Consider the following 120779-nt stretch of genomic DNA (forward strand, 5'->3'; position numbering starts at 1 on the left):
GGAACGTCTGCCTTGAGCACCAAGCTCCATCTCTAACGTGGAAATCATGAGCGCTATTCTTTTGATGAAGAACCAGAGGGAATGACTTAATCCCCAGTCTAGGATTTTTTTTTTTCCTAAAGCCAAGTCAGAATGACATTGCTTTTGCAGCTTCTGTTTGCGCCACCGCTGCTGTTGCTAACCAGTGTCATGAGTTCGTGTCTGGAAAGAGGAACACGTGAAAATCAAAACAAGGATATTGAACAACAGAGATTGTCCAGTTCCCCCTTGAATTCTTCCGTTACCTATCCGAATATGGCAGAGATGGAGAAAGGGAGGACGTTGATTGATTCAGGAGTCCCAGCTGCAGAATAAATCACCTTCAGTTCTGCTGATAAAACCACCTGGGACTGACACAGTTTCAGACTGCGTTCCAAACTGATGACACAGTCTTAGAAACTGTATTTTAAAATACGAATTCTGCTTATTTCTCCTGGAGTATTCATGTAACGAGGGGGCCCATTTTCAATCCAAGAAGCAGAAACTTTTTCTAAGAGAAGCAGATGCAAACCTTGCAGTGACATTATTAGACCTGGCAACAGCATCTTGTGTGGGACAGGCTGAGGAGAGCAGGGCTGTCCTGCCGAGATGTAGGGGGGCTGGCCGGTTGTTCTCCCTCAGAAAACAATTTTTGGATTCCTCTCAAAACACCTGGTTGCTTCTGACTGCCTAGCAAAGTCCTGCGTGCCAACTGACTCAGCTTGGAGGAATTATCTCACTGTATGTGGCTGCTGGTTTTCATGCATGTCAGAGATATGCCATGTGCTGTTCTTATGACAACCAGGCTAAATGGTGATTCTTTGAAAAACCGTAACTGGGACATGCACAGCAGAGCAGCAGTTAAATTTCCACAGGTTTCATCCCTCTTGGACGTTTTCCACCCTAAATGGGAACGGGATTTCTCCACCGTTACACTTCTGAGCTGCTGTGTGTAGGGAGCTTTTGCTGAGAGATGCTCGTTTGGTTTATTTTCCTGAGTGCAGGGAGTGGGGAGAAGGAAACCCCTTGATTTGAAAGCAGAAAGGATGAAAACTGCACCTATGGGAGACAAAGCTCAAACGGCATTCAGGGTAGGCAGAAACTTTGATTAAATCCTGAATAAATGTGTGAGGGTGTCACTGGGAGGTGGAGGGAGCTGAGGTCTGAAATAGGGGGAGCGCGTCTTGGGTGCGCAAAGAGATGGGATAGTGGTTGGGGAGTGAAGGAGAACGGGTGACAGGTTGGGGGTCTGCAAAGAAACGGCTGTGGCTGGAAAAAAGAAACTGGGACAAGAAATGAGGCAAAATGGCAAAGAGTGTGGGCAGAGAGGGGCTCTGCTACATCTGACCTGGGAGAGTGAAACAATTTTGATGAGATATTGGGGATGGGAGATTTTAACTGCCAACATACGCAGCTGGCAGGGCAAAGAAACAGGACAGGGATGTTCCTATGAGACTGCACGTAATCTCTCCCTGGGTACTGGAAACTCTCAGTTAAATGCCACCTTTCCTTCTGTGTTCTGTGCTGAAAGCTTTTAAACAAGCCTTCTGCCTTGTAGGGAGATAAAGAGCGACTAACGACTTCTTGTCTTTTAGTCTGCAGGGGCAAATTGCATTCTCTGTACGATACAGAGTATGAATGCAAAGGTCTGGGAACTTTCTTCAAAATTAAGTCACATGTCTGTTGATTTTTTAAATAGCAGCATTGACTGATTCCTTTCCCCTTCAAATGAATGCACACATAGTTGGTGTGGGGGAATTCTTCCAAACTGGGAACGCTGCTGAGTCGGGTGTCAATTTTTTGCCTGCTTATAGAGATACTGATCTATGTTGCTGCTTCCTGCTGTCAGCTAGAGATCCTCAGACTGTGGTTTGAGTGACATTACTGATGGGAGAACCATTTTAAGTGGTACTCGTAGGCCAGATGAAGAAAAACATGAATTATGAGAATTATAAGTGAATTGCAAAGAGTAATCACGGAGGAGGGGGAAATAGCAGCTCTGCCCAATGCGCTTGCTACGCATTAAATTGTGCACCCCACAGTATCTTGAAAATCATTGCTGAAATCACAGGAAATGTGGGTTCAGAATGAGGAAGAGCTGTGCCTCCCGATAAAGCCTTCTCCTCGGAGCTGCACGGCCAAAGTCCTTCAGTCTCCTGAACCTCCGTGCTTCTTTCTCAGACTTGATGAGAATCCAGGCTGAAAAGAAGAATTAGTCTAATAAGCTGAACGCCTATTTTAACAGCCTTAGCAATATCAGACCCAGGGGTTGAAAAATAACTGAACAATGCTGACCAGAGAGAGGATGTCTGCACGGCACTGGGGAGCTAAGCAGAGCTGGGGAGCCCACAGTAGCTCAAGGCTTTTGGAAGGGATTATGTTAGTTTGGGTGAAGAACAAGACAGAAGTGTCCTATAGGCATTGCCTGTGTCGCTAGATGTTAATCTGCAACTCTGGGAAGGAGTTAACAAGGCATGAAAATTTCATTCCATTTGAAAAAAAGGGAGAACAATAAGAAACCAAATATGAGCAAATGGAGTATTATCTTCAAGAGAGCAAACTAACGTGTAGTTGTCTACATAGATGCAGTTGTTGGTTTTATTCTGGCTATAACTTGTATTAAAAGATTCTTGAAGGCAAAGCCAGTTTGAAGCAATAGAAAACCAAGCTGTGAATTCCCAGTAATCCCTAAATCTGATTATGTGGCTGTACCCCCAACGAAACCTGCCTTTACCTCCCACAGAGTGTTTGGGACTTGCTCGTAGGTCATCGCCCTTAGTGGAGTGACAATGCTACAGAAATCCTACCTGGTAAGAGTCTTAGTAGGGTTATGCCCATAAGGCAAACACTAGATTAAAGTTCGTGTTCTGCCACTGATTTGATGTTTGACAAATGACCTTTCTGTGTTTTGTTTTTCACTTTGCTAAATGGGATAATTGTTCTTGCTCTCTTCCCTAAAGCAGTTTGACATCCATGACTGGAAAACACTCAACAGAGCTATGTAGAAATCTAGCTATATAGAATAACTATACAGAAGTCAAAACCCTGCACCAACACGATAGTCACTTCATCTCTAATTTCATCTAATATGTATGTTGGGTTTAATTTAATTTTCTTTATGGCAATCAAACTGCAATATTGGCATAACAGGATTCACCTTTAAGCATCATGTTTGCTTTGGGGCATGCTTACGTATTAGTATCCTGCTTAGGCACAGTGGAATTATTGTCCCTTCACCCTGAAAGACAAACTCTAAAAAAATACTATAAACAGAAATTACATCTATTATGAATAGAAGAAAGCTTTGTATGGCTCAGCAGAACAGTGTGAAGGTCCCAATCAGCCCAGGTGCAGTGAGAAATTGCCGCCATCCGAACACCAAATACAAACTTTGCATTGCACAGAATGAAAGACAGAAATAAAAGCTTCGTGGTCTGATGAAAACAAAAGCAGCTTCCTCTCTCCCTGTGAGCTGGGCACGCCAGCCCTACTGAAGCCGCGGTATCTCAAGTGAAGCAGCATTGCCTAGAACGTATATTTGCATACTAGATCTTGGCTCTTTAGAACTAGCGCTATAATTAAAACAGAGCTGGAAGCTCATAAGCTATACATTTCAAACAGCAGAAGAGAATATCTCATTTTTACACCTGGAGAAATAGAAGTAAAGTCATTACAGAGATGAGTCCTGCTGCTTACTCCCTTGCACCAAATCATGTAGCATTTCTTCACTCGTGAAAACACAGCTCACCAGAAATACCCCCTAATCCACAGAGGCTCGGGCTGTCAATGTAGCTTCGCAGTGGGTTTTTTCTAAGTTGTTTTTAATTGTCTGTTTGTTGGTTGCTTTTTTTGCCCAAAGCACTGTTAGCAAGCCTACTCCTCTGTCGAGCTATCCCAGCCATCTGCCAATGTGGGCTCAAAGGAACATTCTTCAGGGTCTTATCCAATTTGTTGTATCTGAATCATTAAAGTAATTACTCTTGCTATTAAGTCATTGCTTCAAGTTTGGCAGCTGCATAATAATCTGGGACTTAAATTTCTAAACGAAGCTAAAATTCTTGCTTGGTTTTATTTTATCAAATCTTCACATTGCCTGAAATGAGCAGGGGTCCTGGCTGTCCCGGTGCGAGCAGCTCCCGGCGCAGCGCCGAGCGGCATCGGCAGCTGTGACCAAGGGAAAGGACGTGTGGAAAAGCCTCTTTCCTGGTTTATCTGGTCTGCTGGAATTAGTGGTGCTGCACTGATACAAGAGGAGTGGCGTGATTTTAGCTGCGAGTGATACGATGGCACCAGAATTATTAGGCATCAGTTATCAACAGCATCCTCACATGTCCTGGGCCTTTTGAGTTGTGCTGTGACCTCATTCAGTGAAGCCAAAGCTCTGGGGAAATGCCACGAATGAAATTTCCTACGGCATTTCTGAACTGGAAGGTCCCTGTCACCCTAACGTCGCAGCGGGTCAGGAGGCAGGGCAGAGCTGAGGAAAGTTGCTCTCTCTCCGGATCGTGAAGGGGAACATGCTAATGGTCAGTGCTGATACACAGCCCCTCGTGAGCATGGGAACAGAGCCCCGCTCCCGAAATCCAGCCCCCTGCGGCACCAAAGCCCCAAACTGAAGAAAACAAGCGAGGCCAAACAGGATCATTTCACAAGTCCAGAATGGGACCCTCCACCCCCAGGGTCTTTGAACCCGCGGAGGGACCAACCCCGCAGGCACGGGACGTCTCTGCTCCCGACACCACCCGAATCCCGGTGCCCAGCCCTCCTCGCCGCCCCCCCCAGCCCTCCTGCTTCTGCTGTCTCTGGGACCTGGCGCCTGTTGCGGGTGCGGTGGAGTATGGCGGAGACTTAACTCTGTGTTGAAAGGTGTCTGCTCGTGTGGACGAGGCGCTGCGGGACATGGTTTAGTGGGCATGGTGGGGTTTGTTGGTTGATGGTTGGACTTGATCTTACAGGTCTTTTCCAACCTTAGTGATTCTGTGACTCCTAATCCTGCAGGAGCCAATCTGGAAGACGAGGCGGCATTAAAAAATTTCTGCTGCAAATAATTGAAACCCAGCTGGCTCTCCAACATTTAATTTTACTGCACCTTTCTTCGCAACGCTTATGAGCTTTTGCCTATTTGTAAAGGTGCATAAAGTTTGAAGGAAGCCTCTTAGAGCTATAAATTCTCGTGCTGAGAACTTACTCTGAAAAGCACACACAGTCCTGGGACGCGAATGCCCATCACTTTTGTACCCGGCAAAATAAATTACCACAAATGTCCCACCCGCTGTCACCTGTAGATCTTCTCCGTTGTTGCACTCAGACCCATCGCTCCCTCCTCTGCTTAACGTAACCCCCACCTCGAACTGAACTCCCAACACGCCAGTGCCCGAGGCTGGAGCGGCTCGGGAACGTTGTTGTGCTGCTGGGCACCCACCGTGCGTTTGACAAGACCCTTTGCCAGACGCTGTTTTCGGGGGTGTGACGAGAAGCCCTCGGCGTTTGTACCTCCCCTTGCTGCCGCTGCCGGCGCCGGCCCTGGGCTGGGGTGGGCCGGGGCTGGCTGAGATCCGCAGCTCTTCGCTGGGCGCCAGCAGCGGAGGGAGCAATCGCAGCCTCCGCGCCAGTGTAGCTGAGGGCAGGCGTGACGTCACGCGCGGCACCTCTGGCGACTGCCTGTCGTCAGAGCCGTGTGACGTCAGCCCTCAGGGGCGGGGCGGGGCGGGGGCCGAGGGAAGGGAGGGGGCGGCAGGTGGCGGGCACGGCTCGGCGCCCCCGCCCCCGCCTGGCAGCGGCGGCCGCGGCCCGGCCCTGCCCTTCCTTCCCCTTCCCCGCCCGGCCCGGCCCGGCCCGGCGCGGCGCGGCCCGGCGGGAGTTGTAGTGCGCAGCGGGCGGAGGCGGCCGGGCCGGCCCCGGGGCGGACTACAAGTCCCAGGCGGGGCGGGCGGCGGCGCTGTGTGTGTGCGGGAGCGGGCGGCGCGGCGCGGCTGGGCTCGGCCGGGCTCGGCGGTAACCTCCCGTCTCTCCCTCTCGCAGCGGCGACGATGCAGGCGGAGTCGGGGATCGTGCCGGACTTCGAGGTGGGCGAGGAGTTCCACGAGGAGCCCAAGACCTACTACGAGCTGAAGAGCCAGCCCCTCAAGAGCAGGTGGGACGGGCGGCGGCCGGAGGACGCGGTGCCCCCGCGCTGCGGGGCCGGGGCGGCGCGGCGGCTCCCCGCGCTGGGTCGGGCCGTTTGTAAACGCTCCAGTACCCCCCCCACAACCGCCCCGCGCTGAGGGGAGGCATGCTGCGCGGCGGGGCGGCCATTTAGTGCTTCCTGCCATAATAGCGGCGTTGTTGGGCGGGAGGGCGGGCCGGGCCGGCGTTATGTAAAGGGCATTGTTGGCCGTGCGGGGCCTCGCTGTCACGCCGGGGGAGCCCCCGCCGCCCGCGGGCTCCGCCGGGGGGGGGGAAGGCATCGGCGGCATCTGCCCCCCCCGGTGGGCTCCGCCGCTTCTCACACGCATTGTGCCCCCCCCGCCCCGGCAGGTGCGGCGGCAGCCGGGGGGGGTGAGCGCGAAGCTGCAAAGTTGTTGCAAGGTCTTGTGGCGTGTGAGGTAGTTTTGGGTTTGGGTTTTTTTTTGACTTTGGGAGCGGGTTTGTTACGTGCCATCGCTTGGGGACTGGAAACTTTTGCCTAGGTACGTCAAAGTATTTTTTCCCCCGAGATATACGCGTTGTTCTTATCTGGAGCGGCTGTGTCACGGAGATACGGTGTGTGAAGGGCAATAAGGCGGTGTGCGTTTCTCTCCCTTGCGGGGTGTTAGGTACCCGCTTTCCGTCCTGGTGCTGCAGAAAGAAAGCAAACGCTCTCCCGCGCCTTGAGCATCTCCCTTGTCAGCAATGGCACGTTTCTCCCTCCTGGTTTTTCATTCAAAGTAAGGAACCCTCCATTTCATCACAACGCCCTCCAAAGCAGTGCTCAGCTGAATGCAAGGTCGTTGCTGCGAGTGTATCGTGTTTGTAATCAAGTCTGTTGTTAGCCTGTCTTTATATTCACGGTTTTTTGTTCGTTGTACGTCTGTGTATGCAGTTGGAAAATGAATGGGTAGGTAAATATTTAAAAAAGAAACTGTGCTAGAATGAGCTTCAGTTGTACCGCCTGTCAGACACACTTCAAAGTAAATAAATGGATTTTTGATCGCACTCTGAACGTTTCAGAAACATTGAAGGTCTTGTAGTAAGAGATGTTAAAAGTGCTGTCCCTCTCGCAAGGGCTGGCAAATCTGGGGCCACCTCCTGCGGCTTGTCTTTGCGGCAGCCCCACCTCGCGCTGAACCTGTGGTATTGGTGAGAAGTGGTGTGTGTAGTGGTGGTGATGTGCAGCCTTTCACAGCCTGATGGGCCAGCCAACCTAACCAAAGCTGCCAGAACTCCTCTGCCCTCCCAGGTTGTGCGGGAAAGTTGCCATTATCCAGGTAATTAGCTGGGAGCAAGGCTAATGTGTGGAAGGAGGACAGCAAGCAGAAGATGGGTTCACCAGCAGTGGTGGGTTCCAGCTGTGATGGGAGACCCACAGGGCTTCGGTGTCCATGTTGCCAGTGGCATGCAGCGGTCGCAGGGTGGATGGTAGAGCACTGATGCCTCGCGCCGTCGTCAAATAGTTCTGCTTGCGCCAGCTGCGGGTTCTGACTGCTGCGCAGGAGTTGTCCCTTTGTGGTCGTCCGCTTTGAGGTCAGCAGTTTGTCTATGCCTTCAGGTGGTGTGGGCATGGAGCTTAGATAGCAGGTCTGCATTTGACCTTGCAGAGATGTTCCAGCTGGTTTTAATTCCTGTGACTTGATGCTTTGGGACCTGAATTCATCCCTGCGTTGCTCACTTCTCTCAGGGGAAGGAGATGATAAAGGTGCTCTGTAATGAAGCACTGGAGTGTTTGACCATCTTCTAAAGGTTGACACTTCAAACTTCCCTAGAGTGAATTGCCCCAGTACGTTCTCACCTGGTGCTCCTGCAGAGCCAGCGCTGCCCACCCTTGGGGTTTAAAGGGACCCCCATCTGAGCCACCTTGGTGGTGTCTCGGGCCAGCCGTCTGTTCTGATGTTCCCAGGAGGGCTTGTTGGGTAGGAGAAGTGACCAGCTTGCCCCAGTCTGCCTCCCTGTCCCTCCACACGTACCCATGCATACAAGAAGAGGGAGCCCCGGGGGTGGAATAACACCCCGTGGTTTTTCTGGCAGATAGCGAACCAGTGTGCTAACCTGAGCGTGGAGTCTGCCCAGCTCGCCTACAGCTCTCACTCCAAGGCAGAGTCTCGGTTGTCTTCCTGGCCTTGTGGGAGATGAAGAAGCAAAGGAGCCGCAAAGGAGCCGCGGGCCCCTGCCAGGTCCATATAAACCTGTCCCTGGAGCCAGGCTGATAAAACTTGATGATAACAGGAGGCAAAAATTGCTCACAAACCTGTTTGCTTCATGATGTGCAGATCCTAATCTAAGAGAACTTCTGTAGTCCTTCAGCTTTGCTCAGGCCTTAAACCAGTCTGACTGATGGTTATCAAGGGTATCCAACATCACCCTGCTGCTTTCTCTTGTGGATGTAAATCAGGAGTAATTGCACAGCAGTCGGTGGAATAGCACGAGGTCAGTGTGGTGTAGCGATGGGACTGTGGCCATGGGAATCGCTTTCTTGCTGTCTTCTCCGCAGCCTCGCTCTGGAAGGGTGCCTGGGGAGCCGGCAAACCAGAGACGATAGCTGATGTTAGGAGATGAGTCTAAATAGCAATCTGCTCTTTTCCCTGGTGAGAACTGCTGATTTCCTAGCAACATTCAGGGTTTTCTCTGATCTTTTTTACCCGTAAGAGGTGAGAAGCATCCTTGGCTTACTCATAGCAGCTGAAATTGTGAGTACATAGCAAAAGCCATCCAGCTCAGAAATACGTAAGAATGCCAGTGCTCTGAACCAAGAAGAAACTTTTCTGTTGCCCAGTTTAGCTCAGCCTTGCCGATACCGCTGTCCTTCACTTGGTAAAACTCTCCTGTTTGCTTCCTTCCAGATCGCTTGTTTTCCAATATATGACACCCAGTTAAAGATTTCTCCTCTTCAGCGTGCCCTCACAGTTACTCCATCCATATTTCATAATTCAAGTCTGCAGTCCAAAGCCGCAAGGGGTCCGATAATAAAAGCTTTTTGCAGTAAATACTGTACTAACGTAGGCCAAGCCACAATTGAACGCTAGAGGCCAAGGAAAAATGTAAGCCCAGCAAAAAGCTTTAATCACAAGGGATGGAGCGAATACCTGGGGCTGAGATACATCGGTTCCAACCATGTTTCCTAAACCCCTCCGACTCGTGAGAAGTTAGCTTCTTGGGCTAAGTGCTAGATACATCTAAGGGTTCTCTGGAATTTGCTGTGGTTGAATGTCTTTGAAAACTGAGATGATGTTTCAGTCGCTTTGGTTTCTCCAGAGTGACTTTTCACTGTGGGAGGAAACTAGACTGTGTGACTAGCCAGTAAGACAATGAGATTTATTATTTTTTTTCTTCACGTTCATACTTTATTCCTCTCCTGCCATATTCCTGAAGAATAATAGTTTTAATTTATAAATGCATACACTTCAGTATGTATGTGCTTGTGTAATGAACAAGTAAATAAGACTTCCTTTCTGGCACAAGCAGTGCACGATGAAGTCGATGGAGTTTTATTTTCAGGCAATCAGTTGAAGAAAACAATCAGTTATTACCAAAAGTAACCACAGATCCTGACGTGTCTGCATGCAGTCATCAGGACGCTGTAGGCTTAAGTTACATCTGTCATACTACTAATGTGGATTCTGTAAGTCATTTGACTTCTTAAAGCGATGTTTTGGATATCAAACTGGTATCTGGGAGTAAAGACTTTACAGTTTGCCTTTGCGCGGGGCGATCTGAACTAACCTAGATGTGCCAAATGCAGCCAAAAAAACCCCCCTGTATTCAGTTGCTTTTCTCTGTTTTTTGGTTCTTTGTAATGTGTGTCCATTTGGGTGGTATGTGTGACTTAGCAAGCGTCAGCAAATTACTGTCGGCTGTCGTAATTTACTGCCTTGCTCTTAATAAAACCATGTACCTGCAGGTAAATTACTGCTATTTGTGCTATTTTCTGTTGCCCTTTCCCAGCTTATTTATTTTCAGACTGGTTAAAAAGCATCTGAATGATGCAGTTACTGAAGTATTTTTAGTGGAAAAAATTATTAGGAAATGCTTTTAAGTTGCGTGATGATTTTTTTTTTAGGAAGCTTATTTTTGCTTTATGAGCAATAGCATTGAGATGTAGAGTTTGTCATTATTAAAGCAGTGATGTTTTTATAAAATTCTCATCATTCCTGGTGTCCAAATGCTTTTTTTTTTTTAACGTAAACCTTCAATATTTTACTTATCTCGAGTAGTACCTCATCTCTATCCAGTTAGGATCCTCTGTAAAACACTCCCTTTTTTTTTTTTTCTTCCTCCCTCTGGTTCTGTGCTAAACATTGAAGTCTGGGCTTAGTAAAAACTTCCCTTTTAATACACAGCATTTGTTGAGGGAAATATTAACTTCACCAGAGGCACACAGTTTTAAACTGTGTACTTACTCTGGAGCCAAAGAGGACTTTTGTAAAGTGCCTTAGTCTGCAGATGATCAAATTTAATTTTGTAAATGAACTTTGCAGTGATTAAATTTGAACTTGATTACATTAGGCTTCTCAACACTGAGTTTGTGCCTTATTGGAGGTAGTCTTTTCATATTACTGCTATTTATGGATCTTATTCAAGTGTTTTATATTCTGGTTGGGTTCTGCAATGCAGTTTGTTCAAGCTACTGCTTATATCTGTTCCAGTTGTGCAAGAAGTGGAAAATATCCTTTATTTAGAACAGGTCACATGTGCTCGCATCCAGGAACCGCGTCTCAGTGTGTTTAAAAAAAAAAAAAAAAAATAAAAATGTATCTTGGAGGAACAGATTTAAAAAGTTCCTGAAATATTTTTCCGTCTGTTACAGAGGAACATTACTTATTTTAACCGAAAAGGTAATAATAGCTGAGTTTAAAGTGATATGTAGGCTAGCACTGACTGAAGACAGTGGCAAAAGTCTTAACCGACGTCAGTGGGAGTAGAGCTAAGGCAAAAGTACGTCTCTCTGACATCTCTCCGGTAACGTTTTTGTGAGTGAGTCAATAATCCCATGTTTATTCTGCACCTCAAATTCGCTTCACTGGGAAGGAAACCCTCACCACATCTTTTTGTACTTTTTTATTTTTGAAAACAGGCTTAAAAGGAAAGGCTGCAACTGGCGTGTCTGTTGTATAAACATGTGGAGGCAATAAGCGCTATTTCTTTGTATTGCTTTATACTGGGAGCCGGTGCTGCTCTGTCTGTAGCAGAGCATTTTCCACGGCAAGAGATCCGGGTTGACCTTTCCTGCGAAACTCTCGCTCTGTTATTTGCAGTAGGCCTTTGCTATTTAGCGAGGAAACAGAAATAGCCCGTGAAATTCAGTTCAGCATTTGCTTTGATACGAACTATTGGACGTCACCTTTTTGCTTCCCTAGCCTGCTTTCCTCGGGAGGATTTTGTGTAGCTGCCAAGCCGATCAGAGAGCGCACAGATATTTTGAGGCTGAGCCGACTGCACCGACTGTGCGCCTTTTAGCACGCACATATATTTTCTTTTTATTTATCAGACCGCTGGCTGTATTAGTTGTGTGTAAGTACACATGCACTCTGCATGAAGGAAATCCATACCTTTCTGGTGAGCGGGAAGCTTCCCTAGCTGGCTACTATCGATTTACAGAATCCAGGTGATAATTTGAATCAATATATTATTCTGCCTTTTAAATGGCTGAAAATAAAGCAATGCAGCCCTGCTGACGGATAGCTGGGGTGCCCCTGGTGCCGCTGGGTTCCCTGCGAGTAGTGGAGGTAATTTCACAAGCCTCTGGATCAGAATTTTTGGGGCTGCTCCGAACCTGCCAGTTGTCATTAACAAGTCACTGTGGAATTTACTCTGTGCTGGGTGTGTTTTTATTTGGCACTTCGGGTGATGTATCGGGGGTCCGTTCCAGCACGGTGGTAGGCAGCGTGACCAATTCCTGCTGTACGGTTTGGTCAGGATCTAGAAGAAGACTGGGAAACGAGCAGAAGGGACTTGCAGATGCGTTATTTTATAAACAAATTCAGCCTCTAACCACATTCTATGATTAAAAGTTTAATGGGAAGGAATCTGTACAACTGCTTAAAAATGAGGGTACAGGAGAAACCTGTTCTGACACTTGCTATGCTGTCCTCCTGTTTCTAGGTTTGCTTTCCAAAGCAACGCACTTTAAGACTTTGAAAATGAAATGGAAGGAGTAATTTTCTGTTTACTTTTCTGCTAAAAAATGAAATTACATGTTGGCTGTTAACTGTCTTCCGAGAATGATCTGCTGTTTCAGTGATGAGAACAAAATGAGAGTCCAGCTTCCATTAAGCTGGTCAGGCTCTTGGCCATTATTGTCTGTCTCGTTCTGTTTTGGATTCAAAAAATTTTTTTAAATACATTGGTTGTAACATTTTTATTTGGTAAAATTCACTGCCTTTTAATATCATTTTTGCTGGAACAAAGACAACATGATTAACTGGTATGGCATGGCAGATCTTGCTGGACAGTTAACTATTGCATCACTATCATAATATACTAGAACTGTGATTTATTTTATTTTTTTCAATAATCCCAGCAGCTAAACAGTAATAGGACAATTATTGGCTTGCAGTGTGTGCAATTATTGGCACTTCATTTCGTACTGGGGAAGAACAGCACAGGAGAAGGAATATTGTTACATATTGATAATATAACAATCCTTTACCTTTGCTTTATCTGCAACAGCTGTAAAAGAGCTGATGCTGCTTTGAGTGTCAACTGAAATATGTCAGTTCACTGGAACCAAAGACTGTAATGCAGTCTGAAACAGATCACCCTGTCCTCCAGCCCATCTCCGAGGTGGAAGTTGCGTGTGGTTTCCTGTGTTAGACATGCCAGGGGTCTGCTTGCTGTGGATGGGCACTAGCAATTTTGGGGTGTCTTTTGAAGGGGCTCTGTCCCGGTATCTTTGGCCGGAATTTCAGCTTGTGACTTGCGTCAGCCCTTGTCATTGATGTCTGTGGGCTTCACCTGAAAATAAGCATTTCAAAGAAGGGCGTAGGAGTGTCCAAGTGAAAGAGGATGGTGTGGGTATCACTGGTATAGGTACAAAAATTGTGAAAATTGTTAAGGAAGGTTTGCAATACAACTGCTAGCTAATGCTTTAACCACTCGTAGTCCCTTTGGGTCGAGCTCATTTTTTCTGGTAACATCTCTGCTGCAAGGGCTGCTGTAATGTTTGTGTTAGCAGCTTTCTGCCAAGCGTGCAAGCCAGGGTCTGGTGGTTTACAGCTTTTTTCTTTGGTGGTAAGTGATTATGTAGAAACCCTCTGTAGGCTCCCCCCGCCCTGACCTGCTGCTCACAGCTGCTATGTGGACTGGACTGGCAGGTTGAAGGGCAAAAATGTGTTGCTGTGATATATAATTACTTCTTCCAGCATGAGCCAACAGAGCTGCTTGCTGTGATGATTGTTACGTATGCTGCTATGTAAAACAGAATGCAAGTCTAATGTAGGGTTCGGGCTAGTATTTTAATGTTGTAATTAACAGCCTCTAACAGTAAACAAGGTTTTTTTTTTTTTAAATCAGTTCCCATGAAGATTATTCCTGTACAATGTAGGCAGACATACATTTGCAGATGTGGAGTTTATGAATTCTGTATTACTTGGAGAAATGAGCATCAAGAACAAATACCTCTTTTTCAGACCCGTTTTCTCTTACTCTAGAATATCCTAGGTACGGTGTCAGGCGGCTGGAGATCAGTCCTGCAGTTGGTATTTCATAGGGAAATTTTGGCTGAGGGAAACAGCTGCATTTGAGACCATGCAGAAGTTCCCATCGCTTGGAACAAATGGATTCATTCTTCTTAAACGCTCCCCAAAAAACGGTGATCTAGTTTCACAGGTACGTTGTGCTTCCGTTTGTGCTGCTCTTTTGACACAAAATGGGAATAAACCCACCTGAACCTGCTGCTGGGGCTGGGTGGAGCGTGCTGAGGTGTCTGCTCTTCTCAGAGCATCTTGTGAGACTCCTTGGGAAGAGACCACTGAAGTTGCGCGGAGTAGGAAGGAGGTTTGTATCTGTCCAAACCTACAAAGGCGAGCTTCGTTTGTCTGTGTGCAAGGATTACGTGCCTGCTTTGGCCTACTGTTATTAATGATAAATTCTGAGAGAAAAGGACTTTACATGGTGAAAATTAGTGTTTTGGGCACTTGGAAAGATGTTGATCAGCTTTGAGATATTTAGGCGCTTGAAACTTGCCAAGTTTAATGTGTTTTAAAGCATCACGCCAGTAACAGATACCGTATTGTCGAAGCTTGCCCGTAACCCTAGGATGCTGAGACGCTGTTTCTTGGTTTCGCAGTGTGTGACAGAGCAAACTGCCCTATGAATGGTAGAAACCTAGTAGGGCAGGGGTGTTGGGATCTGGAGATGGGAGAAAAGTAACAAGAAGCGGGAACAACTGGTATGTCCCAAACGAAGGATGCTTCAGAGAACGGGGACAGGAACGATGAATGATTGTTACTAATCTTACTGCCAGCCATCCTGTTGTAACATGTAAACGCTTACAGAAAATAGGAATTACTGTGTTTTTTTTTTTTTTTTTTTCTGGAGGAGAAGCAGCCAGCTAGAAAACTTGGGATGGAGCTAAGTCAGCTGGGAACTGTTTCAGGGTGAGAAGATGGGAGCAGACTTTGGAAGCTGGCAGATGGCAAGAGATGGGGAATATGGGCAAGGGGGGGTGTGGTCCTGGAGCTTCAAACTGGGAAGTCGGAATAGTACTGTAGAAATGGAAAAGGATCACTGAAATACCTGAGTGGGAGAGCCTGGCTGAGCATGTTTTGTGCACGCTTACTATCTCCTTTCAGGGTTCTTTGCATTTTATCTAAATAAAGAAGGAGAGAGTTTGGATAAAATATGACTGACTTTAGAAATGCTTTTTCTGGATGTGTCCCCGCGTGGTAATACGCAGCTGTAAAGCCAAACTAGGAATAGAGGGGTAGAGGGAATAAACCAAACTCTTCTTATAATGTTTGTGGACTTCAGCCTGAATAAATAACAGTTGTAACCACAGAAAATGAAATCAGAATGATACTGAGATGTGTGCAGATGAAGGAGGGGATGATCTGACAGAAAAGAAAAGGGAAAAAACTCTCTTAAGCTGTTGATTAGAAGCTGGAAGGAGTTCAGGAGGGTGTGGGGCCCTTGCAGTGGGTCCCCTGGGATGCCATTAACTACTCTGTTTGGGTTTCTGCTCAGTCTAGCAAGCTTTATGTTATTTGTACCAAATATTTACAATTCTACCCAAGCTCAGCCATGCTAAAAGCACATCCCAGATGTCAGTCCGTCTAGTGGCACAGTTCAGAAGAGTTGCTGGGATCATTTATTTATTTATTGCTGTTGTAACGTGAAGGTTGCTATCTGATAAATAATTATTCCACCCTTGGAGAAGGCACATTGTAAATCTGTTAAGCTGCTCCTTTGTTTGTTAGGCTTGTGCATAATGAGTTTGGAATTTAAGATTAGTAGTATGCTGTGCAACTGCTCATTTCGTGACCTCATCCTCCTGCTCGGCTCGCCTGCCCCTCCACCTGTCACATCCTGTGGGGCACCTAGGGCTATATTCATAAGGGGGACTTTGGTTTAGCATTGCATCATCTCATACTTATGTGTTCTGCTGCCTAGTGGAATTAAAAAAAAAAACAAACCCCAAACCCATGAGGTAGGTGTCTAGGTCCCTTACAGAATGCATGGAAGAAAGGTGGTTTCAGAGAAGGCTTGTGAAAACCGGCATGCGGAGTGGGGGATTGCCTGGGTCAGCCAGCAAAGGGTGTAAGAGGCGGGTGTTGGTGTTGAATGCTGTCCCTTGAAGATTTGGTTGGCTGGTCTAGGTGAGCTGTTGCTAAACATTTCTCGGAGCGATGTGCCAAAGACAGGCCTGCTCTTACAGAGATGACGAAGAACAGGTAGTACGACATCCCTCTACCCCAGCTTTTTCCACTCGGGACACTGAAGTTTTGAGTTCCAGTCCTGTCTATGACTCAAAACATGGGCTTGAACATGTCCACCACCCTTTGGAGTGCCCAAACCAATAAACCATGGGCTTTTTGAGGTGTGTCTTCTGCAGAAGCTAGTCCGTTTTGCCTTGTATAGTATTCATTGAACTGATAGGGGCAGGAGTGGCTTGGTGTAACACAAGGGAGTGAGCGTTCGCCTGGGATGGTTCTCACCCTGCTCCAGAAAATAGTTATTTGTACAAAGTGGAACAGCTCTACCAGGAAGCAAGGAAGACGTGCTCAGAAATTAGATCGTTTTCAGCTCCATCTGTTTCTAAAAGGCAGTTGTCCAAATCTCTAATTGGGGTCACAGCATGAAATATGGGGACCTGCTTGAAATAAGCGTGGTGATATTTGGGGCACAGGTAGTTGGATGAAGGGAAAACGTCATGAGGGTTATGGGAACCAGAGGTTCCTGAATTATTGCAGGGAGGCAAGGAAGTGGAAGGGTGGTATAGACCCTCTGATGGTACTGGTGGCCGAAGGGCCTCTCCGAGTGGTATATATTAGTGAGGAAGCTGTCAGGCAAAGGTGGATATTAACAGTGAAGACAAGTACACATCAATTCTTGAGGGCTTAATTTTTTTAGGAATGTGAATACATTCGTGGTGCAGCAAGAGAAGCTTGAGTCTGTGTAGGAGTGGGTTATTTCAGAGGAGTAAAGTGAGCAAGGCAGGAGATGAAATAAGATTATGTCTCTATCACAAACTTGTTTTTTTGATTTAACTTGTTGCACAATTTACAGTTTCAATCTAATTGCAAAACTATTCTGCAAGTGGTAATTTGGTTCCCAGCTAACACAGCTTTTGCTATTTACTGTACAAAGCTGTGCGGTAGGAACTGCTAGTCCTGAAGATGCTGTGGGCCGGCAAGGACTTTCTGCTTTTCCAGTGTGTCGAGTAATGTAGAAAAGCATGAAACGGGTCTGCCTGTTACGAGGATCTTGGAGGTGCTGGAGCTGCCCCTGCAAAGAAAACAGGGCTGGCTGGAAGGGGCCTGGTGCTGCTGCTGCATGTTTGCAGAGCTGGGGAGGGTCTGTCGTGGAGCCTTTTTGGTATTTTCCAAAGGAATCGGCCACCCTGCCTTTACAGCAGCCTCCTGCTTTCTGGGAGAGATCCCTCTGAGTAGGCAGTAATTACTGTCTTTCCAAAGGAGTCCTCGTTTGTGGAGGAGACTGTTAATTATCTCTCACTTAGTCTTTGTAATGAAGGTGCTTATAAGAGTTGGGCTGGCGTGCCAAGATCTCCATAGGACAAAATTTCCCTCCTCTGGGTGTGCAGTGTCTGCAGAGACCTCTCGCGCCGGTCCAAGGTCGGTGCATCTGTTCTTGGCTCCCAGGTGGGATCTCCAGGGACTTGCTCTTTGAAACTGTTGACCATTTGGCCTTGCAGCACCACTTGGGACTATAAACAGACCTGCAGAGGAACAGGTCCAATGATCTGCTGTTCCTGAATACCGTTCTGCTGTGCCGACTGTCGTGCTGCGTACCAGCTCAGTGAAAGGAGGCTGGGGAGAGAAGGTGGCTCTTGTAGTCAGCTGCAACCTGGAGCACCTCTGATGGTGGCTGTAGTCTCAGCTGGTAATGCCACCATTTTCATACCCAGAGCTTCTCCTGGGCAGCCTGGGCATTGCAGGCATTTAAGGTAGGCACAGAGACGGAGGCACACGGAAGATGACAGGTCCCACTCTCCCAAAGGATTGCGAGAGCATCAATGCACTGTCGATATGGTGCAACGTTCAGCAGATCGCGGTGATGCTCTTGTCTGTGCCATCCTGGCTGGCTGATGTGGAAAACCAGTGGTCCTGCAGGAAAAAACATACTAGTGATCTAGAGAAGAAATGCTTCAGTGATTTCTTGTAGCTCCTCCTTGTTTAAGTGTTGGTTTGCTCGCTGGCCTGTTTTCTCATCTCGTTTTTGAGATGTGCTATGAGCTGGAGGATGGTACTGGTTTGTATGGTTACCAGTCTCATCCTCTGCTATCTGATAACTCCTGCCCCGTTGCTATGAAACGTTCTAGTGAGATGCTGTTGTAAAAGGGATGAATATCCATCTGTAGCTGCAGAGATATTTTTCCATGGCTCATCTCTTGTTGATCTTTCTGATCAGTTTTCTAATTCTGCTGTTGGTGGATTTGAATGATTTCTGGTGTTGTCATACATCTGTCTGATGCCTGTTTCCCATCTGTAATTTAATACCTTTGCATTGAAGTTCATTAAGTAACGCAGTGCAGAAAATTGCAGTATCTGTCCTTGTTGTTTCTTTTCAGTGGGTTTATTTTTTTGTGGCAAGGACTTTCACAGCTCTTGAAATTCCAATCCTGTAATAATCATTATTTAATCTAAGACAGTTTGCCCTGTATTTAAGAGCTACAGCATCAGGCTGTGCTTTGGAGAAATACTAAATTTGGCTGCTTGCAGAGTCATCCAAAGGACATAGGTTGTTCGGTAGGTGCTACTTGACTTCTTGTAGTGCTGTAGGGAATGCCTGGCTTTGGGGGCTATGTGATGGAAATGCAGTTCCTCCTTTCCGCATGTAGCATGGGAAGAAAATAAGTGGTTGAACGAGGAACTGTGTGCACTTCACTTGGTGGCACTTACAGTTGCAGTGGACCCTTGGCAGCAGAAAGTTGGGTGCTCTAGAACTGTAAGATTGTATTGATTGTGTTGCATTTCTGCTGGAACAAAAATATAACGGGCTCAGCATTTGCGCTTTCCACTTGTGTATTGTTTTCCTCTTTATTTTGTGTATTTAGAAAATGCTATGATCTGCAAACTGCTGGTTTAGTATTTTCTGTGGAATGAAAACCATCTGGATAATTTAACTGAATTTTATCAAAGTTTTCGGTAACAGCCTCTTTTCTGTTTCCTGGCATCTTGTTAGATGAAGATGAGAATTTGAGTTAAAATTCAGGGAGGTAACTATGTGCTGGTTTATGACCTGGAATTTCAGAAACAACTTGGGCTTGTTTGAAGTTGCAAAAGTAATCGAAATACTAAAATGATACACCATCTCTCCCAAAAGCATTCTCCCTGAGCAAATGCCTGCCATGGGCTTTTTTTCCCCCTAATGTATTTTGAATCCTTGGCGTAGTGGGAGCTGCAAGCTAAAGAAAGCATCCAGCGTTCATACCGAGGCTTCTTTTGAAGGAGACCAGACTTAAATGCCAGCTAAAGTTAAGCATATGTTTAAAGACTTCCCTTGATCAAACCTCTGTTCAGCAAAACACTTCCATGTGTTCTTTATTTCAAAATCCTAAATAATTCAATTGGTTTTGTACTCGTGGGTTTAAACTTGTTACAGCCCTGGGGCTGCACAAACACGGGAGTGCTCTACCCCCATCCAGCAAACCTTAAGCGCATGAACTGTGCTGCTCAAGACTATTTGTGCTTAAGTTTCAGCTCATGGCTTGAATATGTTGCTGGATTGGGAGAAGAGTGTTCAGCATATGGCAGGCTGTTAAATCTGATGTACTTCTGAGCTTGACATTGTGATTTTAATATATTCCACTTCTGTTGAAATACTACTTAGAAAAGTAAAAAAAATCCCACTAGAAACAGATAAATGCATGATCTTTTCAACATGAGATGCAGAACTAACTGAATTTGAGCATAGTCTGTTTAATAGAGGAAGGGCACTATCAGCCAGATTTTTCTTTCTCCCCCTTGCCCACCCCAAAAGACTTAACTGCCCATTTAGTTTCTGATGTCCTGATGATAGCGTTGGCTTATGGATTAGGGTTTTTTTGATGGTGTTGGTTGGTATTTTATACTTATTTATTTTTAAGTGAGGTGAAGGAAAGTGATAAAGTTCTCGGCATTGGAAAGTTTTAGGTGTTTGAGAGATGAGGATTTAGATTTGAACTTGCTTAACTCATGAAGAACAGTTCCATGAGCACTCATGAGTGTGGGGGGTGTGTGTGCGTGCTGTGATAGTGAGTGCTTGTGTGGCTCCTCTGAAAAAGTATATGACTGCAGCTTTACAAATCCAAGCTGGGTTGCTCTCAAAACCAACCACAGTGTTGTTAGTCTAATATCAGCTGTCATGTGGACAGGTTCTGAAAATCCGGAATAGGGTTATGATGTTTTTCCCAGCGGCTGTGTAGAGTCACAGTCATTGAGGTGACGCTTCTGGAGATACCTAGTCCAGCTCCGCTGCTCGTTGTGTTGAGTAGGTTGCTCAGAGCCATGTCTCGGTAGGTTTTGGGTATGTCTGAACCCAGAGACTCCACAACTTCTCTGCGTGACCTGTTCCAGTATTGATGACCCTCACAGTAAAATAAGCGTTGTGTTTTGTTTGGGTTTTTTTTTGAGTTACACATAACTCATACGTACTGTATTCTGACTTGTGTATCACAGTATGCACAAAGCGAAGCATGCAGGAGGCTGCACACCTCCTCCCCAAGTTGCACTTCTTCAGCTTTGCTTTTCTAAGTAAGACAAGGGGAGTTATTGCTTATCTAAACTGTTGCAATTTGTCCTAAAAGCAAGTGATGGTACAGGTATCATTAATGAGCTGGTGGGCAAAACTTCTGCGGTTTCAGTCTCGGCTCAAAGTTTGCCAGATTTTCTTCCTCATCTTGATTCAATCTTGCTTGACACAAAGTAGGTTTTTTTTTTGCTTTGTCATTCCCCGTTGCGGATGGATGCAAAGCACCCTACAACATAACGTTACATCTAATAAGCACTTCAGCTTCAGTGCAGAGGTTGTGTCCCGTGCTGCAGAACTGTACCTTGGCGTTGTTTGTGCAGAGCATTTGACAGATGCTCATTGCTTGCGATGTTATCTGGACTGTTCAACGTGTGTAATAATTCCAGTTCTCTGATGCACCAGCACTAACTTGTCTGCTATGAATTCATACACTAAAGTTGAAATTACTTCTAAAATAGTAAACATGAACTTTGGCCATTTCATGCTCTGGGGTGATTCTAGAATCGGTTCTTCGGGTGCTGTGCACAAAGTGCCTTTTTTCTAACCTCCGCCTGTGTCCGTGTTCGTCGGGACAGTGTACAATACGCTTCTGCCAAGCTATAGTAAACAAATAGCACATAGAATTGAGTATCTAAGGGTCGGTCAGGACTGATCTTGCCTTGGCTGTCCTGTGTTCTGTCCTGGATATTAGGAAAAATTTCTTTACTGAGAGAGTGGTGAGACACTGCAGTAAACTGCCCAGGGAGGTGGTGGAGTCACCATCACTGGAGGTGTTCAAGGAACGTGTGGACGAGGCATTGTGGGACATTGTTTAGTGGGCATGGTGGGGTTGGGTTGATGGTTGGACTTGATGATCTTGCAGGTCTTTTCCAACCTTAGTGATTCTGTGTCATGCGGTTAAATAGGACTACACTTGAGTTTTCTGCAGATTCCTTTTGGCAGCTTCAAGGACCAATAGACTGGAGATCTTACAGAATATGTTCTTTAGCATAGAAAAGGTTTACTGGAATTACTGGAGAAGTTTACTTTGGAGGTGCCTTCCAGGGTAAAATAAAGTGTAGCAGTTAAATACAAATCTTTAACAATATTGTCACTAGCAAGTAAGAGTCCTGTGCTATGCGATGCCATAGCGGTCTCACTTGATTCACTTGGTGTCGGACACAGAAATGAACGTGTGCTGACTATACAGTCTCCAGTTTGTATTTTCTGAGGCTGCATTCATTTCTCTGTACTGTCAAGCTCTGACATGTTTGGGTAACTGAAGTTGATTGGCAATAGCAAAACATCAAGTATAAAAGAGAAACCATGTTTACTGCTCCAGACTTTGTTCCTTTTGTATTTCCAGTAACTACTGAGAAATGAGTGGAAAGTTGAGGGTGCTTTCCCAGAGTACCACTTTTTGGGGAAGAGACTTGATTGCTTATTGCCATCTAGAAGCAACAAGCAAACCTGAGAACCAATAGCGTCAACGGTCAAACTTACTTTAAGTTTATAGATGAGGATGATGCCTGCATTTATGCAGTCCTTTTGGGCTTTCCTCATGCAAATGAGTGACTTTGGATGGTAAACAGCGTGCAGCAACATCTGTACTCCCAGGTGCTGTAAGGCTTAGCTCTTAGGTGCCTTGGTGACAAAATGAATACCATTTGAATGTTAGATGTTGGCAGATCTTGACTGTAGTTTTTGCCTCTAGCAGTACCTGTAGCAAGAGCTCTTTTTACCGCATCGCTCGTGTTTGTCTCCCCTTGTTTATTCCAAGGCTCAGTGGTGCATACAAGGGAGATGGGGAGAGGTCTGGACATCAGCTTACAAGGCCATCTCGAAGTGCCACTTGAGTATCTCGCTGCAAATGCAAGTTTGGGGAGCAAGAGGAGTCCTGTCCTCTGGGTAAAATGTGGGACCCTGGGAGGTCTCGCTGTGTGAGCTGCTGCTTGAATAAAGCTGTTGGGGCAGTTCAACTCTGCAATGCTTAACTTCAATTAAGTTGTCAAGTTTAGCATTGCTTTAGGCATTAATGGAGTTTTACTCTCACTTAAAAATCTGGTTTAGTAATTAACCTCCATTTTATTCTGGAGTTCAGAAGGTGCTCATTTAATGCAGCAAATCTAATGTCATGTGAATTAAAACATGAAAGATATTCAGTAATGAGAAACTGAAACAGGGTAGTGTAGAAATTAGATTATATGCAGTTTACAGGGAGCTGTGCTAGATGCTGAGTTCTTAATGAGAAGCATTTTGAAGGCACTGCCTTACCTCTGCATTTGCATGGTTAAGGAATGTTCCGAATTAATTTGGGAATTAGTAATGGGGTTGGGATTTCTTTTGTTGCACACTGACTTTTTATTGCGCTTAGGTTTATTGTACAGCTTTTCCTGAAATCTGGACATCGGACAGCTGTGACAATACAAGAAAAGTGTGGAGAAAAGTGTATAAAGATGGAGGGTCCCCTGGCTCAACTGGGTGATATGGACTAATAGTTGAGATCCCCCTTCTCTGTTGTAACTGAAGACTGACACCAAAATCCAGCATATTCTGCTGAGTTTATTGGAGAGAGGCATGGAAGGATGGTACATGGAAGGAGAATTACACCTGCAGGCAGCAGAGTTGCCTCACAAAAATTGGCCTGGCCTTTGTGATTTAGTTGGTAGTGTTCTTCATACTGCTGTGCCCCTATTTTACATCCTACCACAGCTGTTACTGTTACAAAAAAAAGCGGTCCCCAGCTTTTCTGGCAAGAGGACTGTTTAACTACTCCCAGCACAGGAGTATAGCTGCATACTGCTGCTCCCTCCACAAGAGCAGAGCTGCTGTGCGAGGGGAAACAGGTTTAATTTTCCCCAGAAAAGTGTCAGGCTCATTGCCTGTGTGTGGAGTATATGCCAGCTGGTAAGTCCCACGCTTTTCAGGACTGGACTGCTGGCATCACACCCATTCACATGGGCTGGCTTGCCTTTGGATGTAAGGAACAGGCCTTCAGACAGCCTGGAAAACTGCACCAGTTTCTGCTGCCCAGGGCTTTTGGGAGACTGCAGGGATAAGGGGCAGCTTTCCCCTTTCCTACTCAACATCGCTTGCACAAAATGTTGTTTACGCATCTTTTTTGGTCTGGGTATTGGGGACTATTTAAGAGTGCCAATTCAGAACATGAACACAAAGGCATTTGCAGAGCAATACTGTCCTGTCTATCGTGCTTTTGCCCTGTGACATGTGTTCTCATTTTAAAGTGCACTTCCACCAATTCATTGGTATTGTCTACTCCAGTAGATTTCAGTGGCGAAGATGCAGGAGACTCGGTGTTGGCCCAGCCATCTCTATAGCTTAGATATGTGGAATCAGAGGCTTTATCTTTTATCTCATTTGAGTGATTTAAGGGGAAAAATAGCCTCTTATCACTTACTTAACTACTTTATTTCCAAGGCGGTAACGTGGGGTAAAAGTTCACCTTACGAACACCAGCAGAAGGACTATGCACTACACGGGGTGTGGTTTTGTGCTACACCTGATCTTCTCTGGCTGCAAGCTGCTGCTGGAAGGTATGGCCGTGCCCATCTGTGCCTGGAGTTGCAGCCCTGCACCCCGTGAAGGAGCTGGCTGCTAAACGGCTGCAGGGAGAGTTGGTTTATCTTGCTGATTCAATGGGAAAGGACCACACATGGTCAAAAACGTCAAGTTTTCCATCTGCTTACAGAACTGACTTGTGCTATGGCCACACAGTTACGAGACCCAACCCAGGGGAGGGTTGGGAACCAGGGCGGTGGGAAGGCAGGACTCCTCCTGCCATAGCAGCTTGCTGTTATGTTGGATTAGGTGGAACATAAAATCTTACTGCTGACCTTATAAAAACATGGTAAAAGTGATGTCTGAGTTACATGGCTGGCATGTGGTTGGTTTTCTCTATGTGGCTGAATTTTGCTGTCTTAAAAACAGCATTCCAGTAGAAAGCGTGACAAGTACCATGCTTACATTCAGTGACATCTTTACCAATGAGTCCAGTTTGATGACTTTATATGACTGATTCTTAACATACTGCGTCTCTTAAATGAATGAGCAGTAATGCCAGCGGTCTGGTAACCTGCCAGGACTCTTTTCTCGAGCTTTATGCTTGCTCCATAGGAACCCTGTCCCAAATAATACCGGCTCACTGAGCTAATCATCTTATGGCTCAAGCATAGTTTAGTTAATTCTGTGTAATAATTTACTGATGTCAGCTATACTGCAGTAGTTATCTGTGTGCAAAGTCCTGGTTCATAGCAAATATGATGTAATGCAGGTTAGCGCTAACCTCTTTGACCGTCGACTAAGCTAAGCTATCTTAGTGCACGTTGGCTGTGGTCTAACAGCACATGTGGCTGCCCTCGTTGCTCAGCTGCTGAATGACAGCTTGTTAAGCCAACGTATTTTGAGCGACTGCTTGAGTCCTCCTGCCACCATCGAGACCTGGAATCACTTGTGTCAACTGCAGCTGTAACGTCCAAGTCATGCTGTGTTAATCCGTTTTCCATGGGGACAGAAAATGTAGATGATGGATGAAACGGGATTAAATTCTTCCAGTGTGTAGCCGCTGCTGGTGACTGTGGACTAGTTTGACAGGGTTCACATCTGTGTTAACTTTCAGAAGACAACATGAAGCTATTATGCAGTTACTACCCACTCCAGGATCTGCACATCAATTAGGAGAGGCTGCTTACTCATGCTCCTCAAAAGTTGTGCCAAAATAGCTATTACATTATGTCAGAGCCCATAATTGTTCAGGATGAAAATAATCAGAATATAAACCTTGTTTCTCTTCAGGGCCTTTGTATATAGACCTAGGACTTTGATACAGGGTACTTTGGAGCTGTTCTGGTTCAAGAGGGTTCCTCTGTAGTTGGCACATGTCGGGGAAACTATTATGAAACGTGACGTTATTTTTCCAGCAGTATATCTGGGGAGCTCCAACAACAAAGTCCTCTGTAAACAGCTTTTGTTCTGCATATTATGACTTATGCTACTATAACACTTAGGATCCCTGCTCAGGCCCCAGCATCCCGTGCTGCTGGTAGGTGCTGCGTGAGCATGAGGGAAGGTGGTGGGATGCTTCACAGCAGATCTGCAATCTGAGAATAAGACACAAGAAGCAGATGGCTACAGGGGGAAACAATGAGGCAGAGCTGTCAGCGTGATGGGAAGGAGTCCTAGTGCACCCACTGCCTCACTGTTGTCAAAACCCTGCTCGGCATCCCGCCCAAGCAAGAGCTCTTGAGACACTTGATGGAGGATGGCGGGGCAGGTACGCTTGGAGGTACCTCTGAGGACCTTCCTTTGTACATGGGAGAGAGCACCAAGTTAGTTGTTCTTGGAGAAATGTGGCATTGTTGGTGACCAACTTGCAGCATTTCTAATCAAGCTGCAGGAGTTTGTGGTTCTGGATCCCAGCCCTGTCTCCTTGGGTGGTCGGTAGCAGTTTACTATGGCGCAGAGATTTGTGGCCGCAGAGCCTTGGACAGGTGTAGGGTCTCGGTTTGTGACATGCCAAGGACGTGGCATCTGTGGAGAAGCGACAGAACCTGTTGTAACGAAAACAGAAAAATGCTGGCTTGACTGATGCTTCTAGTCTTAGACAGGAACCTGGAGGTCTGTCTCTTGACCTTCCAGGCTGTCCTCATACAAGAGCTGCCTGATGGCGCTATGCAGGAGCGGAGCTCCTTTTTCCAAAGAAGAGAATAGGCTCAAATGTAATCACGTGAATTATTTGTACGATGCAACACGCAGTGAGGATTCTGTAGAGGAAAAACGTACCATCGCATTGATGGGAAGGCTGAGGTCTGTTCTGTAATTCTTGATCCTAATTCACCATTTTCTGTCTGTTTTGCCAAATACCTTGTAACGCAGGGAAAACGATAACTCGGAAACAATGCTGCGTAATAAAAATAGAAGTGCTTGCTCCAACTCCTCCATATGTTAATGGCTGGATTTTCAGGCAAGAGGTTCCAGTAAGGTGTGCCAACAGTCTGAATACCTGCTTGTGCTGTGGTCCTCTTCCCATGAAAAAGCTGTTTGGGTTAGAGACAAGGGTAAGGTCATTGGGAGTGTTTGGTAGCTCTGTGAATTGGATCCAATTCTGTGTGTGTGATTTTGTTAGAAAAAAATGAAGTATCATAATTCCTGAGGTACTAGCAAGGTTCTTGCTTTAGGAATCCCGTCTCGCTCCCATTTATTTCTTCCCTGTTGGAAAATTAATGGCGGGCGAATAAATTTTTCCCATTGGAGGCCATCTGGAAATAGCTACAGCAGGCTAAATTATGCATTGTGTCTGATAAAAACTTTTCAAAGACCCTTTCTCTGGGGAAAGGGAGGATGGAGGCCTGGAAAAAGGTTTAATAGGAAAAACAGACAAAGAGGTTAGGCTTTAAAAAATATGAAATTCTGGTAATGTTTTCATTCAGAGAAGAACACACAGCAAAGTTCGATAATGTTTCAACATTTGCATTCAGTCATGAAAGTGGTACCTAGCCAATGGCCGCTGTCTTGGTTTATTCTGTCCCCTACCAGTTAATGGGTGTAACTTCAAGATGCAGGCCACCTTTCCATCATTTAGTAAGACAGCTACCTGTGTTAAAATAAAAGTAGGTACACACAACGCAGTACTATAGGTTTGCACCTGGAGTTTGGGTACCAATTGGCTGAGCTCTGGCAGGTTGGATGTCTAGTTCCTTTTTCTCTAGCTATTTCAAAACCAGGAACAACTCATCAAAGCCTGGACTAATGAATCATTGCAAATGCTTGATGTGTTGGCAGCTACATGCCACCCAGCTTCACACTCTGTTCTGCTGCTGTAATTTGGAGAAACTGTTGGAACAGTGCCCCCCCCCCCCCAAAAAAAAAAAACCCAACAAAAAAAAACAACCCACCAACAAAATACCAAACCCAAAAAACCAACAAACCAACCCCAAAAAAGTCTGTCCAAAGATCTGGGAACTAATGTATGCAACACTCCCCCAGTTTATTTGTACCAAGCTGTTTGGGTAGGCCTTGATATTAGTTCTAGCTGCAGAGCAGGTTTTAGTCAAGAAATGAAAAGCTTGGATATCATTTACACTGAATAGATAAATGAGCCAGTTAATCCAGAATTGATGAAAAAAGCTCATCTGAGTTGGGAGAACTCAGTCAAAGAAATCAAAATCTCTGAGTCCATAAGCAAGAGCTATATGGTGCTTTGCTTTAAATGGGGTGTTAGTCATTATCCTGTCAGTCATGTTTATTAGCTTGATTTAGAGGTGTCTCATGCCAAGCTGTGTTCAGCTTTGCATGCACAGGAGGTTTGTTTATTCTCCTGATGTATTAGTTGAGTTAGATTAACTGAAATCTGTACTTCCATCAACTATTTGTCGTATTTTATTTGGCTCACAAAGTCCACGTCATGTTTTAACGGTACGCTGAAGTACATCAGTCCAATACTTCCAAAAGGCTGCCTGTCTTTGGGGGTGCAGAGGTCTTCTGAGGGTGATCTGCTCCCCTCAGTTTGGCTGAGGGCTTAGTAGGTGGTGTTTGCACTTGCAGCAGAGGAGAAACGGGGAGTTATGAAGGTGAGTGGTCCTCTCCTGGCCGGGTACCTGATGGACCTTCAGTTCCTTAGGTGTTCACCTTAGGTGTTCAAGGAACATGTGGACGTGGCACTGCAGGACATGGTTTAGTGGGCATGGTGGGGTTGGTTGATGGTTGGACTTGATGATCTTACAGGTCTTTTCCAACCTTAATGATTCTGTGATTCCTCACTCCACATCCCTGCAACACCTTGACCCTTTGCTGCCCGAAGCAGACCGTAAGTCACGTCGCAGGTGAGCCTGTCCAGAGGAAGAGTTTCTGTTTCACGGAGGGGTGAAGTCAGGGACAATGTTTTAGCTGGAAGTTGTGAATCAGGCTTTTCCTTCAAACCCAGAGGAACAGTCCCCTTCTCCGAGAACTTAAATCCTTTTCCATGATTTGAAAAGTTGCCTGCTCGCCTGTCCTAGTGCTCCTGCCTTTTCTTTTTCTCCATTTCTGCAGTGTCAGGAAGAAAAAATAAATCTGTAATCCAAGTAATATTCTAAATATAGAAGTGCTAGTTTACAAATGAGAAATCTTTCGGATGGCTTCAAAATGGGTTTTGTAATAAAAGGAAATGTATTTGACACTGCCAGAATTTACAGTCCCACCAGAGGCTTGTGAAATAACTGCTATACCAAACATCCTGGGCTGTAATGGAGCTTGTTGACACGTACGGGTTACTGAAGGGTATTTCTGGCTGTTGCCATGAGGATGGGTTAGCAGGAAAAAATTCTTTGCGACTACTGTAGGGCCCTGTCTGTTCCATCAGCTTTTAAAAAGAGCTTTTTAATAAAAGGTGATTAAAGAAGGGGGCCGTCTTTCAAAACGAGCAGCAGAATATGGCCCCTGGGAGCCTGGAGGAAGGGGTCATGAGTAAGTCTGGTGTGAGTGGTAGAGACTAATACTGCTTTTGGCTGTTTAACCAACTAGGAAGCTGTTTTGCTGGAGTCCCTGCAACTTGCAGGCTTTCTTTTTTCTTTTTTCTTTTTTTTTTTCTTCTTTCTCCAAAATTCTGGGCTTTGACGTCTCTATGGCTGCTCTACAAATACAGGTTCCAGTTATTCCCAGGTGGGATAATGGCTTTTTTTTCATGTGACCACTTAGTTTATAAGTGTTGCAGGAAGGTGTCGTAGTAATCTCCAGGTGATGTCCAGTGCAGAGACTACTCTCAGCCATTTGATGAGATTTTGGCTACGGATTTAGAGGTGAATGGTCTTACTCCATTTGACAGCACTTTGTTTGTAGCAATTATTTGTAGGTACATCCAGGGGTCCAGTTCTGCTTGGTACATAGAGGCATAACCATAAAGAAGCTACATTACAAAGTGTGTGCTTTGCCATGATTTCTGCTTGGTCTAACTTGAGGCACTGAAGATTTATCAGGGAGAGAGTGAGCTTCTGCCCAGCTTCTCGTAGCGTCCAAAAATAAAATGCTATGGGAGGACTTAAAAATGGCTGATGCTAGAAAGAAAAAAAAAAAAAAGTTTGTAATGAACTTTTCCGCTACCAAAAGTTAATTTTCAGGTTGAAATAAGAGAGTTAAAAGAAGTATTGAAGTTTGATCAGTAAAATTGTCTATTAAAATGGGAAATGGGGGCTCTGGTGCTTCATTTCTGTCTTCAGACCAAGTTTCCCATCTCATTCACTGCCACACGCGAGGCTTGCACCGTATTATTTTCATCCACAGGTCTCCTAAGGGTTTCACTGCTTGTCTGTGAGCCTTGCGTTGCCTGCATGAGGGGATCAGAAAACGGAACTCCGTGGTACATGGAATGTTAAGGATTTGCTTAAATGTTTCGCTGAAGATGAGTTCCCCATGCTGAGTGACAGTGGTTTAGCCGGCAAAACCCCAGTTTTAAAGCCATGGTTTTAAGCCACATTTGGGCCTGTGACTTTGTAACCTGTTTCTGTGGGAGACTGCGCTTTGCTCTGCCTTTTGCTGGGCTTTTAACTTGCAGGCTTCTGATGCCCACACACCACTGGCTGTTGTTTGTGAGCCCTGCGCTGCGGACCACCGCTCCAGGCTCTGCTCCTTCTCGGTACACAATGAAAATACCTCCATGAGCTCTCAGAGATGTTTCAGGTTACATAAACCAGAATTTAAAATAGTATCTTTTTCACAACATTTGGAGCACGTGTTCATGAATATAAATTTTCAGCGCAGTGCCAGCAGAGTTAGTTTAACAGATGCAGAACTCTGTTACTAAGAATAGGTTCTGCAGTTATCTCCCCACGCGAATTTTCTGCTTGGGCATTTGCAATGTGCTTATCAACACTGCAGAAGATCATATGCATGTTCAGGTTTTTTGCAGAAAATAGTCTGCAGGCTTTCTGCTTTCAGAAGCTGTGGAAATCATGCTCTTCTGAAGCCACGCTGAGTTTCAACTGATGAATCAGAATTCTGCATGGAAGGATTTGGGTACAAACACAAGAAGGAAATTTAATGTTATCTTTTTTTATTCCCTTTTTTCTTTCTTGCTTTTCCCTTGGTAAACAGCAACACTTGCTGGCAAGAATGGGAATAACAGATCAATCTGCTAACTTTCAATTGTTGGATTCATGTTTGTTAGCTGTCCATCTCTTTTTCCAGCTGTTACCCAGTGGAGAATTTACCTGGTGGGGAGGAAGATGTAATGTCTTGGCACAAGATGCAGACTCTTTCCTTAATGACATTAAGTCCATAAGAACACCTGGAGTCAAGTCTAGAGTTTATTTGTTTGAATGAAAGCTGAATTCTCAGAGTTTTCCCACGAAAAGAAACAAAGTGCTCTCATGAGTTAGGCAAACAGAATTTGGTCACCAGTAAGCACAGGAAATTGTATTTAAACAAGAAGGAAAGAGTTAATTGAAGGTTGCCTGCTCCTCATTTGCTAAGCAGCAGAACTTCAGAACTTTTATAGGGTGTGAAACTGTGGTTAATCACCATAGTTCATGGGGATTGTCTCATTCATTACAATACACTGTTAGGAGTGACTGCTGCTGTTGCCAGTGATGTCAGGAGATTTGTTTCATTTAAAAAAACCCAAAGACCTGGGCTTGGTACATTAGTTGTCATTGTGTTTCTTTTATGTTCACCTTCAATAGGAACAACATACTGAAAAGAAACACAGTTTTTAAGGTAGTTGAGTGCTTAATTCCTTTCGTTATCAAAGAGAAGTTAAGTGCCCATATACAATAAAAGTATGGCCTGGAGAAAAGGAGGGGAAGACAGTCTGTGCTGGAGTATTCCCGAAACTTGGAGCTACTACTCCCAAGTCCGGCTCTAAGCATTACAGCCTCTTTCCTCACCTAATTGCTGCCAATGTGCGAATCCACCTCTCTCGCCTGGGTTTGTCTCCTAAAGTCATTTTCCAAACTGGTGTTGGGAGAAGAAAATTTGCTTGTCTGTACCTGGGAGCAAAACCGATCCCTGAAGTTCTGTAGGACTTCCCCCTTGAATTGGGGAGTAGGAATATGGGGAGGCAAAGGAAAGCTTGGGATTTTCCGTTTTCTTGCGCTTAAATTAAAACAGTGATTCAGACAGCCGAGGGAGACGGTTTATCTGTTCAGCTATGGTACAGGCGTTGCCTCTTCTTGTGCCAAATACCTTTGAGGATGGGAAGAGACAACATGGTCTTTCTGGAAACCTGAGAAGAATTTTGGTGGTTAAAAAGAAATAGATTTTGAGTCTGCTGAGCCTGTGCTCCCGTTTACACCTAGTAGAAGAGAGCAGGGATTATAATAGAGTTCAGGAAAAAAGCCTTGAATCAATGAGTGTGTTATTGTTTAAGGACGCCTTTTCTTTTATTTCTGAGTGATCTGGGTAATTTGGTATTCTCTGTCTCCTGGAGAAGGCTACTGTGCGTGGTTTTGTCCTTCCAGCAGCTGCGGTAGCCTGTAACGATGAGAGTGCTGTAGGTCTGAGATAAGTGTTGGAAATGTGCATGTTTATTTCTGAAACACGATACAAATGTAATAACTTCTGAAGATCATCTATAGATTAGCAGATACTTGGTGAGTCACACCTTCCCCTTCTGTTTTTTTTTTTCTTTAGCATGTCATAAACGTTTAGGAAAGCTCATTCATCCCAGATAGGCATGAAATCAATCTTTGATGCATAGGGTTGTGACTCAGGGAGTGGAAACAAAAAGGCCACTTGGTGTAATGTCTGCTGCTATGCTCTTGCCAAATGCCTTGAGCAGAGTGGGAAATCTCTTCTGCTGTAGTTTGTTTGGAAGATGCTTTGAAGATTATGGATCCCTTCCATATAGGGTGCACCAATTAACTGTGATTAGGAGTGTTGTAGGTAATAACTCTGCTATGAGGATGAAAAGAAGATGAGAAAGATGAATAGCACAGGATATGAAGGTATTGGCTGGATATGTGAGGGAAGGCAATGGGGTATTGGGAGTCTTGTTCCAAGGGGAGCAAGGCAGCAGGGAAGCGTGAGCCAGTCCGGCCCGGCGGGAGCTTTGTCCAGAGGTTTTCTAGGGCAGGCGTCAGGAACTGGCTGGGAGCTGATGTCAAGGTGAGTTTCTGCTTAATTTCCTTGTTCTGTCTTCAGTCCCTCTCTTTGTTGTGTATGTGCCTTTGGCCCTTCTTAGAGAGTAAGTGGGACTACATCTCTAAAAGACCCTTCCGTCTTTTATGCAGCATGAAGGGGAACTCGGAGCTTTCAGGCTCTGTTTCTTGCCATTCTTTCTTGCCTTAAAATGTCAAATATATCCTTAGCTGTGAGAACTTGCCTTATCCTTTCACATTTGTCTTCCATCCCCCAGAACCCAGCAGTTCCACTAGGCTCCCCATCTCTTGCTTCCCATACTTGTTCTTCCATCCTGGAGATGTTTCTGTCTGTTGGTATAGTTAACTGGCTGCATTAATTTCATACATGTCCTTCACCTTCTCCCCTTCCTACCTGGGAAGTCACTGGTGTAGATTTGTCTTGTGTTGCAGCACATCTATTTCTCCTTCCCAAAGCTTTTGCTGTGTGCTCATCTACCTTGTCCAACAGATTGCTGTTTCATGACCGTCATTCTCGTGAGCCTTTTAAAATGGTCTTATTAATGAACTGTGCTGTAGTTGGGAGACTGGCCATGAGCTGGTGTCATGTTTTTAGGGCTGTCTCGGTGGCACACCGGCACCTCTGCAGTGTTCCCAGTGCATGACGCTGACTCTGGTGCTTGCTATCACAGGGACAGATTATAACCAGTCTCTTGCTGTCGTGGCAGCGCAGGGCTGATGGAGCAGTTTTCAGGGCGCTCTTGCGTGCTGTGTGTGTTTGAGCAGCGTTGATGTTCCTGTAATTTGTACTGGGTGGACAAACAGGCTGCTTATTGCTCCTGTGATTGCCCAGGAAATGTTCTGTCAACTCCACCCTTTTTTCCTGATGTGTAGCACTTCCCTCTGATCCAGTGTGGAGCTAAGCTGGAGAGAGGAACAGAGAACTGGGTGAGTCACCTCACAAAGCTTTTGCAGCACGTGTCTCACTGAATCTGCTTACCTTGCTCTTTTTCTCCTGTGGGTCTTTTTCTGCCCCATGTCTGCAGTCGCTTTGCGTTGTTCTTTGAGATGCTCTTAAGAGAAACAGTCTTGTGTGCTTGTTTTTTCCATCTGTCTGTCTTCCATTCTTTCCGTCGATCTTCAGCTTGCCAGTGCAGGGGGTAAATTGGCAGGTAAAGATGATCCTGAGATGCTTTCTGCAACACTTCCTATGGCAGCATTACATAAAATCAACTTTGCTCATAGAAAATGGAGGGGTGGGTTCAGCAGAACAGCGCCTGGGGAGGAAGGAGAGGGAAGGCTACCAGCTGCAACGCTGTTTCAAGTAAAAGCTTCTGCCCGTTGGTCTTGTCGCATCAGAATGAGTTGACCGTTAACTTTAGTATGGAAAAAGTATTCTTCCTTCCTGAGTGTTTCCCCTTCCTTCAAAGGGAGGAAGAGATCCATGGTAGGAATTGGTTGTTTTTTTATTATCATCATTAAAAAAAGACAAAACTCTTTTGCTGGCATCTATTGTAGGGACTGCTGCAGTCTCCTGGCACACTTTTGTCTTCCCCCGTGTTACTTACATTGTCCGTCTTCTGTAATAAGTTCTTCAGGACATGAGTGGTCATGTTTGCTATTTGTGTAGTGCTGGTTGTACAAGATGCTGATGTTGACTGCTCCTGTGTGCTGTGGCAGTGCAAACAAATAATTAAGTAGCTTATATGTGGCAGGTAGAGACTTGGTGTATATATGAGTGAATGTGCACAAACCTGTGACACGCGAATATATGGGGGGGTGGTGGAGATGTATAAAAAGATTAAGTTTTGTGACTTGGATAAATAAGCTGGTTTCAGGTAGGGGAACAGAGCAATACCCACAGTGGGTAAAATACCCAATATACCACTCAAGGGAGTGTAGCAAAATAGAAGCCTCTGTGTATGGGTTACTGTCTGTCAGAATTGCAGCAGCAAGTCATTCAACAGCTGATTTGATTAATACTTTCGAATGTAAATGTAACTTTCAATGCAGATGGGCAAAACCTTTACCCATGTAAACAATTAATTTTGTTCAAATGTGTATAGTAGAGTAAATGAATGCTTTTGATCTTTGTCAGTTTTTGACCTGGTCTGAAGGAAGAAAGCTGTAATAAGAGAGGTCTTCAGTAAGTCCATTTTGACTTAGGCCACTCTTCAGATGCTCCATCACTAGGAGAAATGTTGTATGGTTTCTTTTTACAATGTAAATATTTAAGGGGAACATAACTTCTTGGTGGAAACTGTCTACTTAAAAGTATTAAGAGCTGTGTTTATTTATAACATATATGAATAATTATTACTCAAAGTCTGAGTATTATTTTCTTGGGAAGTCCCTCATTAGAAACTCTGCATCATCAAGGGTGAACTGTACTGTTACTTAACTAGTTTTGGTTTGCATCTGGGCAGAGACGTAAGGAAAAACTGCAGAGGCAAATACAAGACGTTGTGAATAAGAAAGCAAATCCCAGCATCCCAGATACTTGCCATAGTTATTGTTCCTTGTTGTCCGGAACTTAAGCACAGCCAATGCTTAGCTGCTTGTGCAGTGAAACGTTACATATAGGGAGTGTTTTTCCTATGGAGTGTTGTCCCGGGTGGTGCTGGGAGGGAGAGAAAAGCTGGGGGTGGGTGGGTGTGCTCCCCCCCCCCTTAATGCCAGTGCTGCTGGGCGTCTCTAAGCCTGCCATGTACCTTCTGCCAGACTGCATACCCTCAGCTTGGGTTACACATCCAAGTATTTGGCCTCTCTCCGCTTTCTGGGACTGTTTTTTGTGCCTGGACAACAGCGGCTGTGTTTCCTAATTCAAAAAGTGCCTTATAGAAGAGGCTTTTTTCATCACTCCTGCCTTGCAAATGGGGAAATAGAAAGAGAAAAGGGAGCAACTTGCCCTTAGGTGATGTAGATAAGCAGCAGTCAGGAACAGAGCCCTCCGCCTTGCCAAGTCCTATAGTTATTTCATCTGATGTTAGTGTCACCAAGCAAAGCTCTCCTGTGAGCTTCTGAAAATAAGAGTTCATTACAGAATATTGCAGAACATAAACAACCCTTCCCTGCGTGCAGACAGAGCTAGCTTAGTTGCAATTACTGATAATCGTGGCCGTAAACTCCTGGCAATGATATTTTTTGACAGGTAGGAATAGCTCAATAGTCAGTGCTGGAGCTGTAGGGTTGGAGAGATGTGGCAGACAATAACAACATGTACAACAGGCTACTGCTCACCCATGGAGTTGCTGGAAGAGGAAGTTTCCGTACTGTCTGCTCATGGCCAGGTCCGGGAAGGGCTGTCCTGCATGGTCCCATGCACGGGGAGTGAACTCTGACCAGCTCACTTCTTGAAGCTGACATTTAGTTTTTGTTACACAACACATGTAGCTTTGACCTTTCCTTAAACAGAACAAACTCAAAAGCCTTTGGGGTTTCTTGTTCTTACTTTCTCAATGCTTCAATAGTCTTTTTTTTTTCTTTTTTACTTCTCTTTTTTTAGGGGCTGATAATGTTGTTCTTGGACTTGTAAATATGCATCCCTTGCCCCATCTGTCTCTTTCCACATACACCCAGACAGGTACTCCTCCATCCCTACTATGATGTTACTCAGTCCACACTGTTTTCTGGCCCTGTGTTTCCTTGTCACTTACCTCACCTACCCTGATGTCTTGCTCCTACCTTCCTCACACTGTGGTTTCCACCTGTGCCGCATCCCTCAGGGCTGTTCCTTGCACACCGACTGTTGTCCTGGCTGCTGCTTCTCTGCATCTCTGGTTTTTTTCTTGCATTTTCCTCTGCTTCCTAAGGGAGAAGGCCTCTTGTACTGCATCCTTTCTTTTGATGTGAAGTCTTACACTTCATTCTCCCTTCTGTCCTCTCCCTGTACCATTGTAGACTAAATGGAATTTCTGTAGTTTCATGCCTAATAGCCAGAGCTTGATTCTTTGTATTTCCACAGTTCAGAAGAATCCCAGCTGTACCTCGGTACTTCGTAGTTTTTTGTACAGCACAAATCCAAGGATGATCCCCAGAACTCTAGTTTTGTGAACTTACTTAACTTGGGTAGGGTAGGAAAGGGTAAGAAAAGGTAGGAAAGTAAGTAATACAGAAACAAGGAATGGTAGTATTAGTTACAGATACAGGCACAGGTTGCAGGAAAAGGAGAGCCCACCTTCTGTATTGACACCTTCTGTATCGAGGACTTTTTTTGTCCTGTAAGGACTTTGCAAACTGGCCGTTTCTGAGACCAGTCTAGGATGGGAGAGCATGCACTTGTGGCAGGACATGAGTTTGCTTTGGATTCAGGAGAGGGTGAGGAGTGGTTTTGCCCTCTCTGCCTCTTTTTTGCTTTTTATCCTCTGTTTGACTATCCATTAATCCTTATGTCCCTGCTCCAAACCAGCCATAATGTGTGCTTCGTAGCTTACATCTCACTGTGATTTATTTCCGCCTGTTTACTCAGAATTGTTTGCTTCTGTGGCTAGTAGTGGGATAACTAGAATTCAGCATCAAGGCTGTATTATGTGACGTTGGCGATGTTAAAGCCTCGCTATGCCCCTGCCATGGAAGGGGAGGAATTCAGATGCAGTGATTTGATTTAGCATGTTCCAATCATACAGTCAAGGAAAACATGCTAACTGAATTGGAAGTGATGGCTTGATTGCTTTGGGATTTTTCTTTTCTGTTCATAAATGACTAATTATTTCCTGTCTCCCCACCGCCCTCTTCCCCCAAACTAATCGAATTTAAGCAGAGTTGGCTTTGCGTCTAAGAACTGGGCTTCCGCAAAATGTAGCGAAAAGGAATCGGTTAATGTTTTTACGGTTAAATTATTAGTTCATAAGAAATCTCAGTTGTTCCACAACAGCAGCGTTTTTCTTGGTTTATGCAACAAATGGCATGTGAAAAATCTCTGCATTGCTAATGCTGATCCATCTGTTGACATGCTATTGGAACAGCAGTGCACTTAATGGTATTTTAGATTTGGTCAACCATTAAGCAAGCGTTTCCTTACAGGTTGGTAGTTTTCTTTAATCTTGTGAGAATGTAGATGCCAGAACTGGTAGACCTGGAATATAACTGTGCTGACCTCACAGGAGATAAATGCTTTGTCCATTGTCCTTTCTTTCTTCTTGCCCTGCTTTTGTCTTGTGTGAGAAATACCAAAACAAAAAAGGTGTATTTCGGAGCTTGGTGGTGGTCTGAGCTGTGCTCGGTCCGAGCACCTGGAAGCCTAATGACAAATTTGTCTACTAAAAGCTTACGTTTTTCCCCCCTAACTGTTTTTGTTGATCTAATGAAGTAGTCTCCTTATAAACTCTTGAATTGCTCATATCCTGTGATCATCATGGCTGCAAGAGCATCACTTTTTGTTATTACAAGAATATAACTTTTGATGTTTCAGGCGAATGGATTTGTTCGTCATCCGCTCTTAGCAAGTACCTTGTCAATGCATCCCGCAGTCATCTGTCCTGGTTTCTTTTATATTTAGGGAAGGCGAAGGAGCTGTATTGAATACTGTGAAGATTGACCAAGGGTGGTCTGGGCCACCTGCTTTGAGTCTCTGTTGAGTTCCAGCCCAAGACCTTTTAAGCAATGGCTTTTCTATGCGGATGCCTGAGTCCAGCTCACGTTATCTGCAGCCTGTCAACCTAAGCTTGGGCTGAGGGGTAAGAAAGACCAAGCTGGAAGAAGAAAAGGGAAGGAGAGAGAAGGGCGGGCAACTTTCTGTCTTGAAACTTGTAGCCTGACGTAGGGAGGTGGTGAGAGAAGTGGGGGCTCCTGTTCAAGACCGGTCACACTGACCTTTCTGAAACGGAAGAAGTGGTAAGTAAGGTCGGTCTGCTAAACCTGTAGATGTAGCCAGCCTGCCGACTTTGTGTGTTGGTTGTGGCTTTTCCTGAAGGCCTCTAGAAGCACAGAGTGTTTGTGGCATCTAAGTTAAGCACCAGAGGGTGTACTGGACCTGGAAGAGCTGAACCATGGTCCCACCTCCTGCATGGGGTGTCCCAGGAGAAGCTGAAAGAAATGGTCTCCTACGGACCTTACATTTTGAGGACAGGGTGGACACAGAAACTAGAAAGGGACCATTTCTGCATCTCTGGTGTCTTTGAAAACAAGTGCAGTGGGACCTCTCCTGTAGCAATTTCTGGTGGGTCCTGCCAGGAGCAGCCCCCTTCTCTCAGATCTCCCAGACATAACGTTATTTCACCAAATGTGAAGCTGTTCTTTTTTTTTTTTTTTTTAAGTGTGAAATGTCCCAAACTGTTAGCTAGGCTTCTTTTCAGAATACTTTGGATTTGGGCTTTTTTTTTTTTTTCTGGAAAGACTAAGAAATAAAACAAATTACTTGCACAGGATTTATTTCTTTACCAGTTTTTGGTCTGTTTGAAATTACTTTTAAATGAGCTTCAGTAACATGGTGCTTTTATTTGTTAGAAAATAATGAGCAGATTTACTCCAGGTCTGACCTTGCCTGCCTGAGGTTGTGTTACCCTAAAATGGATGAGCCCCTCTCTGAGTGCAAGAACCATACTTTAATTGTCCCTAAAGGTAGACTGCTGCTACTGGAAGGTGTTATTTGTCATGGCAATAGCCATCTTTGCGGAGCAATCTTTCCTGTCTTCAGCAAGAAGTTCAACTTTTATTTCTACCTGAAATTTGAACATGGTGGACATACTTTTTTTTTTTGTAGTGTGTGTTGGTTGCAAGAAGGATGCTCGAAGTTAAGTATTTTTGCAGTGCACCCTTAGTAGAGATCAAGCAGCTAAAATGAAGTCATCCATTCTTTATTTGCCAACATTTAGGCACTATTTATTATCTCTATCCTAAGCCTTGCTGTCTTGTCTCTGGTTTTTACATAGTAATTAATACTTGCATTCTAGTCAGCAGCAACACAACTGAAATCAGAGGCAAGTGCTGGGACACTGGTGTCTCCCCTCTCCCCACCGTCGCTCTGTGCAGAGAGATCAGGAATGTTTTCTTGGGAAGTTCTGGGAAGACTCGCTGTCGAGATGTATGTGCTGCGGTGCCCGATGGCTTGAATGACACTGCCAGATGGACTGTACGCTCAAGTGGCTCTGACCACTGGCTGGGTCATCGCATGTCTAGAGGCTTAGTCACCTTTTAGGTGAAGTTTTTGAAATAATTTTTTTCTTTTAGTTTACCAAACAAGGCTCACTAAATTATTCTAAAATCTATGGAATATTGTTTGTTCTTAGTCCAACAGAAACAGTTATTTAAAAACGTTTGGAAAAGTATTTCTCAATATATCCTCTGGTGTTTCTGCTGACCTGAAACTGCTTATTAACTTGGTGATGCACCAAGGCTGCTCTCTGAAATAAATAATCTAATATACCCTCTACTACTCTGCTCCGTCAGTGTGTGTGTTTCCTTTAAAATGCTACAAGAAGCACAAATATAGCTGGAGCACCTAGTCTGGAGTCGGGGACAAAAATAAGCATGACATTATTATATTAGACTTGGACACAGTTCTGACTGGTGATGTGCTCTGATAACTTTGACATCTAATATTTTAAGCAGACTTTAAAGTTCGTAGGCTTTGCTAGTTTGGTGGCTAAGCCTTTCTGAGTCCAGCTTTTTTCTCTGAGGTTCTTGATTTGGTGTTTGTATCCTTCTCTAAAGTCTGCTATTAGAGAAAGCCACGGTTGTGCTTTTCCCTGGTCATACAGAAGTGGCTATTAGACACGATGCCCCAGCTGCCAACTGTCTCTTTTTTTTTTTGTACAGCAAGGTCAAAATTACACAGATTTGCAATCAGGTCACTCTCTGTTACCTTACTGAAGCACTTCTGTAGCTCTCTTACCTCCCTTCCTGCACTGAAACTCCTGAATTTAGTAACATTGAAGCCCAAGGGCTAGAATGGTGCTGTGAATTTGCCACAACTCATTTCATTTGCGTTATGCCCATTCAGACTGTTAAACGGCCGTTCCCTTTCTTCTGCTTGGGCTTTAGGGAGCCGTCGGCAACGTGCCAGCGGAGTTTGACCACGGGGCTGCTCTGGGTCCGTGTCACTGCCATTACTCCCAACCGCTATACCAATAGCTGTATTTATATTTGCAGTATCGCCAGCTACAGGCCTTCCTATTTTAAGTATCCCTGGCATGTGGTAGCCTTTCCAGAACACGATTTGCACTCTTAGGGAAAATGAAAGATGCATCCAACAGAAAGCAGCAAGCTTGCAAAAGTTTGGATGTACATCAAGTTTCCTTGAGGCGTACCTTAAGAGAAATGACGGCTGGTTATGAATTATGACTGCTAGAAGATTTCTGTCACTTACAGAAGACTAACGGGGAGAGGTTCTGACTGATTCTGCTTATTTTTTTCCAATGCATGTGCATTGGTAAAGTACTTCAGTTTTCAGTGCTGAATAGTTACTAACTCAAAGCCTTAAATGCAGCGTGTCAGTAATGTGGAGTTGTCGCTGACAGTTGTGTTTGGTAAAGAAGATGCTCTGCCATGCTCCTCCAACCTATAGTCTTCTCCTAAACTTGCTTAAAGGTAATAAAAAGTGATCTTGGGCACTGGCACTGTTGCAGAATAGCAGTATGCTAAACAACCTCTGTGTGTGTGCATGTGTTGGATTTGAGCAGGAAAAATGCTGAGGGCTGACTCACCAGAGTGTTGTTTCTGGGGAAGGAGGGGGGTTCGGCTGCGTGCTGTTCCCTTACGGTCGGATTGGATCCATCAGTATTAAGAAGGCAGTTAGAGAAATTTGCCATCTCCACATGGCGTTCTGTGCTGGGCGTGCTCGACGGGGAGAGGAGAACATTGTAAGGGTTCAGTGGTTTCTTGTTGGCTCAGCTAACTGAATTTTAGTAGTTGTCAACATTATTACAAGCTTACATGATATCTCTGTTTAATACCCTTAAAAGAGTTTGGCTGGTAGGAACATTCAACCTCTGAATCTCTTAAAATTACAGTAGGTCAACAGATAAACTTACTTATAAGGATTAATAAAGAATATAACAACAGGGGCCCTGTGAGTAAATGACTTGCGTGGAGCCTGTGTAGCAATACGTGCACAGAGGAGTTATTGAAGAGTTGCAAGAGTCTTGTTGCAACTATAAATGTTCTTGTATATCTTTCCAAGGGGTGATGCAGCGCCTGGGCCACATAATTCTTCATACCATCTGCCATGGCTGAAACCTTTTTAACTTGGATAAATAAAATATTTTTAAGTATATGATAACTAATTTAAGAGACAAAGACACTTCAGTGTTTCTGGACCAAAAATAATTTGAGTCAGAAGGGACCCCTGAAGGTCATCTGGTCCAACCCCTTGGCTCAATGTCCAAGTTCGAAGTTGGGCAAGGCTCTAAGCAGCCTCGTCTAGTCAAGCTTTGCCTGTCTCTCAAGGATCACTAATGAAAATGCCGAACAGTCTTGATACCAGTGTTGACTGCCCTAAGGATGGCTGCTCTTAACCAACCTATCCAGTGTGTGTTGACCTGATGACCACTGCCCGTAGAGCCGGGCAGCCAGTCCAGATTTCCTTGCACCTTGTAGACACGTAAACAGCAACCGCTGCTTTCCGGTTCTGTCCACTGAGCCAGCCATCTCACCCTAGAAGGCAGTCAGTTTGGTGAGGCACCGTTTGCTTAGCACGGGAGCCATCCCATTGCCTCTCCCTGATCCCGGTGTAGATTACACAGGTGTCTGACCCGTTTGCTTTGCCCTCTTACTGACAGCCCCAGACCTAAATGGTCTTTGCAGTGAGCAGCCAGTCAAGAGCCAAGGCAGAGCGGAGGACCATTGATTTCTAATGTATTTTCTTTTTGTCAGAGGGCTTAGCAATGCTTATTTCTGCAGAATGACCTTAAAGACCAGGGCTGCGGGGCTGCTGGCTTTCCTTCCAGCTGCCAGTGCCGGGCACTTCCCAATGCGTTTCGCTGCCTGGATGTTCCAGGTTTCAGAACAGTCTCAGCTGTACTGATCGGTACAGTGAGGGTGGGAAGAGTTTGTTTCCTATTAAAAAAATTAATTGCTGGTAACTTTCCACATTCTTCTTTCTCAGTTTTGTCACTGAGTATTTTCCAGGACCCACTTATTCCAGTAACAGTTCTGGGTGGAAAAACTATAGGCGGGTTTTCGGTGCAGTTCAGTGAGGAGCAGCTAATACTAAGAGGAAAAACTCATTTGCATTTTCAGAACTTGTGGATGATTAAGTTTTCAGTAACAGAGATTTTTTTTTTTCTTTAAGTGCTGACAAAATATGTGTATGTACAAAAGCTGTGTTTGAGTGCACAGAGATTAAGCTAGCTATAAATAGCATCTTCCGTGACCCTGCTGGAATTTTTTTTAAGCTTGGAAACACTGAAGTGTGTGTTTTGTCAGATTTGAATCATGAACCCTGAAGAAGAGCAAGTGAGTTCTTATTTCTCACCCCTAATCTCCAACTCGAGTGTTCTTTATACGAACGGCAGATCAGTCTGAAACTGTAGCTCAGGCTTCAGTTGCCTTATTTAACTTCTTTTAATCGCTTTGTTCATTGTGACTTTTTTTCCTGCTCCAGTTGGTGTGTTTATGAAAATGATTAATTTCAACCCATATTATCAAACCCATGCAAGCTGTGCAGTTGTTGCTGGGGCTGACAATTTACAAAATCTATTTTATTTGCTGTTGTACTCAAAACCAAGCCTCTCCTCTTGTACTCTGAGCCTCATGAAATGCATGGCTTTCTCTGTTACTCTGTCTAGTTTTCCTGGCAGCTTAATGGAGAGGTGTAGCTGGGGCTAAACGATGAACTCTTGGGACAAAAGCTGTGTTCTCTGCTACCTGTCCTGGTGGATCTGGTTGTAGGCAATTGATGGCAAAGCACTTGTTTTCTTTTGGGGGTGAGATTTGGTTCTGGGCTTTAAAAGTGTTCCCTGGCTGTGCTGCACCTGAACTGGCTGTGGTGCAATTAATGTAACCGTTAATTAAGTTTCGCCAGCAAAACTATTAAAAAAAAAAAAAAAAAAAGAAAACCCAAAAACCCAGTTTGGTTGAAATTGAAATGTTTGGTAGGAATACATCAACTTTGATATTTTTGGTAGGAAGCGATCAAAATGCTTTGCGTGTCCTTTTTGGATGCAGAATTTATTCCAGCATATATTAGTAATTAAGCTATAATAGATGTTTTGGTAATCGGTTGAATCCTTGCTTCGAAAATATTTTCTTTAAATTTGTCTTCTGTTTCTGTGTCGAACGGGATTGTAAAAAATAAATTCCAGTGCTTGACTAGCTCTTGTTTGGCATGAAGTCGTAGAGCACTTAAAATTCCTCATACAACAGCTTTAACTGCTTGCTAATCTCGCCTAAAGATTGGCTGAGAATGTCAGCTCGGTTATCCTGTTGCTTACGTTCAGTAGCACAGACTGCAAATGCTTGGAGAAAATGTACTAGGAGTATTTACTGTAGAATATGTGTAAGGGGGTATGGAAACCCTTACCTAGAGGTCAAACCGTTGACATTTAGGTTGTTGGCTATTGATCTGTATCGCTAGTCTGACAGATGTATAGCTTCGGTGGAATGAGTTAATAATTTCTTGGTGTAATGCAAAATCAACAACCAGTTGACCCGAGCCCCTGAACATGACCCCTGTGGAAGGAGATGGTGTGTGATGCTGTTCCCAGCACTGCTGCTCTGCTCCATGGAGCCTTCCTCAATGAACAGCTCTTTTGGACAAAGACTGACCCATAGCCGTGCCTTCCTCTTTCCTTTCTACGTTGCGTTCAGCTTTGATGAATGTGTTAGTGCTCATGTTGTTGGCTGTTCCCTTTTTTTAGAAACAAATCTTATCCGCAGTAACTCTATATCCACGGTGAGTAATGGAGAAATCATTGCTCGTTAATGATTCACTTACAGGTTCCTGTATTGCTGTTGTTCAGTCACTTGTGTTGCTGTTATCTACAGAAGTATTGCTCAGATGAGCACTTAGACCTGATTTTCATAGTTTCAGTAGGGTTATTGTAATGATAGGATGGTACGTGTCTGCCTTTGGTTACAGGTAATCTGGTCCAAGGTGTATCACCCCAGAGCTGGTCCTAGTGATGCTCTCAGCAGGCTTGTAGAAATTCTGTGCTTTTGAGTCTTGCAAGTAAAATAACGTTGGCGCTACTTAAAGACCACTTTTAACAGTTATGTTTTGTTGGTTTGCGAAAGCTATGCTTGGCTATTTGCTTAAAGACTAACTCACAATTTACCCATCCTGCTGTGTGTACCTCTTGTCTGCTAAAAAAATTGAATACTAAACTCTTGCTTTTCCATTTGGAAACTATTTTCAGGTTAAGTTCTCATCACAGCCTCTCCAAAGTGTTTGCTTTCTGCGTGCGCGGTTGGTGATCCGCTTTCTTGGGAAGCGCGTGTGCTTTGCTGCCGCAGTTATGGGAATGGCGCATCCCATAAATGAACAAAAGCAGACTTCAACTCTTAAGTAACTCAGTTGCAGAAACCGAGTCCTGAAAGAGATGCCCAGGGTCACCGAGTCCAGGCCTTTGTCTTCGTCGTGCCTGTCATATCCTCCCTAGGCTGATTGAGTTACGCAGATGAAGCTTGCCTAATAATTCAGCTTCCTATTTTGTAACAGTCACTATTGTAAGCTGTTTCATGGTGCCATTGTTCAAATAAACTAGGAAAAAAAAAAAAAGAAAAGGCTCGCACCAGAACAAGAGGATGCTTTCGCTGCTTCTGGCTCGGTTACTTCCTGTCAATAAAACCACTCACTATGCGGTGCTCGGGATTATTCGGCAACAGTCAACCCAATCATAGAAATTAATAAATTAAAAAGCACTGGAAGCTTCAGGACATTAATGTATGAACACGCTGTGGCCTGACTCCTAAACATTCAGTATCTTTTTTTTTTTTTTTCCCCCTTGTTGTCTACTCGCCTTCCAGCATGGGTGGCCAAAGCCCCGCAGCTCAGAGTCATTTCCCAGGAACATCGTGCGGGCTAATGGAGGCCCTGGGCTTGGCGGTGCTGTGGTTCGATCCGAGATGGGTGTGAAAACCTGTGTGCCAGGCCAGGGAAGCTGAGAGGCACAGCCTCTGCTCGGCCGCCACGCGAGCCTGGGCGGTGGGAGGCTGTAGCAGGTGCTGTGCCGGCGGGGGGGTGTGCGGTAAGGCTCCTTTGGGTAGAAGCATGGCAGGATTTCTGATAAAAAGGGGTGATTCGCAAGCCAGTTATTTTTGTTGCTCTTACGGGTTCCTGTAATTGGCACGATTCTAGGGAGCAAAATCAGATTTTTTCTTTGGGTGTTTTTTTTCTTACCAGTGGTGAACCACTTCAGGGTTTGTGTAAGGGAAGGTTTTCTTGCCATCATTCTCCCACTGTCACTTCACGGTCATGGCTTCGTACCCTCTCCATTTTCTTCCTCTCGTGCTGCCCTTCTCCACTTTCTCTTGCCCACACGCTGCCCTTTCCTTCCCGTCCTGCCTGTTTGCTCCTGGAGCGGAGTCGGAGCTGGCAGCGGCGTGCCGGTGTGCCAGCGGGGAGCCGGGAGCTCAGCCTGCCAAAGCACCTTTGCCTTTCTGAATTCATAAGCTCTGGGATGTCGCATACCAGAGAGCTCAGATCTGCCTTTGGGTTTAAGTTTGTGCAGAAAGAGGGAATGTCTCTGTTCAGCCTTTTTTTTTAGTTGAACTCTTGATGTCTAAAGTGAAGGAGCACAAAACCTGATTATTTTTATTTTTTTGCGAGGGATAGCCCTTCAACAAGCCTGAGATTGCTCCACATCGTGTTGATCCACATAAATTGTTCGAGAGACCTGGGCCTGAGCGCATATGGGAAACGGCACTGGGTCAATGAAAGAAAACATTCAGCAATGTGCATTTTATACAAGCATTTAAACTTTTTTTTTGGTTTTGTTTAGTAATAAAAGGAACAAAGCTATTATTAGTGACCATGGGCTTGGGAGTTTGCTAAAGCAGCAATAGTTACTCATCTGTTTTCATTTGCAGAAGTATTCTAACAAAGGCAGCCACAAATGCAGCGGCGGGGTTAGGAGGTGGATGGTAGGAGTGGAAGTGCAGTTTCTGGAAGCCGGTGCTTACTAAGACCTTTCTGTCTAGTCTTGGTTTTGTGGCCATCAGGAGCACAGTTCCCAGTGAGCTCTTGCCTTGCTGGATCGAAAAAGAGAAAGAATGAATCCCCTAGGTAAGTCCTCGCTCCTTTTTCTTCTCTAAGCTGCAGCAGAGTTGTACAGAGCGATTGTCACGTCTGGTGCCAGCACGGGGTTGCATTTGCGCGTCGGCTCCTGCAGCTGGCTTGCAGGAGCTGGAGAACAAGCAGTACTGTAGGAATTTTTTTTTCCTGCCCCCTCCCCTCCTGGCCCAGGTAGGAATAAAATTACCTGACTTAAAGCAACAAAAAACCCAAACCCACACAGAGTGGTAAATATTTCTTTGCTCGTTTCTTTTTCTTCTACGAAACAGCCTAACAAGCATGCACAAGACCTTTGTATGCGCTTTAATGTTCAGCCAGCTGGTTCACGGTTTGCTCTGTTGCAAACACCGTGGACTGCAGAACTGACGCTGTACGCGGTGGGGTCGACGCTGCCTTGCGATTGCCGTTGCGGTGCGGTTTCCTCAGATGCAGTAAGGGCAGACGAGGTTTCAGCTGAAAATGCCGTAGTCAAATACCATCTGTGCCAAAAGAGCATTAGTCCATGGGAAGGGAAGAATGAAATACTCCTATTGATTTCCTTGGGTTTGGGACCATGCCCCAGCTAAATTTGATTACGATGTGCTGAATGTATGCTTGAATTTAACGTTGTAATTAAATGCTCAGTGAAAGTTTGCTGTCTAATAATCTCATTAAAATCAGCCTCTTTTTCTCCCCAATCCTGGAGCAGTTAAGAGTCTGACCTTGGCAATTTGAGTTTAAAACCAAAAGCTACTAGGACAAATACCACGAGGAATACCTTCAATAAGAAACATGAACTTTCTGAAGTAACGTTCAGAAATTGCTGTTTGCTTAGATATCTGCATGCTGAAGATAGGGACTTAAAACTACGGCAATGCAGAAGACCTACATGGAAAGCAAGGGTGGAGAAGGGGAACTTTTGTTTGTGCATAGAGATCTGTCGGGGCGGCTGAGCCACCGTGTAGAAAGTTCCAAGTATTTTTCTAGTGTCTGAAATTATATTGTCTGTGGTTTTTAGATAACAGATAAGCAAGGGAGGAATAATTGGGCTGCTTTATCGGGCTGCTTACAGAAACTTGAAATTTAGCATGATAGTTGAATAAAAGGTCTTATCTGTATTTACGGTTGTTAATGGTCAGAAACTGCCGTTTAAGAGTACAGATTAAGTAATTTGTGTTCTATTAAAATTGTAAATATATCTCTTTCCTGGATTTTTATACAAACATTTTTTCAAAAAACATACTTTCTGTCTTCACTACAATGAAATAATATTTTGCTTTCAAATGCGAAGCTTTTGGGAGTAGCCTGATAGAATAGGAGAAATGTTGCATTTGGTGGTATATTTACACAGGATGTTTAGCAGGGCTTTTCTGATTTTTAGGAGTGGGTTTTTTTGATTTGTAATCTTCCAGTTTTCTTTTTTTTTTTTGTAAGGTTTTGCAAACACAATAAAATACGTAGACATAAAAGTTTGAAATTACCTGGGAACAAAGAAACCTTCACACTCTTGAAATGGATTCTGTACATAGAACTTCAGTTTGCTTGGTTTTCCTCCATGGCAAACAAATTTTTGAAGTTTACTTTGGCAGTAATTCCTGCCATCATTATGCTAAACAGGAATGGAAGGATGTTTCCAAGCAGCATGTTGTTTTATTGCTATGCGGAAATGCAGTTTTAAATCTGTTTTCTGTAGGTACTTTGGTTTGGGGGTTTTCTTATTTCCTTGTTGTCTTCCCATGCATCTGTAGGTTCCCAACCACATTGGATGCAGTTATATTCACCTTTTTAATTGGAATGAGGAAAGTATATGCGATGAGGCAATTCTGGCTTGAAGTTCACTGTTTAAATTTTTATGCATGTGAAATGTTAAGCAATGCAAAAATGCATGCAGTGTGGGTCCCACCTTGTATTTGCATATTTGATTTATTAGTTCCAAAAAGTTATAGTATTTAATCTCCAATAAAAAATTATAGAGATGGATTTTGGTATAGAAAACATTAGTAATTTTCCGCCAATATCAATTTTTGGTTTGCTGTTCTAGTTACGGTGGAAAACACTATTACAGAAAAGCTCTTGCATATTGCTTCTTGGAGGGTAGTACTTGGACAGTTGCTAAAATGATGACACTGTTGAATAATGCAGGGAGAAAACGAGAAATCAGTTAGAACCCGGGTTTCCAAGCTGCTGCAGATAAATATAGAACATACCGGCCAATTTCAAACAAAACTGACTTCTTCAGGTTTTCTAGAGGATGGTCTCTGTACCTCTTACTCCAAGAGTGGGGGGGTGCCCCTTTTTGTTCAGGGGGGAGAGTCGCAGCACAGGAGAAGAATGTTGGAAAATGGGTCTTATGCATGAGGTATCCTTGTAGTAGTATGTCCTTGTAGTAATACATTAGGAATTGCCGTGGTTCAGTGAGTGGTTTGGGGATTTTTGTGGCTTGGTTTTGTTTTGAGGACACTGCTCTCAGCTTATTTTCCGTAGGCTGTGTTGGAAGTGCCATGGTCTTCTCCTAGAGGTGAATCAGACCATTCCTACCAACTTCAGTCTGCTATTTGCACGCGGGTGTGGAGAGGGCTTTTCACCCTCTCAAACTATGATCTTCTGCATTCACTGGAATCACAGTAGCCTTCTATCAACCTTTTTTTATGGCAGTTTATTGAGGTCTTCCTCAGATAAGGAAGGATACAACTTACCTGAAGTATTAACAGTAACACTGACACGGTTTTATTGCTCGTAAGACCACTGGTATCTAGGTGCCTCCCTTGCTGGCACTTGCTAATGCTTCATCTGCAATCCTTTTCCAGGCCACTGCAGTGCCAAGGTCTTGGACCTCTTTGAAAACCAAATCCCTTTGGCCTGGGAACTGCATTATTCTGGCTGACTTTGCAATCCCCAATTTACCTGGTGCTGGTTCTGCGGAGGTGTGTGGTGAAATTTGATTTCTTTTTTATTTTTTTTTTGCCTAGGGCTTTTTTGCTCTCGTTTCAGGGAATTTTTGAATCCCAGTCTGGAAAGATTTAATGTGCTGGCTTTTTTGTAGTACTAAACACTTGTTGGATTTTTAAAAACTCATACGTAAGCATTCAGCTATTAAAGACTTCAGTTTCAAACAGCTTGTATATGGACTTCATCATTAGAACATATTACCTAATGCATTTGATCTGCTTTATTTTGCTTCAGCGTAACATTTTCACCTTAACGTTGTTGTGTATTTTGTAGATCGTCTCTACTTTCCCCCAATTATTTTTAAAAAACAATTTTAGCAGCATGAGCTAATGTAAGTGTCTTTAGAAAGCGCTTGCTCTGCCAGACAGGAGGATGTTTTTCAGGTTGCATACTTTGGTTTTGTGTACTTATTAATTATTACTTTTTTCAGAATAAATTAGACTATATTAAAAGAGCACCGGAGGCTGAAGTTCTTTGTTCCCAGGCTGGAAATAACATGGCCAGTGAAGGTGTTTTCACTCCGCTCTACTTTTGAACTTCAGCAGGAATTTTGGATGGCAGGTCCAGGATGTTGAACATTAACGGGATGCCAAGGATTTGGGTTTTTTATGCTTGTGTAAGAGACTGACAGGGTTCTTCTCCACTAAACTTGGGAGCAAGTGTTCCAAGAGCCTGTCAGGTTCAACTTCAGTTATGTCTTGTGTTGCTTGTCAATGCTAGGTAGGGTAACGAAAGACACACGACTGTTGGCTGCAGAGGATGGACGATACTGGGATTTAGAGGTGTTGTTTCAAGTCCTGTCTTTACTTCCCAGGCTGTGTGTCCCCAAGTAAGTCCCCTAAGAGGCTCTGCTCAAAATCCTTGTGTTGAAAGTCATTACGAGTGATGGCATCTTTGTCAGATGACGTCTGGCTGTTGGATCGTTCAGCTGCTGTCTTCTCTTTGAATGGTGTCCTTCTTAAATCTGCTCTGGTTTAAATCTCTTTCTCTGCATGCCTTCTGTCTACTTCAAGTTATCTCTTTTTGTAGTAGGCATTTCTTGGTTTTATGTTTGTGTTGGGGGGGACCCCTAATCTTTGGGTTATTTTCAGTTTTTGATTGGGAGAGGAAGGGCAGGTGAGCTTATATAGATTAGCCCATACGGCCTGGTAGTGTAAAGCATGAGAGCTCCAGCTTTCCAGGACGTCAGAAACTGGTGAGCAAATGAAGGTGTGGTGTTAAGACTCTTGAAGGTAAATTGGCTTAGTTCTCCTTGCAAAGCAAACTCCCTGGAAGGGAATGTGAGTTTTCCTCCTCTATCAAAGTCTGCTGTAGGTTATATTCATGTTATAAACATGTTGACCTGAAAAAAATAATTAAATTGACTGACCAGTTTTGGCTGTCCAGTCTGGACTGTTAGAGGTACCCCCAGGCTGGTCAGGAAGCCATTGCCTGGAAACCAGGGGAGGGCTTCTAGGAGAAATAAAGTATGGTAAGTGTGCCTTTTATTTTCCTATTTTGATTTTGTTCCACGACTGAATAAAGCAGCAAATATTTTTCCTCAAAACTGGTGACCTACTTGAACATTTTGATTTAGGCAAAACTTCTTGATTCTGACTCTGCGGGCTGGTTAAACTGAATAACGTGGTGTGGCCAACAGAAAGAAAATGGGGACCGAGGCTGATGGTTCGGATGTGAACAAGTAACAGCTTCTCCTTCTCATCACCTGCTCCCACAGTTTTCTAACTCTAGCTTTCTTTTTGCGCTATTATGTCAGTTATTTGTACCGCTTGATGGGAGTTGTTGCCTATTTAAGAAATACTGACTTGGAGGAATGTTTGCATTACAAAAATGACCTTTATTTGGAGCCTATTTTCAGACCTTCTCCTAATGTTTAGTACCTGAAATTAGTCTTATCCATTGACTTATTCCCTTTGAAAGTGTGGCTGCCCCAATTTAAGGATGCACTGGACCCTTCTGGTCTCTGCATGGTTCAGTGCAGAAATCTGGGGACTAGCGTAGCAGCCAGACGCAAAAGGTGGAGTCGGCTAAACTGTAGTTACTTACTGGCAAAGTGGTGACATAGGCACTGAAGTTATTTCTAAATTAGTTGGAAAGGAGGGGTCGCATTTTTGAGGTATTATTTACTGCTTCAGTTCAACACTCCTGAACTCTGGCTCACTCAGCTGGGCTAACGTGGGAGAGGACACGGACAACAGCATCCTCGAAGGTGGGGGCGAGGGGGAAGAGAGGACTTCCAAGAAATTGCGGCGCGAAGACTGCTGACACTCGCGTTCTAGCTGACCCAGTGTGCCAGGTGATGAGGAATGTTTCGTTAGGGTCCAGATAGGCTGGTAGCTCTAGAAGAGCGTCTTTGTTCTGGTGGGTCCCGCTTAGAAGCCTGTTCAAGCTAGCATGCTCACCTTCCAGAAGGATTGCATTTGGCCACGCTGATACATGCGAAGGCAACAGCTCCTGTTGCGTGCAAAGCTGCATTCCAGCGCTACTTCAGGTCTGTATGCTCTGGCAAAGAGTTCACGTTTTCCTGCATCTGTCCTGTTGGAGCTTTTGGCTGGAGGGCATCTTCCGCACCTCGAATGCTGTGTTCAGTTTTGGGCCCCTCGCTACCAGAAGGACATTGAGGTGCTGGAGCGTGTCCAGAGAAGGGCGACGGAGCTGGTGAGGGGTCTGGATCACAAGCCTTATGAGGAGCGGCTGAGGGAGCTGGTGTGTTCAGTCTGGAGAAGAGGAGGCTGAGGGGAGACCTCATCGCTCTCTGCAACTGCCTGAAAGGGGGTTGTGGGGAGGTGGGTGTTGGTCTCTTCTCCCAAGTGACAAGTGATAGAACGAGAGGAAATGGCCTCAAGTTGTGCCAGGGGAGGTTCAGGCTGGATATTAGGAAAAATGTCTTTCCTGAGAGAGCGGTGAAGCATTGGAAGAAGCTGCCCAGGGAGGTGGTGGAGTCACCATCACTGGAGGTGTTCAAGGAACGTGTGGACGTGGCACTGCGGGACATGGTTTAGTGGGCATGGTGGGGTTGGGGTGATGGTTGGACTTGGTGATCTTACAGGTCTTTTCCAGCCTTAGTGATTCTATGGCCTGTAATTCGTTACTGGCTGCTTCGTTCCACAGTGACCTATTTTGATTAGGCAACGAGTCTTTATCTGAATAGAGGCGAGTTGCTCCTTTGCCAGTCCTCCAGTTGGAAACAGTTTCGGGACTGGACTTCTCAGAATGAGACTGTTGGTACCAGTTTAATCTTGTTCATAGCTGGTTCATATCGCTTGGTGAAATGCCAGGGTGGTTCTCTCATGGGTGTTTGTTTCTCTGCTGTATTTATAGACAGCAACACTCATCCCCATCAACCTCCATGTTGTGAGATGAAAATGCCAAACTTTTCTTTAGCTTCCCACTATAATGTGGGCTCTCGTTTCTCACGTCACTTCAATTTCAGCTCCTTGTTCTTGAGCAGCGGTGCCCGGGCAGGAGCCCTTGCCCGCAAGGTGTTACACGGACATCTTGTACTACGGACGCTAGTGCTTCTCCATCCTCTCCGCTGTTACCTTGTCTGATACAGCCTGAGGCTGCTACTTTTTACGCTTGCGTTGCAGTGCTGGCCGCCTGTGACATTAGGAGTGACTAATTCCCCTGGGCTCTTCTCTGTCCCATTGAGTTTAAAGTCATCACAGAAATACCGATGATGGACCGTATCCTGTTCTGCTTTGAAAGATCCTAATGGAGTTGAGGCAGCTCACCGGAAGGATGAGCTGTTTCTCCTGAACTATGTTTTGAAACAATACAGACCAAATCCAGCAGATACAAGTCAAGGGGAATTTTACTCTGATCAACAAGTTGTTTCCCGAAAGTGTCAGTGGATCCAAGCCTGGAGACTTAGCAGAGGCGTTAAATACAGATGTTTCGGGTTACCGGGGGAGATTGAAGAGCTTATGTTGAAAGAAAATAAGTGGGAATATGAAGAGGGATCCGTGAAAGCTAGTGAGCAATTCAGGTGCGTAATCTGGTAACAAGCTTAAATGCTGCCCCTTTACAAGGGGAGAAGCAGCAATGTAGTTTTCATGTGGTGTGAACTCAAGGCAGTGCCTCGCGGCCATAGCGAAGGCTGGTAGGAGTTACGGTTTGGGATTTGGGGTTGTTGAAATCTTTTATTCTTTGAAAATGACAAAACAGTGCTCGAACGAGAGATTGATTGGGGGCAGGAAGTCAGCGGGACCAGGGAGGGTATGGCGAGAGCCCAGATACTCGCTTGGCATCGTGCCATTCCTGAAGCTGTCGTGCGCGCTCTGTTTGTCCGGGGCGAGGTCGGCGTTTCACCCTTTGCCTCTTCACCCTTTTTATCCCTCGCCCAGCGCGGTGCCAGCCAGCCGGCTGGGGAAGCAGGGGCCAAAGCTCCATCTAGTGTATAAAGGGAGATGTTTGGGAGCTAGCAAAATAAGATAATCCTGCGGAAGATGGCTTTCCCCAGCCCAGGCATGGGGTTTGTGGGTTTTTGGTTGGTTTTTTCTTTTCTTTTTTTTTTTTTTTGGTAACTTGTGAATAGGACTGCAGACGCTTTGACTGCGCAAGTGTTAGTTGAGTAACGTTGGCATTCTGACAGGCGATGCTCATTTTCTCTACCCGGGAGTGTGTAGAGCTTAATACTGCCTTTAATACAGTTTTAAGTAGCCTGTAACGTCAGTTCTAGGCAAAACCAAATGTACGTCCTTCTCTAAAGATTAGGAATTGTATAGCCAGGTTATAGCTCTGTGAAGAGACGGGACACAGAAGTCTAACGATGTATAAGGTTAACACTTTTAAGGTAAAGTATCTTTTGACTCTTCCTGACGGATTTGTACAATCTTAAACTACAGTAAGTGGTGGATAATGCAGGTATAAATGGACAAGACATTTTATTATCTGCTTTTAAAAACAAAACAAGAATAACAAACCATCTTGTTTTTTTCTGGAGGTTGCTAAAGATAGATTTTTTTTTTTTGATGTTTTTTTTTTTTTCCTGAGTACTTGGAAAACCAATTGCAGTTCCTGAATGTGGCTTTGCAGTAGCCTCTCTAGAAGGATGGGAAAAATGTTTTCAGTGTATTAGAGACATATTGGCAACTCAGTATCAGGCAGCTACTGAATTTCTGATTTTAGCAAATGGTTGTATGGCAAAACCAAGCTACTATGATTTAATCCAGATTTTTTTTTTTTTGTGGATAATGAGGGAAACGTTTTTTGTTTTTCCTTAATCCACCTACGATGTCCCATTCTTATGCAAAAATATGCTGCTTGTCCTTGGACCTGTAGTACCTCTTCTACAGTTCAGTGCCAAAGACCACTTGGTAGAATTTGTCCCTGCCTGAAGTGGTAGCTCATGGAAATCTGTGGGAAGTTGGGATCAAGCACCTGTGTGGGTTTTCGTTGTTGTTTTGGGGTTTTTCATAGTTTCCAGTATATTGGGAATATTGGGGATTCTTCCTGCTGGAGGAGGATCAGGAGGCATAGAAGGTGAGTGAAGAGAAGGTGAAGCTTGCATCCAAAGTGGTAGGTCGAGGTGAGGGGATGGTTTCTAGTGCTAACCTTTCTCAACCAAGAAGCTAAAGAAACGGGAGGGTCATTGTGCTCCCAGCAGCACGTTTGCCAAGCATTTGTTTGCAGAAACATGCAGCTGCTACCAAGTCCAGGCTGAGAGCTGTTATAACACGGCTTTTTTGGGACACAATACTGTTGGCTGCTGGGCTCCAGCAAGTCTGGAACTGTACATCATTTCCAGGTGACTTTGCTGCAAGTTTATAAACCTGGTTGACTAATGTAGCACTGTATAGTCATCTGCTGTAGCCTAAAATAACAGAAGGTGTGAATTGCTGCTCCACAGTAATGGTGGGTGCTCCTGCAGGTACTTTGCCACGGTCATGAATGCTAAATAAACCAGATTAAATAAAATCCTGTTGCAAGAATTCATGATTAACTGTAGTCTTTGCAGGATTTATTGGTTATAAACTAAGTGCCTGCCTTTATTTTTTTGTCCTAGTAACTAAGGCAGATGTGAACTTCAAGTCCAGTGAAACATTTTTTGGCTCTTGCCACTGTTTACATGATTCAGGAGTTTGCAGTAGTTCCACAACAAATATAGCTTTGAACAGAAATAGCCATTCAAGTGTTATGCTTCTGGCAGTGCAGAAGAGATTAAGAGGCTCTAACAAAAAGGCTTGTAAATAGTTTTGGGTTGGCTGCCTTTTTTTTCCTTTTTTTTTTTTTTTTTTTTTTTAAAATAAGCCAATAGCTGTAATGTCTTTTGAAAGGTAAGTTGGTATTCCTGCAGCAAGTTACATGGACAGCTTGTCTCAGTTGTCACGAAACAATGCAAAACATGGTGCATGCTGAATAATTTTACTTTAAAATAGGCTTATTCTAGAACTGCAGCAGCCGTATTGATTTTTAAGAATTGGTTGCATAAAGCTGTTGCTGAGGATTTTTCCTGATGCCTCCTCTTTGAGGAGAGCTTATGCTTTTTAGATGCAGCATAAGACAGATGCAGAACAAAAGGGTGATGGCAAAAGGAAATTAGGCAGGGCTGTATTTACGAGTTGTTATGAAGAGACTTATGAATAGATTAAGGAGGATCTTGTATATGTTTTGACACTTTGAAATCAGAAAGTATAAATGTTGCTTGTGTGTTCTTATTTTGAATGAGACTTCATTCTGTATCATGTTTTTGATTTGGTATTTCTTTTATTTACATGCGACACTAAATTTAAAGTAATTATTTTCCTCTTTCCCTCTCCTTGGTGCTCATGAACAGTTTCTGGCTAGAAATGAGGTGCAGAATTTTTTTTTTTTATGGCGATGAAGGGGGAATTGCCAGAACAGTCCCTGGAAACGCCAATTCCCCAGTACTCCAGCCATTTAAATCAATACTAAATATTTCTGTGAAAGACGGCAGTTCATATAGATGCCATGAACTTAAAACAGAATTTAGAGCTGTTGGATGGTGGGTGAAGAGGTCCTCTAACCAACACTTGCACTGACCTACCCCAGCCACCTTGTGCAGCTGCAGAGCAGACCCTGAGGTGTTCTGCCGCGACCCACAGCGGACACCCAAAGGTTGTAAGCCCACAGAAACTGTACCCATCTTGGGAAATCCCTTAACTGGGAGCGGCTGGGATTTGGGATAGGACCTTATTGCTGGATGTGGCTGTACTGAGGATGCTGCTGGATCCCGTGGTAGCGTAGCAGCTCTACCTGATGGACTACTGGGGTTTGCTTTCTCCAGGAGCCTTGGTTTGGGATTACCTTGTGTCAGGGATGTTGTAAGTCACATTGAATGGCCTAAGCAAGGGAACTGAAGCCCATCTCTTCTGTCGTTGTCTGCAGTTGGGCAATTCCTCCAGTGAATGACTGTCATTTCTCTTGGCCTCAGTTGGCAGGTTTGTAAACATCACTGATGCTTTCTTACACGGACAGCTGGAGCTTATCCCACCTTCTGTCTCTGCTGTGAATACCCAAGGCAGCAGGACTGGTACACCTGTCCTGCAATTGCAAATAGCAATTGCAGTGTAAATATCCAAATGGTAGGTAAAGTAACTTGTTGCTGAATAAACGCTTTCCTACCCCTCCCCGAGTTGTTCAGCCTGCACAGGAAAACAATCCTCTTTGCCCCCGTAACTCTTCCACAAATAGCCAGAAATATAGAACAACTATGAGCAATGCTTAAGGACTCTAAAATTGAAGTTTGTTTAAAATGTGTGGATACCGAGGAGTTGGTTTCTGCAGTCTGGAGGGTTGCTTTGTTAGAAGGAAAAGTTGCTGAAGACACTCCCTGATCTGATCAGGTCCTGTAATGAACAGCTAGAGCTCTGGCTAGAGATTGAACTGAGGGTTTGCATAATAGCTGTCCAAGTTTATTTTAATGTTAGAGGTGTTGCAGTAATGCATTTAGGGTTGTTTTTTCCCCTTGCATGTAGGATTCACTGTAATGAGCAAGTCCCACACACTGATAACACAGACCCGTCACATACCGAGCACTGAATACACTTTGTGGCTTTCATTATGATGGTTTAGGGTTCTTAATCATTTAAAGCAAATCCTCCATAAACACTTTCCCTTTTGCTCCTTAAGATCTGGTTTGCTCAGCATACCAGAATGAGGATGTCATCTGCGCGAGATGAGGCTTCGAGCTGCCTCGTCGTCTTTGGAAAGCGTTGAATAGCGCTTTAACAGCAGAGTCAGTAAGCAGAAAACCTCAGATGAGCGGAAGGGTTTAGGCTGGGAATTGCTGGGTCACTGTAAGCCTCGAGGAGCGCGGTGGCTTTTTGGCTGGGAGTGAATCTGAGCATGTGAATGACAGGTACGAACTGTAAACACAACGTGGTCAAGTCTTGTTTTCTGCAGGGCTGCCTGTGTGAATAAACTTGCTATCCGACTGTGTAAGTGATAGATAACTTCTAAACCAAGATACAGTGGAAAGGTGATGTGGAGTCAGATCTGGGCACTATGTAGTTGCAAAGGATCATAAAGTGCGGTGATCATACGTCATCTTCCCTCTCGGCGACGGTGTTATCGTCTCTATTTACCCAGATAAAAGAAGGTAAATTCTATATTACAAAATCAAGAACTACAGACGTTGTTAGTGGAGTGCTATCTCCTTGTTTTTTCTTTTATCACCTCTTGGTTGTTTTAGCTATCTGGCTTTTTGTTTTGCTAATGTGTGTAGAGCTCTTTAGAGAGGGAAGGTACCCGTAGATGTGGTGTCTGAAAAATGGTTCAAAAAGCCTTTGACAAGGTGACTGGTCAGGCTTTCAACTGAAAGACAAATTCGCCTCATGCCTTTTTTTTTTTTTCCTTTTTTTTTTGTGTAATATCTTCTCTAAGTTTGTGATGGCTTTGGAAGTTTGAGGAAGAGCACCAGACCAATATTGGGTAATGCAGTCAGCTACATTTTAAATTCCTTTAACCCTTCATGGAATATTTTTGGGAGCTTGAGGTATTTGTGTGTGTGTAGGTGTCTTCACCTGCCTGCTCCTTTTCTGCCTGAGGGATTCAGCCTGTTTGAGCAGAGGTGAAACTAGGGAAACGGCATGTACACCGTCATATCAAGTCTCCGTACCGTTACAGATGTGTGTCTAGCTCTTCTGAGATGCACTTCCAATGGTTCCTAGGTGGAGGTTCACCTCGGTAAACCTTGAATGTGAAGGAGTTATGTCCCAGAAAACAAATTTGTCTTGCACCCACCCTTTCCCGTCATCTTTTTGGCGATAAAGATCGTGAGAAAACTGTGCCGTTACACACAGCCCTTATCCACTGCTCTGATGGCATTAATGGCCTGATCACACCCCTTTTAATTAATGAATGGAGGAAGTGCTTTCAACGCCAACCCCCGTCTTCCATTTCTCCCAGACCTGCAGCGGGTTGTCTGTCCGTGGGACAGCGAGGGTGGTACAGCCACCTGGACGTGGGTCTGAGGGTCGCGCTCAGCCCCACGGTAGTGCTGGGCATTTATCTGTGCTTGCTGCAGACCCACGCCTTGCTCCAGGCTGTCTCCATCAGGAGTTTGTGCAATACTCTCATGCAGGTGAGGCAAGATGTAGCGAGATGCTGACTCCGAACTTCTGGGCTGTTTTGGAGTCCTTTCGTGATATCTGAAGACCTTGTGTGTGGCTGCCTCAACCTCCCCTTCTTTTCTCCTCGGTAGGTGCTGGATTGCACAGGTCTGCAGTGCCGGCAGGCGCTGGGCACCGCTGCCTGTGTTGCTGCTCCGTAGGGATTGGAGTTGCCAGGTCCTTATCTGGAGCCACCCCTAGAGACACAGCTGGCCGGGACTCCGCTTGCCTTTCACCCGAGGGTGCTCAGCAAAAGCCCTTGGACAAAAGGGAGGGGGGAAAGATGGAAGCTGTTAGAGTTCAGATGTTCATGCCCTGCTCCTTTGACAGCTGCTGTCAGTGGCGCTTTCCCGGAGCGCCGGCACTGTGAGCAGATTGCATGATTGATTTGTTGTGATGGAGGTTGTGTTCTGGGAGTTAAAAATACTGTGCTTGCAGGCTGGCCACTGTCTTCTGCAGAGCTACAGGAGCTCTGGCTGACCAGCTGAAATAATGATGGTGACTTTCAGAAGGGGAAGACTTATAAAATACTCCATGTTTAAAAAAAATTATAAATATCTGTATCTATATCTCTCTCCTTCCGAAACTTCATGTCAAACACACATTTGGGCTAATGGAGGTTCAGTTTAGGCATAAAAAGACTTGGTGCATTGTAGTGATCATTATACAGAGGGCTTTGAGGATACTCTGTTTGCAATTATTCATCTCCCTTTTAACAGGAACGGTAGTAAAGGATTGTAAAATGTGACCTTTGCAGCTTCTAGATTGAACCTCTTTAGTTTTACCTTGTTCCTTAATCTGGTGGTGATCAAGCTTTCCAAGCTATACTGCAAGCTGTGTCCCCAAGTAAATGGGCATTCAAGCAGATCAACTTACGGCATTTTATTAAGTCAACACTCATGCAAAAGCCACCTCCAGAGCTTAATAATTATTTACTGAGTGCTCCTGGGTCATGAGAGAGGTTTTCATTAAGTTCAGAAAGCATTACGTTCAGCAGCTTGTGAAGGTGTGTTTTAAAGACAGGAAGAAAAATGGAAAACTACTAAATGGTGTACAGCTACTTCAAAAAATTCTTAGCTGAGGATTAAATGAAGTGTTTTGTTTGTGTGGTTGGTTTTTGTTGGTGTGGGGGTTTTTTTTGGATGTTTGAGGGTTTTTTCTTCCTTCCCCCTGCCGACCAGGTGCACGCAGTGCATTCGGATGGATGGATGGATGGATGCCCGTTGAGTTTGAGGGTTGCTCTACGGCTGCAGCCCATGGTGTAGGGTAAGCGGCACTGCTGCAGGAGAGCAGCTCTGAGCTGGTGCAGGTCAGGATAAGAAAGCACTGGAGGAACAGAAAAATGTTTACCTTGATGATGGAGCAGATGTAACAGCAGGCAGTGTGTCTCTTTAAACACATAACCTTCAAACACGGAAACCTTTCATATAGAGGGCTGAAGCACAGTCCTTGCTTTATTATAAAGGCTGATAAAGGTCTCCACACCGTTTATGTAATTGCTCTGTCCTTGGCAAGAAAGGACATACGAGGTGCCAACTGTTGGTTTGTTGGGGTTTTTTTTTTTAACGTTGATACTTTAAGCAGCGCCAGCCAGTTGGCATGGTGAGTGGAGGGAGCATCACTGTAACCCACAATCAATTATTAAATTTTAGGAATGAAGTTCAAAGTGCTCCAGGGAAAATGTCCTAGTCGTTTTCTTGTACTTAGAATCCCTTGCTTTAGCTGTAGATAAGGGAGAAGAGATTGTGTAGGGGGCTTTTTTGTTGTTTGTGGGTTTTCTGCGTTTGGGGTTTGGGTTTTTTTGGGGTAATCTGTCTCCCTCTTGCATTTATTTTTTTCTTTTTGGTATCCTTCTGTTTTCTGTCACCCCTCTGTGGCAAACAGCGATGCTGGCTGGCAGGTTAGACGCTGCTAGAAGTGCCACCTATATAGTACGAGCAACAAAAAGACTCTTGAGGTTTTACTGCTGAGAGACTGAAAACAGAATCTGGACAAATAAACTTGAGTTTTGAGGAAACTCTAGTGGTCATTGAACAGGAGGGGTGTTGGAAGGGGAGCTGTGCAGTGGTCTCTTCTGATAATGCCTTCTGGAGGTCAAGCCAAGTGTTTGCGTTGTAACGTTGGCAGCCTCTCATCTGCTTGCTTTAAAGATCAAGATAGTTTTATGCTAATGTCAGATACTTAAAGGTGCATGCCTTTCTTTTCTCTATAAATAATTATGAATGGGATAAGGGTAAGACATGAAGCACAAGCATTTAAATCCCGTGTTATTTCTTACCTCTGACCTCGGAGATCTGGTGCAGCTCAGTGGATTTCTTAAGGTGCTAAATCTGCTTTTCTTGGCTGATTTTTCTGTGGACTAACCCATTAACAAACAGTTGGCATGAATGGAGGGGAGCAACAGCCTCCCTCTTGTGTGCCATTTCTCTGCGTAGAGGAGGGCAGTCAATCCTGCCAGAGCAAGTGGTTGTGAAAGCTCTTTTTTTAATGCATTTTATTTGATTCTTGTTCATCTCTGTTTGAGGAAGCTTTGGGTTTGAGGAGTTGGTCTGTGTTTTTAATTACTGTAATTTGCCTAAGAAACCTTACATTGGAGGCTTTTGGTTTTTCTTAAAAAAAAAAATAAATCCTAAAACTAATTAAAAAGCAAAGCTGAGTTAATTTTTTTCCAGTTCAAAATCTCCAGAGAAGTTTCTTAACGAATACATAGCTAATGCAAACTAGTGTTTGTAACCCAGATAACTCATGTAAATAATGCATGTGAACCAGAGAACTTGTTTGATCAATTTATGAGAATCTGAAAACAAACCTGACCAACAAAAGACGAGTTTGTCCTTTTGCCCAAGGAGACAGGGATAAAATAATCAGTACACATCTGGGAAGGTAGATTAGGCTCTAAAAGGTACGGTGTCTGTAATCTCTTGAGTTGTTGGCAACAAAATCAAACTTGATTTTAATCTGATCAGTTGCCTTTTATTATGCAATGGCCATCTGCATTATAACTTATGTATGCAGTAACTAACATTTCCCAGGCATCTGTGCAAAGGATATGTAATTTAAACTTACTTAATAAAACGTTATCGCTTCATGATTAATTGGATTGGCACATGACACTCATAACTAATAACCCTCAGCCTGTATTACACTATGCTTATTAGACTGCGAATGGATAACCGGTTTAATCATATGTCAATTAAAAGGATGAGTCGGTTTCATTTATTGCAATTAAATGGCATCCATAAACTGTGTTTGCAGGAAGTATCTAAATCACATCGTGTATCAGTTGTGTGCGTGGGCTCTGTTACCGACTCTACATAATCCAGGGGTGAATCAGTTCACGTATGAGAGTTTTGAATCCATGTGTCCAGGTTCTGGGTCGTACTGCGGTACATGGCACTGTGCTCGATCATGGGAGAGGATCTGCCTGTGCAGAAGCACGTAAAGGTCAAGAAGCTTTAAAAATATGAATTTTCAAAACTCTCTTGATGAAGCCTTTGAGAAAATTTCAATTGCTTTTTTGTTTGGAAAAATGAGTTTCTGACAAACCTTTTCCTGTTTGCTCTCTGGGTGATGAAACATGGTGATGAAACCCAAAACCATCTTCCATTCCAGGTTGGAGCTTTGTGCGGAACATCCTGCGGTTGAGAAAAGCAGACGTGGTGGGGAAGGGACGCTGCGCGGGAGGACGGTCCGTGTCGCGCATGGGACAGGATTACAGGATGAGACACCAAAGTTTCGAACGGTTTTCCCCATTTGATCAGTGCCACTCGTGGCGAGTGGAAGGAGTGCTGGTGGGGTGAGACGCTCCTGCCCGCGGGAGGAGCTTTACAGCCCCCGGGGGATAAATAACGGGAAATCTGCATGGCAGGAGCTGTCTTGTGTTTGTCCAGTTTCCTTCGCAGTGCTTGTGACAGGAGCATCTGGTCAGGCGGGCGGGTGTTGTGCAGCAGCTTTTATCCCAGATAAAAGCGTTATTTGAACTCAAACGGGTTGACGGCAGTAGCTGCGGTCTGGCAGCACGTTGCTGCCAGTGCTGCCTGCGTTCAGGGCTTGTACGCCTCTACGCTGCATAAAATTATAACGTGCACAAATAAGAGAACGATGTGTCTGCTGAGCCCATGGCTCTGTTGTAGCTACGCTGGTTTCTGGTTCTCCTTTGAAATAAGGATGAAAAGGACATTCAATAATCTCCTCTCAAGCTTTTTCTTCCCCCTCATCTGGCCACCGAAATCTGGTGTTCTGGACGTGAATAAGATCAGGCTCTTCTTCCCCTTGCTGGTGTCTGCTCTTCTTTCAATACTTGTTTAAAAAAATCCATTGCCTCACCTTGCAGTACCTACCTAATTACATCTAAGCTCTTTTTTTCCAGTGAATAACTAAAATATTGAGCAGAATTACGAAAGAAATAAAACCTGGAAGAGTCTCTGCCCTCTGGGGAAGAATTTGGCAGAACAGCTTTTTCTGGGATTATTGTTTCTTTTAAAGACACAGTATTTGAAGCTTCTGTTGACAACTTTCTATCAACAGTAGACCCCTGACTCACCTGCAGGAAGCTGTAAGGACAATTGTTGGTGTGAGTAGGTACAGTAATTGCGTGAGCAAGGTGAGGTTCCTGGCGGGGGCTGTTTGAAATGCTGTGGAAATAATTTCTCCTTCCTTCTCCCTCACATTCCCCAAAATTTTAGTATATAGTAAGGCTCTTGTGAGATGGTTTTCAGCACACTTGGCTTTGGTGGGCAGAGAAACAGTTCAAAATGAAAGAAGGTGGGAGGAACTGGTGGGTTACCAATTTTGCAGCATTAGGTATCTATAAAAAAATGCCAATAGCACACAAATGAGAATCTTGCTTACAGGATACAAAATAAACTTTTCCTCAACATGAGGAGAATGAATCCTTCCTTAAAAGCAGCTTTTGAGTGCCTTTTTTTTGCTCAGCTGTTACAGTGGTCTCCAAAGTGGGGTGCGCAATACTTTTTGGTGGGCAGGAAGAAAATATTAGTGCTTCAGTAATACATGTCTATAATTCATAAATGAATAAACATACATGTACTGTGGTTGTACGCTCAAACATTTTTTCCTGGTAGCAGTGCGTGATCAGAAAAAATGGGAGACCAGTGATTTATAACTCTCCTGGTCATGGAAATAAAGCGTCTTCTCGGTTTGGAAGGGTGCAGGCGGTTCAGATGTGCAGCCAGGAAACATGCTGCTGGGTTTAGATGTGAGAATTGCTTCGCCCTTAATTGAGAGGGTGGTGTTTTTTACAAGTATCACAGTCAATGACTTGTCTTGAGCAGCTAATTAGTGCGATTATTCCACAGCTGCATTAGTTTCACCACAAAGGTTTTCTCTTGTTTTATCAAAAGGATCAGTGTCTCTGTGAATGTTTCAACCTGACAGGTCTTAAATAGCAAGATGGTCCCCTCCCTCCTTCCCTCCCTGCCCCAAAAATGTGCGCTCTGGAAAAGCAGAGTTTGATCTCTTGGGGGAGTAAGTGTGGGTTCTCCTTTTTTGTTTCTACTCTGAACTGTTTTCAACATCGGTCCTAAACAAAGGCGGAAAACTTCTGGCGGGGCTGGCTCCGGTTGCCCAAGCACAAGCAGTGCCCGCAGCCTCCAGGCCAGACCTGGAAGAGGGATGCTGGCTCCTGGACTCTGCCCCGTCAGCATCCTGCAGGTACCACCTAAACACCGGGACCAGAGGTGGGGTTTGCAAGAGCAGTCTCTTCCTAGAGCAGGAGGGTTACTGCTGGCTTCCCCAGGCATGGCCCTGCATCCTTGTAGACTAATGAGCCCTTTCCTTCCACGGGCTGATGGCCATCAGCTGCAGCAGTCAGGATCAGAAACCAAATATCCTGAATTATACGCACTGTAGCTCGTTCTTATACGGAGTCACGTATTCTTACCCACTTCCAACATCCTTCCCTCGAAGGACGTGGGGCTTGGTATTTACATACCCTAATTGTTCTGCCTTATGCTGTAGAAATGTCTTATAAATGGGTTTTACTTCTGAGGGCAAACAAAATGGTGGGTTGCTTCAGGAGGTGTCCCTGCAGTCCATGGCAGAGTCCCGTGGTTTTTCCCGCGCTGTCTGGTAGGAAGCTCTGCTTGCCAGTGGCTTAGAAATAGCTCTTAGGTGGTGCAGCGGTGCAGTGTGCTAGCTCGGGCCAGCCTGATACCCTTTATAAAGCGTGACTGAAATGAAGTCGTTATTGTTGTTTACTCCGCCTGTTCTTGTATTGCACTGCACTTGGAAGATGCTGGTAGGCCTGAAGTGGGAGTTGGGTTGGGTTTTTGGCATCTGGTTTCTAGCAATGAAGAGTCTCCCTACCAGTAAATCCAATCCTGAGGCAGTATTTTGCAGAAAATAACTGAACTTTGTTATGTCGTGCTTTCATGGGAGAGGTAGATTTATTTTCTCTATTGATTTATTTTTGAGCTAGATCATTAGACCTGGAGTATTATCTATACTTATCATTAGACTTGATAATGCCCTTTTTTTACTTTTTTAAAAAAAGGAATATGAGTGCCTGCTGCTATCTGTAAAAGCATTTGTTTTTCTCGTGGATGGTTGCTGTAAAATTGAAACAGCAAATAGCTCTTTACAGCTGGACACTGGCATTTGGAAACGGTTAGCTGCAGTCAAGTTAAGGCAGCCTAATGTGGCTGCTAAGTACCTGAAGTAGGTCGGTTCCGATTTCCCCCTTGCGTGGTATGGCATATCCTCACCCATCCCGCCCCACGTTCCGGTCTAATTCTGCAAGCTCCGACTGCTGGAGCCGCGATCCCGCTTGTGGAAGCTGAGCTGTCTCTCTCTGGTCTTCCCACAGCAATTCCGAGCATCCTGGCGCTTCCAAGCCTCCCTTAAGCTCCTCCAGCATGACCTCACGAATCCTGCTACGACAGCAGCTCATGCGTGAGCAGATGCAGGAGCAGGAGCGTCGGGAGCAGCAGCAGAAGCAGCAAGCAGCCCAGTTCATGCAGCAGCGAGTACCCGTCAGCCAGACACCTGCCATCAACGTCAGCGTCCCCACCAGCCTGCCCCCCGCCACCCAGGTACCCATGGAGGTCCTCAAGGTACGCCGGGCTCTCTGCCTTTCTGTTTAGGAGCTCTCGCTCATCTAAACGTACTTTATTTAATAGAGACATGGTTATAGGGATTTTCCGAAATGAAATTTTGCAAATAAGCTGCACTCTGGCTTGATTTGTACCTTATTTTTGTGTCCTGGTAGCGAAGAATGGAAAACCTTTTTTTAAAAAGTTTGTGTGACTTTTGTTCTCTTTAAACTTTGAGATCTCGGGAGGGAGGTTTTGTTACAAAACTACTGTTTCCGTCATTTTCCCTTTGGAAAACACTTGTCCGTCTTTCTAGTACTTAGTTATTTTCAAAAAGAAGAAACTATTAATAGATATTCAAATCAATATTTTGTTTTTTAAAAGAAAAAAATGAAGTATTTCTGTAAAATGGAGTCAAAACTCATTACAAAAGAGCTCCTCAGAAAGCCTTAATCTGAAATACGGGTGAGTTTCCAGCCTCTTGCAACGAGCCTCCGTAATCCTTTTTTGCTTAAATGACTTGTTTGCTATTAGTAGCTTTGGGTTCCTTGTCCTACTGGAAACTGTAGGAGCTTGTTAGTACCCCTCTGTCAAAGGGGATGCAGCTTGCTAATTACTCGGGGAGAAAAACCTGAACAGCTATAAGAAAAGAGATAATTTCATGCACTGGGTAAGTCCAAGTAGAGTAAAGCAATGTGAAATGTGTGAGTAAAAGAATGCAAAACGTTTTGGAGAAATTTTGCTGACATATTTAATGAAAATAAAATTTTCATTCGGTTTGAAGAGTTACCCATTTGCTCTGCGTTATTACTAGATCGTTTTATTACAGTCTGATGTTTAGTAACCACTTTCAGTCGGTAAGCGTATTCTTACCAGATAAGTTAGTTGAGCTTGGTTACAATACGTTTGTAGTTTGCTCATCGCTGTTATGTATCAATGATGCGTATTCAAAGATTTAGTTTTAAAATAGACTTGCAGGCTCAGGATTTCGAGGCAATCTGTGTGACTGGTTTATGGGAGGAAGTGTAGGGTGCTTTTATTTAGTGAATCTGCATTATGGTATTGTGTTGACAGTGCCAAAACGAATACTTAATTGGGACACTGGAGTCATACTCAAGTATGGCCTATGATCTAGGAGCAAAAAGGCAACAACTGAATTTTGGATTTTAGAGAGAGAGAGATATACACACATGCATTTCCATTAAAAATTAAGTATTATATACTTAGAATGTGTGTGCATGTGCATATAGTAAGGAGTCTGAAATTGACTGGGAAGAGCTATTTTGTCTAATGTTTGTGCATTATGCACAATGTTTGTGTATAACAATTTGTTAAACTTGTTTCTAGGTTATGACACCGTAGTTACAATTCAGATCCAGCAGATCTGTATGTGCTATGAAATAGTTTATTTGTTTGTAACACATTTAGTTCAATAAACGTGTCTTTAGATTTTTACGTCCTTTCATCCTAATATGTTATGACGTGAATTTTAGGGTTCTTTTTTTAAACCTCTCATAAACACTTTACTACAAGTTTTCATTTCTGATAATATTTTACCATTAAGGAAGGAGTGTAATGTCTTGAAGAAGCATTAGCATTTGTCTATATTGTTCATTTTACAATTGCATCTTTATATGAGAGAGGAGGGGAGGCAGCCCTTCATTTCTGAGGGACAAACTACAGAAGATGCTGTAGCTGAAAACTGATGCTCACTTACTACAAATAGGGTTACTAGGAACTGCTTGTCATAGGATTTGTATGGGGATTTGTAACCTGCTGGAGCATTGCTAGGGAACTTCACATGAAGGACTTGAACCTGAATCCTCGTCCCCCAGGACTGCGAAAGGAGTGTCTGTCCCCTGTTTCCTCCTGATGGAGGAGGGTCCCCTGGAAAGAGGGAGAGCACCTCCCCTGCACTCGGCTTTGGCCCAAATGGCAGCGTGCATGACCCCGTAGAGCAAAAAATTAAGAGAATGTATGCTTAACTGGCTTGTGAATTAAAAGTAATACCTGGCAACAAATGCCTTTTGGCGACAGAATCGTGCATTGAGGGTGATGGTTGTGGGAACATGAGCTGCCTGCTGGAACAAAACGACGCCTGTCTTCTCATCACCTGCGTTCACATAAGTAACAGTCAAAATTAGCAAAACCAAGTCCTCTTGGTCTCTCTCTGCGCGTGAGAGAAGAGAAACCACTTTGCATAGTTGTGCTGCTTGTGCTTTTGGTGGGTGAAAGCAGCTAAAGGTTCATCCTTTTATCCTTACTGATAAAAGTGGACCAGCTCTGTACAAAAAAAAATGAGTACAAAATACCAGGCTTGGAGTCATGATCTTGCTGAAAATTTGCCACTGATGCGTCAGTGACAGTAGGATTTCGCTGAAAGATCCCTACAATTTTTTTTATTTTTTTTATTTAATAGGCTATTTGGCTCAAAAGATGAGAATAACAATAAATCAGGATCTTCCTGGTGCCGATACGCTGACAGCCAGCTCTGCCGGCAGTAACACTGTACGAGTGACATCATTTCCCTGCAGCTGCTTTTTACACTTCAGTTGTTTTTTAGCTGTAGACAAATTTTCCATATGAGCTGTACAGAAGTTTTAATCAGATAAATAGGGAACTAAGTTGGTAACTTTATTATCCAGATGGTCTGGATTTAGTGACCTTAAAGAATGAGATAGCCAAAAGGGGGATTTTTACACTTCAGAAATGTTAATCTGCAAGGCAACTTTCTTTGAGAGGTCTTTCTGAATATCACTTCACAAACGAATGAGATGAAATGTAGTAGCTGGTTTTGTTGGTTTGTTTGTTTGTTTGTTTTGGAACTTAGTATCAAAAGACCCCACTCCAAAAGCCTGTTGAATTTGTCAACGTTTTGTGTTTTTAATTACACTGTGTGACTTGCCCTTTGTCCTGTATCTCACAATGTGAGAAGGAGAATAATACTTGCATGTCTGAGCATGATAGTTTGGAATGACTAGTTTAAAAAGGTGTTAATGAGCTTGCATTTTTATATGTTTTTAAGATGTCTAAGATGTTCATTTAGAAACCATACAGAAAGAGAAATACATATGAATCTATGTCACATTGCGTAGGAATCTCCAAGTTATATAATGTGGTATGTTCAAGGCCATATGAATAAATAGAACTTAATTTTCTTGAGTAATGACTTCTTATTGCATCACTTCCCTGCCAAGTAATGTAGCTTGGCAAGGTAGGAAATGACCTGTTGGAATTTAAATTCTGTGTTGCTTTGTGCAGCCTAATTAAGAGATGGACTAGGAGTAGGTCTAATGATTCGAAAAGATGCTGTTTCAAACGCTAATAGCAAAAGGAAGATTTGTTACGGCTTTCAGTTATCCTTCGGCAGAGCTGATGTTAACTTCACGGATGTACAGGCTGGTTTATCTTTAAGCACCTTCTCATCTGTCTCCTGTTGGTAATTGAGGACCAACGCTCCAGAGAGATGTCACAAGAGTTTCTTTGCTTCTGCTGCAGTTCAACTTCTTGCTCTGCCTTGGAAATAGGAGCATATAACTTAATGTTGATTGTTGGAGTAGTTCCAAGCCCTATCAATGTTGGATCAGTATCTGTTCCTGAGGTATAAAGTAAGTTTATATTTTTATTTAAAAGAGTTAACTTCTTTGCAAAGAGTTCATTGTAAGTTGTCTTCAGGGGGTTGTTTTATGAAGTAGCTTCTTCCTTAGAGGTGTATTTTAGTTTTGTATACTTAATTGGTATTAAGAAGCTGTTCTTTTTGTTGATTGCAGTTATCCTCTTGTCTGGTAGGAATCCTTATCTGTTAGAGCAGAAGCACCACTGCAGATCTTAACTTTAGTATTCCAGAGCTGATCTCTGGGAACTGGTTGCTGCATTTCTGTAAGCAGGGTTAGCCCAGGACTTGCGGAGGCCGTGCATCAGGTCCCTTCCTGCAGTCACCGACACCTGATGATAGGTTAGCCCTTTTGCTCCTCAGTCACCCATTTGCAAAACAATGCTGCTATTAATCGCATACCTTGTGGAGTTACATTTGTTAAAGGTGGTGAAATCCTTGGCTATTAGAAATCGAGAGAGTACGCTCCTGGTTTGTAGTGAAGCTGGTCTGTTAATCAGCTTCCCCATAGCTGTCTTGGACTTCGTCTGTTACCGTCTTCCAGCTTGATAGCACAGAATTAGCTTTTCTCCTGTAGTCCTAGCAGCTGTCTTTTGACAGTTATTTAGGGAGCATCTCCTGTCGATGTGATACAGTTACTGGGCTCTGCTTTTCGTGTCTTTTGTGTCCCCCCCCGCCCACTCCCAGCCTTCTTTCTTACCAAGCAGCTTGCAGGATTCTTGTCAAGTGAGTGATCTCCCGCCTGCCGAGTTACTGGCAGCAGCAGGACAATTCCCTGCCTTTCTGACAGGCAGTGGTGCCCTAGCCTCGTCTATAGGATAGTTTTCAGTCTTCTGCGCCAGTCCAGGCAGCTGATTTTAGCATTTTTTTGTTCAGCAGGCAGAAACATCTGTATGACCAGAGTTCTACCTAATGTCCATCTGGCATCTTTGCCAAAGCTGCACTGTAGCAGTACAGGTATGGGGCTCACCACCCCTTCCATGCTTTTAAGAGACACAGAAGGAAAAGGGTTTTCCTTCGTCTAAAACATATAAAAGATCTGGGGGAAAAAACCAAAGGAATGACTCTAAAGGCTGAAATTAGCAGCCATCATGCCTTACTCTCACAAGCAAAGCTTGCAAGATCCTCTACTTGTTTTGTGGGTTAGACTTTGAGAAGATGTGCTGATAGAAGTAGTCAGACCTGAGATGTTGATTAAGGCTTGCCTTTGAAGATTGCTCTCTTCTATTTTTTTTTTGTAAGTCCACTTGTCTCAAAGTAGTCTTATTTACAGAATTTGCAGTGGTCCAGAAAGCTAAACTTACTGCAGCAATTCAGAGAAGTGGCCCGGGGGAGGAGTGGGGACTCACCTGTTTGCTCATTGAGAGACATTACAGAAATTGAATTGTAGCGCTGCTGTGCGCTTTGTATTGCTGTGCCTGATTTCTGGATAAAGCTCGCTGTTCAGAACAAGCGTAACACAATTCCCTAAGTACTTTGGACCTGCCTGCCCAAAACACAATGTGGCATTGCAGAAACTGCAACTGGTGTGAGCAGGCTTATGTCCTCCGTGGGAGGAGAAACACCGGAGCATCCTCAGGAGTCAGGAAAGGAGGCTCAGGGCCAGCATCGGCCCGCAGTATTGCAAATCAGTTTATTTGGAAACATGGCCAGTTCTTACAGGATAGAAAACATTACTGGTGGGCAGCTGACATCCAAGCCCTCTGCATGTCTCACTAAGCAGACGGAAGGTGGAAAACTGAGGGTGAACACTTCTTCCCTCTGCCCTTTCATGTTATTTGTTGGCATTCCTCAGTTGGCGCATAGATGCAATGCTTGTGCTGTCGTGTTTTTAACGTGATGCACCAGGCCATGGCAGAAGGGTTGATGGAAGCCTACGCTGGATGTGTTGCAGTGAAATGGTCTTGTCCCTGTCCCAGTCTGTCCCTGCTGCTGCATGCTAACGCTCCTGAGGATATGGTTGGCTTACCCCACCATCCTCCTGAGCGTTGTCACACCAAATCCACAGCACAGTAAGAAATCTGCTGGGCTTCTGATGTCTCTCTTCCTCCCTGTTTGCCTGCCATTGCTGATTTAAGAATGTAACTTCCATTTGGCATAGGCACTGAGATGGGAGAGCCACGTCGGATGCCGCTGCAAAGCACAGTCTCGAGGGCTGAGGTGGGAACCCGCAGTGGGTGTTTGCTGCACAGACTGGCGTGTTCCTGCAGTGCTGCAGATGTCTTTTGATGCTGCACAGATGCTTTGCGGGTAATGAGATATGAACAGGTCTCCTGACCAGCAGATGATATAGCAGGTGCCTTTCAGGATGCTAACATCCCCTTTATCCTTGTTTTTGGAGAGTGAGTGAAGAACTCCCTTGCTCCAGGGGAAGCAGACAAGGCGGGTCCTGCTTTGGTGATCTGCAGCTTGAGATCTCTCCTCTCTGTGCTCCCGCGTAGCGCCTGCTCTTGCGAACAGGGTAGCTCACCCCAAAATGACATGCGTAATACAAACATATGTATGGAAATATAAGCTAAAAAAACCCATTTTTAATATTTGCTATTAACAGATTGTTAATAGTGTATTTGCATACCATAATGTTTATAATATGCTGGATACCTTAAAATTTCTCTGCCACCAAGGACCCCACTTAGGATTCCCCCTGCCGCACTGCCTAGGTTGGTGTCTTCATGGTAGACATGAACTGCTCCTTTGGTGCTAGGATTAGAGCTCTTTACAGCCACATCTTGTTGTTGTGGCCTTTTTTCTTTTACCTGGGGTCCTGAACAAGCTGAAACCTCTTCTTTTCAAAGCCTAGAATCAAATACTGTTTACTGGTTTTCCTGTCTTTTCCTTTATTATTGCAAGAGCTTTTGTACATCCTTTATGGTGGGCTGATCACTGCTGATACCGGAGTGGATCTGTTCATCTCTGCCTTAATGCCGTCCCGGCCATTGCTACAGCTCAAGCTCATCTTTCCCCTTGGATCTTTCCCCTGTGTCGGCAGGCGTGCAGCGCTGCGGCCACACTGCTTGGAAGGGTGCAGGTGACCAGGCTGGCTTCTTGCCTTCAGCCTCGTGTCATTGTTCATTCAGACTTTAAATGCGCCACCACGATAAGCTCTTTGCATCAGATACCCTGTATTTCTTCATTTTTGAAATGCCAAGCATGCCTTCTGAGTGATGTTAATGACTATGGCATATATCAAAAAAATACCTCCTCCTAGTCCTTTCCAGTGTGCTTACTATGGAGAGTGACCTGTGGTGGTAATGCAGTCCTGCCTAGCAGGGAAGGCTGTGCAGTTAGCAATAGTATTCTTGGTGTAATAATTACCATAAGACTTCATTGTATAGGGGACTTATCTCATGGTTCTGAAGAACAGGAACAATGGAAAGTCAAGATAAACGTGTGGTAGCATCTGCTACAGCAAATGTGTGTTTGTGGACACACTTATCTGATTAAAAGTTAATTTCATCTAACCTGACAATGGTAGATAGTAGTGTGTGCTGGTATGTTAAGTAAGCGTGGCGTGTATTTGCAGTTGAGAACTTAAACAAGTGATTTGCCAGACCGAGTCTTGGTGAACTACAGATAGAACATTTAAACTAAGGTTACTTATGCTCAGTGATGCTGGTATACGTAACTTAAGCAGTATATGTAACTTAAGCCTACCTGCATTTAACTACAGAACCACTAAAGCCTGCCTTGTCTCCTTAGCCTCCACGTAAGTAAAAGTATCTCTCAGACCTTAAATCTTTTGCTTGCTTAGTGGGTTGAAAGCTGTTCCAAAACAAGCACTGGTGCTAGATGTCTGTGGTTAGTAATGGAGGTAAAATGTAAACTCTCGCTTAACACCTAGGTTATTAGACATTAAAAACGCATGGAATTCAAGGGGGCAACATGCTTCGGTGTGCAAGTATCTGACTGCTTGACTGCTAGGGCAAAACACTGCTTTCACCCTTCGTCCCAAATGTCCTTTTCCTATGGATGCAAATACGTGTGTTGCCGAGTTCTCGAGGACACGCTGTTGCTGATGAAGTTGTCTGATCTTTCCATCTTGGCTCTTCAGCTGTAGTCACTGGGACATAAAATACAGCTCCCAAAGCAGAGGGACAAACTGTGCTGCTACTGAACCATGCTGCTGGAGGGGGCCAGGGTGTTTCCTGGGCAAATGATACTGTGGGCAGGGTGCACAGGTAACTGAGCAGAGCGGGAAGGTAGCTCAGGAACTGCTCCTTGTTATAGAGCTGTCGCCCTGCAAGTTCATAGTAGTTACCTGGTAGTTTGAAATAACATTTTTGACATGGAGGAAATAAGGATATATATGCACAAAATGAGCTAGGCATCTGGAGGTCCGAGCTCTGATTGCCTTTGAGAAGGTTCTTGGTGGTATATACCCTAGTTGGTGGTCTTGAGGATTTGCTGTCTTCTCACTGGCATGATAACATCCACAAAGTTAAGGAGAGCTTGCAAAGTTTGCTGTGGTACAGCTTCAAAGCACTTTTTTTTTTTTCTCATGGTCTAGCCATATTATCTGATGGCTGAGTTACCAGACCTTGGGAAAATGGTGGTTCACCATGTGTCAGTGGCTGTTTTGGAGCTGCAGAAGATGAGTTAATCTTCCCAAAGATTTGTAGGTGCCCATAGCTGTGGGTATTAAAATCACTGATGAGGCTCTGCAGCCCACCAGCTAACAGGTTTTAACAGCTTGTATTAAGTACTTTTTTGGTCAACATTAATTAAAACCCCCCTTATTCCACTGTCCTGGTTGAGCCAAGGATATACGAAGAGGGTTAGTGCTGATCATTGCAGTTGTGCTCGTTGCTTCCACAATTTAATTCGGCAGAAAATAGTGCCCGGAGCCACACACGGTGCCGGAGAGCCGGGTGGAGGTCTAGGGAGGCCTCTGCTGACACCTTTGATAGACATTAAATTTTAAATCTGAAAATTTAGATCTGCTTAAAGTAATCTTTCGGTATTATGTATACTTGCAAATATTTCAGTTCTTCAGCTAGTTTGGCAGCATTATTCTCCGCAACGCTGAACCTGTGTGGTGAATGAATTCAAAGTGACAAGCTGGAGACATTCTTGCCATTCAAGAGAGGCTTAAGGAATTTCTTATTGGCTAAATTACAAATATGTAGCATTTTGCCCAGCACTGCATGGCAATTTCAACCTGCCTAACCGTGACAAGATTAGCACTTTTTCTCCCCTTCAGTTTTTTTTTTTTTTTTAAATTAGATTAAGAAGTACCAGGCAGAGATGCAAAAGCTTGAAAGAGTAAAAACCAGTCTTACCTTGAATGATTCTGTCTGTCATTGGATTGGTTCCTTAATTAGCCCCATGTCCTTTAACCTCTTGAGAAATAAGTAAGGGATAAATTTGGGGATAAAGACAAAGACGCCCGAAGATTTACCACACACCGCTAGGTAATTCATCGAGGAATGTTGGTAATTAGCCCTGCCTCTTTCCTTTCTGGCTCATTTAATAAAACTGGTTGATTTAAAATAATGCCTGCTGGTTCATTATCAACTACTTTAAGAGCCAAGTTGTGAACTTGAAACAAAAAACAGTATTGTGTTGTCTGTAAAGGACCTGGCAAGTGTGTTTTGTTTCGTTTTTAAAAAAAATAAATTATCTAGTGCTGTCCTCAGTCTCCCCAACTTGATAATTAAATATTACTTTGTGTTTGGATTACCATTTGGCTTTTTGGGTGTGTTTATTTCTAGTGTCTACTTCTGAGAGGCAGAGAGCAGGAAAAAAAATCCCAGATCTTGAAGAGGTACGTGTCAGATTGTGTTAAGAAAGCATGGCCTGATGGAATTCAGCTGAATACGGACTTTACAATAGTAGTAGTCGTCCAGTTGAGGAAATGGGTAACTGCTTTAACCCTTTATCTTTTGGAAATGAGTGCCAGCTTCGTGACTTGCTCTTTGAGCAAAATGATCGATTTTAGTAACGCATCTCTTCAGTGCTTGTAGTGGAAATTTGTCCCTGAATTGAGGACAGAACAGAATTTGCTTAGGAAAATACTCATGCGGTGTTCTTTCTTTTTCTTTATAGATAGGAATAGCATTACTCGGAAATTAAATGACAGGGTCAGGCTAGATCTGGATCAATACACTGCTGCCTTTGCACTTTTCTGGGAGAGTATCTCTGTATGGCAGCATCCAGTTTGAATTCGTTACATCAGCAGTTGCTGGCCAGCGGATCTGGTTAGGTCTGCCTGTCTGCCTTAAAGAATTAAGTTACTATTACTGTAAATCTTCCTTTAATAATTAATGTCAGACTCGGATTGCAACACTTCTGAAGCTGTTGTGGGTTAGAGGAAAAGCAGGCTGTGCTAGCCTTCCGCTTGTGGTAAGCTTGCCAGATCTTGAATCCTTCAAAGACTTTTTCTGAACCTCTTCTAACTCATCAGTATCATCTGGAGCAGAATGGGATATAGTGTTCCAGTGCAAATAAGAAAAAGCATCCTCTTCGCTCATCTTCCATACATCCTCTTTGCATCCCCTGGGATGGTGCTTATTCTGGGGGAGCTTGTGTTTGTTACTTGCTGCTGTGACCCAGCAAAACGGTGTGTCTGCTTTTATGTGCTTGGTAGACTGGTAAATTTAAAAATAAATGTGATGACCTTTGTGGAACTATTACTCTGCCAATCTGTAGTTCTCAGCAATTCTTTTGTTACCAACTACGAAAATATCTTGCTGCCTCCAGACACTTGCAGAGAGAGCTCTGGGGTTTTGGGGTAACAGCTCAACCCTGCAGGCTCTCGCTAGAAGCACTGCCACTGGATGCCAGTTACCCACTTGTTTATTATTTTTAGACTTGTTAATGAACTTTTATAGTTTAAATTGACTTAGAACTAGATATGTCTTTTCCACTTGTAATGAGGTGGAGCAGAAAATCCAGTATCTTCTTTAAAAAAAGAGGGGGGAAAAAACCCCCCAACAAACCTAACTCTATTTAATACCGGTGTTTTTGCAAAGTTAGAATGTCCACACCAAATTAATAGTTTGGGCTTCCCACATCATACTCTTCTGTTTTAATGTACTGGAACAATATTTTGTTCTGGACCTTTCTGACTCGGTGTCCTCAACTTGCTGAATATCAGTAGTTGAAGCTCCAGCTAGTTCGTTGAAAAGTCTTGGGTAATTTACACAATTCAAGCAGATTGTTTTTTTTTCCTTTTGAACTTGGTCATAAGCAGCACTCATTTCAACATTGATATTACAGTAATTAAACTAGTCGATATTACAGTAATTAAACTAGTACACAAAATGCTTGGAAGCACTGAGGACTCATTCAGGTATGTCATTCATTGCGCTGCACTTTCATAATCTCTCAGCAGATGGCATGACGGTTTCCCGGAGTGTGTGTATTTCTTGGGAAAGCTCTCAGCTGCTGGGGAAGTCGTCTTTCTAGACTATTCCTTTCTCTGATGATGGCTAATACTCAGGTGTTAAAAACTGTTTTGACACATTATTCTAATCGTGTTGTTTGCTTGTGTTACTGCATTTTATTTTCACCAATTAACGTCCCAGAGGTATCTTAAAGCCATTAACCAGTTAAGTGCTGTAGGTAATAGTTATTACACGCAAAACCCAATTACTGCTATAAAGCCTGTGAAAGGCAGGCTGCCTCTTTTGAATAGACCTGCTTCTGGCGTCCAGCAGAAGTAATAAACCTGTTCAGCAAGTAGGACCAGAGTGCTAAAAAAGCTGAAGTGATAAAACTGGAGCGTGTTTTTTATTGAACGTTCCCTATCCTCAAAGCTATGCAAGACACCACTGTATTGCGTTAAATTAGATTCCCCCTTCCTGCTTTGTGCTACAAATCCTGTTTTTTGTAGACAACGTGAGCTAGTGAAAGAAAAATTATTTGAAGTAGTATGTGATGGCTTTCTGGAAAAAAGTGGTAAATATTACTGTATTTCTAAATTAATGTGGCTTACACAACCCAGAAGCCATTAGCTGTTTTCAGGCAACCCACCTACTTGAAGCCCTGGTTTCCGACAACAGCATTTTTGTTCCTGACTTGGCTGGAATCTGTGTCGTGTCTACAAATGAACACATTGACATCAGCAGGAACGCGTCTTGTGTGTTTGAAGAAACCAGTGTTTCAAAGAGCTGTTTTACTGTCTTGGAGCAATGTACTCCTTGTATTTGTCTATCTGTCCATCTATCCTCTCCTTTTGAACACGGAGAGCAGCAGATCCGCTTGCCAGAAAGCGTCGCGGGCCATGAGTGCTACGGATGCCGTATGTACGGCAGTGCTGGGAGCCATTGCTGAAGCTGAGCTTGGAGTCTTGGCAGCACTCAGGCACCTAAGCATCTTTAAAAGGTCTAAGGGTTCATTGCAAGCTCCAGAAAATCCTAGGAGTGAGTTTCAGGGTATTTTTTCCCACCCTATCCAACACTGATGTTTCTTTTTCTTTCCTAGTTACAGTGAAAAGGCCTTGCCAGTAAACTGCTATATTAAAATATGCTCGTAGCGGTATTGAACCAGAAGTTATTCTGACATGGAATCAAAAATAATTTATGAATTTGAGAGAAAGTTTGTATGTCAAGGGAGGTGAATCAAAGCTTGTGTTTCAGGCTTCCTTCCTAAAAATCACCAGAAAATTCCTGGTTGAAACCATCAAAATTTGGTTTGTGGACTTAATGGTCAGCTATGAATTAAAACTTTGTTCTTTACAGAGGAAAATATAAACAAGCAACTAATGGAAATGATCTTTTGTAAAAAAAAAAATAATACTCCCTTCTTTGAAGGGAACACGTTTCAGGACTGAGGTGTAGAAAACAGCTTATCTGCCTATCCCAGGTCTTTATAAAGGTCCTGTCAGGGACCTATAGGTAGCACACTAAATATTGGCTTTAAGATGACTGCTTCTAGCTACCTAAGGCTGTGACTTCTCTCTGCTTGTGTTTTTTCTTTAGCCGTGTGGGATTTTTGTTTCTTCTAAGTTTGGGGAGCCCTGGCTAGAGGGGGTGATATTCTCAGGAAAGACTTATTCCAGTTTACCCATATCAGCGATCCAGAGAGCTGTTGCCCTTGGCCAGCATCGCTGTCCCGACAGCAGCTGACTGATAAAACCGCTTTTGGTGAGACAGCTTGTTTTTGCTGGGGGGGGCAGAGCTGCTTTTAGTGCTGCTACAGCCTCATGCGAAGCAGGGCTGTTCTGTCCAAGCAATATGGTGCTCCGCTAAAGCGGTTCATGAAATGCTAAAGTTAATTCTGCCATGTTAAACAGTGCTTTTAAGTTAGTTCTTGTCTTGTTAAACAAAAAATTCTGAGAAGTGAGACTTCTGTTTAAAAAAATATGGCAATCATTTATATTATCGTAACTTACTAATGGAAAAGTCATCCTTTGAGCTGTCTAATACTATTTTACTATAATATTTATTTGACTGTTTTACAGTTCTGCTTCCTGACTTCTACCGAAACTATACTCTTCTGAAATGCCATGATAGCCTGGGTCTCAAAGAAACAATTTGTTCAGGGAAGGAGTAGAATGATCTTGAATGAGTCAGCACTTATGTATAGCAATCGTAAGCTTTCTATCCTCTTTGCTTTCTAAAAGGAAATGAATTCTGGACCACAGGCACCATTCATTGTGCGGTAGTTAATGGGCTCCATTCACATCAAAGTTCATATATTCCTTAAGGGTTCAGCCCTGTGTGGTTTGCTGTGTTAAAGGAAAAATAGTATTTAATCATGCTACTGTGGCTTTTCAAAAGAGTTTATCCTTTTCTAATGTACATTGGCTTTTTGAGGGAAGAAAAGTGGTGCCTTCTGCTCTAGAGTGCTGCTTATTCAATAAGTGGTGGCTCTATATGAAGTGCCGCTTCCTGTGTGGGTGACTGTTCAGAATTGCCTTCTGCCTTTCCCTACGGTGTTTAATGTAAGTAATGAAGGAAAAGCTTCCAGCCAGGGCTTCTGCTTGTTCCCAGGACTTATCCTCAGAAAACCCTTTTCTCTGAACTTGCACCTTCCCCAAGACAATTTGTTAATTCCATTTACCTGCTTTGGTTAAAGGTGGTAGGCTGGGAGGACTGAGTCAGGTCTTGATGGCTCTGCATGATCTGAGCACAGTGTCTAGACGCTCTGCTTTTGATGTGGAGTGAGGAATGTGCTGACTGCTACGGGGCCCAGGGAATAACGACAGATAACTATTAGAGGAACACAAGCCAACTTTGTATTTTCTTCTCTAATAGCTGCAATTCCTGATAACATGTCTAAATAGCTATTGCTACCAGCTGTATATAAGCAATAGGCCACCAGATGGGGTAAGGCAGAAGCAGCTTTGGCTGCTATTCAATCAATTCCTTATTTGTGCCCATTTTTATTTTTTTTGAGTACGGTTCCGTGCTACATTGCCTGTGGCAGCAGAGGTGGCTGATGTCCTGGTAGTTGCTGCCCCCGTGGTTGCGCCCATACGTGCATTTGTGGGGCCACACTAAAAATTATGTGGGACTACTGAGGCAGGTTGAGATTTTTTAAAAAATGCCTGGTTTTGGAAAGGTGACTTTTCTTTTTTTAATCAGCTTAGTGGTTTTGATTGCCTGGGTCAATGTAGCCCTGCAAACAGCTGTACCTGCATAACGGAGAGATAAGAGCAGTGAGCTGATGTGGTAGGGCAAGAACAAGCAGCCAGACATCGGCACCGACACCTTCTCAGGCCAGCTTTCTGTCTAGTGTGGAGCGGCAATGCGCTTTTGAAGTAATTTCCCAGTTGCCCCAACTTATTACATGTTAGCTTATTTTTGCCCAGTGCTGTTGATGAGTGATGAGTACTGATTAGATTCTTGTCAGAGGAAATCAAACGAGAAGACCTCGTGTTCTCCAGCCACTACTGGGAGTTCAGTCTGTGAGAGCAGACTAGAGCTGGTCTGACATCAACGGCTTGAAATGCATATAGTGTTCTGAACCATTCCCCTGCGGGGTCCCACGTCTTGCACCACGCTGCTTGAGGATGCACAGCTAGCTGTGGTGTCCTCAGGACCGGCTGCAACTACGCCTGCCGTTGTCAAAACCCAACTGTTTGCTATTGTGGATGTACTGGCATCTTCTCTGGCTCCTAGCAGATGTTAAAAAATCCTAAACTTTTACTTTTCCTCTGTTCAAACTTTATTTCATTTAAAATAAATTCTGTTCAGTGTGAGGTTATTTGCATTTTCTTAAGCATTAAGATCTCTACAAATATTTATTCCATCCTGTAAAGTAGAGACGTGCTAAAATGGATTTATACTTGAGGTGAGAAAGGTGGGGAAGATCCATCTAACTATAGCATCTAGTTGCCTTGAATTGTGTTATGTTTCTGTGCTGTTTCTTGGCTAGCTAAAACTTCATGTATGTTATCAACCAGTGATGAGAGGTATGTTGTAGAATACATGTCTTTTTGTTTGTATTTTTTTCAGTGTTAAAAGGAGGTGCATGATTTTATGCATAAATAAGGCTTTAGTGGAAGATACTACGCCTATTTCCCCTTGTGAACATAGTTCTGTTCTTGTAATAGCATTTGAAGGGTTACATTAGTGTGGGTCAAGTGCGGTTTAAAATAGGATTCTTCTGAGACCAAGCCTGGAGGCCCTGAATTTCCTTCTCAAAAGACATTTTGATCTTCTGACAAAACTATTACTTCTGAATTTCTTGGAAATACGTATTTGCAACTAACCTTTGGAGAACTGGAACGATAACACACACTCTCTTCTTTGTGTTTTGTGAATGTGCCTCTCCTGGTGAGTTGCTGGCTTGTGCTTTTTTGAAGTTCAGATGAATCCATTGAAAAGAGTTTTCTGTAAGCTGTTTGGGAAGGTGGAATTTGTCTGGTGTCTTGTAATAAAATGTGAGTCCAGTCCTGTTGAAAGAGCACTAACCCTGACCTTGGTAGGACTCCACACAGTAGAGAATCAAGAGCTTGTAGTCCCTTTCAGGATGGAGGTCTTATATGTGCTCACATGCTGAAAATGCTGCTGTGCCAGGGTACGTGTATATACTGAAGAGCATCACAGCAAAAGTTTAGACTATCTTTTTATATAACCTGTTTTTCCTAGTCTTTGCTCTGTGATAAGGAACATGCTCGTGCAGTATCTGTTGAAGGAATGATCCTGACTGCAGTTTTCTGTTACAACTGCAGTATAAATAGGGTTGCTGACAGCTAACTCTGTTTTTTGTGAAGATTTCACTGATTCAGGTGATGGTCCTGCAAGCACCCCATCCTCTGGCCTGATCAAGGGTCGTTTATATGGACAAGGAGTTTCTCATTTCAGAGCGTAACTAATTATTTGTCTGCCGTATGTGAAATAACATGAGGAGAAGGGTTTTCAACAGCTCATCTCTGGAAGACGTGGAAGGGCAGGTGTGGGGAAGGTTACAAAAATGGCTGAGGGGCTGGATGTTGTTTTTGTAAGTATAAAATAGATAGTGATGCTATGTCTCTATGTATGTAAGGCCCGAGATCTTAACAGGGCTGAAATGTTGGCATCCTTGTTTAATAAATGGGCCGATGGTAGTCTTGTTTTTTCTGGGAGCCAGACGATAGTTACTGTCCGACTGTTGTGGGAATAAGATCATGGGGTGTAGAGGTGAGGTCATGCAACCTGTCATGGAACCTAATGGCTATTTGCCTTAAATATGTCTTTGTGTTACAGAGGTATTATGGCAGCATTCCTTTAGCTAAGAAATAACTAAAACACTAAGTTTCATTGTGGTTTCTGGGTTTAAAATTAGAGTGGAATAAACATACTTAATTTCTTACTGTTGTTACCTGTAATCTCTTGTGGCCACTGTGATGTCTGCTGTGGCACCTACTTTGTGAGTGAGATGTCAGGAAATAAAAGACGTAATGTTGCTTAATGGAAGTGTCGGACATTAGCACTCTACTCCCTAGGAAGAGCCATCGCTGCTCAAAAGTAACCCTGACAGCATTGGCTTTCAGGTGCTCTGTGGCATCAGTTTGGCCTCCTGGGTTAATTCTCCTTCCGAGCGGTGGCTTGCCACCCTGTTCAAGGAGTGCACCCACCTTTGTGGCTTGCCAAAGTCCCCCAAAAAATCCCCATTCCGGTATTTAGCAGAATGCTTCAGATTGTAGCCAGTTGAGTTTGCATGAAGGTGACTTGGATTATCTTACATTAGAGAACATGATGATCAAGCACTCTGAGGTACTGAAACTGTTTTATTACAACTCAGTAGGTTTTAATACAGTCATAAATAACATCACAGCTCGTTGAGCAGAAGGATAGAAATCAAGCAGTTCGGTGGTAAGCCAGCTTGCATTTCCCTCACTTAAATGAAGTCAGCGATTTATTATTATTTTAGGCTGTGTCTAATGATCATATTAGTAGTGTGAATAAAATGAATGTATCTAGGCTGCTTTATTCTTCTGCTTATTCAAGCCTTCCATATTGGGGCTGACACGAGACATCATTGGCTGTAGGCAAAGTGGTATAGAGCCCAGCTAAGTCTTTCTAATTCATTATTAACTGTGACATGTAGAAGCTCAGGGCATGTTAACAGCATAAAACTGTTTTGAATGAACAAAATCTTCATTCTCTTGCTAACTTCTCGTGGCGCTGTGTATTTGTCGTAAAGCGGATAGCCTCAAAACAGGAGTGTTCGAGAACAAGTGTCCTTTGTGCTGTAGCCAGTGTGTTGCCAAGTAGTTTGTTAAAATAAATGGTCTTTTCAAAATTATTTTCAATCTTATTTTTGGACGCTTCTTTAAAAGTTTCGGTAGGAAGGCTTTTCGGTAGATACACAGGCCAAGCTGTTCCAGCATGCACTGTGTGACCCTGGTTGGGTTTGGTGTATTCGTTTTCTGTTTTCACATTTGGGTCGTGATTAGTGGCATGTTCTTGATATGTGCTTTGTAAGTGACCTTGAGAGCACGCTGCCAACCTCACAGTCCCCATGTAATTATGTGAACAATGAGTGTAGCAGTCTTTCACCTAGATCATTTTTAGACAAGTATGCAACAAGTGTAGATGTCTTTAGACAAGTATGCAACAAGATGTAGAGGTTGGACTAGATGACCTTTAAAGGTCCCTTCCAACCCAAACTATTCTATGATTCTATGACATCCTTCTGAGGTACAGTGTGCCTCCAAAGTGGGGAGGTTTTTTCTCTTGAATATAATAATCCAAGAGTTGCATTTGAGTTTACAAATAGCTTTTATTTAAAAAAGAGAAGGATACAACTGTTTCTGTTTGTGGCTTTTGGGTGTTTGATATATTTTGGTCTAGTGCCATCTTTACATCTCTCTCTCTCTCTATCTTGTGTTTCAGTGCTGAATGTTGAAATTTTGTAAATAAATACTTCAGTAGCCCACAGGCAATATTCTGAACACCAATTCTTTCTCACAAGCTAGCGTTGTGGATTTGAAAGACTTTTAAATCAAACTCACATCTTCCTTAGCCCCAAAGTGCCAAAGATTACATTCCTCAACATTTGAAGTTATCTTGGCTCAAAACTGTGTCTCATATGCTATAAAATTGAGCAACCTTTCACAAATGTCATAGTGACAAATGAGACCAGTGTTGAGGGTACGGGATTTCAAAATTTATGAAAGTAAAGGGTTAGGGTTTTTTCCCTTTCTTATACTTTTTATTTACAGCTTGGACAAAATAGCCTATTTTAGCTTAAATTTCACCTGTGAAAAGTCAGTGTTGCATGACACGCATTAAGACAAGCCCATGCAGGGTCAAAGATGATTTACTATATTAAAATCTGCTTTTGGCATGGAGACTTGAAGCTTCTTGAATTGTATTTATTAAAGTCTGGACAACCAAACAACCTGTCCCGTTCTGTGTGTGGGTAACTCAATGTCTCTAGGAAGTTGGTAATAAGGATTTTTATTTTAAAGTCAGTGTGTGCTGCCTCTCGTTCTGTTTTAAGCTTAGCTCTGGTTACTTTTTACTCAACATCTGTTTTCTCCTTTGTTCATTTTCTGCAAAAGATGCCATTATTTTTACCCAGTCCCATTGACATTCTTCACATTTGACAAATTAGCAACCTGAGCAAAACCAGGTGTGGAAGAGGATGCCTCTTCTCGCCTGTGGAAACTGCCTGCTCAGGGCATTGCAGGACTTGAGCAAAAACTCATGTTCCTCCTTTTGTATAGCAAAGTGCATGCTGTCTCGGCTGTGGGCTCTAGAAATAGATCCAGAATCTCTTAAGTCCTTTGCACATGTGAAGGTTGATGTGATTTAAGTAGTCGTCTGACCTGTCAGTGCCCTGCTGCGGAGAAGGGTCGGTATTCTGCACCTCTTCCCTGCCATGGGAAGTGCAGCAGAGTGAAGTCATTAAGCCACCAGTTTTTCCAGCAGGCTTGCAGTGAACCGGAGACCTGGAAGTGAAATGCTCTGTCGTGCAGGTCTAGCAGGGGTTACTGAGGGCTGGAACGGTGGCTGGATTAGTAACCCCTGTGAAATGTAACTGATAGTCTTGCTCAAGCTCTAAATATGTGACTGCAAGTCAAAGCTGGCACTGGCTAACACCGTGCTTGGCACCCTTAGGAGGAAGATAAGGTTGGTCAAATACTTTTACCTCTCTGAAGTAACTCTTTCAAGTTGATAGTGAACTGCGTTAGAGAGGTCTGGTAAATCTTGTGGTGTTGGTGTTGCTTGGGCTGTAGGAAGGGCGGATGACCGTGCTTGGGCTATGAAAGGCTTTGCAAGGGGAAGCTGGGAGCCGAGATGGCTTCAGACCCTCTGTACTGGCTTTGGGCAGCTGAAATGTCTGTAGTCCTATGACTCTGCTCCCTCTTGAATTGACGTCTCTACGCCAAGTCTTGCAAGAGAGCTTTTGGAAGCAACTTTATGTCTATCTTTGACAGTTCCTGTAAGGAAGAGTCATTCGTGTCCTACTGTGAGCAATCTCAAACCCTCTAGAGCTGATGAAAGTGCTGCCCAGCTTCCTTGAGAGAGAGGAGGATGGCAGAAGTGGACGTAAACATGAGGTGCTTGAATTAAGCTTTTTACTTTATGGAAGTACCATAATTCAAACTTGCCTGTCAGATGCAGTTGTGTGGCTTATATTGTTGCCTGTTAGTCATAAAATATTTACGCTCTGAAGCACCTGGGGTAGGTGAAATCATAGCAAAAGATTTGTGTCTGACATTTTATGGAGTCAATTACTTGTCTGTCCTAAAATGTTGCAATGCTTTTTGGTATCCTCTCAGTAACTGTATAAAATAAAAATTTATGGCATGTGTGTTGGGAAGTAAACAGCTGAAATGCTGGTTTCCTAACAAAAAAATACAGGAGTTCAAAGGACTGAAAGCCCCACTTGTGGAATGGCAGCTAGCATGCCACTAACCTGCAAATTACATCAATTCCTGTCGCCTTAAGCAAATTTGGCTAACCTCTCTTTAATTTCCTTAGATACTGTTGTCATGTGCTTCTATAGCTGAAGCACAGTTTTTAAATACTAATCCACAAAAACTTTGTTCTTTTTGTCTGCTTCATGTCTTTCCTTTGGATAAAAAGTCACGTTACGCAGAGGAATTTTTGGTGATGGGCAAAACAACCCCTAGTTGTGTAAAAGATGTTCATTCTGTACAATGTGCCTTTTCTTTTCATAACTATTTGTGCTTGAAGATGACTGTTGAATCCACTTAGACTGCGATCATGCCAGATCTTAAATAACTTTCTCGTACTTGCCTTGGTTTTCAAGTTCAGTTTTTGGATGAATTAAGTAACCAGGGAGTTTTATTGTGCTAACTGATGTTGTTTCCTTGCGTTGGCTATGTCCTAAGGTAAAATGCTGGGATCAACTCATCCTGCCTGTCATTCCCTAGTCAATACAGGTAACTCTTCACCCTTTTTCTGCTCTTGGGCTTTACGGTCAGTGTTCTTCTGGCCACTCTTCCTGGGCTATGGACAAAAAGAAAGGGGAGCAAATATGATGTAGAAAAGATGGAGGGAAGGGGAGAATGGTGTCTGGAGAAGTTACTGAATAGGTTTATCTATAACTAAATTCACAGTGGCCCTATGGGGAATGATAGATCACAACCCAATCAACTTAGTTTGGTTACATTTCAAATAAGGTAGCTGTTCTATCTTGGAGGACTAGAAAGGTTTCAGAAAGCAAGAGGACTGAACTTCTCATGCAAAGCTACTTCAGGCCACTGATGTCCTTAGGAGGAAAAATGTGGTGCCATTGCTTAATGTTTGAATGCCGCATGTGGGAAAATGTCTTTGAGAATGAGTTAAACCATTGTCTCACTGATTATTTGGATTGCTCTGAGTTGGGTGGTGGCAGGGTTCTTCCTGGCATTGCAGTGAAACCCATGGTCAATATTTTAATGAAATAATTGAAGTTTTTTTTATGGTCTTCAGGATTTTCAGGCTTAATGGATCAAGCTGTGCTGAAAATGACTTGCAGAATCTTGAAGCTGGATTAGAAAACTTCAGGAGAATAAATCACTCTTAATCTCATATGTCATTTTCCTCAGATTCCCCCCTGTTGAGCCTGAAAGGATAGGCACCTGTTTATACAGCTTTCTGGTTTTATTCAAAGTCCTAGAAAGCAATTTGTTGCTGTTGCTGCTGTTGGGGTTTTTTTAATCCTTGAAGGTGATGGGTCGAAGCAGCTTTAAAAAGCAGCTTTGAAGCCCTGGACTAGCGTGTTGAACAGGCTTTCTGGCGCAGTGGACCCAGCTGAAGCCTGTAGCCCTTGCAAAACACTTCAGTGGATGTGGTTTTGTATCGTTTTTCTTCGGGTACCATTAATTGTTAAATGACACAGAATTTTAACCTTTCTTAAAAATCCCATGACATTTAGCTGTCTAAGCAACAAAAAGTTCTATTGAACCAAGAAAACTGACCAAAAAGTATTTTATTTGTAATTATGAACTGTAAGTCCTAAGGCAATTTACTTCAAACAAATAGTCTTTTTAATTAAAAAAAGAAAAAGTGGGGGTGGGGGGAAGAGTCTTCCTCCCCCTTGCTAGCTGTCCTCTGTATATCTCTGGTATGTCCCTGTGCCCAAGCCTGTCTCTGCTTAAATGAAGCATTAAGTTGTTCGGCTTTACTTTCACGGGAAGGTTCAGTGATGTTTTTGGTGAGAAGAATCTCCGTCTGTGTCGTTTGGGGAATGGGAATATGCTCCTTCCCAGCTGGTGGGGGCCGGAGGAGCAGGGCAGCCCAGAGCTGCTGGCATCGTGATGGCCTTTAGTCTGCACCAGCGGAGGATTTGGGGCATCTTCAGCTTTGCAGGCACAGGCACGAAGTCTCCACTGCTTAACTCCATGTCCTGGTTCTTTGCAATTAGCTTTTTGCTAGGAAAGGGGTGTTGTGTCCTGTAAGCTCAAACGGGAGGAGGAAAGCCGGGGAAGCTGTTTGGGCTGCACAAATGGCTCCCATCTGAGCGGCTAGGCCCGAGCGTGGCAGAAGCTGAGCACGGCGCCGGCTCTTGGGCAAGGACCCATGGTGAGTCCCGGGCACGGGGATGCCCAGGGGCTCTAGAGTGGTGGTGGCCTTTGCCCGAGGGGGTGAGAGAGATGGGGTGTGATACCTGCCATGAAAAGAGGGGGAGAAGAAAAGCGGGGAAGACCAAGAGGCGGGGCAGGAAGCCCTGGGGCCGGGAGGCGGCTGGGCCTGGGGGGCGAGGAGACCCGTGCAGGCCGGGCTCCCTGAGGCGGGACGTGATCGCTGTCCTCAGGGTGGACAAGTCCTGCTCCCACATCTGGGTTTCAGGTGTGGCTAGTTCAGAACTGGCTTTGTTCTCCTCAAATTCATTTAATATTTTGTTCCTGATGGGTGTTTCTACTTGGCCAGGTTGCCTTTTGTTCACTTCACATGAATGCTGTGGCAACATGAGTAAACCAGTAGTAGTATGGATATCTGCAAAAGTTTTGGCAAGGAAATTGTGTGTTAAATTGTTCAATACTTACAGGAAAGACCACAAGTGAGCAAAACAACTATTAAGTGCTCCAGAGTTTTATAACTTCGGTGTTCTGTGGGTGGTTTTTTTTGTTTTTTGGGGTTTTTTAATAATGCAGCGCCTAAGGCTGTTCATCCAAAACTATTCTGTGATCACACTGAAATAGATGATTTTCTCCATATTTCTTCCTGGATGATAAGAGAACTTTGAAAGCAGTGGTACTTGGAGATGTGACAAGTAACACATTGTCATTTTTAAGTAGTAACTGAGATGGCAAAACCAGTAAGCAGTGTTCCACTGTGAAGAAATACTCTTAACACAAGATATGCTGGGTTTGTGCTTGCTTCCTGCAGTTACCCATTTCAAACAAATCAAACCTGTGCGTGGACAAATTTCCAAGCATATAAATAACACTGGCCAACTAACTTAGCCTAGTTACCTTCATCCAGAAGTACAGCAATTAATCAACTTCCAGCAATGGCTGGTCTCAATCTTAAAGGTCTTTTCCAACCTAAATGATTCTATGATTCTATGAACTTGAAGTTTTCCTAGAGGATGATTAGCAGTAAAGCCACAGCTAATTACTGATTTTTATTCTGGTGTAAGTTCCCCGTTATTTTAATCATTAGCCATTTAATTTCTGGATTACGCTGTACAAAACGCATTGGCCAAGCCATTAGGCAACCCTGCCCTGTGCCTGCCCAAGAGTGAACTCTCCTGTGTGCCCCTACAAAAGGGATTTGGTCTGTGCATACCCACTGGGAGTGGGGGTGCATTGCGCTGTTGCCAGGTAGCACTGTTCCAAGGTCTTGCCGTCATTAGCAAGTTATTAGTAAATTAAGTCTGTGTGATTCCCAGCAAGACTTGACAGGAGGAGCAAGTATCAGAAGCATTGTTTCAGTTGCCTTTGTTGGCTTCATACAGAGGAACTATTTGAGCTGTGTGCTTTGTGCTTAAGCACGCAGGTGTGCTTTGTGCTTGAATTCCTGAGCCCCTGATCACCTTAACGGGAAACATTTTTTAGTTTTTTCAAACTGAAGGAAGTATGTGGGTCTACTCAGGAGTCCTGTCACTGATGTGTAATATAATACAAGGATTTTGAAGAATGTAGTCTGAAGTACACCTAAAATTCCCACTGATACGGTGTGTATACTTAAAGCTAGTGAAAGCCATTGATTAAATGTTTGCTTGATTGACGCTAGACCCAAGTGCTGGCAAAAACCTGCTCTACGTATATGGATCATTACCATTGTTTCTGTGATGTGGAAGAAAATAGGCAGCTTCTCAGGAATTGTTTTTCCTCTACTCAGGTACTTGAACTGGATGTATGCAGTGGAATTAGCAGTCAGATGTCGAGATTAGTGAAGGTACAAGAAAGCCTTTCCCCTGCTTGAGATAATGTTGTTCTCCAGGATACTCCAAAGAGCGAGGGACGAGTGCTGAGTAATCATCATGGCTCCATCCCAAACTTTTCCAGCCCAGCTCAGCCTTGTAGTGTCTAAGCTGGGTTACATATGGGTGCAGTCAAACTGATGTCTTTATACTGCTTTTCTCCGTGCTTCAGCTCAAGAAGCAGCTTACTAGCTCAGTGTCAGCATGGCAAGAATGAATGGAGCTTGAATCGCTGTGCCGTGAGACTCGTAGTGCAGGAGTACCTGATGTAGTGACAGTTCTAACTGTGCATGGAGCCAGCCCATAGAGATTAGTAGATATGCTGCTGAGCTGGCGTTGGAGGCTGTTCTAGCAGGAAACCAGGTCTAGGCCTCTATTTCTGAGGCAGTGTTGTGTTATTCAGCATTACCCATGTAAGCAGAACCTTGATAACCAAGCAAATTGATAATGCGCCTGAATACAAATTGAAAGTACGGACTTCTTCCAGGTGTTTCTTTGCTGAATCCAGGCTGTAGGCTGCCACTTGGCCATTGTTGATCTGTAGTTCCTTGTACACACTATGGTGTGATAAATTTAGCTGGTTTTGCCATCTTGTCTTAAATAATTTCCAAAGTTCTGCAGATGATACTTTCATTACTTTTTGCTTGTCAATACCAAAATGCCCAAAAAACTATGTTCTACTCAGTTTAGTAATTACAGCAAAGCTTGGGTTGAGATTCCCAGAGATAGGCGGTTGGAGATCCAGAGGATTCAGTTTCAAGTTGTTCCGTTTTTCTTCCATGTCCCCATTCAGACAAATTTCTTAGGGAGTGTATCCAAACCAATAAATTGTCGTCTTGCACTTTGTGTCTCATGAATTTGGAAGAACAAGAAGAACTATTCTTCACCCCAAAGGCAAGAAGGGGCTGAGGACCAAAATTAGATCTTAATTAAGTCAAAGCTTTTATTCATGGTTTCGTATTTGAGGTAGTGGAATTTAATTTTAGGGTTTGTTTTGCAGCTCTTTGCTTGTGAGATTTTTTTGTCAAAACGTAAGACTGCATTATGGCTTATCTACAGGCTGACCACGACTGGTATGTCTTGGAACGTTTGCGCAAGTAGGCACATTTGGGCTCTCTTTGATGTAGAAGCTGCAGAAAAGGATGATCTAGGCCAAAGAGAGAGATAGTCTCAACGAAAAGCGCTCAGTTTATAAAGGTAGTCCCCACCAGATTTCAATGATGGAGCTTGTAAGGCAGCTCAAGAGGGCAGTAAGTGACACAATGAAGAATCAAACTGAAGTTTCTCAGATGCCTTCTGTGTAGCTTGTCGAGCCTCACGCTTGGCCAGAGCGAGGGTAGTTGAAACTGGTATATCTGTCCAAGAAGGAACGTGTGTGAAGCTGTTTCCATCCTGTGGGTTCTCCTGTCCTTGTTGCACTGACTTGCAGGGTGGGAGTGCTTAGGTCAAATTCTCTTCCATGTGGAGAATAATTGTATGTTCTTGTATTCAAATGTGAAAGTATGTTTGACCAGCTGTGGATTAAAAGGAAATGTTCAGTCCCTGAATCTCTCCTTTGCATCATTTTGGAGCAATTTAATGACAGGAAAGGCAGTTCTCTGTATTCCTCAGTTTGCTACTGGACTTGTGTGAGAAGGTGACACATACTTGGAGAACTGTGCATATCTAGTGTGTAATGATTACGGTTCTTCTGGTAGGTTTTTTCTGTGAAGGCAATAGAGCATCTTCTCTGCTGCCGTTGGTTTGAAGCCCAGACACCTGACAGTAAATGAATTTCCTCAGAGTCACTTGTTGCCCATGTGTAGCAAGAGTTGACCCTACGTGAAAATGTGGCCTACTGGATAACTCTGTTCAGAATACTTCCAGAAGGATATACCTTTTTTCTGTGAGCCAAAGTGACACCCCACCCCCCACCCCCCCCACCCCCCTGAAAAAAGGGGGAAGGAAAGAAAAAAGCAGACAGTAGCTTTTGAACTGCAGCTGAAATCTGTTGCCCTGTACCAAAGAGGACGCACTTTAAAATTCTCAGAGAATAGTTACATTTCCGTATTAAGTAGAAATCTGCAACTTAAAAGTTTGAGAAAGAATGCAGCTCCTTTATTTAAGGTTCACAACTTTTTTTTTTCCTCTTGCCTTCCCTGGCATACCGAGGGCAGCACAGCCCATTTAAAAGAGGAAACAAAAAAAAGGAAAAAAATAATTATGGAGTAGCAAAATAACACAAACTATTCTAATGTAGGGTAATACAACAAAATCTTGGGGAAATTATGCTCTTGTGAAATAATACATGTTTTTCCAACAAAAATCCTATGTCAGTTAGGCAGCGTGTGTGGAATTTTGCTGGTCCCTCTCCTGGGAGCGTGGAGGGTGGCTAGGAGATGGGTGCAGAGAGGAGAGGCTTTGCTCCATCCCGTCACCGTGGCAGGGTGAAGGGAGAATAGCCATGGTATCTGATGCCTGCGGAGGAAAAGAAATGTGCAAATTCTGTCAGACCAGTAGGACTTGTTTTTAAAATAACATATTCAAAGACACGTGTTACAAAAATAACCCATTTACTGAAAACTTTATCTACTCGCAAGATGATAATTTAAGTGATAAATAGACTTATCTGGGTAGCGTAACTGTTACCACTGGTGATAGGAAAATTGATAACGCAGTTTGAGACGGACAAAGCAAGTGCTGTACTTATCACAGCAGGCTTCTGCATTGTGTTGTCTTGCGATTTAGTGCAACAAATCAGATTAAACTCTCTAGAAACGCTATCATAAGTGTGCTTCCCTGTGCATCAGACTGTGGAAAATAATGCAAGTTGAACAGCTTTTGATGCCTGTGCTTGAGTACAAGCTTTTGTCAAGGAGTTGGATAGAAGGAAAAAGTAAGTTCTGGAAGGTGTCGGGACTGTGCCCAGTACCGTCCGTGACTGTGTACAAGTGCAGATAAGTGCATTTGAGACATGCTTTAGCCCATTGTCAACCATTCCTCAACTGGAAGGCCTCTTCTAGCTGCAGGTTGGGACAGAATTAATGGGCTCTGAAGCACCGGGGAGGCTGAGGATGTGGTGGAGCTTTTTCAAATCCTTCGTGTTCAGCTGCAGGTCCTGGGTGGATTGGCGGCTGCATGGGCAGGGCAGTGGACTGCTGCGCTTGGAAGCTGAAGACAGGACAGCATAGCCCCGTGGGTTTAACCAGTGCACCCCGCTTCCAGGGGATATGCGTTAGGCTCGTAGGGCATTTGTTCAGTTATTTCTTACTCTGTACTTAAAAACTTTTAACCTTACTGCTAAAGAAAAATACCATTGTTTATTAGTATGACTGGAACGAAAGATGAATAGCGAGTTAGCCTTGAGCGAACTGTCAATCTGACTTTGATAGCCCATCACTTAAAAGGTCCTTTTATGTTTATGAAAAAGCATGACGTCAAAGCCAGGGAAAAAAAATAATATCAATACTTAGGGCTAAACTTGCATAGCTTCCAAGAAGAGCCCCTGTGTGAACTGTTTGTTTCTCTACATGCGTGGCTAATTAGCGTAGGTTACTATAAGGCTGAGCAGTGGCATTCAAGTTTCTTCTGCTGTTTTGGGGTAGCTGGTTTATGGTGCTTCCGTATGTGAATCCCTCAAACTGGAGTAGCGTAGAGCAAAGGATATTGCAGTCGCTTCTCTCACAATCTATAAGTAGTATGCTGGAAATGCTTGAGTATAATCATTATCAGGTGAGTTGTTATTGCAGACTTATTTTAAAACCTGTTGCTAAGAAGGCTTACAGTATACAAGAAATCCTTTTCTGCTGGTATCTAGTATGCTTTATTTATTTTTTTCCACAAAAATAAGTGGGGGACTTACTTGGTCACTTGTAACAGCAAAAGTCACTTTAATGGAACTGTTTTAAAACAAAAAAACTTCTAGGAGTATTATTATATTTTGGTTTGTTTTCTACCTTCCGATAAAAACAAAGAAAGAGTTTCCAGGATATGGTGAAAATTTTGCATGGAAAAAAAATTGCCTTACTTTTCTTGCTTATTTAGAGTGCACGAGAATAGTTCGGTATGAGGCTTTTCAGATTTTGTATATAAAAAAAAGTTCTAAGTATTGAAAAGCTTATCTTGAATACAAAAATAGCTGTTGCTGAGGACAGTGATTGATCTGAACTGAAACACTTCTTTACTTGCATCTTATTTGCATAATGTGTTTAGAAACAGGCTGTCTTATTCGTATATGATTTAGGCAATATTTCTGAGATATAAATAATTTGTGGCTGAAAAAATGGTGTATTCCTGTGTGTTTAACCAATGTGTTACTTCAAAAAAACCCCGAACAGACAAAAAACCCAACCAAAACCTAAAAAAATCAACAACAAACCTTTTGATCTCTCTGTTCTTTGACATCTGATAAAGGATATCAATCCATACTATTTGGTTTTAATTAGTAGCTACTAACAAGTAAAACGAGTCCTGCCATGCAACTTGTTTCTCCATATTTTAGTGCAAACTAAATGTCGCGTAGCTGAAGGTCTAAACGGAGAACCATCTGTTCGGGAGTATCTGTATAAACTGGAAAACCTGACCATTGGTTTTAAGTGAGAAATCTCATGTTGTAGAAAAGTAAGTGGCACTTCTTGGTTTACCGTTAATAAGTCAGTTATTGAAACACTAGCTCATAAACTGATTTCTTGCCACTGACTGTGAATTTGTGAAGCGCTGTTGACCTCCTTGGAGCTGCACAGGTTTGTACTTTAAGTCAAATGCTTAGCTGGTATATATGTCACAAATGTGTAGCTCAAATCGATGGCACGTATAATGATGTTGTAAAACAATAAAGCACTTTTTAAATTGTGTCGTACAGGTGCAGACTCACCTTGAGAATCCAACCAAGTACCATATTCAGCAAGCCCAGCGGCAGCAGGTAAAGCAGTACCTCTCTACCACTCTAGCAAATAAACATGCCAACCAAGCCCTGAGCTTGCCATGTCCAAACCAGCCCGGTGATCACGTCATGCCGCCTGGAACTGGAAGCAGCGCGCCCAACAGTCCAATGGCTATGCTTACCCTTAACTCCAACTGTGAAAAAGAGGTAATATGCTCTCACTGTGGGTGTTCTCTAGTAAAATAGAATTGCAATCTGTTTGCTTTCTGTTTTAACCCATGTTTGCTCATTGTTAAGATGTTATGTTTATCTTCTTTTCTGAACTGTTCACTTAGAAAGTGCAACTGCTACCTCTGTGTCTGCCTGAATATATATTTGCATAGAATATTTTGGCAAAAAAACTTCATCTGTCTAACTTCCTCTTTTTTGAACTATTTTAGCTAGTTTATGCTCATTAAAACTACTTTTTTTTCCTCCCCCTTGCTTGATGCATGCAGTGAATAATTGACCTTTGGAGAATACAAAGCAGTTTTGTAAGCTGTAGCTTTCTGGAATAATGTTATTTATGGCTCATTCGTGTAGAAAGAGCAAAGAGCATAGCAAAAATAACTGAAAAACACAAAGCTTTTTGAGATATTTTAGGTGTTTTTACAGTAAAATTTGAGCAAGTCTCTTGCTTACCTGGAAGGCCAGATTATCCCAGCTAATATACCGTAAAATGTTACTGATGGCTGCTTCATGATAAGCTCAGTGCTGCAAATACAGGACTTCACTAGCCTATGCCTAGAAGTCCTTCACAACCTTGTCTTAATCTTTGCTGGCAAAAACTTAGTTGGATGTTACATGTGTGCTCAGGTCCGGAAGGAAGATGATTTGAAAGATGTTAACAAGTGTAAGAGTCACATCAATATCTTTGTAACGTGACAAATGGGAGACAATTGTAGAGCTCCTTGTGTCCCCCTATCCTCCCCCCTCAAGCCTTTGCACCAGATTTTTAATACAGGTGCAGTCTGTGAGGAAAACGTTATGCAACTTTGAGAAACAGTTATTACAGAATATATTTTGCACATGCAAGAGAAATTACTTGTGCTCCATAGCTTCAAAAGAAAGGAAAATCAGGTAGTTCCATCCTATTGTCCCAATTGTACCCAAATCTTTTTTTCCCTCAGGATACTTACCACTTCACTTTGCTGTGTCATCAGGCACATGTGTGCATGACACGGTTTCAGTCGTGCTCATTTTGGGACTGAGACTGTGCCGTGAACTCAGATCCATGCTTTGCTTTTTCTTTTTTTTTTTTTTTCCTTCTTTTTTTCCTCTTTATTTCTGCAGGGATTTTATAAATTTGAAGAGCAAAGCAGGGTTGAGAGTGAGTGCCCGGCTCTGAATACACACTCACGAGCATCATGCATGCAGGTACTGGATGACACAGGAGTTGTAGCACAGGTCCCCTTTCTGATGAGCATGTTTCTTTGAAGTTACATTGAAGAATAAACTTGCCCCATAGTGTCTTTAAGAAGTTGAATGTAAGACCTATTTAAAGAACAAAACAACAACGTTGTTTATTAGCATTGATGAAAGAAATGCATTAAGACAACTGAAGAGGGCTAGTGCTTTTCTAGCACTGTAATACTGTAGCAGAACATACCAACCATGCTTTAAGGTCTCACTTCAGGAAATCTTTTCTAATGCAATTTTCCCAGTGTTCTTGTCCTGATAGTTTCTTAGACCACATTTCTGTGCAGATCACACTTGCATTTAAAAAAATTGTATGAGAAGGCTTTAATCCCTCTGTGACAATTTGTCCTCAGTAGACATCTTTTTTTTTTTTTTTAAGCTAAGGGTTTTTTATTTCTAGTAACAAGACTTTGGATATGAGATGTAACTGTTCCTCTCTTGCCCCCACTTCCAGTCAGTGTAATACGTTCTGATCACACTTTCTGGAGCTGATACAAAAATCCTATATACTGCTATTTCTACCGTCAACGTTATGCATGGATTTTGTAGACGACTGTCATTTAAGCTCCTTTTTTATAGTGAGCAAAAAGGAAATAGTCAATCTTGCAGGACAGTTCGGATGGCTCTGTTTCTCCTGACCATGCAGGAGCTTATGGAGGCACCTTCCAGCCCAGCCTCAGAAAGAAGGTGGCTTGCTCCACCTAAAATCATGTCCGAGCTGCTCTTGGGTGGTGCTTCCTCAGAGGGTGTATGAGGGACATGAACCCAAGGGATTCTGTTGTCGAGGGCGGGCAGCCCGTCACCCAGCAGCAAGCCTTAGTTCCCTCTCCTTCCCCTGCAGGGGTCAGGGGCTTGGGCATTACTGTCTGTACACAGATTTTGACCCCGCAACTAGAGGAAAGAGGTGGAGGGTAGGCAGGCAGTGCTGCACGGAGGAGAGGGATTCACGGCGTTAGTGTAGCTCATTCTACAGGGAGCTATCTCCTCTGCTGTTCCTGGGAGGAACAGTGTGTCTGTGGGCAGGTAGTGCAGGGTAACTGCTGGTGGGAGGAGTGGGTTAGATCATGAAGCCGCAGCTTTGTCATGACCTGACTGTCCTGGCTGAATAGCCAGTCATGGCTGAGGGGTTGGATTTGGAGTGTGGCAAAACTACACAGGCACCTCTGCTTGGGCCTGTGCTGCAGAGAGGCGGTGTGTGGCTGAAGTGCTTTGTCAGGCCTCTGTATCCTAGTGGTTTTGATAACTGGTTTGTTTTTCTTTGTCCACCTTTTCTGCTGCAGATGGATGATGTGATCGATGACATAATTAGTCTGGAGTCAAGTTACAATGAAGAAATCCTTGGCTTGATGGACCCAGCCCTGCAAATGGCAAATACGGTACAATGGTCCTTTCCTGCTGGTTTCCCTGTTAAGTCTAATTGTCTTTCCTTGGGCGAACGCAAAACTCTAGCATGACTTTTTTTTCCAAGCAATTAAGCAGTTACTGTATTGTCCCGTGGCGTGTAATTAGTTTTCCTTTGAAGAATTTAAGGTATACAGTTGCAATGAAAAACATGAATCTATAAACACAAGCTGGAGTCAGGTCAGAGGAATACAAAGAACAATTCTGCTTTTCTTATTTCAAAGTCAAGTTAGTCCGTAAGAGGATTGTAACAGACGAGTGAACTGAACCTAACAGAAATGAGCTCATACCCATCAATATTAAAGATCGCCATGGGCCTAATACTTGGATTCAGAAAGCCTAGAAGGAACCTCCAGCACCCCAGGTTCCTATACGTTGTGATGTTCAAGTAAGAAATTGTATGCCACTTGTAAGCGTGTGTTAGCATCCCTGTCCAGAGATGCTCTAGTTTAACTGTTAGCTCTAACATCATAGCTTTAGCTTAACCTTATTTCAAATGGAAAGAAGTCCCTAGCTAGACAAGAGCAAAGATGTTACAATATTTAGGGGGAGAAAAAAAAATTAAAAAAACAACCTTCAAAACAGACAAAAGAGAAAGGAATGAAGAAGCTTAAAAACACAGAGGTGCGAAAGTTGGTGAGCGAGGGAAAGCGCAGGTTGCCTCCGAGTTGCTGTTTCAGTTTGATGGTTCACATTGCTGTGAGCATTAATATAATCATACTTCTGGTATAATCTTATTTTGATCTTTTGTGGAGGGTAGCTCCAGTGAATTTTTTGCCTTAGGCTTAAGTACTGTTAGATCTGGCTGAGTAGATGTCTGCCAGGGCTGGCATCTGTTTCTTTTTTATCTAGTGCCAAAATTTGCAGCTTACTACATAGCATCGATTTTTGTAGCATAGGTTTACGTTTGCTGACAGTATTCATCTGATGTCATGTTAACCTAGTCCTACGCTCCCACAGGTTCCCACAGCCCTCTGAGATGTGGTGCATGCTGCAAGAAACGGCCCACCAGCACCCCTTGCTAAATAGTGCCTTTTGAGCAGACGGAGAAATAACTGGAGGGTCCTACTAGAATGAATGAATTTTCCTTTAATCGAAGATGACTTGAAAAGTGCATCTGTCCTGGGGTTTGAGAGGAAAACTTAAAAACCTGTGAAAAGATAGTTTTCAAGATAGTTACTCTTTTTTTATTGAGGGTTCAGGTTCTTCTGGAGTCCTTTCTCTGAAGTTCCATTGGATTGGGACCTGTTAAATTAGAGGGGACTTGGATATTTTTGTGCTTTTCTTCCTGTCTCGTTTCTCAGGGACCCCAGCAGTGGCTCTTTGCTTTCAGACAAGCACAAGTTCTTTTGGTGCAAGGAGTCCATGTAGTCAATATTTAGGGTAGTCTACATCCCTCCTGCTTGCTGTGTGACAACAAGCCTTGTAAAGACTGCCTGATCCACATTTGCTGTGAAATTTCATAAATTGCCCACTGTATGTGGTGAAGTCTGTAAAATAAGGATATGAAATAGTAGAAATAAGACTTCTTTACTAATACATTTAAATTTCTGGAGGCAAAAAGCATATTTCAGTCTCTGAATTAACCTGGTACCAATCCCGAAGAGATGGAAATTGAACCATGTTTCCCAACCATTGGTTTGGAAAAAAATGAACCTGATGTAACACGCTTTTCTTTTGGAACAGGATTTAGCTCTTAAAACACTCAACATTTTACTAATGAGAAATTAATATCTGTAGACTGAGCTAAGTAGAGGTGGAAGAAATCAAGAGAGGAAATGGTCTCTAAAGGGACACAACCTATAAATAGCTGTGCTGAGACAACAACAAAGGCTGCTGTTGTTCCATAACCAACAAAGAACAAAAGGACCAGTTTGTTACATTTGGTAACAGTACTTAACTGATAAGCAAAATCAGAGATTTCTGTATAGAGCGAGCTAAGGGAAGTTTCCAAGTACCTCTTAATTGAAAAGGGCTCATTGCAATCAACCACTTGTGGAAGCATTTGTAAACTTTATTGGGTCACAAGTTAACTTAGCTTCTGTGGTGAAAGGTGTCACAAAATGGTCACTAGTTTGCCGAGAGGGTTTTCTGTATAGATATGACCTAGTAATTGAATTGCTAGGTACTGTGTAAGGTACTCTTGTATGCCAAGTTGAGATGACAACTAATTCATCCAACTAATCAATTCAAGCAGGAGTCTGACATGGAAAGCCATGTGAGTATGTGCAGCTCCACTTCTAAATGTGACTTTCCTGTGGAAGTTAAACTCTAGAAGTAGAGAGGAGTCTTATTTCACGGACTGTCACTGAGTGTGTGCTTGTAGGTAAGGTAACAACACAATATGTTGTAGGCTGCACGAGCTGGGGAACAAGAATCCCTCCCAGTATGTACTGATACCTTTGAAACAGCCTTGTTGATCACACAGCTGATGTCTCAATGATTTATATAGAGCCCAAATGACCTGAATGTGAGTGCTTGTTTTGTTGGAGTAGTGGAGGAGAAAGGAAAGCTTCAGACTCACCTGAATATACACTATGATGAGTCTGCAGTAATAATTACTGTATTTGAATTTTCTGTTCTATAAAAGCAGTAATTTGTTTGTGCACCTTGTGAAGCCAAGGCCTAGAAATACGAAACCTTGCGAATGAAGGCTTTTTAGACCATGCTGTTTCAATGAAGACAAGCTAAGCCTGGCATAAGCCACTCTTCCTTCATTTACTTTTTGGGAGAGTAAAGGTGGATGATCTGAATGATGCTGTATTTAAAATTATTCTTAGCCAGAAGTGGCTAACAAAGCCTTAAGAGAAGCATATTTAAGTTGGAAAGATACTGGAGTTTGGTGAAGGCAGGGAAGGAGCCTCCTTAGCACTAGAAAAAGGATATAAAATTCCATGTCTTTCTCAGTTTTGAGACTTGCATCTTCCCAGTGAAATGGCTGTGGGAGTTTTGAACATTTTCCCATTACTTTGTACTTTGGGAAAGGGATGAAAGCCTCGACTGTCGTAATAGATTAGAGCTGAAATGTTTGCAAACAATGTTTAATTTTTTCCAGTTTCTTCCAATAGGAGGCATTTGAAATAAATGCCAGGTGTTGCTGTGTTGTGTCCATTATAAGCCTCTTCTCGTTTTTGGGGGTTTTTTTGCCCCATTTCAGCCTAGTGACCACTTTTGGACAGCGCTGCCAACTTGTCCGTCTCAAAGCAATGTCCTCAGCATAGGGGTCCTCTCCCCTTTCCAGTTCCCTGAACTCTGCACTAATAACTATTGGTCTTATCTTACAAGTCAACTAATTTTTATTCCTCTGGGACCAGGAACAGAGTTGAGAACAGAGGATGTGCCTCAGTTTTAACTTATCTTTAACTGCAGATGTTTTAGCCATATGAGATGAGATGAGATTAAGTGTTCTATGCACTTTATATTTTTCAGGTGAAAGGGGTTGTGTAAAGTTAGTCCCAAAGATGTGACTTGCAGCCATCATGGAGAAGAGGCCTCTCAGAAGCTCATACTGAATGTGGACTATACATGTAGTCACACTTCGTAGTAATAAGTTAGAACTGAATCTGTGACCTATGGAGTTCAGCTTGCTGAGAAAAGTAGACAAAGAAAGAAACCAGTCAGTCTCTTTGCTTATGGATCACTGATTTAAACTGAGATTGTTGGCATCTACCTCTAATGTGAATTTCCTTGATAAGCATTCATGTGTACATACAAACCTGCAGTGTTTATCAGCTGTGCAGATTTCTCCCTTCATCTTCCTTTATTTAGCTAATGCTGCATCAGCTGTGCTTGTGCTTTGGTTGTCGCACAGCTCTTGGTTGGGTTCCTCTGGTGTTTGCAACTTCAGTGTGCGCATTCAGCAGCTGCTGCCTGTGTTACCGTCCCCTTTTGTGGTGATTGCTTACACAGGTCCTGTTTATTTACACGGAAATCTGGCACAGTGTTGACACCTTTGAAAAAAAAATTTTTTTAAAAAATCATGAACTTGTAACAAACAGGATCCATCTTGCAGTAAGGAAAGCAGCTTGGTGACCTTAACTGTTCTCCATGTTTCATTATAACCTAGCTGTTTTACCCATGCTTTGAGATACTAGTTTCTAGATTTCTTGACCCCCCCCCTTTTTTTTTTATTCCCTGAAATTCCTAATTAGATTTCACATGTCTGGTTTTGAACTTCAAGTCCCTGGGCTACAAACAAGGTCTTTGTGCTCTCCCCATGCTTAGGAGCATGAATAGAAAAAACGCATCCAAGTCAGAAGGGTGTATGACGCGATTGCTTTGCCTGTGTCATGGATGCATTTGAGGGGCCAAAAGATACAAGGGTCAGCCTTGTAGAGTGGTGAGTGAGTGGTCACCCTGACATTAATGCGGGTATGTCACAACTTGGACCATAGTCTGTGATGGACAGCTGTGACCTTAGATTTATTATAGATGTTTGGGGTTTTTTTCCTTCTTTTTTTTATATATTGCATTCAAGAGCTAAGGGAGGGCGAGGAATTGTAAGGCTGAATCTTGGTGAGAATTCAGTTACCTTTTTTCCTCTTCCATTTAAAGATTGAGTCAGGGGACTTCATTTTTGTTGTTGGTCATTGTCTGTTCAAGACAAATCTCAGCATGGCTTCTAGCTGGTGCCACTTTAATGTGTGCATATCAACTTTGTTTCTTATGGTAGCTCCAGATGGCAGAAAAATCTTCCCAGGTCTCAGTCTGGCAAGGACTGTCAGTAGCAGTCTAATAGTCCATGGTGTGACTCACTCCATTGTATTCAACAGCATTATTTACATAGGTGTAAAGTTAATACTTACTCTAATCTCTGCAGGATCAGTGTCCTGGAGGGATTGGTTTTCTTTGCAGCAATGATGATAAGAAGTATTGCCACTCAGATAAGATATCTAGGTGTTTTGGATCTGTCTTTTCAAAACTTAGCCTGAAAACAAAAAGAGATGGGTAAGATAATCCACTCAGGATAAATGTAAGCGTCTTTAAATACATTACAATTTAAAGGGATAGCTTTGATATGTCTTGTTGGAATACTATCCTATTTCTGTATAAATCTCCTTGTTTAAACATACCTAAATAAGAACAGCAGAATGAACAAGTAATTGAGGAAACTTAATGTCAAGATTATCTTCCTCCTACTGGTGCATGTTCTCGTTATGTAAGGTGAAAAATAAGTTAAAGTAAACTTAAATGTTTTCTGTGTAGGTAGCTTTCAAATCACATGGAGAATGTGATTGATTAATACAGTGTTCTCCCTCAAGCATATGACAACTTGCTAAGTACTTTCACTCAAGTGTTCCTGGAAAAATAGGAGCTTCCTCCAGGAGTGTTCTGTAGGCTCTTGCTGATTTTTTTCAGTAAGAGAAGTGATGGGGGTACAGATGTAATAGTTTCACTGAAAAATAAGGAGCAACACTACAGCAATATTGTCAGCATGTTACCTCTTCTTTCCAAAGGTTTTTTGCAACTTGAATGGAGTTGTGCTTCCTTGCCTTTAAAAAAAAAAAAAAAGTATTGTCTGTGCATTTTTGAGGGGAGAGGACAGAATTTTCCCAATGTAGGTGTTTTATTCCTCATGCCCATGCATATGTGTAACCGTTGCTGACCTTGCTGCAAGCTCTGTTTGCGCATGGAAAAGAGCACAGATTTCTTAGGGGATCTTAACTCTGTTCTTCTGTACAAAGCCTTTCATAAGGGCAAACCAAATGATCCTTTTCCTTGTTTATCTTTTCCAGTTGCCTGTGTCTGGCAATTTGATTGACCTTTATGGCAACCAAAGCATGCCTCCTCCAGGACTAAACATCAGCAACTCATGTCCAGCTAACCTTCCTAATATAAAAAGGGAGCTCACAGGTAAATATGTCTAAAATACCACCTTGGAGCAATAGTATAATTGTTTTGAATTCAGGTGATATTGGACATAATTTCTGTTACGAGAAGGAATACATGGATGAATAGTTACTTTTTTGCTTTGAGGACCATTTTTTAGCAGACATACTAGCCTGCAGTGCAGTTGTGTTCATGTGTGGGCATGTGTGTGTTCACTGTGACCAGTTCAGATAAATTCCCTAGTTGTTGTAGTCAAATCTGCACATTGAAAACACTGTGTCACAGAAAGCTTCCATGCTTCTGTTGCAGAGCTGTTCTCTAGTTTGGGCTTATTGTTTGCTCTATCAACACCAAACTTTAACAACTTCATATCTGGAGTCTCTGTGGGATTCATGTCAAGGAATGCTACATGGTGAGGCTTTACTCTAGTGGGGGAGAGCAGTAATGAACAAATAACCTGTTGTAATTTGAAATCTGGACACCTAGATACTACAAAATGTAAATTTAGGCACTCGAGAGAGAATATGCATCTTTTAAACTAAGATGAAAATGAAGTATCCTGTAAATTTCTTGTCATGTCGGTTCTTCCAGCAGTGCTCTCAGTAAGCCGTGGGAGGCAGGGGGAGGGCAGGGGAACATTAAAAGCCTCTTTCTCTCAAGCACATGTGTACAGAAGCTGAATAGTTTCAAGGAGGAAATAAGAAGTTTTGTATTCTCAAACATGTTTTATTTTTGCTGTTCTGCTTCACTTGAAAGGATATAACCACGTGTAGAGTACGGTATACAAGGCAGGCTTGTCTGCAGGAAAAACAAATGGACATCCATGACAAAATCATCTTAATACCCAGAAATGGTTGTTCTTAAGGCCAACAGGGAGTCATACTGCGTGGCAGAGGCATAGTTTTCTTCTTGTCTGTTGTCTTTCTGGGTTTCTGTTGTTGAAAACTCACAGGCTGACTCAGTTGCAGAGCAGGTTCTGGGCAGGAATTAGTTTAAGCAGAACAGTTTTAATAGCCCTGGAGTCAACTTCTCAGGAGGAAATGGCACATCTCTGAGCTGGCGGATATTTGCATTTATATGACTGCACAAAATGTGAGTTCAGCACCAAATGAAGACACACTAACTGCACAATGATTTGTGGCTGCTAGAAAAAGAAAAGCTTGTAGAGTGATGGAACTAAGAGGAGGGTGGGAGGGGATGAGAACTCCTCCAAGTCCTGCATTACAGACAGTTTCATTGCCCCAATTATAGAAAGTTAAAGGTGGCTGTAGACTGCAAACTAACCATCCAACTTGTTGGATGTCCAGTCCAGGCTGACGGATTCACTGCAGAGAGTTGTGTAAGGCTTCAGGCAAAGAAGGCAGAAAGAGAGGGGAAATTAGTGAGTGAAGTGGTCTTATGGAAGTCCTCAGTACATCAATAACAGACCTGAACTAAGTTAAATATCTATATACTACATTCACCTGTATGCAGAAACAATTTAGATGAGTGCTTTTTCTGTTCAAAATATATGCTAGCAGATTGCATTTAATTTAGGAGAGGTTTAGGAATTAAACTCAAGTTTAACAGCAGTCACTTTGACATAGATCTGGCTAAGCCTTTGTGCAGAAAACACTATTGATGGTGCTTTCTGACAGCCAGCGATTTTTAAAATCAGAATGTTATTGCAGGCAGGAGTTTTCTGGTTCTCTGTTTCCTGATTTTGCTCTTGGAACTAGGCTGGAGAGAACTTACAATGTTTAAATCTAACATTTGTGAGAAACCTTTCTCTATCCAACTATATAAATACCAAAATTATGCATAACCAAGAAAAGTCAAATCTGATGTTGATGAACGGTTGGTGAAGCCCAGCATCTGATGTTGATGATGGTTGTGAGTTCTCAGTTGTAGTTACTGAAGCATTTAATGGGAATCCTCACCTAGGAGTGCACCTTCCATCAGTTTTGGCCTTACAAACCTCATATCTGTTTTATAAAGCAATGTCAGATTAAGCCCAAATTTCATTGAGGCATGCAATAATCTTTCAAACTTTTGGGGGGAACCTTTGGGAGCCTAGCATAGAAAAGGGTAGTTTTGTTATACTGCATATCATATTGGGGTAGCTCTGTATTCTAAGCAATGACGTAGTAAACTTCCAGTACTCAAGGGAAACCCCTATCACCTCTTTTGAATTAGATGGGACATAATCCATGTTCCTTAAAACTAAAATAATACAGGAAAGAAACTTATTGGAGTGAGTTGAGAGGTTTTGTTTCCGTAATGGAATGTGTGATAGTAGATTATACACTCATTCCTCCTCACTGACTTACTGTGAAACTAAATAATGCTTGTCGGTTTTGAGATTTAATTGCAACAGGGCAAGGATTAATGACCTCACCTTTTTAAAAAATTAAAAGGGGTAGAGCAAATATGAAAATAAAATTGCTTGAGAAATGTAAGATCAAATAAGAACTGAAACTAACAAATTTAGTTATGCTTTTGCCTGAACTATTGCACGCTGAAGTCTGATAATAAATGTGTGGAGCAAGGTTAAGAGCAGTTCTGAGTTGAGGAGACAACTGATGTGCAGCATGGTTGTCGTTATTGTTCTTTTTGCTTTTCCTGAAGCAAGGACCATTGTTGCTAATAAAGGTGTTGAATTTTTAATATTTTTTTTCATATAATGAGAACAGTTAGTGTAGCTGGAAAATACAGTATTTTTAATAGGTCGCTTAAGTTATACCTTGAGTCGTATGGTGATGTACACGCACGTGCCACAAAAGGACGTAGCCTTAATTCCGGTGAGTAGAGTCTCTGATTCCTGACTGCTTCACATCCTGTGCAGGTAGCAATGCGATAAGCATGCTGTTCCTCTGGTTCAGCTTCTGTGTGGTATGTAAGCGTGCCGGCTCTATGTAAACGTAGGAGAAGGTATGTTGGATTTCAGCAGTCTGTTGTCCTCAAATACCTTGCTGAATCAGGGCCTCGGCGGAAAACATTCTTGTCACAAAAGTCAGTATGGGGAGTGTGGGAATGGATGCTCCACAGGTGCAGGGGTGAAGCTGAACATCAGCGTTGTGTTTTGGCAGTCACAGCTTACAGTACAGGCCCTTCTCACTCGCTGGAATGGCTGTAATAATTGGTTTAACAAATACAGATCAGGCTTCCTGCGCAAATGTTTCACAGACTGAAACGTTGTGTTTGAATTACTTTAATTCTAATTACTTCATTCACATGCACAGCATGTATTTTTCCTACAGAGTCAGAAGCAAGAGCGTTGGCTAAGGAGAGGCAAAAGAAAGACAATCACAACTTGAGTAAGTTTTGGTTCTTTGCATTTTGCACCAACCGTAGTTATGATTTTAGGCTTTAAGTGTTCAAATGCTGGTGTGTTAAATCTGAATGAGGCACTGAGTGTAGTATATAGTACCAGTTCATTATGTTATGCCCATAGATCAAATTTGTCGAATTCTTCTGAAATGTGTGCTTGAATCTACTATTGAATTTTAAACTTTTTTTTTCCCCAGTAAGCCGAGTTAACCAGTGGCTGTTATCAGTGGAATTACTGGGAACAACATTTGATCCAGTTGCTTTTAACAAATCCGCCTTGCACAATTTTGCCTTTTTTTTTAAATTAGTCTAAAATCTTAGATACGTGGTTAGTTTGTGACTTGAAACATCTGTGTGCATCCTCAGTGTGGCAACTTTATAAATTCCATTTTTGAAGGGAGCACGTATTTCCAAGCTGGAAAAAAAAAATTAAAATAATTAGCATCTTATGACTTAAATGATCCTTAAGTTGCCCTTTTATACTTTATATTACTAGAAAAAAGGAACTGTTTCATGCCTTGAGCTATTCAGAAGCCTCTTCCGTAGCATGAAAAGCTAATGCAGGAAAATTGGTGCTTAAGTTTGATTTTGGATCCTTAAAATGTTGCATCTGGAAGAGTACTTTAAAAAAGAGACTATCCATTTTGTCCCTTTTCCTGCTTTGGGATTTCCTTGAGTCTAAATCTAAATTTTTGTATCTGAATTTGTCTGTGATGCTTTTCCCTAGGAAAACATTCACTTCTCAGTTGAGTCCTATGCTAACACAGCCATCCTGGTTTTCAGAGTCTCAGTTTAACTCGCCACTTTAGCATTCCCACATTTTTACAGTATAGACAGAACTTCTCTTTAGAGTGTCCATGTGTAGGAGAGCAAAATAAATTACTCTGTCACTGGATTTTAAGCTTCAGGCGAACATTTCAAAGACGCTTAAAGAAATCTTTGATGAAACACTTTATATGTTGTAATTAAGTGTGAATATTACTTGTAACATTTGTGCTGTTTTTCCTAAAGTTGAACGAAGAAGAAGATTTAATATTAATGATCGTATAAAAGAACTAGGCACTTTGATACCCAAGTCAAATGACCCGTAAGTATAACGTACCCAAGGAGACTGTGGGAGGGAGGTGTTAAAAGAAAAAAAAAAAATGTTAGGGGAGAAAAAGAATTTAGGAAAAAAACCCAAAAAATCCCAAGTTTGCTTGTATGATCTTGGCACTCCATGGCTGTAGACGTGGTTGAAGGTTCCGTTATATTTTTTGAAGATTGTTTTGGGGTTTATTCTTTTCCCCTTTTGGAATTTGCTTAAGTTTATATTAATTTGATGATTTTTGTCACAAAACAGTCACCGTACTGTTGTGCAGCAGCTCAGCATCCAGCAGGACCCTGTGCTTTGGCAGGGCTGGTGTTGATGCTAGGAATGACTGCCTTACCAGAGGTAGAGTTGTCAGGATGTGAAACCTTAGTCTCGCTGCTTAGCTGGCTGCTTGGCTGCTTGTCTTGCTAAATGATTCTTTTAATTTATTAGATGTCATAGCTTGGCAAGACAGAACCAATCCCTCTTTCTGTGAAAATGGAGGGCAGTTCATCTGGGAAGCCGTCGTATTCCCCTTCCCTCCAAGAAAAAAGAAGAAAAATAGAGTGTAGCCGTGTGTCTGTTCACTGATAATTTGCCACTGTTTATGTTAATGTCCTAGTAGTTCTTTTAGGTAATTTTACTGCTGCCTACTTGTCTTAACACTTTCCCAGTGCAGATTCAATAGCAAGAAACCCCCCTTGCTCTGGAGCTTGAAAGTCTCGCTCAAATCTGAATCAATGCCCTGTGATGCTTCTGGGGAGAGTTTCCATTATTTTAAGGCAGTTGCTCATGGAGCAACTCATAGCTGCTCTTCAGAGAGGCTCTTTAGCTTCCTCTAAGGCAAGCAAGACAATATTGCATAGTATTGACCTATGAGACAGGTGGATCTTTGGTCTGATACTTTGCAGTAAACTTCTTTTATTTAAACAAAGTAAGGTGATGTGGGGGAGAAGACGATGCAGGCAGCATCTCTCTCTAAAGCAAGCGTGGGAGGAATAATGTGGGAGAAGCCGTATTGGAGCCACATACCCCCTGACTGAAGAACCATCACCCCTAGGCTGCGATGTGGCATTTGTATCTTATCCAGAATTTAAACTTAAAGCACCTGAATGTGCTGCTGTATTGGGCTCGGCTCTTCCTACTGTAGCACAGCTGTGATACAGTGCCACCAGGAGGACTACTGCTTGCTGCTTCTTGGGAGCTGAAGGGCCTCAGGTCTTCCTTCCACAGAAGCAGCAGGTCATATATGGGCCTTTTAATTCCCCAGCTGAAATCAGGCATTACCCAGATAGCAAGCCGTGCGATGGTTGAGAAGAGTCTTGTGGGGTTTTGTTGTCGTTGTCTTGCAGCCTTGCTGTAAGGCAATGAAAAGAGCCCCTGGTCTTCAGTTGCTCTGCCCAGTGCTGGTCCCAAACTGTGCAGAAGGCAGGGGGCTGGCCCCGGGGGGCTGCGGGGAGCCTGGGTGAACGCAGGGCAGCGCCTGGGCTCTGTGCCCTTGGGCTGGGCTGGGGCTGGCTGCAGGCTGCCCCGCCGTAGCGGTGCTCTGCCCCCCTCTAGTGCATTTCAAATGCCTTCTGTGTTCATAAACTGGGGATAAATATCAGCCAGGTGTTAAGTATGTATGAGGTGTAATTATGGCTGCTGATGTGAAGGTAATGACTACGAAATAAAGCCTCCCTGAGAGCCTTAACTCTGCCTTTTTTATTGATTTCAAAGGGATATGCGCTGGAATAAGGGAACTATTCTAAAAGCTTCAGTGGACTACATCCGTAAGCTGCAAAGAGAACAGCAACGCACAAAGGAGCTTGAGAACAGACAGAAGAAGCTGGAACATGCCAACAGGCATCTGCTGCTCAGAATACAGGTTTGCTGATAAATAAGCTGCAGATGCTCTTGATGTTGCAGTGTGTGACTGCAAATAATGGTAACTGAAGTTTGTTTGTAGGAATGTGGAATGAAGGAACCACCGTTTTAATAAATGGTGACCAATGCTGAGATGTCTGCAGAGATTTTTCCAGAAAAAAAACCAGGATATGTTAGTTTAAAAAAAGAAAAGTCCCAACACTCTAGTAAACCACTTAGGCCTGGTCTGTTTTTGTTCTGCTGTGGCCAGCATAAGTTGCAAACCATACTATAAGAAAGATTTATATGGTAATTTTTTTTTTTGGATGCCAGATGTAAGGAATTGGGACTTCATATATGATTTATTTGTTGATAGTGATCAAATTTAGTTCAGCTGTTTGGGAGTATGTTCACTTGTTTGTGGAGTTTTTTTGACCTGTAGCTTTAGTGCTTGTTTTCTTTTCTTCTGAAGCAGTTTCAGATGAATGGCAATAAATGAAATCTTGCTTGTGGGTTTTCTAAATTGTGCAGGGACCAATCTAGGCCCTGTCTGTCAGAGAAGCTCTGTGGATTGCAGTCTTCTACATCTGATCTCTTCTTTCTTCTCTCGATCAGCCTCTCCCTGATGCTCTGCAGGAATCTCATCTGCTTTGTGATAGAGGGTAAACAGTGCTTGCAGGAAAAAATGGACAGGGAGGGCAATATTGGTGACAGACATTGCAGCACTGTATCTTGAGTTCCACATAGGTATTTTGGGGACTGGCAGCTGTATTTAATATTGAGGCCACCCTGGCTTGTCTGAGAGCAGTTACAGAGAAGCACACCTAATGCGAGGTCTCCAAGAGTTTACGCAGCAAGACAGCCAAGAGCTATGGATGTTGAGCTGCTTTTTTTTGCCCGAGGAGCTATGGTTGTTGTTGTCTTTGTTCCTTGAAGTCTGTAAGACTATAAAACAGTTCTCCTTTTCAACACTGAAAAGCAGCAGGTGGCATGAATATGTTTTTTCCATGGGTTGTTGCCTTGTTAGATTCACCCAGGTTCCCAATAGCCTATATTACACAGAGATTTAAGGGTGAAAACTCAGTTTCTCTAATTAATTTCTTTGCCTTTACCTCAAGCTGGATAGGAAAACTTAGCCTTGCAGCCTACACAGCTTTTGTTGTCAACTCTGTTCTCCAGGTGAGCAAAGATAGCTGGATATCCACCCCTTTCTGTGAAAGGGTAATTAAAGAAGTATATCTAGAATTGGGTGTAGGAACACGTAACGTGGAGACAGTGATGGATCAGTCCATCGTGTCCGTCTGTGCGTCCCACATATTCTCGTGTTGCTACTCACGTGCAGTGAGTAGCAGCGAACAGCAGCGAACAGCTGAACTCTGCATGCAGGCTGCAGTGTGCCAGGCTGGCTGCTGTGTCAGGAGACCCCTGAACCACAGCACAGCTAATCCACAAAGTAGCTAATGAAGTTAGAAATACCTGAAGAGTCAAGTGTGGCTTTAAAATAGAACAGGCTGGGAGGAGCTTCAGCAGAGTTTTCATACTTTGTTGAGCAATCTGTTTGCTAGAGAGAGATGATAAAAGATGCATGACCCTTCTACAGAGCAACCTTCTCTTTAGAGCTGGTGAGGAGTCTGGAGCACAAGTCTTATGAGGAACAGCTGAGAGAACTGGGGTTTTTTAGCCTGGAGAAGAGGAGGCTCAGGGGCAACCTTATCGCTCTCTACAGCTACCTGAAAGGGGGTTGTAGAGAGGTGGGTGTTGGTCTCTTCTCCCAAGTGACAAGTGACAGGACAAGAGGAAATGGCTGCAAGTTGCCTCAGGGAGGTTTAGGCTGGATATTAGGAAAAATTTCTTCACTGAAAGGGTTGTCAGGCATTGGAAGGGAGGTGGTAGAGTCACCATCCCTGGAGGTATTTAAAAGATGTGTGGATTAGGTGCTTAAGGACATGGTTTAGTGGTGGACTTGGTATTGTTAGGTTTATGGTTGGACTTGGTGATCTTAAGGGTCTTTTCCAACCTAAACGATACTATGATTCTATGATCAAGCAGTGGTATTTCAAAGCTAAGTCAGATCGCTTTTTAAGCATCTTTCATCTTATTTTGTATTATGCATGCTCTGGCTCCTTCTTCAATCAAAATAACATAAAAACCAGACCCTTGAATAATGGGCAATACATCTGGCAGCAAATAACCTAAAGTCTGTATTTTCCCTTTTTGTGTTGATTCTGATTAAGCACAGAATCAGGAACTGATGATTTTTGGCATGTTAGCTGATGGAAGAAGTGCTTCCTTCTTCCACCTTCTCCATTGATCTTGCAGTGTGCCTTTACAAGCTTGTTGTCTTAGCCTGAAAATGGAAAAAAGGCTATTAATCAGCCTCGGTGATAGGAATGTCCAGAGACAGTACAATCACAACAGATTGTGAAAGTACTAAGCATATGCTTCTGCTATTTTTATTTTTTTTTTTCAATTTTTAAATGTTTTCCTCACCTGACCTGATGCCAGACTTGCTGAGGGGAAACATGTCTGTTCTTCAGGGTGCTGGGTTTTGGCTCTGGTGTAGGTTCTGAGGAGAAGTGTGAAGGACCTGTGTGGGGTGGTGTTCACCCACCTCTTCAAGAGACTAATGTTCAGGTGAAAATCTGCAGGGCAGAAGCGTACAAGGTGCAAGCACTTGTCGCTGCTGGAAAGGGAGGAAACGGTTTGTATACAACAGAAGGAAACTGTAAGCCACAGTACACAAAAGCGTAAGGTGACAGATTTTGCTTTCAGATTTTGTAATTTGTCCTTTATCCTTCTTCATAGGAACTTGAGATGCAAGCTCGGGCACACGGACTGTCCCTTGTTCCATCTACAGGCCTTTGCTCCCCTGATATGGTCAACAGGGTCATCAAACAAGAGCCTGTGCTGGACAACTGCAACCAAGACATCATGCCGCACCACACAGACCTGTCTTGCACTACCACCCTCGACCTCACTGACGGTACCATCACCTTCAGTGACAACCTCGGAAATGTGACTGAACCGACTGGCACTTACAGTGTTCCTGCAAAAATGGGATCCAAACTGGAAGATATTTTGATGGACGATACCCTCTCCCCTGTCGGAGTAACCGACCCACTACTTTCCTCCGTGTCTCCTGGAGCATCGAAGACAAGTAGCAGGCGGAGCAGTGTGAGCATGGAGGACACCGATCATGCTTGTTAGCATGTACTTGGCACACCTTTCATAAACTGCTTTGTTTCTTGATCAGTAGATTAAATAATTTACCTTTTGTAGAATTTTTTGATTTTTTTTTCCTTGTGCTTCATCAGCAGCCCAGTGTGTGTGCGTGTGTGTATATATTATATATATAGGATTTTTTTTAGAATTTTTGTGAAGGAACTTGTATATTCTATTTTAAAACTACCAATGCCTCCAAAATATTGTACAGCATATGTACAGTATCTGTGAACTGGATTCGCCAATGACTTTGAACTGGTCAAATCTACTCAAAGCAATAGAATTACGAATGAAGAAGTCTGTTTCTACTGGGAGGGAGGGGGGAATTGTAGAATTGTAAATGTAACCTATTTACTTGGAAACAAAATGTAAAGTTAAAGAATGTAAAGAAACCAAAAAAAAGTAGTCCAATTTGTAATTGTATTAATTGAATAGTGCTGCCTTAAAGATACAGTGTCCCTCAACCGTTGGTCTTTACATGACAAGTGTTTAGGGAAAGATACCCACCCTACTCCACTCAGAATACAAACAAACAAACAAAAAAAAGAAATGTTAAGACATCCTGATTGTGTTGATTGTGATATAAAATGCTGTTGCTGAAAATTGCAGGGAGATGCAAGTCTCTTTCTCAGAGTGCTGTTTAGCTTTACTCTGAGCTGATTTGGATTTTTCTTTTGATCATGGTTCGAGTTTTTCTCTTAAATTTTCTTTTTTATTTTGTTTTGTAACACGCATTGGTGGCTTGCCAGCAGTAAACCAAGCAGGAGCACTGTGAGTTGGTATACACTCTTCGGACAAAAAAAAATTGATACATTTTATCAGCTGGGCACATTATGTTGTACATATCTAATTGGCTTTATTTTTTTTAAATTGCATTGTACAGTTTATTTTGATTTGCATGGATTCCTTAGTTATCCTCAACTTTTTGTTTTAAATATGTTTGTATTTCATTTGTAAGATTTTTGCCTCTTAATATTGCAACAATTTTTTGACATTTTTAAAACTCATTGGAAGTTTTCTGCGTTCTTTGTAAACACTTGAAAGGAAGCTTTTATGCAGGGTTCTGTGTTTTAAGAGAGATTTTGAGAATATTTTGTATATTACAGTCTCACTTTGAAAATGTTTTTAAACGCATTTAAGGTAGAGTACAAATTTAGATTAGGTAATAAAACAACTCTGTAGAGAAACTGAACTTACATATTTATTTTTAGTGATACAGAAAAAAGTAGTAATATGCTTGGAAACATAACTATGTAGTTAATATACCCGTTATAGTAATTTGTGGTTTATTTCAGCACTGGGGCTGACATAAGAAAAAAACAAAGAAAAAAAAAAAAAGTAAATTACTGTATCTGCAAATAACTGTTACTTGATAACAATGTTATTAATTTTTAACATGCAACAATGTTGTAAAAGTAGTTTGGTGCATTATCTACTCAAGTGTAGTCCTATGCAATAACGGTAGTTATACTTGTATTATATCAAGCCTAGGTGTTTTACAGAGGTGCCGTGTGGTGTTATAAGCTGGGCGGATTGAATGGATTTCTCAAATAGCAGCCTACAGCTGACTCGCAAGTGGCAGGCAAGCGTATCTCGTTCAGAATGAAGTGCCTTAAACTCTTGCTGTAGTCTTCCTCGACTAGCACTGACTGAAGTGTGGCATAGGAGAGAGCTTTAGGGTGGTGTTTTATAGGACGTTGAAGTGTAGCATGGTGCCTACGTATAGAAAACAAGAGCTTCCCGTTCTCCTTTGTGCTACACTGGAAATTACATAGGATAAATGAAACGGTTAGTGACTTGAGTGCCAGTTTGGCAGGCTTTATAAGGAAACCTTGGTCGCAGCAGTTAGTGTTCAGAAATCAAATGTGAATTGGGTAGTGATGGGACAGCTGGGGACAATGTCTGGAGTTCCCATAGCCTGCAGTGTGGCTCGCTGAGCTTTCACCCAAACGTTTCCCCATGGAAGGGTTCTTGAAGTGTCCCCTGCCTGGCACCGCTTCTCCCGGCGCCCATGGTGAGGGGCGTGGGGCTCGGCGGGGACGCAGCTTGCTGCTACAGTACTGTGGGGTCTGCATTCATGTCGCTCTTTCTGTGGCTGTTGCTGGCTGTGTCCGGCCGTCTCTGTTTCCGCTTGAGCAGCAAGCTATGTGTTAGCATTGATGCAACCACTGGGTTGTGGCTTTTTTTTCTTTTTTGTATTTTGAAGGAGGAGCTGGAGTTAGATTATAATGATGCCTCTCCCCCCCACCCCAGACAGCTTTTGGGAATGTGTCTTTCCTAGAGTAGTGAAGCTCTGGCCCGGGGCAGGACCCGGGAACCTGCAGGATGCGCTGCAGCCATCATGGTCTTTGGGCAGCTGTGCCATAGTTAGCTCCGAGTCGAGTATGCGGGTGCGGGCTTCTGGTGCTGCTGTTTGGTAATGGTGACAGGTAAAGAAAATCAGGGCAGTAAAATGCTTGTAGCTGTAACACAGGGTTGCATTACCCTTCCCCATTAAAATGGGTCAGTTCTGCAGCATTGTACAAAATCAGGGTGTGCACACTTGAGTGTAGTAACTGAAAACCACTGAATATATTGAATAAGGCTTTTGGTTTGATGCTCATGCTGGGCATTCAGAATTTGAAGTCTAGACTGTGGTATGTAAGTATTTTTCAAGCTTATGTGAAACACTGGTACTCACTGATAAAAGTCGCTGTGGCCCCAGCAGCTGTGTTGTGTGTTCCCCGTGTGTTGTGTTGCTCTGGGGTAACATATGACTCGGCTGTGCCCTCCTCGCTCTTCGCCTCATGTTTCCGTAGGCTACAGCCCTCCTCTGAGTTTGCCTACTCCTTTGAGTAGAGGCATGTTGATGCTGCAGTGGGGACATCTCTAGGAGACACGGACCTCCAGGTGGGTGCTGACTGGAGATGTCTTTGCCCGTTTGCGCATGGTGGGATGTGTGGCTGTGACGTTTTACAGGGGATCAATGGCAGAGGGCAGAGACAGCGATTAAAGGCAGGGTTTGGCATGAACTAGGTGGAGTGAGACAGACAGAAGTTGTTGCCCAGTCTAATGACGGTGTCTTGTGTGACACTGGGCCGGCGGTGGCTTCCCTGAGCGGGTGGATGGTGTACCCTACCAATTCTCACTTTGCCAAAGCCATGCAACAAGTGGGGATGTGCAGAGTACCATGAAGTTCTTCCTTACTGCTTTTGGCCTATAAAGCAATATTTAACTCTTACAACCTGTAAAAGCAAAAAGGTGGTACATAAGGAAAGCACAAAGCACAAAATAATGCACTTACATTTATGTTGTTTGACATAAAATGCACTGGGGGGGAAGCTGATGTTGATAATAGTATAAATACCTATATTTCTTGAAAAAGTGACATTAATTACTGCCTCTTGCTATGATGCTTGGTACTGTAATGTTGATATTCATCTGCTGTTGACTGCAGCAATAATTTGTGTATGGTCCATAGCACTGTAAATTATGGATCAATATTAATGTATCCAATGAAATAATTTGAACTGTTGTTCTTGATAGATGGATTAAAGCATTTGGTTTTTCACATACGTCTGTGTAAGCCACTCGTTTTCCATGTAAGTGAACCTTGTTTTTCTGTGCTTTTGAAGTCCCAGCAGTGCTCCTGTGTTTGTGACTTGGCAGTGGACGTGTCCATGTTCCTGACCTGGTGTCAGTCAGCAACGCTGGTTGCATCAGAGCTGTCCGGTCGTGTTTGTATTGCGGTAGCACGGTGGGGACGGAGCTACGGATCAGGCCCCACTTGGGCTTTGCAAATGCACACCAAAGCGGATAAACCCAAAGCTTATGGTCCAGTGTAAGGAACAAAACAGGTGGACGTGAAAAAATGTCATTGCCTGTCTCCCCTCCCGTGGGCTCTTGCCTTTCGCCGATCTCCCTTCTCAAAGGGGTGTCTGCCAAAACCAGCCCCGGCTGCATTGCCCTTCGCCTCCCAGCAGCTGCCCTGTTTCAGGCATGGGCTCGGTGAGACCTCGGGGCACCTACACCTCTTTGCCATGCTGTCACTCCTGCGAGGTTACCTACCCCCAGCAGTCCCACGCAGAAGCACATCCCTGCCATATCTGTCTGATTTGTGCACAGAGAGATCCCAGTCCTTGCTCTGCTCACCCCCTGGGTCGCTCCTCTGAAACCTCCACTCACCCAACGTGCAAACAGCCGCTCCTGGATTGTGCTGGGAGCTGCTACTAGTGCTGGTTAGGAACCAGCTGGGGTCTTGTTTTGTCTTCCCATCTTCACTATTTTTCCCTGTCTCTCTGTTGCTTCCATCCCTTCTGGTCTTGTTCTTCGACAGGCTGTCGCTTACTGTGCTCACAGCGTGGAGTCCTCACCACCTCTGTGGATGTTGCTGCAGCAGCAGTGGTTGTTAATGCGTATTATCTCACGGGTTTTAAGCCCTGAATACAAACAGCAGAAGTTTTGAATTTGGCCTGTGTCTTGAAAATCTGATACCTATTAGGAGCAGAAAATACTTAGTTCAGTTGCAATTAAAAATTACTAGCTGTCCTGCATCACTTAATTTAAAAACCAACCAAACACAAAGTGCTGGGCAAAGCTGCCTGACTCTGCTAGGACTACAGTAGAAAAGCCCTGCTCCCTCTTTGTAGAAGATACTCGAGTTAAAGCTTGTGAGTGTTTCCAGCAGTCTCTGTAATGCTATTTCTTTAGAAATTCAGCACAGTATTAGAATGTGACATTGTAGTAGTGTAATAGGAAATTTATTTGTCAGCAGCCTAGGATATGATGTCTAATTTGAGTTTTTTAGATGCGTTTTGGCTTTCCTTTTGATGGTCGGTTGTGCCAGCGCTGTGTTTTGGGAGTGAATTTCTTGTCTGTGGGAGCAGCGCCAGGTTTCGGCTGGGTTGCAGAACCCCGGAGAGCAGGAAGAAAACCTGTTGTGGGGGTAGAGGCTGTAAGCAGTTGCTCAATGTGTGTCAGCAAAGAGGTGGTAGCAGGTCTGCTTAGAAGCATTTTAGTTCCTTTGGACAAGCCTGAGAAATTCTGGGCAGGGTAAGAAAGCGGATGTTAAACATAAGGCTCCAACGCCTGGTGGGGTCTGGTTTGCTGGAAAGCCCCGTGGCCGGGCTGCGGGATGCTGTGGGGCTTGGCTGCACGGTGCGGCGGCACAGCAGGACCCTGCGACCACGTCACCGCATCGTGCTTTCCTTCCGAGGAGATGCACCTGGGAGCTCGGTGGTTCCCAATGCCGGGAAGGAGACGGTGATTGCGCTGCCTCAGCGGGTTCAGCGGTTGCTGCTCCTTTTGCTATCGCATCTGGGAGCAGTCCCGGCACTGAATGGTGGTCACATTCTCTTTTTCTCCAGCGCCTTTGAAATGCACTTGCTTAAAATTGCAGGGAAACGGCTTGAAAAAGTGTGCCTGACTTATTAAAGCCAATAAGGTTTAATAGGATGCTGGCTTGCGGGTCGTGCCCTGACCATCGCCGTCATCTTTGCCTATGACCCAAAGTGCACCCTTACTTAAAATGGCACCGTTTTTAACTTAAGTTTTTGAGAGCAACTCTCAAGGCTCCCGTCTCCACTGGGGCCTGAAGCTGCAGTTCCGGTGCAAATCTTACTTTTTTATGACTTTCTTACTGGATTGTAAAGGAGCGTGAAGGCTTCTGTCAAACTCGGCAACGCGGAACACGGATGGATGCTCTCATTTACGATTCCCCGGAGAGAAGGCAGCTCCCAGCCCTCATGCTGCCCCTCTTTTACCCCATCCCTGTGCTTCCCAGGGCTGGGGTCAGCGGGGCTGAGGCACCGTTGTGCTCTGTGGTCGCAGAGGGAAACGATGGTTCCTGCGAAAGACGTCTATGTTAAATTCTGTCCAAGAGCTGCACAAGGCAATGAGAAGGCCTCTACGGTCAGTAGGACAAGCCAGGGCACGCAAAGCATCTAAATATGGATTGCTCCTTTAATGTATTTATAAAAATCACCATGGCCTTGATGTACACGGTTGCATATTGTGGATACTGTCTCAAAGGAGCTACAGGAGAAATCCTTAAATGTCCTGATGCATCTGCTGTGGGCCAGGGGAGCTGCGCTGGGGGTCTGGGTGGCTGTAGGACACCATCAGGGGCTTTGGGAGCTGGGCACAGCCCCTCAGCGGTCGCCTTGCTGTAGCCATCGGTAGGGCAGCCGCAATTATTTGGGAGGGAGGGCAAGCGCCTGGCTCCGGCGCGAGACCCGGCGTCTGAGCGTGGCGCTCATCCTACGGGAGCAGGGCAGGGCTGGGTGCTGGCAGGGGTGCGCTGGGGCCCCCAGTGGGGTTCGGTAGATGGGGCCAGTGGCTCTGAGTGCTCTGATCTCGCTCAAATGCTTTGCCTGCTCTCTCGCCATTCAGCAGCGCCTCTCCAGAGCTTCCCCGCTCCCGCTGGCTTTCCTCCTCGCCTTTGACGGCAGCAAGAATTAGACGTTAATTAAAAAAGCGGGGAACAGCACACTCTTGTGGGGCTGCATCCTTTCTTGCCGGCTGCGAAGCTTTAATGATGTCAGGCTTCCCTCTGTGGGCTTAGACCCTGCCACGGTGATGATTTCGGCTGCATCGCGGGGCGGAGGCGACGTCCCCCCACGGCACCGCGTTAGCTCCAGCCCAGCGAACTCGCCGTGCTCAAAGGCGAGCTATGATTTAATACTGTCATTTGCAAGTCGCTTTCTCTGAATGCGGCGCGTAATTTGTACCAGCGGTAACGGCTCCAGACAGACAAGCACAGTGCCATTGAGCACATGTCGAGTTGTACGAGGAATAGGGCAGTTGCTGTTACGTTCAGCGCTGTTTGTTGAGCTGATTTAAACACATTTAGTCAAAATCTTCTAGTGTCTTCAAGACCTCTGGCCTGATTGTCATTTTACATTGGGTACATTGAATGCTACTATTGACTGGACACGGGTAATAACTGCTTAGATACTCCTTTATTAAAAAATATCAGAGCTCATAATCTTTCTCTTTTTTTTTTCCCCTGCTGAAAAGCAGTTTCTGGAGCAGGTGGTTGTAAAAGAAATTACTTCAGAGCATGTAAATAATAAAATAATTTCTTGTTCTCCGACCGCTGAAGTAATTTTGTTCAAACAAATCCATGAAGGTCTTGCGCTGCAGAGAACCCAGCTGGGTCCTGTACGGCTTTCCACTTTTCTCTTTGGAGTAGTACGTCATTGAAGATAATAAGAAAATAAGCAAAGTTTTTTGGTCTAGTGGTAATAGTTTCATTTGAAAAAGCAGGAATTATATGGAAAATAATTAAATTCATGCTAGACATTAAAAAAAAATGCACTGCAAACAATGAGGTGTATTTTAAAAAGTCGCTGTTTTATTAATAATACTTTCCACCTCCTTCCCTTGATCTTTCGATGACAAGCCTGGCAGAGGCAGTCTTTATCAGACACTGAAGCAATTTAGCTGCTGTCATATGCCTTTCTTGATATACGCGTATTAGTCACACAGCCGTTTTATGTTCTTTAGCATATTTCAGTATATAATTAAAAACGTGGCTGTCTGCTACTAAGCAACCAAGCATGTC

The 120779-nt window shown here is 43.5% G+C and overlaps 1 protein-coding gene across 9 annotated transcripts; it reads left to right on the forward strand.

The window, feature by feature from the left end:
- The first annotated feature begins 5996 nt into the window (after positions 1-5996).
- Positions 5997-114565, forward strand: MITF (melanocyte inducing transcription factor). Of its 9 annotated transcripts, XM_059822990.1 has the most exons (11): positions 59599-59650; positions 65763-65769; positions 66142-66388; positions 95080-95307; positions 96433-96516; positions 97839-97934; positions 103695-103812; positions 107028-107084; positions 108109-108184; positions 109889-110036; positions 112820-114565. In XM_059822990.1, exons 1-11 carry the CDS (start codon positions 59599-59601, stop codon positions 113219-113221), a joined length of 1515 nt encoding a protein of 504 aa, XP_059678973.1. In that variant the 3' UTR covers positions 113222-114565. The 9 variants fall into 9 exon arrangements, with proteins under 9 accessions (XP_059678971.1, XP_059678970.1, XP_059678972.1 ...); XM_059822988.1 differs by lacking the exons at positions 59599-59650; positions 65763-65769 and adding an exon at positions 5997-6151 and having other exon boundaries at positions 107010-107084; XM_059822987.1 differs by lacking the exons at positions 59599-59650; positions 65763-65769 and adding an exon at positions 5997-6151.
- Positions 114566-120779: the final 6214 nt, after the last annotated feature.

The sequence above is a fragment of the Gavia stellata genome, chromosome 12 (assembly GCF_030936135.1).
Source record: "Gavia stellata isolate bGavSte3 chromosome 12, bGavSte3.hap2, whole genome shotgun sequence".
NCBI lineage: Eukaryota > Metazoa > Chordata > Aves > Gaviiformes > Gaviidae > Gavia > Gavia stellata.

What these genes read in the sequence shown, in the direction of transcription:
- MITF (XM_059822988.1), top strand. Translation starts at nt 6,048, where the DNA reads ATGCAGGCGGAGTCGGGGATCGTGCCGGACTTCGAGGTGGGCGAGGAG. An exon ending in ACTCCAACTGTGAAAAAGAG is followed by an intron (nt 95,308 to 96,432) that starts GTAATATGCTCT and finishes TTATTTCTGCAG; the next exon opens with GGATTTTATAAATTTGAAGA. An exon ending in TATAAAAAGGGAGCTCACAG is followed by an intron (nt 103,813 to 107,009) that starts GTAAATATGTCT and finishes TCACATGCACAG; the next exon opens with CATGTATTTTTCCTACAGAG.